General features: G+C 43.9%; 9 protein-coding genes and 1 long non-coding RNA gene across 11 annotated transcripts; 7 read left to right on the forward strand and 3 right to left on the reverse strand.

Annotated features, from left to right (window-relative positions):
* Positions 1–6,743: 6,743 nt before the first annotated feature.
* LOC135522242 (semaphorin-7A-like) lies at positions 6,744–23,462 on the forward strand. Its single transcript, XM_064948322.1, has 14 exons — positions 6,744–6,856; positions 9,191–9,330; positions 13,037–13,099; positions 13,569–13,664; positions 13,893–13,998; positions 14,579–14,686; positions 15,236–15,375; positions 15,726–15,910; positions 16,451–16,559; positions 16,803–17,004; positions 17,686–17,801; positions 17,949–18,121; positions 18,363–18,418; positions 19,229–23,462. The coding sequence occupies exons 1-14, from the start codon at positions 6,775–6,777 to the stop codon at positions 19,573–19,575; spliced, it is 1,923 nt and encodes a 640-aa protein (XP_064804394.1). The 5' UTR covers positions 6,744–6,774; the 3' UTR covers positions 19,576–23,462.
* A 5,192-nt stretch (positions 23,463–28,654) lies between these two features.
* LOC135522244 (uncharacterized) lies at positions 28,655–44,433 on the reverse strand. The gene is made up of 3 exons (XR_010452658.1): positions 44,298–44,433; positions 43,353–44,182; positions 28,655–29,882 (listed from the first exon to the last, which is right to left on the reverse strand). It is a non-coding gene; the product is annotated as an uncharacterized LOC135522244 (long non-coding RNA).
* Positions 30,114–31,184, forward strand: LOC135522983 (toll-like receptor 4). Its single transcript, XM_064949721.1, has one exon. The coding sequence runs from the start codon at positions 30,186–30,188 to the stop codon at positions 31,182–31,184; it is 999 nt and encodes a 332-aa protein (XP_064805793.1). The 5' UTR covers positions 30,114–30,185.
* Positions 36,503–38,503, forward strand: LOC135522243 (toll-like receptor 1). Its single transcript, XM_064948324.1, has 2 exons — positions 36,503–37,647; positions 37,847–38,503. Exons 1-2 carry the CDS (start codon positions 36,586–36,588, stop codon positions 38,297–38,299), a joined length of 1,515 nt encoding a protein of 504 aa, XP_064804396.1. The 5' UTR covers positions 36,503–36,585; the 3' UTR covers positions 38,300–38,503.
* Positions 44,434–45,893: 1,460 nt separating the features above from the next.
* On the forward strand, positions 45,894–49,530 carry LOC135522247 (protein S100-A1). Its single transcript, XM_064948328.1, has 3 exons — positions 45,894–45,931; positions 47,297–47,456; positions 47,855–49,530. Exons 2-3 carry the CDS (start codon positions 47,316–47,318, stop codon positions 48,002–48,004), a joined length of 291 nt encoding a protein of 96 aa, XP_064804400.1. The 5' UTR covers positions 45,894–45,931; positions 47,297–47,315; the 3' UTR covers positions 48,005–49,530.
* On the reverse strand, positions 48,801–53,280 carry LOC135522245 (methyltransferase-like protein 25B). 2 transcript variants are annotated; one of them, XM_064948326.1, is made up of 9 exons: positions 53,010–53,280; positions 52,564–52,682; positions 52,250–52,466; positions 52,065–52,127; positions 51,807–51,944; positions 51,554–51,646; positions 50,739–51,280; positions 50,293–50,477; positions 48,801–50,157 (listed from the first exon to the last, which is right to left on the reverse strand). In XM_064948326.1, the coding sequence occupies exons 1-9, from the start codon at positions 53,112–53,114 to the stop codon at positions 50,042–50,044; spliced, it is 1,578 nt and encodes a 525-aa protein (XP_064804398.1). In that variant the 5' UTR covers positions 53,115–53,280; the 3' UTR covers positions 48,801–50,041. The 2 variants fall into 2 exon arrangements, with proteins under 2 accessions (XP_064804398.1, XP_064804397.1); XM_064948325.1 differs by having other exon boundaries at positions 50,739–51,646.
* Positions 53,271–62,129, forward strand: LOC135522246 (interferon-stimulated 20 kDa exonuclease-like 2). The gene is made up of 4 exons (XM_064948327.1): positions 53,271–53,321; positions 53,832–54,716; positions 61,148–61,348; positions 61,504–62,129. Exons 2-4 carry the CDS (start codon positions 54,018–54,020, stop codon positions 61,603–61,605), a joined length of 1,002 nt encoding a protein of 333 aa, XP_064804399.1. The 5' UTR covers positions 53,271–53,321; positions 53,832–54,017; the 3' UTR covers positions 61,606–62,129.
* A 2,705-nt stretch (positions 62,130–64,834) lies between these two features.
* On the forward strand, positions 64,835–85,808 carry LOC135522248 (brevican core protein-like). Its single transcript, XM_064948329.1, is given in 15 exon segments — positions 64,835–65,205; positions 70,546–70,628; positions 71,196–71,582; positions 72,123–72,297; positions 72,449–72,576; positions 72,665–72,958; positions 73,074–74,822; positions 79,227–80,396; positions 82,726–82,833; positions 82,961–83,119; positions 83,664–83,746; positions 84,011–84,155; positions 84,264–84,281; positions 84,284–84,445; positions 84,598–85,808. Coding segments are annotated over 15 exon segments (4,794 nt in total). The 5' UTR covers positions 64,835–65,200; the 3' UTR covers positions 84,726–85,808.
* Positions 85,809–85,863: 55 nt separating this feature from the next.
* Positions 85,864–89,501, reverse strand: LOC135522249 (hyaluronan and proteoglycan link protein 2-like). Its single transcript, XM_064948330.1, has 6 exons — positions 89,293–89,501; positions 89,028–89,132; positions 88,450–88,806; positions 88,154–88,270; positions 87,852–88,034; positions 85,864–86,565 (listed from the first exon to the last, which is right to left on the reverse strand). Exons 2-6 carry the CDS (start codon positions 89,104–89,106, stop codon positions 86,288–86,290), a joined length of 1,014 nt encoding a protein of 337 aa, XP_064804402.1. The 5' UTR covers positions 89,107–89,132; positions 89,293–89,501; the 3' UTR covers positions 85,864–86,287.
* A 40,878-nt stretch (positions 89,502–130,379) lies between these two features.
* LOC135522251 (ammonium transporter Rh type B-like) lies at positions 130,380–140,132 on the forward strand. The gene is made up of 10 exons (XM_064948332.1): positions 130,380–130,803; positions 134,479–134,665; positions 134,840–134,990; positions 135,199–135,346; positions 135,618–135,784; positions 137,329–137,466; positions 138,124–138,257; positions 138,400–138,521; positions 138,709–138,782; positions 139,240–140,132. Exons 1-10 carry the CDS (start codon positions 130,617–130,619, stop codon positions 139,315–139,317), a joined length of 1,386 nt encoding a protein of 461 aa, XP_064804404.1. The 5' UTR covers positions 130,380–130,616; the 3' UTR covers positions 139,318–140,132.
* Positions 140,133–143,247: the final 3,115 nt, after the last annotated feature.

The raw sequence follows: 143,247 nt of genomic DNA on the forward strand, positions 1-143,247 counted from the left end.
AGAGGGAGGAGGGGGGAGGGGGAGGAGAATTCAGGAGGGAGGAGAAGGTGGCAAAGAGCTTCCTAGGGTTAGAGGCAGATGCTTGGAATTTAGAGTGGTAGAAAGTGGCTTTAGCAGCAGAGACAGAGGAGGAAAATGTAGAGAGGAGGGAGTGAAAGGATGCCAGGTCCGGAGGGAGGCGAGTTTTCCTCCATTTCCGCTCGGCTGCCCGGAGCACTGTTCTGTGAGCTCGCAATGAGTCGTCGAGCCACGGAGCGGGAGGGAGGACCGAGCCGGCCTGGAGGATAGGGGACATAGAGAGTCAAAGGATGCAGAAAGGGAAGAGAGGAGGGTTGAGGAGGCAGAATCAGGAGATAGGTTGGAGAAGGTATGAGCAGAGGGAAGAGATGATAGGATGGAAGAGGAGAGAGTAGCGGGGGAGAGAGAGCGAAGGTTGGGACGGCGCGATACCATCCGAGTAGGGGCAGTGTGGGAAGTGTTGGATGAGAGCGAGAGGGAAAAGGATACAAGGTAGTGGTCGGAGACTTGGAGGGGAGTTGCAATGAGGTTAGTGGAAGAACAGCATCTAGTAAAGATGAGGTCGAGCGTATTGCCTGCCTTGTGAGTAGGGGGGAAGGTGAGAGGGTGAGGTCAAAGAGGAGAGGAGTGGAAAGAAGGAGGCAGAGAGGAATGAGTCAAAGGTAGACGTGGGGAGGTTAAAGTCGCCCAGGACTGTGAGAGGTGAGCCGTCCTCAGGAAAGAAGCTTATCAAGGCATCAAGCTCATTGATGAACTCTCCGAGGGAACCTGGAGGGCGATAAATGATAAGGATGTTAAGCTTGAAAGGGCTGGTAACTGTGACAGCATGGAATTCAAAGGAGGCGATAGACAGATGGGTAAGGGGAGAAAGAGAGAATGACCACTTGGGAGAGATGAGGATCCCGGTGCCACCACCCCGCTGACCAGAAGCTCTCGGGGTGTGCGAGAACACGTGGGCGGACGAAGAGAGAGCAGTAGGAGTAGCAGTGTTATCTGTGGTGATCCATGTTTCCGTCAGTGCCAAGAAGTCGAGGGACTGGAGGGAGGTATAGGCTGAGATGAAGTCTGCCTTGTTGGCCGCAGATCGGCAGTTCCAGAGGCTACCGGAGACCTGGAACTCCACGTGGGTTCTGCGCGCTGGGACCACCAGATTAGGGTGGCCGCGGCCACGCGGTGTGGAGCGTTTGTATGGTCTGTGCAGAGAGGAGAGAACAGGGATAGATAGACACATAGTTGACAGGCTACAGAAGAGGCTACGCTAATGCAAAGGAGATTGGAATGACAAGTGGACTACACGTCTCGAATGTTCAGAAAGTTAAGCTTACGTAGCAAGAATCTTATTGACTAAAATGATTGAAATGATACAGTACTGCTGGAGTAGGCTAGCTGGCAGTGGCTGCGTTGTTGACTTTGTAGGCTAGCTGGCAGTGGCTGCGTTGTTGACACTACACTAATCAAGTCGTTCCGTCGAGTGTAATAGTTTCTACAGTGCTGCTATTCGGGGGCTAGCTTGCTAGCTAGCAGTGTTGATTACGTTACGTTACGTTAAAAGAACGACAATAGCTGGCTAGCTAACCTAGAAAATCGCTCTAGACTACACAATTGTCTTAGATACAAAGACGGCTATGTAGCTAGCTAGCTACGATCAAACAAATCAAACCGTTGTACTGTAATGAAGTGAAATGAAAATGTGATACTACCTGTGGAGCGAAGCGGAAAGTTGACCGGGTTGTTGAAGTTCTATTCAGTAGACGTTGGCTAGCTGTTGGCTAGCTAGCTAGCAGTATCTCCTACGTTAAGGACGACAAATAGCTGGCTAGCTAACCTCGGTAAATTAAGATAATCACTCTAAGTCTACACACTCTAAACTACACAATTATCTTGGATACGAAGACAGCAAAGACAGCTATGTAGCTAGCTAACACTACACTAATCGAGTCGTTCAGTTGAGTGTAATAGTTTCTACAGTGCTAGTAGACGGTGGACGTTAGCTAGCTGCTGGGCAGATAGCAGTGTAGTCTACGTTAGGACGACGAAATACGATAATTACGCAATTATCTTTGATACAAAGACGGCTATGTAGCTAGCTAAGAAGAAATTGCTAAGATTAGACAAATCAAACCGTTGTACTATAATGAAATGTAATGAAAATGTAATGAAAAGTTATACTACCTGCGGACCGAAGTGTAGATGCGACCGCTCGCTCCAACCCGGAACCGGAAGCATGTTGAAGGGGTGTGTCGTCTACCATTGTTCAATTCTCACCATTCACTTCCTTAAGTTCTCAAAAATGAGGGTATCCTTACTCACCTCCTTTTGTTATAGCATCTTTGGTTCGAAAGACGATTACGTGAAACTCAGAATGCATTGTATGTCAACAAACATGGCTCCACACAGCTGAAAGTATCTTAGCTCCTCATAATCAGTACAACCTTCAAAAAAGTATTTTACACACATACTATGTGCTTATTACAATCCATGCAAGAATCAGAATGCATGATTTATCACCGGTAATTGAAAAACATGTTAACAAAACAGTAAATATATCAATAATTACCACAAAAAAACATTTTCTGATAGTGATTTATTGATACAAATGGCGAGCGCAGGCAGTTAAACACATAACCTCTCACTCCCACTCTGAGCCATTCGGTGTTGTTGTTTTATGGATGTAGCTAGTGAGTTAAGTTGTAGCATTAGCAATGTCTTTCAAAAGGAGACAACTCACAAATGCAGAAATTCTGGAGATTTAAAAAAATTCTGACAATGTGTCCGAAAGTCAGGAATTAGATTCTGACAGTGACAGTGAGGAGCTGCCCCCCCAGCCAATGAGAACCCTGAATCTGAGGACCCCTTGTCCACTGACAATGTCCTAGTTCCCTTTGAAGATGCTGGTGGTGATGGAGGCAGACCGACAGTGGATGAAGTACAGAAGTTATGTGGTAGCTGGAAGGCTGCCAGCCATTTCACCCCTCCTGGCCCTGCTGTTTGCTTTGATGAGTTCCAGTCTGGAAAGCACCGCCCCTTGTCATTTCCATCTGAGGCAGAGTGCTTCATGTTGTTTCTGACAGAGGAGCTGGTGGGAGACATAGCAGAGACCAATCGCTATGCCTTGGAGCTACAGGAGAAGAGAGAGCCAGGAGTGGGGGGGGGGACAACCACAATTAGTGAAATGTATACCTTCCTGGTGACAGTCCTTCTCATGGGGAGAGTAAAGAAGAAATCCCTAAGAGAATACTGGAGCACAGATACTATGTTTGCAACTCCCTTCTTTGCCACCCTCTTTTCCCAAGACTGATTCCTAGTTCTGCTGCGATGACTACTGCATTTCATCAACAATGCTACTGCCATCCTAAATGACCCGTTATACAAAATAAGAAATGTCAACAGCTGGCAGTAAAGTGACATGACAAACGAGACATCCATGTCCTCTCCACTGTCCATACAGCAAACATGTCAGCCACAGGGAAGGTGGACCATCTGATGGGAGAGAGAAAAATCAAACCAGACTGCGTGCTTGACTATAGCCTCAAAATGGGGGCAGTGGATAAGGAGGACATGATAAACAGCTTTGTGGAATGCACTCAGAAAACGACCTAGTGATATAAGATATATTTCCATTTTTCCAGGGTATCTTCAAAATACAGCAAGCCAATACGTCTCTGACGCAATTAGCATTGTTTTACAGAGATAATAGAAGAATGTAGCTAGCTACATAAGCACGATTGAATATAACACCATAAAGGTTATGAAATGAGTAACGTTACCTCGCGTGTTCGCAGTTATAAGGAATATACACATATATTATGCTCCATAAACACAGTGAGCTACAGTAGAAACAGTATAACACGACATACATAAACTATTATAAGGTAATAAGACACTTACTTTGATAGAAACGCAGTCTGGATTTGAACATGCGTTGCAAAATAAATGTAGAAATCTATGTTTATTCAATTATTGCACCCACACTGCTCGCGCACGCCAACGAGCGTCTGCGTTGCCAAGGGCTAAAATAGAAATCAGTTCTATTTCTGACGCAGATCGTGCTGCAAGTCCTGCTTCTCCCATCTCCTCATTGGTTATACCCACGTGGGTGACTGAAAGACGAACGAGGTCAGTGGCGGTAATGCACCTAATTTATGAAAGTTGCCAATCGCAATATCAAATCAAGAGAAGAAAAGGCCTGGAAGGAAGAGAGATGACTAGAAACGATTCGGTGTGTTATACCCATGTTGGTGATTGAAAGACGAACTGTGTTACCGGTTGTCGTGGTAACACTATAAAAGTTTAGATGCCAATCACCATATAACGTAAACTCACCCCATTCCATACAAATGTGCGCAACCTCAACATTTAAACGAGGCTACAAAGAAAACTAATGGGGCTGTAGCGCCTGTGTTGACTTCAAAATTGGGGGTGTGAACTAGGTTTCTATTCAAGCATTGATCAACATGGTAATGGCTCTATAGAATTGGAGAAAAGTAAAACTGACCCTCCGTTACATCTTGACGTGTCATGTCGTAACGTACAGCACGCATAAAGCTACTATTTCTGTCTTACAATCTCTCTCCACCAAGTGTAGCACTTCTATCATCCTTTAGAAACAAGAAATGGACAGTAAGGGGGGATACCTAGTAATTTTTTTCATCATCATTGCATGCGATCATCATTCTCAAAGCCGCTGTTTACTTCTAAGATCACTTTTGCACCGCCCTAAAAACCAGATTCAAATTCGACACAAACCTTCAAATAGGTATGTAATGACACATTATATAAACTCTTTATAGGGTTTTATTTACATTTTTAGAGGCAGTTTGGGTTCCGTGTTAGGCAGCTGCGCCACTTGGGATTCATAAGGCCAGGGTAGCTTCAAAATACCACACATGCTAATACTTCTCTGACGCAATTAGCATTGTTTTCCAGAGCTAATAGAAGAACGTAGCTAGCTACCTAAGCATTCAGTAAAACACCATAAAGGTTATGAAATGAGTAACGTTACCCCGTGTGTCCACTGTTATAAGGAATATACACCAGAAAATTATGCTACAGTAGAAACGACATGCAGAAACTATTATAATGTACAAGACACTTACTTTGATAGAAATGCACACATTTTTGGTAACAAAAACAACTATGACTGCGATGCAGGTGTAACGGATGTGAAATGGCTAGTTTAGTTAGCAGTGCGCGCAAAATAGCGTTTCAATCGGTGACATCACTTGCTCTGAGACCTTGAAGTAGTAGTTCCCCTTGCTCTGCAAGGGCTGTGGCTTTTGTGGAGTGATGGGTAATGATGCTTCGTGGGTGACTGTTGTTGATGTGTGCAGAGGGTCCCTGGTTCGCGCCCGGGTATGGGCGAGGGGACGGTTTAAAGTTATACTGTTACATTGATGCTGTTGACCCGGATCACTGGTTGCTGCGGAAAAGGAGGAAGGTCAAAAGGGGGGTGAGTGTAACGGATGTGAAACAGCTAGCTTAGTTAGCAGTGCGTGCTAAATAGCGTTTCAATCGGTGACTCCACTTGCTCTGAGACCTTGAAGTAGTAGTTCCCCTTGCTCTGCAAGGGCAGCAGCTTTGGTGGAGCAATGGGTAACGATGCTTCTTGGCTGACTGTTGTTGATGTGTGCAGAGGGTTCCTTGTTCATGCCCAGGTATGGGCGAGGGGGTGGTCTAAAGTTATACTGTTACACAAGCAACAGATGGAAATTGTGAACACGTGTGTGCAGGATGGGAGATGAGCAAATGTCTGCAGAATTTTGTCCGGGTCAGAAATGTCTGCAAAAGTAAAAATGACTACTTTTATGTGAATGAATGAGGCGGAACACACCTCAATTCAAACTGTTCTTAGAAAATAAAAAAATGGTTAGAAAATCATTTGAAATTGACAAATTGAAAACAGCCTATAAAGAAAAACAGGCTGCATGCTTTGATTTGAGGGCAGAGCAGATTAAATGTACTGTTGCATAACAATCACATTCTGGAATGGAGAGAACGTTCTAACATCACGTGCATAAAAAAACTCACGCTGGGACGACCATTACACGGAACCCAAACCGGCTGCGCGCGTGCACCATCATGCGCAAACTTGCGCAATCGTGCATACATTTATTTTGTCCTCCTACATCAAACGCGATTGCGACACGCAAGTTAAAATATCAAAACAAACTCTGAACCAATTGCATTAATTTGGGAACAGGTCGAAAAGCATTAAACCTTTGTGGCAATTTAGCTCACTAGCTTGCATTTGCTAGCTAATTTGTCCTATTTAGCTAGCTTGCTGTTGCTAGCTAATTTGTCCTGGGATATAAACATTGAGTTGTTATTTTACCTGAAATGCACAAGGTCCTCTACTCCGACAATTAATCCACACATAAAACAGTCAACCAAATAATTTCTAGTCATCTCTCCTCCTTCCAGGCTTTTTCATCTTTGAATTTAAATGGAGATTGGCATCTAAACTTTCATAGTATTGCTACACTGACCTGCAACACAGTTCTTCTTTCAATCACCCATGTGGGTATAACCAATGAGGATATGGCACGCTGCATCAGAAATAGAAAGGAGTTCTATTTTAGCCCTTGGCAACGCAGACGCTCGTTGAAGCGCTGAGCAGTGTGGGTACAATAATTGAATAACATAGATTTCTACATTTATTTTGCAACGCTCGCGCATGCGACGCAAGCGGTGTGGTCAACCTATTAGAGAGTTTTGGAATTCACGCATGAAAGGGTTCGGGCACATTGAGGACGTGGAATGATGAATTATATCATATTGGCGACCGTTTTTTCCATGGTTTTTGCCGAAAAGTCACCTCGGCTGAAATTCATTGTAAAAGGTATGTGCTAATTTAGCTATTTGCGTTTAGAGTGGTCAGATACGCCCTGTCTGTGTATTAGGGTATATGCGAGAACCTTGTTTTCTCCTCCGTGGAAATAGTTAGATTAACAATGAACAATAGACTGTAGTCTACTTGAAAATCAAAGTAGTGGATCACTTTCCTCATCACGCGTTTATACATGCATGGCATCATGCATGATTCAAGGCAGACAATCATGTAAAATGTTCCACAAAACAGGCTATACCAACAAAATAGAAATGTAGCCTAATAATGATAGTAGGCTATATTAAATTGACAGAATGAAAGGCATTGTGTCAATGAGAACGGATCTCAGAGAAACGCAAATAATGTGATGAGAGAGAAAACATGTTGGACTTGGTATAATTATATAATTTGAATAGCCGATTTGTCAAAATGTTATGCGTCCCAGTTCTTAACTAAAGGAAATAAAATAAGCAATTTGTATTAGATTAAATGGAATAAATTAAGCACTGTGTATTAGATTAGATTAATCTTCATGTGGGCTAATTTAGGCCCAGTTGCCTATTCCATTGTAATTAAATGGAAGGGACAGAAGTGTTCATACGTTTGGAACAGGTTTATGGCAGCGGGAACGGTGGAATTATTCAGAACCAATTATGTTTTACAAGAAATTAGCTTAATTAAGATAGCCTATTATTGCTATTTAGGCGTTGATTATTCGGGTAGCATGTCCTGTACAATAGTGACCCACTCCTACGAAGACATCTAATCTTGAATTCAGAGCGCACATCAGCATGTCAATGCAGAGGCTGTGTGTTAAAGGCCCAGTGCAGTCAAACATATTTTGCCTGTGTTTTATATATATTTCCACAATATGAGGTTGGAATAATACTGTGAAATTGATAATGCCCCTTTAGTGTAAGACCTGTTTAAAAAGGCCGTTTGGTGGGATGGAATTTTAGTCTGCCTGGTGAAATCACCATCACCAAATTCGGCTGCATTGGTCCTTTACGTTTTTTGACAGGCTCGCAGTTTTGCACGTTTTGGCATTTCGGTCATTAATAATCCATGTGTGAGGTTCAACCTAGCGCAGTGGGTAGACATTTGCCAGTTGTCATGGAAACGCAGTGCTGGTGTTGTTTACCAATCAGACAGCTGTTATTTGTGATCAATGCCCGGATATTTCTTCTGATCTGCACCTCATTTGGTCTTCAAGACAGAATATAAGGCTAAATGATACGTGCTAATTGAAAAGAGTGCCGAGCAGCTCTGCATGTAATGTCATTAAGTTTACTTAAACACACAATGTCAGTGAACGTTTTACAAAACCACTACATTACAGTTAAAACCCAGCATTATGGTGAATACTTAGCTCGCGCTGCAAAACTGCAATGCAGGTGCACGAGCTGACGCGTAGATGGTAGGTACTGCAGTAGCTGACGCTTGTTGAGGACAGAGCAGCAGCATTAGCTCCAGGACCTCATTAACACACGCGAACACAAGCGCGCGCAAACACGCGCACGCGCACACACATCCACACAACCCAATTACTATTTATGAGAATTCCGCGCAGCACACTAACAATTATATTTCCAAACTCATGCCTCACACCTTGCACAGTGGTCTAATATATTCACAATCAATAGAAACAGGGCTATCAAGTTAAGATGCACTGACGCTATAGTCGTTACAGGTGTAAAGGACAGTATTCCTCTTGGCAAATCAGCAGTCAAATACAGAACAACATGGTGTATTTTTTTGACATATCAAACATATATTATACAAACCTATAAAGGGATGTCATGTTAACAACATTCAGTCTTAGTGTACCCGACAGAGACATGTCAAAACAGAAAGATTAAATTGATGAAGCATTACATTCCTCTCAACATGGAGGTTTAAATTACTGAAGCCTAAGTCAACACCTGGGACAGCGCCATTTGCCACTCTTTTGTCGGCCAATTGAGGAACTTGTGGTCTACTTTCCTGTAGCATTGAAAACGTCAGTCACTGAATTGGTAGACACACTAGTGTCAGATTTGCTTGTGCCTGTAGGAATAGGAGTCCCGAGGGTAAATTGACCTTAACCATGGCAACCAATTCAATTTCAGCACAGACTCTCTCTCTGATCTGTACAGCTTTAGCCTCATATCAAAACTAAAACACTTGGGCCAAAAGGTAGACTGGCAGCTTTTTGAATTTTATTTTAGACGTTATATGACCACACCAAAGAGCTCAATTAATACATTCTTGTTAAATCCAATTAATGAACGACACTGATCTACTGGTATATCATATAACGACTTTGTGACAACACCTTCTCCTAATTTACTTTGATATGGCCCACAGAGCCGGCCAGGTACCACTTCTCGAAACCGGAGAACTACATGTCAGTGTACCACCAGGAGGGCACAAATGTGCTGTACGTGGGGGGCCAGACAGTGATCTACGTGCTGACTTTCACTGACAGGGGGGTCCGCGACCTGCAGGTGAGTTACTGGTAACCATAGAGATGAACAGAGATACTCGGTGGTGGTGACACAGTAACCCAATGCAGGCACAGGAGACTGGCTTAAAGAGGAGGCAGCAGCTGTCGACCTAGTTCAACAGCCTCCGTAGCACGAGATGAGTCATGCATACATTTATAGAGCAGATCTCATCTCTGTCCAATCGGAAGGAAGTGATTATATAGTGTCGGCTTATGAGGTCAACATACTGTGGTAAACCGTGGGGTGTTGGGTTGAGTGTGCAGAGATTGACACAGAGACAGGGAGGTTTTAGTTCACAAAAACAACTTTACTAAGGCAGAAAATAAACATAAACAAAGACAATTCACTTAGGTTTGGCTCGGTCATTCTTCTCTGCTTTTGCTCGGTGTCGGTCTCTCCCCGTTCTCTCCCTCACGGTGTGCCACAGTGCTCCTTTTATTTGGCCTCCACGGTTGGTTGGCACTTTCCCCTAATTACCTCCACTTGGAGCTATCCATGTCGGGTTGCCCAGCTCACGTACCGGGTGCAAACATAGCGCATCCTTCAGGGCCTGGAACACTGCCTCTGTGTCCTCCGTCCATTGCACCGTCTGGGGTAGTTATGCTTTTGTTAAGTTTGTGAGGGGAGAAGCTATTGCGTCAAAGTTAGGTACAAATCTACTGTAGTATCCTGCTAACCCCAGGAATGACTTCACCTGCCTCTTGGTTCAGGGGACTGGCAGCTTTTAAAATTTTTATTTTATTTTTAAAATGTATTTTTATTGGGGTTTCACATTTCCCCTCCCGATCTGATAGCCCAGGTACTCCACCTCGGCGTAGCCCAGCTTGCACTTGTGGGGGTTCGCGGTCAGACCTGCATCCCTTAGCGCGTCAACCACTACCTGTAACCTGCAAAGATGTGACTCCCAACTGTCACTGTGCGCAATTAGGTCATCCAGATAAGCTGCTGCTGCCCAACTGTCGTGGTTGGGCCCCCCGGTTCGAGACACGCTCCTGGGTACGTTGCGCCTGGGCCATGTGCTCTCTCACCACTGGCCAAGTCGCCGTCATCCTCCCCCTCATCTCCTCCACATGTTCGACTATGCTGCGAAGGGGGGGTCGGCTGCTATTCCCAGACCTCCTTGGCTAGGTCCAGCAGCTCATGGGGCTGACGGCCATACAGGAGCTCAAAGGGGGAGAACCCAGTGGATGCTTGGGGTACCTCGCGAACTGAAAACATCAGGTGGGGCAGCAGCTGGTCCCAGTTCCTCCCGTCTCTCTCGATGACCTTCTTCAGCATCTGTTTTAGGGTCTTATTGAAACCCGTCCATTTGTGGATGGTACACACTGATCCTCACCTGTTTTATTCGTAACAGATTGCAGACATCTTTCGTCACACGAGACATGAACGGGGTGCCCTGGTCGGTCAGGATTTCCCGCGGAATACCCACCCGGCTAAATAAATGGAAGAGCTCCCATGCGATACCTTTTGCTGCCGCCGTGCATAGCGGGATTGCCTCAGGATACCGGGTGGCGTAATCCACGATTAGCAGGATGTATTGGTGTCCCCTCGCGGTCTTCACCAACAGACCCACCAGATCTATTGCCACCCACTCGAATGGCACTCCTATGATGGGCACGGGAACCAAAGGGTTTCTATACTGTACCCTTGGAGCTGTGATCTGGCACTCCGGGCAACTAAGGTAGTAGTCCTCCATGGCACGCTTGACTCCGGGCCAGTGGAACCGGTTCTTTTCTCCATCCCAGGTGTGCCCCAAGCAGGTGGGTGTGGGCAAGCTGCAACACAGTCCTAACATACTGGCTGGATATGAGTAACAAATGTTTTGTCTCCCCATTATGGTTTACTGCCTGATACAATAAATTATGCTTGATTGCGAAGTGGGGGTAATGCCAATCACTTACCCCAGGTAATAGTACGCCATCCACCGCAATCACCTGGCCCCTAGTGTTCTGGAGATTGGGGTCTTCTAACTGGGCCGGCCCAAACTGACCTGTGAGGATTCCCGAGTCGGGAGGTCCGTCTAGGGCCTTCACCTCCATAAAGCTGTCTTTGTGTGCGCCAAACAGCAGGTGACCTAACTCGCCATCCGGGTTACCCCAGAGCTGGGGGATGCGGTGGGCATGGCCTCCTCCCGGCTGTGACAGCTCCACGCGAGGTGCCCCGGCTCACCGCACTCATAATAGCGTCTCTGATCTGGGTCCAGCAGCCGCCGACGTTGTCAGTTTGGGTCATCCTCCTTCTTCACAGCCTTGGCTGGTTCAATCCGGGCCCCCTTCAGCCCCTCGCCTCTCTTTATGTTGTTCGTCCCCCTCTCTCTGCTCGGGCCCCTAGAAGGTCCTGGGTGTTCTGGTGAATTTCCACAGTGGTCAGCAATTCCTCCAGGCTCTGGGGGTTCTGCATGCTCACCGTCTTCTTCATCTCGTATGGCAGGACCCGAAGGTATTGATCCAGGACGAGCTTGTCGAGCATCAGGGGGGACGGTACTTCATCAGTAGCCAGCCCTTGGTCAGGTGCACCAGGTCGCTCATCTGAGCACGGGGGGAAAGGGTGGGGTCAAAGGTCCAGTCGTGGACCAGTTGTGCACGGCGGGCGAGGCTGAACCCATAATGGCTCAGGATCTCCCATTTGAGTCCCTCATAATTCGCGGCCTGGTCAGTGTTCAAATCAAAGTAGGCCTTCTGGGCCTTCCCAGAGAGGTAGGGTGCCAACAGGCTGGCCCATTTGGGCTTGGGCCATCCTTCCCTCTGTGCTGTCTTCTCGAAGGTGCACAAATACGACTCCACGTCATTTTCCTCCCTTAACTGAACCAGGAACTGATTTGGGCCAGACTCCTGAGCCCTCCCAACCTTCAACTGGACTACCTCCACTACCAGTCTGCGGTTCTGTTGGTGCTGCTCCTCCAGTGCTTGCTCCTGGAGAGCCTGTTGCTTCTGCTGGCTGAGGATGAACTGAGCCACCAGCTCCTCCATGGTAATCTCTGTACACTTGACCCCACTGCACCTAAAGCTACTGAGTTGCCTACATTCTCCACCGTATGTGGTAAACCGTGGGGTGTTGGGTTGAGCGTGCAGAGATTGACACAGAGACAGGGAGGTTTATGTCCGCAAAAACAACTTTACTAAGACAGAAAATAAACATATCAAAGAAAATTCACTTAGGTTTGGCTCAGTCCTTCTTCTCTGCTTTTGCTCGGTGTCGGTCTCTCCCTCATGGTGTGCCACAGTGGTCCTTTTATTTGGCCTCCACGGCTGGTTGGTACTTTCCACTAATTACCTCCACTTGGAGCTATCTGTGTCGGTGTGCCCAGCTCGCATACTCCCAGCAGAGGGAGCCAGCGTCGCATCATGTACCTCCCCTCCATTACCACCCCTCGGGGTAGACCTCCTGGGATACCACAATACAATAAAGATAATACACTGAGCTAATAATGTCAACGTTGACTCAACAAACATGAGCAGAAGGTAGCCTATCATTTGTGTTGTGACTTCTGATTGTCTGTGCCCTATAGTTACGCTTAGTTGATCAAATATTAGAGACAGTAAAGTAATCCTCCCTTTGTTCGTTTATGGTACAAGAGCAGACTTTTGTCATTCTCAATCAGCACTGAATTTGATTGCAGTTAATTGAGTATTTGAAAAGGCCTAATTTGCATACGAGTTATGGATAAATTGTATGACATACTGGAATGTATCTTATATTATTACAGATCCCTGTGGTAACCGATGAAAACGCAAAGGCAGCTTGCATCGCCAAATCAGACCCACCAAAGGTAGGTGGTCACGACCATCATCCTCATCATCAATCTTCATCATCATTATCACCATCATTACAGTGAGGAAAGTTTGTTGCTACTGAGAATATTAATTAAACAGAGACATAATATCAACATGATATCGACACCAGTAGAAACTGTCCCAAAGGTTAAAGGTTGGGACACAGGGGAACGGCACAATGCTGTATTTGGTATTCAGACACAAATTCCATCTGGAAGTTTCTCTTGAGATAAAAGTCCTGCCACTGTACTTAATGAATAAGTGATGCAATGCATATGAAGTTATGCAGACAATGCATTCCCTCAGTACTGCAGAGGTAATTGTTGCGCTATCTGCCAAATTAGGGAAAATGGATCAGTTCCAATATTCTCTCTCTCTCTCCCTCTCTCTCTCCCTCTCTTTCTCTCTCTCTCTCTCTCTCTCTCTCTCTCTCTCTCTCTCTCTCTCTCTCTCTCTCTGCTACAGTTGGAGTGTGACAATTTCATAACAGTCATTCAGAAAGTCAATGACACTTTTGTGGTATGCGGGACAAATGCAGGAACCCCCAAATGCTGGCTGCTGGTAAGATGACATGATGATGAATAGAATAGCTATTGTCTTCAACATGTGTTTAGGGTTCTCACAACGGTCACACTTTCATCTTACTTATCTCCTGTATCACTTTTATAAAAGTTGGTAATAGTGTTCAATAAAAAACTTTAACTTATATCTCTATTTGTACTGTATACAAGGAGGTAAGAGCATTCAGGATATGGCTTGTGAGGTTGTGATGTAATTTCCTCTCCATAGGTAAATGACACTGTGCTGACTGATGCCCCCACCAATGGACAGATGGCACCAGCCTCTGACATCTCCCCTCCCTACCCCTCCCAGAGGTCCGTCAGTCTGTCCGCAGGTACGATGAGAGGACAGACAGACACTCCAGCCAAACATCCATAGAAACTCTGCTATTGGCACAATACCAAACCCATCCCTCACCCCTCCATCCAGCCATTGTGTTCATAATTATACAGACCAATCAGATCCTCAACATTGGCTTTGGTATGGGATAGGAGATCTGTTTAAAATGGTACTATAGTACTACAGATGGTTCACGACATGTAGCGAAGCTGTATCTCACAGTATTATCGGAATCATGGCAAGGTTACTTTGTATAGCAGGTTCTGTGATAGCGCAGACCAGGTTGGACTGGAGTGATGAACCAATGAGCCATTTGCTAGAGTGGGGCAGCATTCTGATAACGTTCAGTTCTCATTGAACCATTAATGTCATGATCCAAATTACCTCCCTTATTCCTATGGAGACAGTGCCCTAAGTGGGGTAATTGTAATACGGTTATGGGAGGGTGTTGGCGCAGTCAGCTGTCTTCTGTTGACTTATTTTTAATCTCTCCCTCTAACTTCTGTTTCTCTCTCTCTCCCTCTCTCCTCTTTATCTCTCTCTTTATCTTTACCCCCCCCCTCTCTCGCTCTCAGATGGGAATCTATACTCTGCTCTGTCAGCAGTGGGGCGTCACCCTGGCTCTATCCGCCGGACCTACGGCACTCAGAAGCTCCTGAAGACTGAGACCAAGTGGCTGCGGAGTGAGTGGGATGAGAGCAACATGGGACTATAATGGTGTAGGAGAGCTGCATGAGGCACTGGAATGGATGAGCATGGAAATAGCAAGTCTACATGATCTAATATCTTGTAACTGTAACATGCTGCATGCAGAAATGTAATCCCTATGAATTCTTCCATTTTAAAGATCATAAGTTAAGTTCACAGTTGTGATAGTCATACAATGTTTTTAACTCCCTGTATTATGTACTGGAAGTCTTTATTAGCCTATGAAACTTCCAAGCAAACACTTTTATCACAATGTATTTTTTAAATACACCTTTATCTCCGTACACACTAGATGGCCCTGCTAGAATGAAATGCATTCGTTTGAAATGGGCCCAGATAGTTACAACCAGTGACTGAGTTGGCCTGGTGCCCACTGGCCTCAAATGTTTTACTACCTGATTGAGTATTAGCGCTTATAACATAGTGCCTGTTAAATAGTGATGAGTACCAGCTATCAAATATAAAGGGTATTATTTCAGTCCACTTCAAGCACTGGTGGAAGTCCTTTCTCTCTCCTGCTGCAGGTCCCCAGTTTGGTGGAGCAGCAGTAATGCCAGCCTCTCAGAAACACAAGGAGGAGATCTACTTCTTCTTCAGTGAGATCAACAAGACGGCCATGGTGGACGAGGAGCCCTACAGGTCGCGCATCGGCCGAATCTGCATGGTAACCACAACAACATCACTATATCAGCTGCATTGCAACGTTATTGTGTATTAAAGCTGAGCTCCGCGAAAGGAGAAACAGCACCACTGGTCACCCCATGCACATTTGTTATTGTTGAGTTTTTTTTAAACAGAAGAGATGAGCATCCAGCCTCATGGTAAAAAGAAAACGTAGCACATACTCTGATGTTCGTCCGTGCAATGATGTCAGAGGGGGGACAAAACTGGGTTTGTTGTTTGAAGTAACATCTTTGTTGTTGTAATATTGCAAACGAACCTGGCAGTTTCACCTCTAAGTGTTCCAGCTTTAATGTTATGGTGTACTGTTGTATAATGTGTGTCCGTCTCCAGGTGGACGAGGGGGGCATAAAGAACCTGCTGGCGGACTCGTGGACTACCTTCCTGAAGGCCAGGGTGATGTGTGGTGCGGGTAGCACCCCCCAGCAGTACAACAACATCAGACAGGCCTTTGTGCTGTCTGACGTGGCCCACGAGAAGAGGACTGGGGTCATGTACGGCCTGTTTGCCAACGCCTGGTGAGTGGACACCTTACACCTTCAACACCCTCCAAGCCATATGGCCGCTTAAGACTGTATCATGCTTAAAATGCAGGAGAGGAATGAGCTGCACAAACAACATAATCAGAGGAAAGGAGGAATTATGCACAGCACATCCAAATGGTGCACAGGAGCTGGATAGACATGGACAGCAATGAAAAGTTTCAGTGAGGAAAATATTTGATTGTATTTGAAAGGGAAACGGATAGGGGGATACCGAGTCAGTTGTACAACTGAATGCCTTCAACTGAAATGTGTCTTCCGCATTTAACCCAACCCCTCTGAATCAGAAGTGGGCTATGCTCTGTGGAGGCGGCCAATTATTTTTGAGCTTGAGTGCTTTTATTAGCATATTTGAGCGGCCTTAAATCTTTTACGTCCTTTTAGAGAGTCATAATAATCAGTCATAGTAATCAGTCTGTGATTGAATTGCTAACAACATTCCGATTCACATTAAGTTTGAATAAAGTAAGTAGAAGGAAGGAAGGCTTTTAAGTGTTGTATTGTTTGGTTGACCAGGGACACAACAGTGATATGTGCTTACTCCATCGAGGACATTGACCAGGCCTTCGCCACATCCAAACTGAAGGGCTACAGCAGTCCTCTGATTGGACATCGCCCTGGCACAGTAAGACACCCACTGAATCAGTTAAATTAACTTTCTTTTAATTAACGTTTTGTAATGCCAATCAAAGTCATTTTACAAAGGCCAATTGCATAAGCATGTGAGTCCGTCAATTTGTGTTTCTATTTTGGAACAGTTGCAGATGACAGACGCTGGTTGTGAAATTATTGTTCAAGGCAAAGCCACAGCCTAAGTGTGTCTCCCTTCCTGATTACATCACTTTCATTACATCACTTCCTGTCCCAGTGTGCCTTCAAGAACTCCACGGCAGCCCACAACCCTAAGACCCTAGTGGTGATCAGGGACCACCCGGAGATTGAGGACGTGATTCGTCCGGTCGGGGGTGCTCCGCTGAACCTGCCCACCGACGATCACTTCACACACACTGTCGCTGCCATTGTACTAGCAGTAAACGACGAGCACTATAGTGTGCTGTACCTGGGAACAGGTGTGTGTGTGTGTGTGTGTGTGTGTGTGTGTGTGTGTGTGTGTGTGTGTGTGTGTGCGTGTGCGTGTGTGTGTGCGTGCGTGTGTGCGTGCGCGCGTGTGTGTGTGTGTTTTTGCCGTCAAGCTGTTTCCCATGTACAGGTGTTTGGTGTAACCTATTTAAAAGTTATCTTTTAGAAGACGTAGTCTCCTTGAAAAGTAAATAAACAAGTTGTTTGCTCAATGCAGGCATGAGTTGGGGCTTATTATAAGAGTGCATTTTTGGCATGAATCCCAGATAAATTGACTGAATTTAAAATAAAATAAAAAGTAGCTACAGCCTAATCGATGTGCTCTGATAAAGAAGTCAGTCGCTACCACAGGGAAAGTAGTGATAGAGCTGTGAACAGAGCCATGGGTCTCTGAGGTGGCCTAATAACAAACTAGAGCAGTTAGTCTTCTGTGGGAAGTAATAGCCTCTCAATGTGGGGAGGAGATAAGAGAGGACAGACCGGCTCCTCTCCGTAAGTCACCCACTGATGAATTGACCAGTAGAGGAAAAAGGCAGCATGTGCTATTATAAACCTGGGGCCATATTCAATCAAAAATAGTCACTGAGTTTCCGGGATACATAAAAAGGAACAGGTCTCGACCATGGTGTCTCTCTCTCCTCTGATAATGTTCTCTCTCTTTCTGGTGATAGAACAGGGGAAAGTGCTCAAGGTTCTGCACACTATCGAGGAGGCCTTTATCATATCCCAGTACTCCCTCTTCCACAATGAGGGTCCTGTTCTAAGCATGGCCATCGACTCTAAGAAGGTACTGTGAGACCATCACCGAACACTCCTTAGCAGCTCACACTAATATCCGTAGAAGAATTTGTTTATGACGTAGCTGCAGTCCAATCCATTTAAACAATGCACTTCTAGTGATAACCACTGTGTGTCTCCCTGCCTTCTCCCCCAGGGCCACCTTTATGTGGGCACGGCAATGGAGGTCCAGCGCATACCATTGGCTGACTGCGGTCGCTATGGAGACAGTTGCCGGGAGTGCATTCTGTCTCGGGATCCCTATTGTGGTTGGGACGCAGCCAGGAGGAGGTGCACACCCATCCCAGCTGGATACAACATCAGCACTGGGTATGAGATGTGATGATGTCACTCCTGGAATACAGTTTAGATACCTATGGAAAACATGCAGTGTACCAAAAAAATAACAATCAATACCAGCCATAACATATAATTTCTTGCAGAGGAGTGTCAGGGTTCCAACTACTATTCTAGGTTTTATGATAATTGTTTCATTCACATAAAATGGTTGATTGTTCAAAATGGTACATGCTAATTTGATGTTCCTTCAATAATTTGTTTCATACCACAGGGCACTCACTCAGAGTCTGGACCATTCCAATGCCTCTATCTGTGGTGAAGCTGCTGGTGAGTGCCACTCCGCCTCTCTGACTCTCTGTATCGTCATTCACTGAAATAAGGCATTTTTTTCCCCAGAGCCTAACTCAGAAGATGATATCATATAATTGAGCGGATGCTCAAACCCATTGGGTGGTTTAATATCAAAGTTTGCCCTCACTTCAAAGCCCAATAGCTTCAGCCATATTATTAATAACCTCTAATAATCCAAACAAATGATGGGATATGTACTGTCTTTGTTAGCAGTCTCTTTTTTCCATTACTTCTGTTGGTCGCAGTCTCAGTGCAGCTGTCATGCATATCCGTTGACTGTTTCCCTTTCTTCCACTCCTAGAACAGTGTTTTTTAAACTTAGGGAGTGGAGGATGAAAGGTGATGCAATATCGTATATAAAGATATTATATTTGAATCTGTTATTTTAGCTGATATTTTCCAGAAAGAGAAAGTATCAGACCACAGAATAAAATAGATGCATCTCTGTATCAGTTTGTACACGTTAGTCTGGTTCAAGGTTTACCGGGGTTTGAGTCACAATTGTCCTACTAACTGAGAGCCAAGTTATAATTTACAATAACCTGTATATTTTTCACAAATATTAGTGTGACCTCTTACCCACACATTTCTCACATAATGCAGCAGTCCTGCCAATCCTGTCCTTCCATTCCCATTTTGAACTCACCTATGGTTGTTACCGTAGATACGTAAACAATCCATAGGTATGAAACCATAGCATATTCTCTAGTCTAGGGAGCCCATAAGTAAGTATTTCATTTGGGTGAGAACAATGTTAACCAGGCTGTGCCATCTGAACCCCCACAGCTCCGAAGACCCATAGGACAAACCCCAAACAGGTGGTGATTGACTCGGACGGCCCCGTTAACCTCCCCTGCCCTGTGCGCTCCTTTCACGCCACCTACCGCTGGGAGAAGGACAACTGTATCCAGCACTACCCCTGCTTCATCATTGGAGACTCCTGTGTGCTGGAACCCACCCCTGACCTGCCCCTTAAGCAGGGGGTGTTCCGCTGCATGGCCACAGAGAATGGCTACAAGGTGGAGGTGGTCTCCTACAGGCTGGTGATCAACAGTGGGCCTCTGCCTGCCTCCTTGGCCTCCACCCTGGGGCCCTGCCTCCTGCTTGCTGCAGCCACCCTCTGGCTCCTGTAACCATTGCAAATGCTAAAGCTAACCCCTTAGCCTCTAAGGCCCTCTCTCTGACAGACAGGAGAGGAGGGGCCACCATACCCAGGTTCGGTTCGCAGAGCATTGCTATTAATGGTCGGGTAATGCGATCAGTGTTGCCCACAGAGACTGTTTTCAGAAAAAGTGTTTTTTTAATTTCATTTACATTGTTCAGGAAATGCCTGAAAATATACAAAGCCACTTATTTTTAAATGATATATGGGCTTACCATACTAACCAATACTGTACTGTTTAAACAAAGAAAATACATAAAACAAACTGAAAATACACAACATTTAAACGTAATTAATACATTAACATCAATATGGGTTTTATGGAAAGACAAACTATAATATCATGTCTTAGTCTGAATTTTAAATACAGATTCAAACCACAAGATGTGCTTTGCGAACCTTGCCTGTTCCACCCAAGAGATGACATCTCATGAGTTGCGTTAAATACAATATCAGGCCAATTTCTCAACTTATTTTTAAACTTGATTGTCCTACTTTGTGAATATTTGAAGCTTGAATACTGCTCTAACATCCAAACATCCTGTTGAATGTCATAAGTATAGGATAGTATTTAGAAAATGTCTGGTATTGTGTAGAAAAAAAGCCTTAACAATTCTGGGACATACCTCCTAAGCACAATTTGCAGTGGAAGCAAAACTGATCAATTATGTTGACTTGAAACTGTGAATGAGGTGGCCAAGCCTTACTTTGATGCTGGGAGGAAGTGTCATCATTTTGACAAGAAGTCATATTTTTGACAGGAAGTAGGTAGAAGAACATGAGCTCATCCTCGAACATCACTGTGTCTCGGCAAGTCCTCTGCAGTAAAGGCAGTTTTTGCATCATTTTATTGGATAGTATCAGACATTCATATTATGCTACTTAATTTTCAATGAACCTAAGTACAGTAAACATCATTCAGTGGCAGATGAGGCCAAATCAGAATTGAGTAGATGACATGTAGAGTTAGTGGCATTTTGTAGTTTGCTATATGAGAAAAGGCTTGTGATTATATGAGTACTGTGTGTTAAGTATTTTATTGCTCCGCAAATGCTGATTTCCACCATTGCTGCCTATGTATATGAAAGTTATTCTTGATGGTTCAAGGTTTTATACTGTGCGGAAGTCCCGAGAGGACAATAACAAAATCCTTGTCATGGCGAGATAACTTATTTATCTCGTGAACACGACATAACAAAAGTTGTTTTGTCGACATCACGAGATTAACTCTAGAAATAGGAGTAGACGCATTGATGATAGATTGACATTATGGCTGAGGCGGTAGAGCCCATGATGGATCAGCACATATATTTTTATTGATTGCTACACTAAGGGATGGTACATTTCATGTTAACATGTTGCTCATTGACAGTTTATAAATTAGAATGTTAGCAAGCTAAATGTCCCTTACCTTGAGCTAAGAGTGGCTTGTTTCCCAGGTGGTATAACAATGCAGCTAGTCTTGTGAGTGTGTTAGCTAGGTAGTCTTATTAGCTAGCTAGCTTGTTATATATGCTGGTTGTTAGCTTGCATAACTGATGTGTATAATTGTAAGGGGCTCTTCATGTTTTATGGATAATATTACAATTTACAGCATGTGTGAGCTCAATTCCTGACTGATAAGATTATATTTCTTCCTCAGAGCTCAGATTCAATAACAGTCTCAGATTCCACCTTGTAGGGTGTTTCATAGGTACCGCTTCTTGCAGGCAGATTAGCAGTCAGTGCATTATGTATATGATCAAGACTGAGTGCGCTCGTTTCCTGGCAGGCTGATTTGATTCAGTAGCAGCCTCAGAGGCTGATAAGTCAGGATGCTGCCGAGTAGGGTGTCTGCAAGGAGCCTTACCTATGAAACAGCCTACAAGGCAGCACCCTGATTTATCAGCCTCGGAGGCTTCTATTGAATCTGATCAACTTGCCAGAAATAGAGCTCACCCACTTTGGATTGTATGCATCAGTCTTTACAGCGCTGACGGCTAATCTGCCTGCAAGGAGCCTTACCTATGAAACAGCCTACAAGGCAGCATCCTGATTTATCAGCTTCTGAGGCTGAAATGTAATCTGATCAGCCTGTCAGGAATGCAGCTCACCCACTGTAAATGTGTCAGGCATTGTTCAGGGCTTAAATGCCTCACTCTGCGATCAACACAGCCACAGGGCTCCTTGATGAAGTGGTTATCGTGCATCTGAAGAAATGAATGGATGATGCGTGGTACTTTTGATTATCTCGTGATCTCGACAAAACAACTTTTGTTATGAAATTAATATGTCTTGATCTCAACATAACGAGGGAACTTTAAAAAAATCATATGTCCTCTCTGGGTTTCCGTAATACTGTGGTTATACAATGATGTAACTCTTTGACTGCTTTAACTAACCTATTCTCAATGGGAAAATCCAATGCATAATTCTCAAAGGGGTTATTTTCATACTTGTATCTGTATGCTTTGACAAGCGCTTTACATAATTTGATAGGCTCCTTTTGTGAAGTAGAACACTTTGAGCAGCCACCATACTCTGGGGAGAAAGACTGAAATTAATGATTTACATATTTGGAAGATATGGAACAAAATTCCTCTTTAAGCAATAGATGTTTTTTAATTTAGCACCTGACCTCAAATAATAATAGTATGTTGGAGGCAGAGAATGTTTGCTGGGGGGTAGTGGTTTACTCAGAGCAAATGTTGAATGTAAAATAGTAATATGAATGTAGTTGCAACAAAATGCAAGTCTATTGTTCCCATTTATTGATTGTAGTATCTCAGTACTGAAGCACCATCTTACAACCACTACTGTGTTTTGAACTGTGCCACTGAGCTTTGTGGCAAATTTTGAAATGGCAAAAAATCACTGTCGCCTGAAAATATTGGTAGAAAACAGGCTACATAATGCTGTTCTTAGAACAGTTTTAGCCATAGTTCTGCAGGTTCCATCTTTCTCTCTGGGGGTGGCTGTACGTTTGTTGTCTCGAGGTCTCAGGAGGATCTGCCTGCTGCATTGCACTGATGCGGGATATTGACTGTGCCAAAAATAAGCTGTGTTGTGCCACCTCATCCGCAGCCTGCCGCTTCTCACTCACTTAGCACTTTGAGTAATTGGTTTCTCAAATCTCTTTCTCAAACTCACACATATTCTTATATATGTTACAAATACACACAGGCATATCGGTGCGCGCACACACACACCTCTTGTTTACCAATCACTCACTTCAATCTCATTCTCTTTACTGAAGCTGGTGTGTCTCTGAAAACAGTGAACAGAAGCCTCTCATACGCTAGCCAACACTAATTAGGCAACTGAACCTGTATCGCTCACTGCAGAGAAATACAAGCTCTTTTACCAAGACAGATGGCCTAGAGTCACTGGGTATTGTTAAAAACGGTCAATGAATCATGTCTGTGCAGAGTTGATTGTATTTGGCCTTTCATGTATTTCAAAATTGATATGGGAGTTTTGTTTCTCTGGAGCACTTTATTTAATGACCATCTTCGTAGCCAGGAGTCCCTGCTATGACGTGGACATAAACAGTGGCTATATCGCATGCGGGCGATTATCATTATCCTAGAAAGATTTAAACCCGGTTTGTTTTTGTTCAATTTACCCTTCCGATAAATAATGCCAGCGGAGAAATAGAGTGAAGTGAATCTATTGTCTTTAAATCCTTTCTCTGGCGCTTTGGACAGTGTTGATTCTGTGTCTTGGTACGTTTTATTACCATAACCATTATTTTTCTTAAGGACAGATGTCTGTCTATATGAGGTGTTAATACATGTCCATGTAACACATCTGTAACTCCATATGTTTCCCTTTACTGAACATGTACAGTGAAAATCAATAAAGTAATCAACTACAGTATTTCCTTTTTTATGGACTTTTATTTATTCAGGGTAGCCCAATTATGCATTTTTTCACAAACCGGAAGAAAAATGTATTTGCATGTGTGTCTGTGAAGAGGAGAGAGAGAGAGAGAGAGAGAGAGGAGAGAGAGAGAGAGAGAGAGAGAGAGAGAGAGAGAGAGGGGCAGAGGAAGGGATGTGGACAAGCACATCAAACGAGGAGAGGGAGAGAGTGATTCATACTTAATGGTATAAAACATGAGCATGGCACGGTTTGCGGCACAGTGGTAATTTGGGTTACTTTAAATTGTAGCAGATGGTGTTAAATTGATGCTTGAGAACCACAAAATGGTTGAATTCTACATTGAGTAAATTATGTTAAATGTTGCACCATCTACTGGTGTAGAATTGTATGACAGTTCCGTGTCAATGTTCCACATGTGATCTTCATATTAGTAAAATAAAATAAAAACATCACTTAAACCATGAAACAGACAGGTGAACCATATTTATACTGGTGATGAACCCTATTTATACTGGTGATGAACCCTATTTATACTGGTGATGAACCATATTTATACTGGTGATGAACCATATTTATACTGGTGATGAACCCTATTTATACTGGTGATGAACCCTATTTATACTGGTGATGAACCCTATTTATACTGGTGATGAACCCTATTTATACTGGTGATGAACCCTATTTATACTGGTGATGAACCATATTTATACTGGTGATTAACCATATTTATACTGGTGATGAACCCTATTTATACTGGTGATGAACCATATTTATACTGGTGATGAACCCTATTTATACTGGTGATGAACCATATTTATACTGGTGATGAACCCTATTTATACTGGTGATGAACCCTATTTATACTGGTGATGAACCATATTTATACTGGTGATGAACCCTATTTATACTGGTGATGAACCATATTTATACTGGTGAATGCCTATTCTAGGACATACTATTTTTGCCAACTCACTGTAAGCTCATTTTCTATCCATCACTTTCTACTTTTTCCCCCAAACATGGTGATGGATCACTTGTGATTAATAACAAGATCTTACAAGACAGCTTGCATTTGTTATGGGCTATCATTCACTTTTTAACACCCACCAACAAACGGAGGCAACCATAATGAAGAACATGTTTATTTCTCCCAAAATACAACCCACGACAAACCCCCATCCCCCTCTCTTTTCCATTAAGATCGTTTCTATCCATTTCCCATGAAGTTAGTTTCCTATTCGGAATGAAGAAGAGAAACAACTAATCTTATTCAATAACAGACAGGCTTACTTATCGACTGCCAGAGATAGCCACACGAAACAAAATCAAAACACCTGCTACATACAAACATAACAGTATATTAATCATCCATTTTATAAGGTTCAAGCTTTCCTCGGTGCAAAGACAACCATAATACAAGTAAGTATCTAATGACACGTTTCACTAAATCAATATAATTGCCAGAGAGGTTTTAACTATGATCTTTGAAGGATCTGACTTAGCATTTTCTCCAATGTGTCAGAATACCCAGGGTGGAATAATAACAGAGACAAAACTATTTCAATGTACTATTGCACAAGATGGCCCCACATCTTATTTTCCCCACAGTCACCTCAAAAGACATCGTATGCAATTAAAGGTTGCAAACCCTGGCAGTAATGCTTGACTTGGACTGAAATAGGTGCCGGTACTCATTTTGGGTGCAGGTACCTGTTATATTTAGGTGCAGGAGCTCTGCAATACCTTTGAGCTGATATTCTATGAGGTGCGGTAGAACATTTGAGGTGCCGGTACTCAGCTCCAGTAGGCTCCTGAACAAGTCAAGCACTGCCTGCAGGAAAGGGAATGGCTTTATCCCCCTCATTCCACATTCCTGAGCGCTTACATAAGGAGCAATATGGAAAATAACACTTAAAGGGCTGGTCTTCTTCCTTCACGATCAGTCACTGACAACACATGTTAATGTGTTGTTGAAAACTGGTAACTGAAGCGCTGAATTGGTTCACTAATATTTCATCTTAAGGTGAGTTCTGAGAGTTTGTCTGACTACTTAATGTAAAATGTTGATCATTTTAACAGTATGATATTAATGAGATTCACATTACCTCAAATATTTTAGCAGTAACTATTTTTGCGGTAAGGGATGTTTGCACAAATACCAAACATTTGGGCATCAAGGGAAAAAAATCTAGATATGCAAATTTGAACTGTTTAAGTGACTGGGAAATCAAACAAGTTCAAGTAAGCATGTCTAGACAGGCTGTAAAACACAATTATAGAACCACACTGCAATTATAGAAGGAGTCACCATCACGAGCTTTGCTCTGTCAAATGTTTCCCTCAAGTCCAGGAACAGTGATCTGCCAGGTAGATGAGGGTGCGTTTGACTCCATTAATATTGCGCTAACTAACTGAAGGACTCATGTGAGGGCCATTGTTTCGTGCAGTCTGTGCAATTGAGACATTTTATCACACATGTATTTAATGTTAATGTGTCAGGGTACAACATTATATTGAAGACCTTTGACCAGTTCTCTTGAAAAACAGATTCTGTCAATGAGACTAACCTGCATGAAAAAAATATTAAATATAATTGTAAAAACTATAGCTCAAGTCAAAGTCATAACTTAACATTATGCGTGTCAGACAATCAGACAACGGACAGTACCATGACAGAATAGTTTGGGGCAAGTCATTACCTGGGAGCAATGTGCAAAGCTGTCATCAAGACAAATGGTCGCTACTTTGAAGAATATCAAATATGAAATATATTTTGATTTGTTTTAACACTTTTTTGGTAACTACATGATTCCATATGTGTTATTTCATAGTGTTGATGTATTCACTGTTATTCTACATTGTAGAAAATAGTACAAAATAAAGAAAAACCCTGGAATGAGTAGGTGTGTCCAGACCTTTGACTGCTACTGTATGTCACTGATTTGTAGATAATAATCAAAAGTGAACTTTTGTATTTTTAGTGTAAATTACACATTTTTGGGTAGGCAAGTCATCTGATCCCAATATTAGACATTCAGAAGCACACAACCAGTGAGTTGATGGCTAACCAGGCTAACGAACAGAGTTCATGTAGCCTATTAATACTCTAAACATGTAGGTTAGAGGCACATAGCTCAGGGTTGACTGCTCTGACCGGGTGGTAAGCAATAACTTTAAGTAAATAGAGACCAGCTTTAGAAGGAAGCTCCTCCTACTTTCCAGTAAAAAAATCCTTCCCTTCTCATCAGCCACTCATTGCTTCATATTTATGAGTTACCATCCGGTCTGACATTGGTCCGTGGGACATTAATCAATCACTCTGTTACAGTTGGCTGATATTGATTTAATCACTCTGCAAGGTCTAGTGTTAATCTAAGCAGATTTTAAAGGAGGAAGACCTTTCCTGAGTTCCTGGGACAATAAGATTGGTAAATACTTATATTGAACCATTTCATGATTGGCCTATGCTTTATTTTGGTCATTATATTGGGTTATTATTTTGTAATGGGGTTATATTCATGTAATGCATTTTACTGAATCAATATTAATGACATAATTGATTTTTTTTCACTAATTTGTAGGAATAACTATCAGTGTTGGCTAGAGAACTGATTCCTCTAAACTACTGGTACAGTAGGTACCATTGTGAAATAAAGCGTTTTTTTTTTTACACCCAAAGAAACATAGAAGGGCATATTTGCTTTATTTTAAATTACAAAACAACCCCACATGGTAAGGAAATATTTATGAGTCAAGGAACCCTGCCAGATATGAATGTCAGTGATGGCGATGCACCTCAGAAAAAGAGGTCAAGATCAAGATAAAGACAGCAGTCTAACAGACTGACCAATGAATTACAAACATCATAAATTAACCCCTCCAGCAGAAAGAAGGCATTCATTACCTTAATATTTCCCTCTATATTGAGAGCAGAACTCTGACCTGAAGTTTGAAAGGGTTCATCGCAATTGCTGGTCTCCAGGAAGTATTCCATAGCCTAAGTATATGCTACCCAATGTAAACAGTAAACAAAGTGGAGGCTAATGGAATACCTTAGACATTTTGTTATCAGAAATATCAATATGCCACAGATAAAAAATAATAAACAAATCCAGAATCTTTATTGAGAAAAGCAACGGCTTCTGAAAATAAAATGTTTTTGTTTTATGTTTCATCAGTTGGAATTATTCAAAATATCATAAAACATTGATAGAATACCAAACTTACTGTAGGCCATAGCAGGGTTTCCCAAACTTTTTCACACGGGGCCCCTCTTCCAGCATTGGGGAACATCCCAAGCCACGTCTATTTCTATGGGCACAAGCACTGTTCATGACACAAACTGTTCAAAGCCCTCTTGTTGTTGAATATAATTTTGCAGGTTTAAAGCTCTTTTCCTGCAATTCTACACATTTTGTCATGGGGTGCAAATAACATTTTGCAGTTTTAAAGCTAATTTACTTGCAATTCTATACATTTTGCCATGTCTATTGTGTATTCATCTTATATTGCAGTGACAAAAAAAATTACAACAATATTTATGGACTAAAAAAACAACATAAAAAAACATTAGCTGACATGAGCTAGCTGATCTGGACATTTCTGACAAGTTATACATAGCTCTCTAAGGTATGCTATGACTAACATGAAAAGCAGAAGTGATGATGCACTACCCAATTTTGAAATTGCACCTTGTGCATTCTACTATTGCAACTTTCAATAGTAAGTTTAAAGCCGGACTTAGTTTGCCCTAGGGAGCGGGCCCCACAGTTTGGGAACCATTGGCCTATAGAACAACAGTCAGGATTCACTGGTTCACCCTGAGGAGATGTCAGAATATGTCATCCACAACAATCAGATATCAATTTTCTTAAATATTGGCAAAGAAAGTGTTGGCTGATAAGTCAGGTGTAAATATAATGAAGCAATAATTCTGAAGCCAGCCAATATTTATTCATTACATAAATGTTTACTCCCTTCTTGTCACTCACTGGATATAATTTTACTAAAACTATTTGTGGTGTGGGAATAAAACTTGATATATTTCCCACGTGAAGGTAATGCCAAAACAGTGAGTTACCGTTGGTTTGTAGTATAAAATAAAGGATTATGAGGACTTGGGGGACTGTACTTAACAGCCATGGGCAGAGTACTATGTCTTATGAGGGTTAGTAGAAACATTCAGTCATGAGAATTAGTCTGCAAGAGGATTTTCATCTCAGTCAAGGAGGATGAAGCAGTTCAGTCCCTTGTGTAAGGCATATCAACATGTCAGCTGGTCTTGAACAGATAACAGCATCACCTCCACGAACAGGTACAGCTGAATGTTTTTTAAAAGATGTATCTTTAAATGTACTTTAAAGGTTCTCCACTGAGCATGCATTTTAGCCCATAAATAGGTTTAAATCTGGGTCCTGGAAATAGCCCCCTAGAATTGCATATATCCTTTTTTAGTTTTGCTATGGAAATTTGAGCATTTCACTTCCCAACACCACAACAGATCAGGTGGTGTGCATGCCAGAACTAACATACAGTCCATGTTGAAAAATATCACATTCAATTTCCTCATTTTATTGCCCACAAAGAGAGAACTATACATAATGGGCAGAAAATTATTGGTTGTTGGTATTCTTCATCTGGTTGCTTTTTCCCTATATTATGAATACTTTGTGACTTCTACACTAAAGCCTAACTTGAAAGATGCACAATGTTGGACCGTTCTTCACTGCAAGCATGTTACTATTCAACCTGTAATAATCAAGACAGTGATGGTAAACATGGATGTAAACATCAAATCAAATCACATTTTATTTATCACATGCGCCGAATACAACAACCTTACAGTGAAATGCTTACTTACGAGCCCCTAACCGACAGTGCAGTTTAAAAAAATATGGACAAGAATAAGAGATAAAAGTAACAAGTAATTAAAGAGGAACAGTAAAAAATAACAATATACACAGGGGGATGCCGGTACAGAGTCAATGTGCAGGGGCACCGGTTAGTTGAGGTAGTTTGTACATGTAGGTAGTTATTACGGTGACTATGCATAGATGACAACAGTGAGTGGCAGTGGTGGGGGGGGGGGGGGGCATGTGAATAGTCTGGGTAGCCATTTGACTAGATGTTCAGGAGTCTTATGGCTTTGGGGTAGAAGCTGTTTAGAAGCCTCTTGGACCTAGACTTGGCGCTCTGGTACTGCTTACCGTGCGGTAGCAGAGAAAATAGTCTTTGACAATTTTTAGGGCCTTCCTCTGACACCGCCTGGTATAGAGGTTCTGGATAGCAGGAAACTTGGCCCCAGTGATGTACTGGGCCATTCGCACTAACCTCTGTAGTACCTTGCTGTCGGAGGCCGAGCAGTTGCCATACCAGGCAGTGATACAACCAGTCAGGATGCTCTCGATGGTGCAGCTGTAGAACCAAACATGTATCCATAGATAAGAGTGTCATGGCGATATTTCACAAATCCCTTCTCTTGGCTTTGAAACTGAAATGTGTGGGTAATGTTGGGCACAGACACATAAATACTGGGTAACATCAGAGTGAAATCCATTTTCTCCCTCCCTATTACCTCTAGTTGTAATTGAGGATTGAAGGACGTAAAGAGGAGACTATAGTCAAACTTCAAATGATAAAGACCTAGAGAATGCAATAGAATGCAATCTTGTAATTTGTTAAACTTGACAGATTTTTACATTCCTTTACAGATCCAAAATGTACATACACACGATGATTCTACTGGGTGTTGTGTGGTTTAGTCCACCATTTCTTGTGATCCTTGCCTCACCAACCCCTGCTTCAAATGATAAGAGAGGCCCCTGTCAAATCTACAACTCTGGACGCTCCGCAAACTGCCTTGGTCAGCGACTGGATCATGTTCCATGGAAGCACCTCCCTTCCACGCTTGAAAGGATAGATCTCTCCTACAATGAACTTCATACCATTCATGTTAATTACTTTTCTCGCCTACCTCATCTTCGTGTCCTCGAGCTGCAGTTCAACAACATCTCTGTGATTGAGGACCGTGCCTTCCACAACAACCCCCTCCTGGAGCATCTTAACATCTTTAACAACTCCCTAGAGGAAATCCCTGCCAAAGCATTGCAGGACCTATTTAATCTAAGGGAACTCCTTATGTCGAATAACCTTTACACCCAGGCTACATTGTCAGCTGATGTTTTCTCCAGATTGACCCACCTTAAGGCCCTGTCCATGGGCGGCCCCTTGGTCAAGGGTCTAAGGAAAGGGGACTTCCAGGCATTGAGGAACATTCAGTTGCAGGACTTTGCCATTAAAACTTCATCAAATATCAGTTACTATGAACCGGGTAGTCTGAAGGTAATCCAGACAGGTAGAATGGGTTTTGACATGGCCATAGATCAGAAGCCGAATTTCCTTCCTTTGATTCTACGAGACTTGGCCAACAAGACTTTCAGTCTCATCCAATTCAGGAACCTCTTTGAGTTCATGTATTACTTGGGAGATGAGGATATTTTCAGAGGCTTGCAAGACATCCAAGTAGATTCGCTCATCTTTCACCGTGGAAAATTCAATGAGAACCTTATGAGGATGGCTCTGTTTAATCTACAAATCACCCCCCTTAAACGTCTGACACTTCAATACATTGACTTTGCTCGCTCGCCCAACTTTGTGGATAATGGCTTGGGCTCCAGTATCAAAGACCTTGCTCTGAGTAGACTAAATCTGTGGTAAGCATATCTTATTCTCCTATTCTATTACAAAAGCACTATGCAGACATTTCAACCCAGAAGATGCAAAAACAAATACAGGTTCAAAGTCACAAGTGTATTTTTTCATCAATTGAAATCTGTTTCTATATCTATGTAGTGTGAAAGTACCTGTTATGAACTTGAGTGAAGACCCAAACGCGGTTTTAACAGAAAACAGAGTTCTTTAATAAAAAACAGGAATGGCATAAATCCTCTTCCAACGTAGTAAATGGAACAAAAGAACGTAGTATAATGCAGGTTGCACCTGCCATGCAGACTCCGACAGGACAGGACAAGGTTGAAGCAAACGAGACGACAGCTTGCTTCTGGCATCAAAAAACACAAACAAGAATCAGACACTGAAAGTAGCAGGAACAGAGAAAGAAATAGAGACCTAATCAGAGGGGGAAGAGAGAACAGGTGGGGAAAGAGAGAATGAGCTAGTTAGGGCAAATGTAGAACAGCTGAGGAATGAGAGACAGAGAAGGTAACCTAAAAAGACCAGCAGAGAGAGAGAATGAAGAGAAAGGACAGGAACAGACATAACAAGACATGACAGTACCCCCCACTCACCGAGCGCCTCCTGGCGCACTCGAGGAGGAAACCTGGCGGCAACGGAGGAAATCATCGATCAGCGAACGGTCCAGCACGTCCCGAGAGGGAACCCAACTCCTCTCCTCAGGACCGTACCCCTCCCAATCCACTAGGTACTGATGACCACGGCCCCGAGGGCGCATGTCCAAAATCTTACGAACCCTGTAGATGGGTGCGCCCTCGACAAGGATGGGGGGGAGGGACGAGCGGGGGCGCGAAGAACGGGCTTAACACAGGAGACATGGAAGACCGGGTGAACGACGAAGATGCGGGAGAAGAAGTCGCACTGCGACAGGATTAATGACCTGAGAAATACGGAACGGACCAATGAACCGCGGGGCCAACTTGCGAGAAGCTGTCTTAAGGGGAAGGTTCTGAGTGGAGAGCCATACTCTCTGACCGCAACAATATCTAGGACTCTGGTCCTTAATAGCGGCCCTCACAGTCTGCGCCCATTACGGCAAAGTGCCGACCTGACCCCCTTCCAGGTGCGCTCGCAACGCTGGACAAAAGCCTGAGCGGAGGGGACAGGACCGAGCTGAGATGAGAACAGCGGAGGCTGGTACCCGAGGCTACACTGAAAAGGGGATAGACCGGTAGCAGACGAGGGAAGCGAGTTGTGGGCGTACTCTGCCCAGGGAGCTGTTCTGACCAAGACGCAGGGTTACGAAAAGAAAGACTGCGTAAAATGCGACCAACAGTCTGATTGGCCCGTTCAGCCGTTAGACTGGGGATGAAAGCCGGACGAGAGACTGACGGAAGCCCCAATCAAACGGCAAAACTCCCTCCAAAACTGAGACGTGAACTGCGGGCCTCTGTCGGAAACGACGTCAGACGGAAGGCCATGAATTCGGAAAACATTCTCGATAATGATCTGAGCCGTCTCCTTAGCAGAAGGGAGCTTATCGAGAGGAATGAAATGAGCCGCCTTAGAGAATCTATCGACAACCGTAAGAATAACTGTCTTCCCCGCTGATGAAGGCAGTCCGGTGATAAAATCTAAAGCGATGTGAGACCACGGTCGAGAGGGAATGGGAAGCGGTCTGAGACGGCCGGCAGGAGGAGAGTTCCCAGATTTAGTCTGCGCGCAGGAACAAGCGGCGACAAATGCAGCGTCACGTTCCCGAGTGGGCCACCAGAAACGCTGGCGAATGCGTACCCGAAGGCCGGGGTGGCCGGCTAACTTGGCAGAGTGGGCCCACTGAAGAACGGCCGGACGAGTAGGAACGGGAACGAACAGAAGGTTCCTAGGACAAGCTCGCGGCGACGGAGTGTGAGCGAGTGGCTTTACCTGCCTCTCAATTCCCCAGACAGTCAACCCGACAACACGCCCCTCAGGGAGAATCCCATCGGGGTCGGTGGAGACCTCAGAAGAACTGAAGAGACGAGATAAAGCATCAGGTTTGGTGTTTTTGAGCCCGGACGATAAGAAATAACAAACTCGAAACGAGCGAAAAACAGAGCCCAACGAGCCTGACGCGCATTAAGTCGTTTGGCTGAACGGATGTACTCAAGGTTCCTATGGTCAGTCCAAACGACAAAAGGAACGGTCGCCCCCTCCAACCACTGTCGCCATTCGCCTAGGGCTAAGCGGATGGCGAGCAGTTCGCGATTACCAACATCATAGTTACGTTCTGGACGGCGATAAGCGATGAGAGAAAAACGCGCAAGGATGGACCTTGCCGTCAGAGAGAGCGCTCCCACGCCCACCTCTGACGCGTCAACCTCAACAACAAACTGTCTAGAGATGTCAGGTGTAACAAGAATAGGTGCGGATGTAAAACGATTCTTAAGAAGATCAAAAGCTCCCTGGGCGGAAACGGACCACTTAAAGCACGTCTTAACAGAAGTAAGGGCTGTGAGAGGAGCTGCCACCTGACCGAAATTACGGATGAAACGACGGTAGAAATTAGCGAAGCCCAGAAAGCGCTGCAGCTCGACGCGTGACTTAGGAACGGGCCAATCAATGACAGCCTGGACCTTAGCGGGATCCATCTTAATGCCCTCAGCGGAAATAACGGAACCGAGAAAGGGACAGAGGCGGCATGAAAAGTGCACTTCTCAGCCTTCACATAAAGACAGTTCTCCAAAAGGCGCTGGAGGACGCGTCGCACGTGCTGAACATGAATCGAGAGAGACGGTGAAAAAATCAGGATATCATCCATGTAAACGAAAACAAAAATGTTCAGCATGTCTCTCAGGACGTCGTTAACTAGTGCCTGAAAGACAGCTGGAGCGTTAACGAGGCCGAAAGGAAGAACCCGGTATTCAAAGTGCCCTAACGGAGTGTTAAACGCCGTCTTCCACTCGTCCCCCTCCCTGATGCGCACGAGATGGTAGGCGTTACGAAGGTCCAATTTGGTGAAAAACCTGGCTCCCTGCAGGATCTCGAAGGCTGAAGACATAAGAGGAAGCGGATAACGATTCTTAACTGTTATGTCATTCAGCCCTCGATAATCCACGCATGGGCGCAGGGACCCGTCCTTCTTCTGAACAAAAAGAACCCCGCGCCGGCGGGGAGGAGGAGGAGACTATGGTACCGGCGTCGAGCGAAACCGACAAATAATCCTCGAGAGCCTTACGTTCGGGAGCCGACAGAGAGTATAATCTACCCCGGGGGGAGTAGTTCCCGGAAGGAGATCAATACTACAGTCATACGACCGGTGTGGAGGGAGAGAAGTGGCCTTGGAACGACTGAACACCGTGCGCAGATCGTGATACTCCTCCGGCACCCCTGTCAAATCGCCAGGCTCCTCCTGTGAAGAAGAGACAGAGGAAACAGGAGGGATAGCAGACATTAAACAGGTTACATGACAAGAAACATTCCAGGATAGGATAGTATTACTAGACCAATTAATAGAAGGGTTATGGCGCACTAGCCAGGGATGACCCAAAACAACAGGTGTAAAAGGTGAACGAAAAATTAAAAAAGAAATGGTTTCGCTATGATTACCAGAGACAGTGAGGGTTAAAGGCAGCGTCTCACGCTGAATCTTGGGGAGAGAACTACCATCTAAAGCGAACAAGGCCCTGGGCTCCCTAACTGTCTGAGAGGAATGTCATGTTCCCGAGCCCAGGTCTCGTCCATAAAACAGCCCTCCGCCCCAGAGTCTATCAAGGCACTGCAGGAAGCAGATGAACCGGGCCAGCGGAGATGGACCGGAAAGGTAGTGCGTGATCCAGAAGGAGAGGCCTGAGTAGTTGCGCTCACCAGTAGCCCTCCTCTTACTGATGAGCTCTGGCCTTTTACTGGACATGAGGTGACAAAATGACCAGCGGAGCCGCAGTAGAGACAGAGGCGATTGGTGATTCTCCGTTCCCTCTCCTTGGCCGAGATGCGAATACCCCCAGCTGCATAGGCTCAGCATCCGAGCCGGCGGGGGAGGGTGGCAGTGATGCGGCAGGTGGCAGTGATGTGGAGAGGGGAGCACGGAGAACGTGAGCTCCTTTCCACGAGCTCGGCGACGAAGATCAAACCGTCGCTCATGCGAATAGCGAGAGCTATTAAGGAGTCCAGACTGGAAGGAACCTCCCGGGAGAGGATCTCATCCTTAACCTCGACGTGGAGACCCTCCAGAAAACGAGCGAGCAAAGCCGGCTCGTTCCAGTCACTAGAGGCAGCGAGAGTGCGAAACTCAATAGAATAATCCGTTATGGATCTATTCCCCTGACATAGGGAAGACAGGGCCCTCGCCAAAAACAGAACGGTCAAAAACCCGTATCATCTCCTCCTTAAAGTCCTGATACTGGTTAATACACTCAGCCCTCGCCTCCCAGACTGCCGTGCCCCACTCACGCGCCCGTCCGGTAAGGAGAGAAATGACGTAGGCGATGCGGGCTGCGCTCCTGGAGTAAGTGTTGGGCTGGAGAGAGAACACCACATCACACTGAGTGAGGAATGAGCGGCACTCAGTGGGCTCCCCAGAGTAACACGGCGGGTTGTTGATCCTGGGCTCCGGAGACTCGGAAACCCTGGAAGTGGGCGGTGGATCGAGGTGGAGTTGGTGAACCCGTCTTGTGAGGTCGGAGACTTGGACGGCCAGGGTCTCAACGGCATGTTGAGCAGCAGACAATTCCTCCTCGTGTCTGCCTAGCATCGCTCCCTGGATCTCGACGGCGGAGTGAAAAGGGTCCGGAGCCGCTGGGTCCATTCTTGGTCTGATTCTTCTGTTATGAACTTGAGTGAAGACCCAAACGCGGTTTTAACAGAAAACAGAGTTCTTTAATAAAAAACAGGAATGGCATAAATCCTCTTCCAACGTAGTAAATGGAACAAAAGAACGTAGTATAATGCAGGTTGCACCTGCCATGCAGACTCCGACAGGACAGGACAAGGTTGAAGCAAACGAGACGACAGCTTGCTTCTGGCATCAAAAAACACAAACAAGAATCAGACACTGAAAGTAGCAGGAACAGAGAAAGAAATAGAGACCTAATCAGAGGGGGAAGAGAGAACAGGTGGGGAAAGAGAGAATGAGCTAGTTAGGGCAAATGTAGAACAGCTGAGGAATGAGAGACAGAGAAGGTAACCTAAAAAGACCAGCAGAGAGAGAGAATGAAGAGAAAGGACAGGAACAGACATAACAAGACATGACAGTACCAATTATGTTATCATCTTGACCACATGTTTTTTTTCATGCTTACATGTTTTGTCTCCATTACTCCTCAGGCACATCAGCAATCCAGATATTTTGCGATTCGACTGGCGCTTCACATGGTTCAACAAAGTCCGACTGCTGTCCATTCAGAATGTCAACTTCAAATCTGTGCCTTGCGATGCCTGGCTTAATATGGAAGGCATGGAGGTTTTGGACATCTCAAACAACCGCCTGCAGGACAACATCCTCTTCAACCAGAGATGCGACGACAGGGGCACCATGCCGGCTCTTCGTTCCTTCAATGTCAGCACCAACCAACTGACCAGCCTTCAGGACTTAGCCTCCCTGACCAGGGAGTTCAAACAGTTGAAGGTCCTGGATGTCAGCCACAACATGTTGAGTTCTGCTGAGAAGAGTCACAACTGTAACTGGATGCAGAACATCACCCAGGTGATCGCTCACCACAACCGATTCGAAAGTGGTGCCCTCCAGTGTCTGCCCACCACAGTACAATTCCTGGACCTCTCGTACTGTGACCTGGACCAGCTGGACATGGCCTACTTCCAACAAACCATCAGCCTCAAGGAGCTCCTGCTCAATGGGAACAAGATCAAGTTCATACCCTCTGGGTGGAGAAGTCGCTCCTTGCAGTCACTGGCTCTGGATGGGAACTCCTTTGGGCTCATCAGCATGGGCTCCTTCCAGGACATGCCACAGCTTTCCCGACTGACAGCAGGGAACAACCCATTCCACTGCACATGCGTCCTCCACGCCTTCATCCAGGACACAATTTCCAAGGGGAAGGTCAACATCACTGACTGGCCAGAGAACTACAAGTGTTACCATCCAGAGGCCCTGCTCAATACCGCTGTGGCAAATTTCTTCCCGGGTCACGTGGCCTGCGATATCAGATTGGTCATCATCATCTGTGTGGCTACTACAGCTGCTGTGGTTTTAGTGTTGATGCTTATATGCTACATATTCAATGTTCCCTGGTACATCAAAGCCACATATCAGATCCTCAGAGCCAAATACAGGGCTCATCAGGAAGGAACATCTGGAACATCACAAATCTATGCTTACCATGCATTCATCTCCTATAGCCACCCAGATGCAGACTGGGTCAGGGACCAGTTGTTGCCCTGCTTGGAGAACAACAAGCCTCCCTACCGACTCTGTATCCATGAGAGAGACTTCATGCCAGGAAAATGGATAATCGACAACATCATTGAAAATATAGAGAGCAGCGAAAAGGTAAGGTTGACGACCAACAAAGACAAGTTAGAGGTGTTTTAACAAATAAATAGTAACAGACTTTTGAATATAAAAGGTCAATTGAACAACCCAAAATGTCAGATGTATGTTTTGTTTAGGTTTGTATCCTAATTCCTGCACTGTGCATTTGCCTAAATGAATACACCCTATCCTCTGAATTTTTTGTTTCCAAATCCAGGTCATATTTGTGTTATCACACCACTTTGTGAACAGCGATTGGTGCAACTACGAGCTCTACTTTGCCCAGCAAAGAGCCATCGGCAAGACCTTCAGCGATGTTATTCTGGTGGTTAAAGAACCCATCGACCCTGAATCTCTGCCCAGCAAGTATTGTAAGCTCAAGAAGATGCTGAACACCAAAACATACCTAGAGTGGCCCCAGCAAGCCAAGCAGCAGACCTTCTTCTGGGCTCAACTTAGGAGCTGCCTGGGCAAGCCCACAGTGACTAGAGAGCAGGCTCTTAGTGGTAGGAGCAGCAGTGTATCCTCAGTTGGCGCTGTGCCTGTGATAGAGATTGCCGAATTTAGAGAAGCAGAGCTCCACAAAGTAGTTCCTCAGGAGATCAAAAATCTTTCAGTGAGAAGTGCAGAGTTTTGTGGGCAAAGACTGATCCCTGTAGCCGTGGCATGAGACAAAATAAGCCAAGCATGTAGCTTGTAATGTGCAAAGTGTCCCAAGACCAATCTCTCTCTGAAGTGCTGAGCTTGAGTGACTTCTTGGCCATGCTGTTGCAGATAATGTGTTTTCCAAGCTGCTTGTAGCATTAGCAAGTGTTTCATAATGATGAGTGAATAACACAATCCGTCTGCCACCCACCCTTCTGACATGTACAGTGCTTACTCCCTCTTGAACTCTTTACATTTTGTTGCGATACAAAGCGGGATTGAAATAGATTTAATTGTATTTTTTTTTTGTCATTGATCTTCACAAAATACTCCATAATGTCAAAGAGAAAAAAAAGTTATACAAATGTTTCCAAATGAACACAAATTAAATAACTAAAATATGGTCGTTGCATTTAGTTCAGAAGTAAAAATCATCTTAACAAATCTCATAATAAGTTATATGGTCTCACTCTCTGTGAAATAATAGGGGTTGATGTGATTTCTGAATGACTACCCTTTCCTCTGTCTCCCCCCCCCCCCCACACACACACAACATCTGTAAGGTCCCTCTTGAATTTCAAGCACAGATTCAACTACAAGGACCAAGGAGCTTTTTGAAAGAAGGGCAGTGATTGGTAGATGGGTAACAATAACAAATCAGACATTGAATATATCTTTAAGCATGCTGTGGAGGATGTATCAAACAACCCAGGCACATCAAAGAAACAGTCGTCCTTCTGAACTGAGCTGCAGGATAAGAAGGAAACTGCTTAGGGATGTCAACATGCGGACATTGCTGATTTTAAAACAGCTACAGAGTTCAATGGCTGTGATGGGAGAAAACTGAGGATGGATCAATAACATTGTGACTTCACAATAAATGACAGAGAAAAAGTATAATGCAAATACACAGAATATATATTTTCCCCAAAACATGCAAATGTATGCAACAAGGCACTAAAGTAATACTGAAAGAAAAAGAAACAAGGCAAAGGAATACCGTTTTTGGACTAAATGCAAAGCCTTTATCTTTGGGGAAAGTCCAACACAACAAATCACTGAGTAACTGCCTCCTTATTTGCAAGCACGGTGGTGGCTGCATCATGGTGTGGGTATGCTTAACATCGGCAAGCTCGTAGAGGATAACCTGCTTTAGTCTGCTTTACACCAGACACTGGGAGAGGAGTTCACCTTGAAGCAGGACAGTAACCTAAAACACAAAGCCAAATCTACACTGGAGTTGTTTACCAAGAAGACAGTGAATGTTCCTGAGTGGCCAAGTTACAGATTACTTAAATCTGCTTGAAAATCTAGGGCAAGACTTGAAAATTACTTTCTTGCCATGATCCCCCAACACCTTCCCAGAACTTGAAATTTTGAAAATAATAATGGGAAAATATTGCACAACACAGGTGTGCAAAGCTCGTATAAGACTTACCCAAGAAGACTCACAGCTGTAATCACTGCCAAAGGTGTTTCTAACATGTATTGACTCAGGGGGTGAAATCTAATCAAGGTGTATGAACGTTTTATTTTTCAATTATGCTAAAAAAAAAACTTTGTGTAGATCGTTGACGAAAAAAGACCATGAAATCAATTTGAAATCCCGTTTGTAACACAATAAAATGTGAAGAAATTCAAGGGGGGGTGTAGACATTTTCTATAGGCACTGTAAGCTCTCTGGCCCATGTGCTCTCGAAGCGACCCAGGCCAAGGGCCCTGCTAACAGGTGTTGAAAGACCACAAACTCAACAGCTCAAATGGGATCTCCCGTGTCACACTTGAGATAACAAGCAAGGTGCCAGGAAGATGTGGTGACAGGTGTCATGCAGCGTGGTTACACTCCCAACACCACTCGGCCACTGACCACATTTACTGTAATATATATATATTTTTTAATTTTACCTTTATTTAACCAGGCAAGTCAGTTAAGAACACATTCTTATTTTCAATGACGGCCTGGGAACAATGGGTTAACTGCCTGTTCAGGGGCAGAACGACAGATTTGTACCTTGTCAGCTCCGGGTTTGAACTCGCAACCTTCCGGTTACTAGTCCACACAAAATGGATGCCATTTAGCAGACACTTTAATCCAAAGCAAATGACATTTTATGTGCACGTGCCACATACACATGCCATGTAGAATCTGCTCTGGGTATGCAAGCCACAAATCTCATATGAACGAGGGAACCAGTGAGGACTGCATGTTAAATGACAGTTGTTTAGAATGAAAAATGTAGCTTATGCAATGTATTCATGTCCAGTAATTTTGAGAAAAATGTGATCCAAATATTTAAAACAATATAAATACATTATAATAATGAAATATAGATTTCCTAAATATGTTTTACTTTTCTATACTCTTTACATGCTTTCATGTACATGTGAATGTTATTGTTAATGTGAATGGTATTTACTAATTAAGTAAATAACAAATGAGTTAATTGCTTATCATAACATATTGCCTAATGCAAATTAATTTAAGCCAATAACTCTAATACAACAGTGGTGTGTTTTATACTTGACTGTTGAGTGGGTATTTAGAAATAGGGATGTGTTCAAATGCAGTGTAATTTTGTTTTACAATATCAGTGTGAAGGGCTGCTTTGTGAAACAGTAGATGACACCCTTTTACATTTTCTGGAAGTCACATTTAGTTGGTGTGTGTGTGTGTTTTGAGGAAGAGATCCCACTTATATCACAGAAACTGGCAGATGTCAGACATGATATAACAAACAGCATCTGCCTGTAGTTATATGCGCAGCAAGACAACAAACATGACATAATGCCACAGGGGTCACAGGAAGTTCAGATTGATTTTAATAACGATTCTGGGAAGAATATGCTGAGATCCTTTCGCATGGGATATTACTATCTGGGTGTATATGTATATTTATCTTATACAATTTTGATATCTTGCAATGCTTCCAGATTCAATATCCAAATATTTGAACGTTGATTTGATGTACAGTATTAAATATGGCTGTTCCTATTCTAGTACGTCTCGTTTTGTGTTTTTCCAATTGCTAAATTTGAAAATTGCTACTAAAATTGCTACTAAATCCAAATGTATTATGTGCTGGCTATTTACAGAAATCGCCACCTGAGCACAGAACATAAGAAGAAAACATGGTATCACTCTATTCATTTTTCAATCCCATGTGCATTATCATTGCTATCTGTATTTTCAGTATTCTGGAATAATACGTGTGAACTGTGTTTATCAACAAGATAATTGAAGGTACGATTAAGTTGAAGATTGCACAGGCTGTAAGAGATTCTAACAGTTGGTTCTGCTTCTCTGCACAGTAATGAGAGACGGTGGCTTTAGTTTCCCACACAAAAGGGAAAGGTGAGTGCTCTTTTTCCGGGTCACTCAGGTTGACATCTACTTAAGTGAGATCACCTCGGAAACGCACTCCGCACAGCCCGCTTTTGTGGCCTCGACATGGCCACGCCTCGATGAATGACTTCCACCAGACTTACAGTATTTGTCCTGGAGCTGTCTAATCTTGGAAGGTTAAGCAAAGTAATACACAAAGTAAATGACATGTGAATACTTATGACAGAGGTCTGTATTCTGACAACATGGACAGTTAGCACATATCAGGCCTAACACCTTTGCCAAGATATCCTATAAACCACGGCTTCTCAGGCATTATCACTTAATTGACCCCCTGGTTTTGTATTCTGCAAATATACTTCTGAAGTAGTGTTTGTTTTATTGCGTGTGTTTATCTAATCTACCATAGTCGTGGCATAAGAGCATGCAATCTTGAAAAAGGACAGAAGGACAGACACTGTATGTCAACGTGTACATTAGCATATGAATGAATTACAATCTCATAGAATATAGCATGTGTGATGAAAGATGGCTCATTCATCAGCTACAGCTGATTTGAATTTGGTAGTTAGCGTCTGATATGAGCGCAGAAGCATAGAGGGAGATTATTTCCATGTGATGTCATTTGAGGTGATAAATGCTGGCAAACCTTTTTGGGTGCCCAGCAAGGGACAATGGTGTGTGAGAGAGAGTGAATGTATGGAACATACTGTAGTAGGCCTATACATATCTCACCTGCTGCTGTCATATCCCATGGCTACTGTACTGTCATATCCCATGGCTAATGTACTGTCATATCCCATGGCTACTGTACTGTCATATTCTATGTCTAATGTACTGTCATATCCCATGGCTAATGTACTGTCATATCCCATGGCTAATGTACTGTCATATCCCATGGCTAATGTACTGTCATATCCCATGGCTAATGTTCTGTCATATCCCATGGCTAATGTTCTGTCATATCCCATGGCTAATGTACTATCATATCCCATGGCTAATGTACTGTCATATCCCATGGCTAATGTACTGTCATATCCCATGGCTAATGTACTGTCATATCCCATGGCTAATGTACTGTCATATCCTATGGCTAATGTACTGTCATATCCCATGGCTAATGTACTGTCATATCCTATGGCTAATGTTCTGTCATATCCTATGGCTAATGTACTGTCATATCCCATGGCTAATGTACTGTCATATCCCATGGCTAATGTACTGTCATATCCCATGGCTAATGTTCTGTCATATCCCATGGCTAATGTACTGTCATATCCCATGGCTAATGTACTGTCATATCCCATGGCTAATGTTCTGTCATATCCCATGGCTAATGTACTGTCATATCCTATGGCTAATGTACTGTCATATTCCATGGCTAATGTTCTGTCATATCCCATGGCTAATGTACTGTCATATCCCATGGCTAATGTTCTGTCATATCCCATGGCTAATGTACTGTCATATCCCATGGCTAATGTACGCCTATCCCCTAAATTAGGATTCAATTTACACTGACTTAAAATATAAACACAACATGCAACAATTTCAAAGATTTGACTAAGTTACAGTTCATCTATGGAAATCAGTCAATTTAAATAAATGAATTTTGTTCCAATCTATGGATTTCACATGACTGTGAATACAGGTATGCATCTGTTGATCATAGATACTTTTTTAAAAAGGTAGGGGAGTGGAAAACCAGTCAACATCTGGTGTGACCAACATTTACCTCATGAAGTGTGGCATCTCCTTTGCATAGAGTTGATCAGGCTGTTGATTGTGACCTGTGGAATGTTGTCCCATTCCTCTTCAATGGCTGTGCGAAGATGCTGTGCGGTAATTGGCAGGAACTGGAACACGCTGTCGTACACGTCTATCCAGAGCATCCAAAACATGCTCAATGGGTGACATGTCTGGTGAGAATTCAGGCCATGGGAGAACTGGGACATTCCAGGACTTGCGTACAGATCATTGCGACATGGGGCTGTGCATGATCATGCTGAAACATTAGGTGATGGCGGCGGATGAATGGCACGACAATGAGCCTCAGGATCTTGTCATGATATCTCTGTGCATTCAAATTGCCATTGATAAAATGCAATTGTGTTAGTTGTCCAAAGCTTATGGCTGCCTATACCATAACCCACCCACCACCATGGGGCACTGTTCACAACATTGACGTCAGCAAACCGCTCGCCCACACAACGCCTGCCATCTGCCCGGTACAGTTGAAACAGGGATTCTTCCTTGTAGAACACACTTCCCCAGTGTGCTAGTGGCCATCGAAGGTGAGCATTTCCCCACTGAAGTCGGTTACAACGGTAAACTGCTGTCAGGTCAATACCCTGGTGAGGAAGACGAGCACGCAGATGAGCTTCCCTGAGACGGTTTCTGTCAGTTTGTGCATAAATTCGGGGGGTTATTTTTCGTGGACAGATTTTGGGCAGAGTAAAACCTCTTGCTTCGCCTCTTCCTCTCTGCTTACAGTTGGTCCCTGTCTTGGGTTCTCAGCAGATGGTATGGAAGACAGCTGGCTCCATGTGAATTACAATCCTGACGCTGTGTTTAAACATTTAGAAACGTTAACAATCCTCCCTTGCGATACGGTTTTGGAAACATAAAGCCTTTCACTTTCACATCAAAATAATTTCACAAATGCAAAACAAATACTTACTGTACACTGTTTAAACCGCTTTTAACACAGTTGCAGGCGACAGTATTTTTCAGTTACAACACTATTACACACAAATGTTAGGAGATGCTGTGATAGCTAATTATAAGAGGTGGTCGCATCTTCTTCTCTTCTTCTTCTTCTTTTACAAATTTGTATTGGAGGACTGCTGAAAGGTACATACACCGCCACCTAGTGTACTGGAGTGTGAGGCTGGTCACAGCCTACCTATTCATCTATTTCTCTTATCTCGGCCTGTGTTTCCGCCTAATATTCTGGAGTGTGAATTCATTACACTTTGTGACACAAAAAGGGAAGGGGATGGGGAAAAGGGACCAACTAACCTTATACCAATTAAAAACCTCATCACCCCTCCACTACTTGGCTCTATCTGATCCGACACCAGGCCAACAATCCTGGGAGGACGAGACACTATCATTAAACACACCATGTAAATCTTCTGCAGTAAAATCTCGTACACCCAAGTACTTCTCTGCAGCTGCCACCACAACATATATTTTAGGTGATTTGCGTTCCATTTCTGTGGTACAGTTGATAACCATGGCTATGCCTCACTCTCTGTTGGCCTCAGCCTCCTCACAGGGATACTCTCTGGATCTCTAGCCCTGTACCCATCTTCCTCTCCTACTCTCTTCACTGTCTCAGCATACCACACCTTCTGTACTACTCTGATCCTGGCAACTTCAATCTGCCTTTCTCTCACTGGAAACTTCTGATCCTCAGCATCATGGGTACCCCCACAGTTAACACACAACTGTTTCCACCGATACTACATATTCCTTTGTTCCATGCCCTCCTGCACACTTCTTACGGTTGCCTCTGTCTTTCGTGGGCCTAAACAAGCGCTATAACATGGAAATATGGCCGCCCGGCATGGGAACTCTAATCCTAAAAATGTGTGTAGTCATTTAACCTTTTTATTTATTTTTATAAATACTTTCTCACAGACGTGAAAATTATTCCAAATCTTTCCAAAACGGTATCCTTCGTGCAAGGCATAGGCCTATTTGCGTTTAGACAGAGCATATGGGAAGCGTCATGGCATTTCCCTCAGAAGACTAAAGAGAACGTCCGATGGCTCATGTGATGCAATACAATAAGTGTTACATGGGGTATATCCATTCACTACGTTCATTATGTTGCAAGTTTCTTGAGAGTTTATATTGGCCACATTTAGTTAGGTCCCATTCCCGTTTCCTTTGTTTCCATCAGTTTGGTTCTTTAACCGTAAACGGTTTCCGTTGCAACTTCAAGACGTAATGAATACAAACCTGCTAATGGAATGGAAGTCCGTCGTTTTAGTTGCTTTAAACCAATAGGCCCCATCATTTGAAGACGTCGTTGTTAAGTACAGCCTATACGATAGTATACTGATACTGTATTGTTTATGCGGTAGGCTAATACATTCTGTATAATAATTGTAATTAGTAGTTGCATCGCCAAATGTAACCTTACATGGTCAAATGAATTAGGTCTTCCCGTGTCATTTGTATCCGTGATGTTGCAGGTTTCACCGGTGGGAGGCGCCTGATTTGAATTTTCTCACAGGTGAGATGCATAAAACAGGTAAAATGAGGATCGACGCCACTTCTGCTTCGTTTGTCATCGGCGTTGAGGTGAGTAGCGAACGTGTTTGTGGTCAATAGATTTTTAACATAACCTGCATTCCTATTTCTTGTTGAGCATATGTATATTTCTGTGCCATGCAGCCTATAGGCTACCTGGTGAGAGAAATCATATTTCCTTTTTTTTGTGGGTCGGGGGTAGCATTGAGTTTATTTTATAGTGCTTCTCTTTTGATTATTGCACATTTTGCCATCTGTTTTATAATTGCCTAAATTAGGCCTGTTGATAACTATACAGTGTACAAAACTTTAGGTACACCTTTTACCCTAAGAAGGGCCTCAATTTGTTGGGGCATGGATTCTGCAAGGTGTCAAGTGTTCCACATGGATGCTGGCCCATGTTGATGACAATGCTTCCCACAATTGTGTAAAGTTGGCTGGATGTCCTTTGGGTGGTGGACCATTCTTGATATAAATGGGAAACTGTTGTGAGTGGAAAAACCCAGCAGCGTTGCAGTTCTTGACGCACTCAAACTGGTGCGCCTGGCACGTACTACCAAGGCACAAATCTTTTGTCTACCTATTCACCCTCTGAATGGCAGGTAGTCTAGTAGTTAGTGTTGGGTCAGTAACTGTAAGGTTAATCTGTCGTTCTGCCCCTGAACAAGGCAGTTAACCCACTTTTCCTAGGCTGTCATTGACAATAAGAATTTGTTAACTGACTTGCCTAGTTCAATAAAGGTAAGATAAAATTAGGCCTACACCCCCCCCCCATTCCCCCCCTTCAGAGCTTGAATTACTAGGATAGCTGCACTCATCACTCCCCCACCGCACACAAAAGACTGAGCTACATTATTTATGCATCTCTGGGGATGACAATCAATAGCTTGGAAACCATCTAGAAAGTTACTGAGATACCTGATCGTTTTGCGGTTTATACTGGACCCCTGAGAACAGCAAGGTCTGACGGCTTCCTCTGTGTAGGCCCACCAGGGCTGTATTGGTGACGTGTGCTCACCTGGGCAACCAATAGCAATGTCTCATTCTCCTTTGGATCAATATTTTTCAATTCTAGTTGCTGCTGGAGTCAATATTATTAAACATTTTAATTCATGGGTTGCTAGTTATCGGCTGCCTGTATCTAGATCATAGTTTAGCATGTACTTTGTTTTTCAAAGAGAATTTTAAAAGCGGCTAGATTTTAACCTACATGATCATTTGGAACTGGATGAAATGAAAAGACAACTTGCCCCAGTGGCTTTTGCATACAGTTTACAATAGTCTACACAGACAAATGTGTTAAAATAAACAGGAACCAGTAAGGGGTTCACTTCATGCAAATTGACTTCTACTGTAAAATCTAATTGTCCATACAGCTTATACACAGTCATGGATTGACCTATCCCTTTTTTTTAGGTATCCACAGCTCTGTAAAATGGGTTCCAAACTCGAGAGTGCAATGGAGGGGCTAATTCGAGTGTTCCACTCATACTCTTCAAAAGAAGGGGACAAGTACAAGCTGAGCAAAGTTGAGCTGAAGAACCTGTTACAGGGCGAACTGAGTGACTTCCTGGCGGTGAGTTTGATTCCTAATGCTGTCGAGGGGAGGGATATGTGTGGTTTCAATATGACATTCTGATCAATTACATTTTTATGGACATAAACAAAATGAACTGCCCCAAAGCAAGTCATACAAACAAGTATTGGGGGAAGTCTTGATTTATTGAACAGTTGTGGGACCCATCGCCTTCAAGACATATTCTACTAGAATAATTTAAATAATTCTATGGCCTTGTCTAGAAACCACACTTATCACCTAGATATTTCTTACATCTGAAATTATTTGACGGGTATAACAATATGGCATGACATCTGTGTATTGCCTATTTCATATTTACAACTGTTCCAAGAGTCATGTGGCTGCTTCTGGTCTGGACCTACATTTCATTAACCATTCCTACTCCTCTCCCTCAGGCAAGTAAGGACCCTATGGTAGTAGAGAAGATCATGAGTGATCTGGATGAAAACAAAGATGGCGAAGTGGACTTTCAGGAGTTTGTCATCTTGGTTGCTGCGCTGACTGTGGCCTGTAACGAGTTCTTTGTAGCGAGCCTGAATGAATGAGTTTGGAAACAGTCTGTGACCTCTGCTTTATACTCATTATTTCTTGTTAATAAAACAAATGTGTATGCTTTAATTTTTTTTTTGACAGAAACCCGCTAAGGTTTCAATATTGTCACATAATGGTTATTTCTAACAGACTCTTTTGACTGTTGTAAAATGATTGCCGCTGTCGACTCCTGCAATGGACTGACCACTTTCAGTGTACTATCACTCTCATTGCACTAGTAGTTAACATTCTGCTCAGATCAATAAAGGTGATTGCTGTCTAAATATGTTAAACTCAGCTCATCGTAGATTTGAGTGCACATTACCGGTGCATGTCTTTTGCATGTGTAATCTGGGGCGGTGTGAATAAATTCTCAGGAGTGCTGATTTAGGATCAGTTATGCCTTTTAGATCACAATGACTAAAATTACATGGACAGTAGAGACCTGATCCTAGAACAGTACTTGTACTGAGACTTTTCATATGGCCCCTGGTCTGTGTTAAACACGTCCTTTAACAAACTGTGGCACATCTTATAAAATGTGGCTGATCACGATGTACTTGGTGTAACTCTAGCGGGTTGAATAAATGGAACAATTGCACCAACAAATAAGGTTGAAACGTCTAGAGCTTGCCGGCTTAAAATGAGCAACAGGTCAGGGGTTTCATGTATGGCTGCTGTGTGAAATACATTGGACTAATCCTTCAAAACTACAGGTCGATTTGAGTGTCAGCGACGAATGTGTCAATCCCTGAAGAAATTCATGAACAATGACTACTGGAAACAGGCTTTGGAAAATAACGATTCATCTCAAGTCTAAATACTAGTCTTTATTCATTTACACAATTTGAAAGAAAAGGGGCACATTCCATTAAAGCAAGTTCGTCCAGACATGAATATGAAAAAGCAATTGCATTGTATGGTTGCGTGCCCTTCACTTCTTTCCACATTCTGATGAAATTAGTCATTTGACTCTGGCCATGTCTGAATACCCATACTTGCATCCTAAATATTTTGATTATGCAAAAAAAAGTTTTATAGTATGCACCATTTTGAAAATCAAGTATACTTTAAATAGCCAGATATCCTTATTTCAGCTTTGACAACCAGATATGGGGATGTGCTACCAAAATTAACCAATAACATGAAACAATGCAATTTTGCATGACGCATTCTCAGTATGGGAAAACAAAGTTTTATAGTATGCAATTTTCAAATATCAAGTATGGTTTAAATGTTACTCATTTCAGCTCATCTAGTTTACTTCTATGCACATTTTTCCACAATGCATTGGAAGACAGGGGCTGCGAGTGATTGGCTACTAGAACTAGGGCCTAACAAAATTAAACAACTTAATTAGAAAGATGCTGAATAGCAACACTTCTGCGGTGGTGTTCAAATGTAATGTTGGCCAAGTAGTTTTTTGTTCTCTTTAAAGTGATCATGAGTGTAGCGTCATAGGCTACATCTTTTGAATTCTTTTTTTTTTCACCCAAAGTGGATTTCTGTTCTCATTAAAGTGTTCTGATGTCATTCCCAATTATCAGTGCTTTAGTTTTATGTTGCTGTCCAGCAGTTTTGAATTTGCGACGCACCTGACTGTTTTTTTTTGTCGATTTGAACATTTGAAAAGTTTGTGTGTGTACTAGGGTATTTGATTTCATTTATATATGCACTTGGATTTGACTAAATGTTAATGAAACGAAAATCAGATGTAAGTGCCTTTGAACAGGGTATGGTAGTAGGTGCCAAGAGCACAGGTTTGTGTCAAGAACTGCAACGCTGCTGGGTTTTTCACACACGTTTCCCATGTGTATCAAGAATGGTTCACAACCCAAAGGACATCAAGACAACTATAACTCCATTACTATTCTATTCAGACAGTATGTGAAAAATAGTTTGTGACAATGAGTACATAGTATACAGTTGAAGTATGCTAGTATGGATATTCAGACAGCTACTCACTTCTAAACTTACACTCAAGTCCTTGAGCACCAATGAGTAAGGGTGTAAACTCTGAACACAACACATAGTTCTAGAGGTGTCCTTGGTTACGGAAGGGTGCACTCAGTCTCTTTGTCCCTTGTCGGCTGCTTCAAAGCCATCAGTACCAGGTTTCGGGGAGACAACGCAGGGTCAAAGAGTGGCACCAGCTGACTCTTTATACCTACAACAATCAAGCAATAACAAATAACACCTTTACTGTTAGCACTCGGGCCACAAGAAAAGACGTATGGAATCCAGATACAATATCAGTATACATTAAGATCTGATAATACACAGTCTCTGTACATTTCCTCACCTTTCTCCTGCAGGTATAGCATCCTGTCCAGCAGCACCAGTGTCTCCACCACTGGTGCCAGTAGTAGAGCCAGGCTGAAGTAGACCACCACACGACCCTCCTGCCTCAGCATGGCCCCCACTCTGCAGGTGTCCAGGGGCAGGTCAGGGGGCAGGCCAACGCGGGGCAGACCCAGACGGGCATACCTGTGGGTACATGGTGAGAGGGGGTCAAGGGTACATATAAGAGAGATGATCATGTTTGACCTAAAAGCGAAATAGAGAGAACACATATTGAACTCCTAAATGTAATCATCAAAATTCTCCTTATACACAAGGATAATACCAAATAGTTTCTGAGACATATGCAAGGATGAATTTCTTAAGTTTTCATCCTAACATACAGTGAAAGCTGCTGCCTAATGACAGACTGAAGAGCTATGGATACAAACTTGGGTAAACACTCACTCTGTAAAGGGTAGTAGATGTGCTTTCTTTATTGCCTGGACTCCCGGCCTGCGCAGCTCTGGCTTCGCCTCCCTGATAACTGTCTCTAGGGTTGCCCGATAACAGTGCATCCTTAGCAACCCACTCTCCTCCCGCAGCCTGTGCATGTAGTCCTCTATGGCGTGACACGCCCCCTCCCGCGCCTTATAGGACAGCTGGTGTCCCGGCAAACCCTGCACCCAGGAGCTCATTGGGTAGCCAAACTCTGAGTGAGATGCCTCACTGGTGGGCAAAGGGGATAGGGGAGGGGCTATGAGGCCAGGGGGGTTGGGGTTCTCACTGGTGGTGATCTTCATGTAGCAGCACGCCACGGAGGTGATGCCACGAACGTGAGGGCAGCTGGCAAAGTGGCGAAGGAGGGTGGCACTGAGGTCCCCGCAGGCATGGAGGCCAGTTAGGATCAAATCTGGACATTCCTGCTCCTCTTCTACAGGGCAGACAACTTCTGTGGATGAACTCTCTTGGCAGAATGGGTGGACATATGGGCCTTGCCCGGCTTCAGTCTTGCAGAGACGTTTTGGAAACAAGAGTGAGCCAGACCGGGGTTCATGTTTTACCCTAGTAAAAGAGTTTGTACATGTATTGTCATTATTCTTGAGTGGGGATGCAGCCTGGCCATTGTCTGAACAACCCAGGAATTCTGATTCTGCAGTCAACACAGGCTGGTCTCCGTGACCATGTTGCTGATTAGCTTCTGACATGGACTCCCGCTGTCTCTTCTTACTGGATCCAGCCGGAGCGGTCTGATCCTCACAGACACATTTACCATTTCCTACCTGCTTGACGAAGTCTTTCCATGATGCTTTGGGGTTGACCCAGCCAGCCACATGGCAGGGTGAGGGGCCAGATCTAGAGATTGGAGGTCCATTCTGAAAGAGTAAGAGCAGTATAAATATTTAATTCTTCATTACATTGCATATTAGCAATATTCACCTAATTTCTTAATAACTCTGGTTTTACAAAAAATGCCTAGTCTGAGCCAATCAACTGTGCCTTTTTTGCACTTTACTGAGCGTCCTGGTGCATTACATTCCTCTGCCGCTCCTTCTCCAGCGTCCACAGAAGCTGTCCGTCATATTTGGATGCCATGGAAACTAGAGTGGGATCAGCCTCAATTCCAGTCACAGACAGACCAAGCCCAAAAGACAAGAAACGAGTCAAATGGCCCTGGGGAGACCAGTAGGGATACACAATCATGTACCGTGACAAATCTCATTGTTGGGCAGATTACAAAAAGTAATATTGTGTGACACCTAGGTCTGATAACAAGACTGAATATTAGGTTACCTGTCCAGAACCCACATCCACCACACTACTGCAGTCTGTCAGGTCACAAAGCTGCTTCACCAACTGTGGAGAGAGATGAACAGATCAGTATCAACAACAACTGAAATGCTTATTTGAATCAGCAGCATATATAAAAAAGCAGTATGCACATCCATATTTATGCAAATGAGTATGCACATCTTTACCGTTCCCAGACTCCGGATCTCATGCTGCTTCTTGGGTTTCACATGTTTCCTAAATATGTGTCCCAGCAGTGAGCTCTGACTCTTGTTCTCCAAGAACTCCTCTGGCTTCAGCATGCCCACTTCATGTCTCCGCTTGCCCTGGGGTGTCCTGGGGAACGTCAGGGCATGCGCGGTGGCCCGGAAAGCCAATAGTGAAAGAGGCCATACACAAGAGTAGCTGAAATAAAAAAGTAAAATTGTACAAGTTATTTCAAACTGTTTTATGATATAGAATCCAATTCAAATTGAACAAATACACTGGTATGACCGAATACCTTCTATTCATATTCAATCTGTCCAATAGGAGGTCAGCTATTTGTGGGGGTGACAGGTCACAGAGGATCTGTTGCCATCTGGTAGGCAATGTAGCCCATAGATCCTCACTGAAGAATTCCTATGGCAGGAGAAAACATGATCAATAACACATTAATTGAAGAGTAGCTAGAGAAATCGATTCAGGGGCCCTTTGATCCAGGGAACGAGCTTCATCGGAGCGTGTAGGGTGAAGTTGCCTCTAGACGCTGACTTTTGGTAAGTTTAGCATTTTTCCAAATAATGGTTTAGGTCAGGATTGAGGGAGGGGAAGTTAATCCTAGATCTGTAGGGGAAACTTCAACCTGGAGCAGAGGACGTGATCATCTTATAATAAAATAACATTATAAAAACCTGCAGCAACGTAACTTAGAAAACAGAGAAATATAACGAGTTGTTTGCTACGTACAATTATGAAGGAATCGGAGATGTGTTTGTATGTCGACAGAAAATATGTAAGATTTCTTGCCAACTCTCTTTGCTGCTCTTCTGAAAGTGTCGGTGAGCACATCATTCGACCGTCAAATCGGCAACTGACCGGTTATAAATTGTGAACATTAAACATTTCAACAATACACTATTACAACCGAGTGAAAGAGTTGTATATAACGACGATAAGAAGTATTTGTTTGTAGCTCTTCCTTACAACACGACCTCTGAACCGGAAGTAGTCGATTGTTTGGTTGTTAAGGATGTCGGAAGCATGGTGCTATGTGTATAGGTCGGTGTATATGTGTAATTTGTTGTATAACGCTTATTTGTGCACCATATTATCAGGACACAATATAAGTTTAGACATACAGTTAAATTAGTCTGTCTGGAGAATAAAGTTGAATTCCTTGCTAGCTAATGTTCGAGTCACTGTTTCGGGTAGCTTAGCATCAGAGCTAGCTAGTATTACTGTAGTTTGAGGGCAAGCTAGCCAAGGGCCCAATGCTAGCTCGCCGAAGCCGTATTTTCTACTGTAATATCCTGACAGCTATCTATCAAGCTAACATTTACACCTCACGGATTACACATAGTTTTCGAAAATACCTAAAGTTAATTGTGGCTAGTTAGTTACGTGGCCTCAATGTGTTTCATGCTAAGCTAGTACCAAATTAGCTAGATTATATAAACGGCGAACTAGCTGGCTAGTTAACTTCTTTGTTTGTCATGACTAGAATGTTTTCCCACAATTTCAGACATACCAGCTGATTTGTTAACATAAATCAATTTTCTTTTTGTCCAGGTATCACAATACCGCTTGAATTGATGTCATGACAATTGGGTCAGAATGACATTTGATTAAAACAAATATTTGAACCTAATTTTGCACAGCAGTGAAGGCCTTTATGTCCAGTTGGAGGGAGTGGGACGTCAACAGTTTTAGTCCAAGACCAAACCTAGCCCCAGCTGAGGAAGATTCCCCTCCAAGATGTCGGACATGATGTTAAACCTGGACTGTTCTGACAGCAGTGGGCCCTGTAAGGACTCATCGGGAAGCAACAAATACAAGGCATTCAACGACAGGCGGCGACTCTTGGAGAAAAAGGGTTACCTCAACAAGAAGCAGAACCAGCACAATCATAGACAGGGGAATAAACATCAGGGCCTGCCTCCCTGGGCCAATCGGCCGTCTCAACCCAATGCTGCACACAACAAAAGCTCTGCTCACACTCAGAATACTCACAGTAAAAGTTCATATCACATACCCAGTTCAGAGCATGCCAGAGGTGTTGCTTCCAAGCCTGGATCATCCACAAGCAGCTCAACATCCTTGACCCTTACTGTGAAGAATTCCACCAATCCTGAGCAATCCACTTCAACTATCACCCCGGGGCACCAACCCCCACCCACCAGGACTGTTGCCCACTGCGCCCCTGTCCCAAGAGGGTCAGCCCCCTTTTGTAACCCCCTGAAATACCTTGCCATGGACTGTGAGATGGTTGGCACGGGCCCCAAGGGTCGCAACAGTGAGCTAGCACGATGCAGTATTGTCTCCTATGATGGAGACGTGGTGTATGACAGGTACATCAAGCCCACCAACGCAGTCACTGACTACCGTACTCGTTGGAGTGGCATCTCCTGGCATCAACTGGACAAAGCCATGCCATTTCAACTTGCCAGGAAGGAGGTAAGAAGCCTCCCGGAGGAAAATGTTCGAAGGAGGATGAAAAATGTTTTGTTTCCACTGGAAAGGACCTATGAGCATATCAAATTCAGTGTCAAATGAAAGCAGAGTCTATATTTTGAAGGCATAGATACATTTTTCAACCATTTTCTATCTTGAAAATGTGATATTAGCAAAGGCTTTGATTTCTGGATAAACAGATGGGAAAGGGGCCTTAGAAAACATGCTAAAAAAAGTATTTAAAAGGTATCAGAAATACATCAAAACATAGTAATGTAAAGAGCCCTGCCAATTAATATCAACACTTACATTTAGTTTTGGGTAAGTTGTTTACCTCCTGTAAGTTTAATAAATATTGCCTTGTAATTCCATTACCAAAGCCCACGTTTAAAATATTTTCAAACTTCTCTCCCACATGAGGAAGGAGGATAATGAAAGTTCACAGTAGTAACAAGTAATGGTAGACCTACCAATAAGTTATAGTGATTTTACTGACATAAATATTGTTTGAATTATTAAGTGATTCAAACTCATTATTATTATCTTACAGGGTTTTCATCTTCATTTCATCTTTCCCCTGCAGAGTGCGAGTATTATGGAAAACTACGTTGAGACATTAACTTTGGGTTCCTTAACGGGTGTTACTCCGTATGGTGCCGTTTTTACTGCTTGAATATTAAACCAGTAGGTAATGTTGGAGTAAAACAAATAAATCAATTCATTACCAGGTTGCTGTTTTTTTTTGTCTGCCTGTTTTTCCCACAGGGTCTTCCCCTGTGTTTGCAGAGGTCCTGGGTAATTTATCCCTCACAGGGTTCCTATTCCTCCAAGCGGGTCACGACATACAGTGGGGCAAAAAAGTATTTAGTCAGCCACCAATTGTGCAAGTTCACTCAATCTCACGATACATGGCCCCATTCATTCTTTCCTTTACACGGATCAGTCGTCCTGGTCCCTTTGCAGAAAAACAGCCCCAAAGCATGATGTTTCCACCCCCATGCTTCACAGTAGGTATGGTGTTCTTTGGATGCAACTCAGCATTCTTTGTCCTTCAAACACGACGAGTTGAGTTTTTACCAAAAAGTTATATTTTGGTTTCATCTGACCATATGACATTCTCCCAATCTTCTTCTGGATCATCCAAATGCTCTCTAGCAAACTTCAGACGGGCCTGGACATGTACTGGCTTAAGCAGGGGTCACGTCTGGCACTGCAGGATTTGAGTCCCTGGCGGGGTAGTGTGTTACTGATGGTAGGCTTTGTTACTTTGGTCCCAGCTCTCTACAGGTCATTCACTAGGTTCCCCCGTGTGGTTCTGGGATTTTTGCTCACCGTTCTTGTGATCATTTTGAGCCCACGGGGTGAGATCTTGCGTGGAGCCCCAGATCGAGGGAGATTATCAGTGGTCTTGTATGTCTTCCATTTCCTAATAATTGCTCCCACAGTTGATTTCTTCAAACCAAGCTGCTTACCTATTGCAGATTCAGTCTTCCCAGCCTGGTGCAGGTCTACAATTTTGTTTCTTGTGTCCTTTGACAGCTCTTTGGTCTTGGCCATAGTGGAGTTTGGAGTGTGACTGTTTGAGGTTGTGGACAGGTGTCTTTTATACTGATAACAAGTTCAAACAGGTGCCATTAATACAGGTAACGAGTGGAGGACAGAGGAGTCTCTTAAAGAAGGTCTGTGAGAGCCAGAAATCTTGCTTGTTTTTAGGTGACCAAATACTTATTTTCCACCATAATTTGCAAATAAATTCATTAAAAATCCTACAATGTGATTTTCTGGATTTATTTTCTAATTTTGTCTGTCATAGTTTAAGTGTACCTATGATGAAAATTACAGGCCTCTCATCTTTTTTAAGTGGGAGAGCTTTCACAACTGGTGGGTGACTAAATACTTTTTTGCGCCACTGTAGCTCTGCCAGGGTGTCACTGGCCTTGTTGGATTTGCTGAATTTATGGCTTCCCTTTGTGACAGGTGTGATGGTGACATCCCCCTCGGGATCCGCATACCTCGTGTATGTACTGCCTGGGTTTGAGCCACGCGGAGAGGCCGGTGGAGCGTCCTACTGGATGCCTGTTTTGTGTGGTGTTCTCAGAACGCCTGGGCCTGGCGATTGGATGCCATGCGCGAGTGGGTCGGCCAGGCTTGGGCTCAGGCTGGGGACAAGCTTCCTCCCCCAGGAGTGGTGCGGCAGCAAGCTGTTAGTCTGGGCCCAGTACCCCTCCCAGGAAGCGTGGCCAGAGCCACCGCAGGCAGAGCTGGGACCACCTTGAATGCAGAGCACATGCTCTGCGTCAGGAGGTTGATAGCTTCGGTAGCGGCAACAGCTGTTCCCTGTTGGCCAGTGATAAGCTGTTCCCGAGGGACAATGCTGGCACTGTTCACCACCGTGAGTGGGGCTACCAGGCTGACAGGCCATCAGAAGCCACCAGCAGGGCTTCATCGTCCCCAGCAGCTCGAGAGGCTATGAGGAGTCTACTCACTCGTGCCACTGCACGACCCAGGTGCTCATGGCACCAGAGGAGAGGCAGGCACCGGCAGGACCCCTGATACACCCTTCCCCGGCCTTGGCGCTTCTCCAGGTCTCAAAGGGTGAAGTGGGAGGAGGGTGTGGAGTCCCCCTGGGTGTTACCACAATGCTCAAGGGGCACTGATTCCGGTTCCCGGCACCCGTCCTTCAGGACCTTCGCATCACCATGCCCCCCTCCAGAAGTAATCCCTGCGGCTGGAGATCTCCTCACTCCTGGACAAGAGTGCCATCTGCAGGAGTGAGACATCAGTATGACTAGGTAGGTTCTACCCCACTTATTTTGTGGTTCCAAAAAGAGACGGAGGGTTTCGACCGATTCTGGACCTCCGCAACCTCAATGGTTACTTGGTACTTGAAGGTACTGAAGTTCCACATGCTGTCCCCAGCCTCGTGTTGCAGACCATGTCCAGGGACCAATGGTTTGTGGCGCTGAACCTGAGGGATACGTACTTCCTTGTTCCTATTCACCCAGCTCATTGACAGTACCTCCAATTAACTTTCGAAGGTACAGCTTACAAATTCATGGTTCTTCCCTTTGGGCTCTCCTTGGCACCCCACACGTTCACAAAGTGCATGGACGCTGTCCTGGCACCTCACACATCCCGAGGATTGTTGATCCTCAATTGCCTGGATGATTGGCTGATTTGTGCCCTGACCAGGACCCAGGTCCTGCCAGACAGACATGCTCATGACCCACATCGTCAGGCTGGGCATTACTGTAAACGGCAAGAAGAGTCATCTGACGTTCACCCAGAGGGGGGCCTTCATTGGCATGGAACTGGACTGAGTCCTCATGAGAGCACACCTGCCCACGAGAAGGGTTTAGGCGATCTATCTTGCCTGGACCACTTTCTGCCAAGGTGGGTGGTATCCGCTCTGACCTGCCAACGTCTGTTGGGCTTGCTGACGGTGTCCTCGTTGCTGATTCCCCTGGGCCTGCTCCATCTCTGGCTTTTTCAATAGTGGTTCAACGTCCACCGGCTGCACCCAAAGCTCCACCATCACTGCCAGCTGCGGGCCTCAGGGCATTGTTGAGGTGGTGCTGTCGCTCCTTTTTCTCAGGTGGGGTGGAGATGCTGAGGATGTGCCACCGGGAGCTGGTCAACACCGACGCCTCCCAGATTGGCTGGGGGGTTGTGACCAAGGGCAGGTCGGCCAGCGGCTGTTGGCTACCCCCTTGGAGCAGTAGGCACATCAATACACTAGAGCTCTGAGCTGTACTGCTGGCCTTGCGGTCTTTCCTTCCATATCTGAAAGGAAGACGTCCTGGTGTTAACGGACAACACCACAGTGGTGGCTTACATCAACCATGAGGGTGGACTGAGGTTCCACCGCCTTAAACTTATAGCACGGGAGCTCCTCTGGGCTCAGGGCTGTCTAGCGTCTCCTCGCGCAGCACACGTACCTGACATCCTGAGTGTGGCAGCGGATATGCTCTCAAAGGAGGGTCCACCACATTTGGACTGGCGTCTACATCCCCAGGTGGTGCAGCACCTGTGGGGCAAGTTCGGGAGGGCGCATGTGGACCTGTTTGCCTCCCTGGAGAATGCACACTTCCCCCTGTGGTACTCCATGTCGGAGCCACCAGGGCCTCTGGGCTTGGATGCTCTGGCTCACGATTGACCAGAACTGGAGCCCCCCTTTTCCTCTGATCCAGGCTATGCTGGACAGGACCATGATGGCAGAGCATCGTCTGCTTCTGGTGGTCCCATACTGGCCCAGACGACCCTAGTTCAGCCTTCTCCTGCCCCTGTTGTCTGGGACATCCTGGCAACTTCCCCCGAGAATGGACTTGCTGTCTCAGGCTGGGGGATCTCTGTGGCATCCTATGGCCACCGCCTTGGTCTGTGTGCTTGGCCACTGAACGGCACCAATGATCCATGTTAGGAATACAGGAGGGTTTAATGAACACCATGCAGAGCGCAAGGGTTCCGGCTACAACCGCAGCATACCAGTTGCGTTTGCACTTTGTTCTGCTTTTAGTGCACTGGTATTGAGGTTGTGCCCGAGTCATGCAGGGTGCAGTATGCCCTCCAATACCTGCAGTCTCGCTTGGATGAGGGCTTGACAGCCTCTACACTGAGCGGGTACTTGGCTGCTTGGCAGGGGGAAGTGTGCAGGCCAGTTTGTAGGGGGTTCATCACCTGCGTCCAGCTAGGACCCGCTCAATGGCAAAGCCGCCTTTCGAACCGTTGGAGTCTGCCTCCCTGAAACACTTCCATGCTCTTTCGGTAAGTTCTGAGTGGCGGATTGACCCCGGGGGGAGGAGTATATCACTCCGACCCAACCCTCCATTCCTCCCGCAAGGTTCGGTCAGACAGGCATGTGAACATCCCTTTTATCCTCTCTGCTTACGACCCCCCCTCCCCAGACCAGCTATTTGCTATGGTGAGAGAGTCCTGGGGGCTGGAACGTGGCACCGATTGCGACAGCATACCGCTGGGATCTGTGATGGCACATTTAATAAGAGGTGTGGCTGCATCCTTGGCTCTACTGAGAGTAGTGTTCCTCGCTGAGATCTGTGCTGCGGCCACCTGGGCTTCCTCTTGCACCTTTACTAGGAACTCTCGGGTAAATGTGGCACCTCCCTTTGCAGTTGGTTCAGCGGTCCTAGGGGTCGCCTCCCCTTCCGGGGACTGTGCCGGGACCCCTTTCCACATTGACCGCCACTGCGTCTTGGTCCCGCGCTGTGACTTTGCCGTGTCCCTCTAGCACTGACTAATCTGGTATGTGTATGCCAATATATTTGAGTGATCCAATATAGTGAAACATAACAAAGTTGCGTATGTAACCACAGTTATGTGTGCTATATGGATCACTCCAATCCTCTACGGTGCTAGTGGCACTTAAAAATGATGTAGAGAACTTATCGCGGCCAAAGGGTCTATGTATAGGGGTGGACCCCAGCCATGACACAGGTGTACAAGGGAGTAAATCTGTAAATCCTCACCTCGAATGTATCCCTCCGCCGTGGAGTGATACCAATAGCTCACATAACCATGGTTACATACGTAACCTTTGTTTTTACAGCATGAGTAGATGCGCTTGTTTTGAGATCAAAGTGAGAGTTACATGTAGTGGCGTGTGCATATTTGTTCATATTCTTTGCTAGTTAGTGAGTTACTAGTCCAATTATTGATAATTTGTAGTCAGCAATGGGGGATTTATTGCTGCATAGAAGAGCACAAACATGAGCATTTTCTTTTGAAAAGCAAGTCAGATAAAGAGCTTTTTTTTGTCTTAAAGGGGCAGTGTTGTATTTTGAGAGAGGCTTGAATAAACTAAGTAGCCAATAGGCAGAGCGTAGCATAATTTATCTGATTCTCTGTAATGCTTTTGGAATAATTATGCATTTTATTTTGTAAAGTGGTTTCTTGCATCAAACAATATAATTTTAGTCACCTTGTCTGAAGGTCAAGTGGATTAACAGGTTAATGTCAAGCCCTGCATGTTTTTTTCCAAGTCTCTTGCAATGTAGGCCCACATTGAACACACACATTGGCTGTTGTTTTTGATGGTTGGCCACTCTAGTAGAACTACATTATGATCAAATACTCACAGTAGCCTACTTGACCACTGTTTAAACTTACCTAAAGCAGGTACAGCATCAGCGTTCACAGTGAACTTGCACCGGAAGTTGCACTGAATTTTCACAATGTTCAAGTTTGCACTCAGCAGACCTGAAATTTGCTCAGTGATTAAAAAATGATGGAACATTGGTTGTATGGTTTGTTAAACTTTGAAATCAATGGTTTTTGTTTGGCATACATTTTCAAGTGAAAAACTGAGTCAAAGAGTAAATCCATTACTGTGGAATTGCCCCTTAATTGATTTTATTTGGACCTTTACTTTACATGACCATAATATCATTTGATCTCTTCTGTATTCCCCCCTCCTATAGATACTGAAGATCCTTGCAGGAAAGGTGGTGATAGGGCATGCTGTCCACAATGACTTCAAGTCCCTGAGTTACAGTCACCCTGCTGTCTTAACGCGGGACACCTCCCGCATTCCTCTCCTCAACCAGAAGGCTGGCTTTCCAGAGAAAGAAGTTGCCTCACTGAAAAGACTCACCAAGGCCCTGTTCAACCGCAACATCCAGGTGAGAAGAGACTTCTGATTGAAACGGGATTGATTTGAATATAATCTACAGTGATTCAGTCTGGGTTGTTCTCAACAAAAGTAGTAAGTTAATAAACCTCTTATTGTGTAGCTTATGTTATTTGTGGTAACAAGGAATTCCCCTTGTGTTCTCAGACTGGTAAGAAGGGGCACTCGTCTGTGGAGGACGCCAAAGCCACCATGGAACTGTACAAAGTTGTGGAGGTGGAGTGGGAGAGGACCTTAGCCTCCAAATAAATTTTAAAAAGCCAGTGAAAGCCTGTATGACTGACCTGGTGAACGGGTTGAGCGATGGTATGGACGTATCATGTTTAACATAATTTTAACATTCAGAAATCACTATCAGGTCTTCCACTTCTCACCTCAGCCACTTTTGACTCTTTTTCTACTTCTGTAAAATTGTAAAAAATTTAAAAATAGTTGCCTTCAGGGTTGCAGTTGTTTATTTTGTGGTGGATAACCTATGCCACAAGCTGACAGTCCTCTGCCACAAGGGTGCAGTCTATTTTCTCGGTTTAATTAATGAATTCCTAATACAGTACTGTGATTTTAAAAAATTGCTTTGAATTGTCTAGAGTTATTTGTTCAGACACTTCTAATTTTATATATTAAATTGTTAACACACAGTATTTCAGTACATGTTAATTTTGACGGGTGGAAGTAAAATCGATTTTATTGCAACTGCAGTATAAATTGGTTTTAAACAAGCATTGTAATGGCAAACATGGGGGGGGAAAGAAATAAATGACCATTGCAAACTTTTAAGCCTACATTACTTATTGATAATAACCATTACACAGAGGCAATTGTATGTCTGTCCAGGGACTTGATATCACTAGAATCTTTCCTGAGGGGTTCTTGTGAAAGTAGACTGTGGTCCTATTGACTCACAACTGTTACCAAGACACCATTCAACACAACAGTGCCAGACTGGTGTGATTAGACTACAGCCCCAGTAGTCATTAAACAAACATCATGCATTGTCGTCCAGTTTCTTTTCAGTGGATAATTTAGCGACGCATTAGCTTAATGGCAATACTCAATTAAAAGCATTTGTGTCAAAACTAAAAAAGATTTAAACTAGAAATCCCATTGATTCATGTTGCTGTTGTTGACATCTGTTGGAGCTGACTGTGGACTTATACTTCAGTGCTGTGGGACCCATAAAGAGAGGCCCCTGTTGTATCTTCTCCTGCCTTGGTCAGGGTGTGAACTGCTACTGCCTTTGGCTGTTCTGTTTCCCCCTCCTGTGAAGACCTATGCTAGGTATTCAAAGAGAACTGTTCTGTTCTTCTCATGTCAGCCTTGGCCTTACCTCTGTTGACTGAGCAGGCAACTGAAAACCACGGTATCGCTGGTGCCAGAGCTCCTGATGGCTAAATCCAGGACATTACACCTTCTCTCCAGAATGTATCAGTGATTCTGAGAGGGCACGCCACTCTGTGCCAGTCTTCCCGGCTGCCATCCATTCACTGGTTATGTGGACCCTTGTTTTATCTTGACGGACATCTTGACTCTTCACAGCTATCCACTGAGATTAAAAGACAATTCATTTCACACATTTTTTTTAACTTGTTGGAGCTTTCCATCATTTCCTCTTGTCAGATGGTTTTTACCATTTCATGTCAAGGAATAAATTGTGTCTCATGCATATTTACTTTTAACTCCACTCCCACTTGTGTAGGCACCGCAGAGTGGACCTTTACAAATGGCAGAGAAGCCTGAGCTCTAAATTCTGCCACAAAATGCCTGTAGGTGCCGTGCAGAGAAGTCATTGCGTAAGGTTGAGAAATGACCTTCTACCAATGCATTCATCAGTGACACAGCGGAAGAGGTTTGCAGCCTGAGAGATGAGCCAAACAGGTTCTCATTAATGTTGATTTGAAAAGGCAGTAAAGTATTATAGCAGTGGAACAATCAGGTCAGTGATCAGATTTAATCTTAGGTGGAATGCATGTCTTTGTGCCATGAAGGGATATAGCTGAATGAATTGGGAAATGTTGCCTGGAATGAAAGTATGTCCAGAGCAAGTTAAAGTTGTAACATACATGTGTTTTCTACAATGATGTTGTGAGGGCCAAAACATTATCAATTTATAACATTGACATGGATGGTGGCAATAACCAAATGAACTAGACTGGGGGTGGGAAGTGCATGGCGAAAATATTGGTGACTCTCTCTGAGCCAGCCTACAATCATACCCATACCTCTGGGCCTGCAGTCCAACAGCGGTGTCCGTTCCACTGGCTTCCCAGCACCCATGTTGACCATCCCGCACCATGCCTATATGTTAAATTCCTTCACAGCCTGCCACTCAGCCGCAACTGTCAGCTGAGCAAGGCTATGAACAAAGCGGTATTCTCCCTCCCCTCTTACCAAGACCTCTTGCTCAGCACTACTACTATGCTACACCCACTTTTCTAACTTCTGTCTGTTTATACTGTTGGGCCATTAAAACCTCTGTGGGTGGCCAGCATCCACCCTCTGTCCACAAGTGGTGAGCATAGCAGACATGAATCACGACTCTGACTCTGCAGCCTGTCCACGAGAAAGCAAGGTCCTGCTTTGTGTCAAGTTGGAAATCTGCACATAATCGTTTCCCACGTACTTTCAACCTGTATCATGTGTTTGACTTTTATAGGAAACGGTTAACTCTGATAGCTGGGAAGGGACAAATAGTTCCTCCACACCCTAATATTGTTGTGCAAGTAATCCAATACAGGTCTTGATGAATCCATAGAGATTTAGTTAAATTGGGAACTGAAATTGCATAAGCATCCAAATGGAACTCAAAGCAATGTCATTGTGACACTTTGTTTGGCCTTTCATGTCGACAGGTTGAGCAAAAACATCTGCTATCATCCACGTTAGTCAAGATTATCCCAGATTACTAACCCTTAATCAATCCCTTTGTGCAGGGGCACATAATGAGGATAATGTTAGATTGTTCACCATTAGCTGTTAACCCTCAGTCTGAATGAATTACTAATTTCTTGAGAGCCTTGCAATATTTCAGGGGAGCTTGTAGGAGGAGTATTTTAATGAAGATTTCCTCTCGCCTTTTTATGAGTGATCAGCGATGGTCATAACTGGTCATATTCTTCATGACAGGCAATGAATAGGCCTAATCAAATCTCCATTATATGTTCTCTTCTCACTGAATTTGCAGCATGGAAACAAATAATTTGTGGTTTACAAGTTTGGTTGATAAATTTAAACATTTATGCAAGATTGCTCTAAATAAAAATTGAAAGATTGAAAAACCAGCAGACTGAAGTGCTGTTTTCTTTTAATTGTAGTATCGGTAACTGGAGTATGTGAATGGGCGCTGCTGGTAGCCTATAGGGCTCACTTCAGCATTCTCAGTGGTGCCCTCTGCTGCAAGATGGTGTGGGATCATGCTTTTCACATGTGTTGCTTATCGGACCGCAAAGCATCCTGAGTCCTGCTTTGACAGACTGACTTGCAACTTTGAATTCAGGCTATTGATTTCTGATATTATTTTCCCTTCAACCTGCATCATTGTGAGTGATTGATTTGTCTTTTCGTTATCCCCCCACATCCCCCTTTCTCCATTGTCCCGCAAATGGGAAAGTGTTCTTTGTCGGAGGAAGAAAGTGGGCTGTTCAAGATTTTGGTGTGCATAATTCTCTGCCCCCCAATCCCTCTTTACTTTGCTTCCTTCGCTGGCGGACGGAGCTCAAGTCGTTCTTTAGCTTTTTCAATTCTACGTGGGGAATTCTCGTACCTGACATTATTAGAAGTTGCACCTGTCGAGTCTGCTTCAAAATACAAAGGTACACAGAAAGAATCTTTTGAGTGCGTCGTTTAAATGAGGTAGGTGATGGATTTGTAAATCATGTATTTTTGGCATGTCCTTGATAAATATAAGAATACATTTCTGTCGCAAAATAACACGTTTTTCTCATCAATTAGCCAACAAATGTTTTTTTAGTTGTATAAGTCAAACATAAAATCCTCAATACACATTTTGCCATAATTAGAGCAAATTAGAGACATTTTCGAAAAACGTTTTAAACATTATTAACTATTATCTATTTTTCGTCAAATATATATTTTAAATATTTTCTATTGCCTCTTTTATCCTACTGTTAATGCTATTCTGTAGGTCAAAAGGACCATTTTATGGAAGTTCTTTTATATAAAGTTATTTTGACTTACCATTGAACCCACAATCTCAATTATTCAATTATTCAATGTAAAATAAAATGTTCCTCATGCATTGTTTTCTGAGCACAGTTAAGCAGGATCCAGACAGATTGTACCGGCTATAGTGCTGTGTAAGGATTCCCTCCAAACTGATTTTATTAAGTAAATCATATGGGCATGGGGCAATGCACACTGTTGTTGCAGGCCTACTTGTACCTATAGAAATACATGTTGTACTGTACTCCAAACTGGCTACATATGGACATTCTGTGACAGGGAATAAAGCTTATTTTCCCCAACCAACTACTGTATTGACATTAATACCAGTGGCTTTGTTTAAAAATATTGATTAAGACATACAGATCTCTGAACTGGAAAGGGAAAGGTGGATACCTTGTCAGTTGTACAACTGAATGCATTCAGCTGAAATGTGTCTTCAATCAGAGAGGTGCAGGGGGCATCGACATCCACGTCATCGGCGCCCGGAGAACAACTGGGTGTCAAATGCTTGGACCTTTTGATGTCAGGTGATATTTGAGTGGGCTAACAGATGTTTTGTGGAATGGCAAGTGATAGTTACGTTGGAACAGGTAGCTAGCTAATCGCTCTACACCTGTCACAGTCAGCATACATATTTTGCTAGTTTTCGTCATAGTAAGGGGCACTTACAATGTGTAGGTGATTCCAAGTGATTGGGTTCCACACATGACATCTCAGTGTTGATTTATCAACACTTCTGTTTCTAAGTTGATGTTGTCGTTTTAAAAGAACATCGACCCATACAGTACGTTAACCTCGTTTAGTACTATGCCCCAATCAGGACCTGTCTGATGCTGTATGTATGTCAACAAGCCTTGTACTTACTTGCACCGATGCTTTGATGCTGTGGTATCTGGGGTATTCTTCTCAGTTTGACTAACCTTGCAAATATGACTGTCCATTGCAAATGTGATATCACTGGTTTCTAAATAGGTCTTTGTGTTGTTGACTGAAGAAAGTGGACTGATTTGGTGACCTGCTGTGAGAGTTGCCACAGTTTGCCTTGACAGTCTCCCATAAGCCCTTAAAGCTCTCAGAAGCCCTACATTTCTGCCTAATCAGGCCGTGGCACAGGCTACAAATGGGCCAAGGCCCCTGCCCCCCCATCCACCTCCATGAGTCAGTTCCTTTGGCTGGAGTGGCTAATGGCTAAAGCTAATAGCAATATGGCTAAAACCACTCCTCAGCTGGACCATCTGTTGTGTCCTGCCCTGCTGGAGGGGCACTGCTGAATCACACCAAAGCTTCCTTCCTGATGACTTTTTCTCTCTGTATCTCTCCTCTCTTAGTGCACTCTGTACAGTTTTACAGTTCCCCCTATCTCTCTCTCCTTCATAGCCCCTTTCTTTCTCATTCTCCCCCCCCCCCAACTTTGCTTCCTGCCAGCCCGGGCCTGTGAGGGGGTATGGGTTGCCCCTAGAGATGGGCAGATGGAGTCATTCGAGGTAACGTGAGGCAGGATTGGAGGGTGGGTGTGGTGGTGGGGTGGAACGAGGCTGGGTAATGGAGGGTGGCAGACTGGCAGAGGTGGTGGTGTGTGTCGAAAATAATGACTAGGACAGCTGGTGTTTGATAAGCTACAGAGGAGAGAGGCTGTGTGTGTCAGGTGTGTGTGTTCATGTTCACAGTATCTCATTCTATTTGACCATAAAGAGTGATGTATCATACCATTACATAAGCCAAAATATAAATAATCTGTTACTAACCCTCATTGATTCAGTTCAAGAAAGCATAAGTCCACTTACAGAGGTACTTCCACACTCACACACTTCCCCCTTCCCACCACCATCATCCCCATCACCAACACTGTATACTGCAGTCCATCAGCCTGAAATGACCTTTCTTGGTCAGACCAAGGTGAAGTCATTGGTTATTCCAGCCACTTGTGATGCATGTCTGAGGTTGCCGGGGATGCGTCCTCTCCTCTCTCTATCCCCAGAGGAAGCCCGCCCCCTCTCTCCTTGGAGTATGGAAATGTGGTTGTGGCTAAGGGCCATGTGCCCAACACAGCAGGGAAGAAAACTACTGTGTGTGTGCGTGTGTGCGTGCGAGAATTTGGCGGTATGAACAAAAATCCATATCATACATTTACTGAATTATCATAAGTTGAATGGTAAGTTTACAACAATGTGCACTAGTTACTTTTTTATATTACACTTAAAACTACATCTACCTCTTTGAATGTTGTGGCTACCATTGTGCCATTTAATTTCAAACTTCACATTTCTCTAGTAAAGGCTACTTATCATTATTATCGATAGCAGTAAAATGCCCTCAAGGAACGGTTGGTTCGGTCTGTATCGATCATTTTGGGGTTTATTTGTGTGTGTGTGGATATTGGGGGGGGGGGTGTTTTGGGTGTTGGGGGAAATGAACACATATCAGTGCTGTCTGCTTATATACTTCATTAACAGTCAAAGGATTGAGGAAGATTGAATGGAGGGTAATTGAGGAACCGGACAAAAAAGACTTCATTCTCCTAGAAACCGGAGCTGAGACAAGTAGTGGAGGGAAGGCTGACAGGATGGCGGTTCATTTGCTTGTCCACATTCTCACAATCTACTGTTATGGATACTGCCACACATCCATCAGCTCCCCAATTTCATTTCAACCGACAGTTATGATGTGGATGATTTACCCAATGATGTTCTTCACAGGTTCGAGACAGTTTCGTTCATGTGCAATTGACCCACTCTTCTATCATCACCACTCCTCTCTACTGTATTAGTCGAGATCACACTCTGACAACCCCCATGTTTACTAAAGGATTTACAGTTTATGTTATGCAACAGGTCACTGAACTTCAAACTTTGAAAACAGAGTTTTACACTGGAACTTTGGGTAGTTGATCATAAAGCGCCGTCGGATTACTACAAAACCAACAATAATTACTGCCTTGATTTTGAGTGAATTTAGTTCTTCTTTACCTAACTCCAGTTCCTGATGTGATTTTCCAAAATATCAGGATTCTATATAAAAGTGAAGCAACAATCCAGAGAGGCAATGTAGTGTATAGGTTGAGATTCTCCTCTAACCTCATCACTGGTTGCTTGTAAAATAGCTTGTAAAAAAGAACAAAGGGTATGGATGTGACGTTTACAGTAAATCAACAATCTACTGTGGGCTGTCAGTAGACATTTTATCACTTCCTCCTTAGACAAACTTTAGGACATCAAGACATTTGAACTACAGGGATATATCTGCAGATAGAATAGTCATTATAAAGATAATTGGCCTGATGATACATGAATGTCACCTACTGTGCTAGATAGTTTAGGCTGAATAAATAATTCACATTGACTATATAGCCGAAGTTAGACTTGCATTTGATTAAAGGCAATGTACTGTAGTGTACAAACCATTAAGAACACCTGTTCTGGCCATGGCATAGACTGACCAGGTGAAATCTATGATACCATATTGACGTGTAGACAATCAGTGTAGATGAAGGGGAGGAGATAAGTTAATTAAAAGAAGGATTTTTAAGCCTTGAGAAAATGAAGACATGGATTGTGTATGTTTGCCATACACAGCGTGAATGGGCAAGACAAAAGATTTAAGCGCCTTTGAACGGGCCATGGTAGGTGGTGCCAGGCGCAGCGGTTTGTGTCAAGAACGGCAACACTGCTGGGTTATTGACGCTCAACAGTTTCCCATGTGTATGAAGAATGTTCCACCACCCAAAGGACATTCAGCCAACTTGGAACGCTTTTGACACCTTGTAGAGTCCATTGCCCGGCGAATTGAGGCTGGGGTCTGATCAATATTAGGAAGGTGTTCTCTAATTGTGAGTGACCACTAAAGCACCCAGTGCACCGGGTTTGCAGCGTGACTGCGCAGTTCATTCACCAACACATCCAGTGGGGGGGGGACTCTATTCACGTTACAGTTTTTGCACCCTCTAAGAAACGCACTGCTTATTTGAATACACCGGCCTGCTCAGAATGGGTAATGTGGTGGTCCTATCGAGTCAGTGGGGGAAATGTGTAGCTGTGTCTGTGTCTGGTGCGTGGGTAATGTTAATGGGGTGGGGGTGGTTGGGATTTAACATTTATTTAACATTTAGGTTGCTAAAAGGGATAACGCTGATAAAGCAGTGGAGTTGGAGAAAGGGCTTTGTGCCATGCCATCCTGGGGGAATTTGTGGGACATCAGAATTCTGCTCACACTCGAGAGCTCCCAAAGGCTGACTCATGCCAGCTGGATAACACCAAGGCCACACAGACAGTTACTCTCTAACACACTTTAGTTGACTGATGCAAAAAGGCACATGCAGTGCACAGCTACTTTACACACACACACACACCCACACACACACACACACACACACACACACACACTATCTGACTAATGACACTCCCTGACTTAGAGATTTATATACACATGCAAAACACAAAACCCCACAAAGACATATCCATAGACTCATCAATTAACTTATTGGATGCTCAACAAAATTCTGCAGAACTAAAGAACAATCTCTCACACTTGTCATACAAATCAATTTGTCAAAATGAAGAATGAATATTTGTTATTTCAAAGGGACTTCAGCTTGATCAGGACTGACGTTGCATGTGATGGATCAACACACCATCCTATCCGTTCTCAAGGTCTCTGCTAAATGACTGCTGATGTCTTAGCCACGGCTTTTACTTTACGGTCGCAGAGGCTGAGGTGGTTGGTGAAAGCTGGCCACTTGCCACTGTCTAGTAATATACTCTGAGGTTGATGAATGACTGTACGCATGAATCAATATTTGTATATGTCTTGTCTCCAGGTATCCAAAGAGGCCACAGGACCCTCTGAGAGTTATTGAGGGAGTCATCCCTACCTCTTTTCCTCTTTCTCACTTTCTTTATATATATCCCATTTACAGCACTTCTCCATTTGTCTATTAAGCTTTCACGATAATTATGTCTTTATCTCTTTGTGTCTCTTCCCCCCCCACCTCTCTATGTCTCTCTATTGCAGATTGGAGATGCTCCTGTCTTTGCTGCTGTGTGCCATCTGTCCGCTCATCCTACCGTCCTCCTCTACCCCCAGCCAAGCCTCAGGTGCGTGACCACCCTCGGCTATACTGACATCCATTCAATGATCTATGACATTTGAATTCTAAAAGGTGTAGGGGCAGCAGGGTAGCCTAGTGGTTAGACCGTTGGACTAGTAACCTGAAGGTTGCAAGTTCAAACCCCCGAGCTGCCGAGGTACAAATCTGTCATTCTGCCCCTGAACAGGCAGTTAACCCACTGTTCCTAGGCCACCATTGAAAATAAGAATTTGTTCTTAACTGACTTGCCTAGTTAAATAAAGGTAAAATAAAATAGGGGCACTTTCTAATCACTCCCCGGTCATTCATCATTTTTGCTGACACACTGGAAACTATTTTAGAAGGTGTGACTTTAATAGCAAAAATCAAGGTTAACTGATGTGCACAGGTGTGAAGAGGAAGTATCTCATCCGGTATTTGTTTCAACAACACCATGACGTCAAATGGCAACTGACAAGACTTTTAAATGGGTTCCAGACTTTAACAAATAACATCAACTGCAACCTAAGACAACCTGTGAAGTTTTTGACTGTATAAAGTCAGCAATTGAACCCCTTTGGTCTGCACTCTCCAGATGACTCCAGACTCCTACAGGTGACCATCCCTACGACCCCTCCCTTATCTGCCGTCTTGGGGGGCTCTCTTACCCTACCTTGCCTGGTGTCTCTGTCCCACCCGCCCCCCAACACGAATGGCCGCCACGCAGTCCTCTCCCTACCCAGGGTCAAGTGGAGCATGCTGTCCCAGGGGCACGAGACTGAGATCCTGGTGGCCCGAGGGGACAGGGTGAAGGTCAGTGAGGCCTACAAGGACAGAGCCTCCCTGCTCCATTACGCTTCCTCCCCGGCCGACCTCACCCTGAGGCTGGATGGCCTGCAGTACAACGACTCTGGCTTCTACCGCTGTGAGGTGCAGCAGGGCCTGGAGGATGCCGACGGTGTGGCTCAGGTCAAGGTCAAAGGTGAGGCCAGGGGTTGATGTCATAGATGTTGGGGATAAGCCAGAGTTCCCGACCTATGACAGTATCAACTCAGGAGTGTGTGTGTCAATGCTTGTGTCTCAGCAGGCAGTGAGCCAGTCAGAATTGTCAGTCACAGGATGGCTCTAGGAGAGACAGAGAATGTCCTACAAAACACAGCATAGACACTGACTGTACATTACCATTTACACTGTGTACAAATCATTAAGAACATCTGCACTTTCCATGACATTGACTGACCATGTGAATCCAGGTGAAAGCTATGATCCCTTATTGATGTCACTTGTTAAATCCACTTCAATCAGTGTAGATGAAAGGGAAGACTCAGATTAAAGAAGGATTTTTAAGTCTTGATACAATTGAGACATGGATTGTGTATGTATGCCATTCAGAGGGTGAATGGGCCAGACTAGAGCAGTTTATAACCTAATGAATCAGATATAGCCTATGCTTGTGAATGTAGCTGTAGTTCACACAAAATACTGAATCTGAAATAACGGCAAGACTGTGGACCTTCAACAGGGGTGGTGTTCCACTACCGGGATGCTTCCAGTCGCTATGCCTTTACCTTTGCGCAGGCCCGGGATGCCTGTGAAGAGATCGGGGCTCACATCGCCACCCCAGAGCAGCTCATGGCAGCCTACCACAGTGGCTATGAGCAGTGTGATGCGGGCTGGCTCTCAGACCACTCAGTGAGGTAAGGGCCAGGCACATAAAAGACCACTGTAAATGTTCTCTCATATCAAGTGGACACAGATAGAGAGATGCTTTCATCCACTTCAATAGACTTTCCCCCTCTGTTATGACAGTTGTTTAACACTATGTGGTATCAACACTCTTCTCCACAGATATCCCATCCAGATGCCACGAGAGGGATGTTTTGGAGACATGGACGGGCATCCTGGAGTGAGGAACTATGGGCTGCTGGAACCTGATGAGCTGTACGATGTATACTGTTATGTGGAGAACATAGAGGGTAGGAAAATGTGTTATTTATTGGAGTGTTTCATGAATTTGATCAAGAGCAGATTATTACAACCTGACTTCTCCCTCCATGTCTACAGGGGAAGTGTTCCATGGCTCTTCCCCCCGAAGTTTCACCCTGTGGGAAGCTAAGGCCTATTGTCTGGCTCAGGGAGCGGAGCTGGCTACCACAGGTCAGCTGTATGCAGCCTGGAATGACGGACTGAACGCCTGCAGCCCGGGGTGGTTGGCTGATGGGAGTGTACGCTACCCCATTGTCACTCCCAGGGAGCGTTGTGGTGGAGGGGAGCCTGGGGTCAGGACTGTCTATCGCCATTTGAACCAGACAGGCTTTCCAGAGGCACACACTCGCCATGACACTTACTGCTTCCGAGGTAAGAGGTTTTGAAAGTTATGCTGGGCTTCAGTAGTGGCATCCCAACGCAGTTCCTACGGTATTCTAACTCATCCTCTGGCCTAACTTTGTTTCGTTGCCCTTGCATCTGACAGGCAACAGCAACACTCACACCGAATCTCCCCATGATTACCTGGCAACAGAGCCAGAGGACATCGGCCAGGACATTGTGACGCTGTCTCAGCCTCTGGAGGAATTCAGCCTGGGTCAGGTGACGGAGCAGGTGATGAGCGAAGAAGTTCAGGGCTACCTGACTGCACTCCCTATTCCAGCGGAGCAGCACCCATCAGAGCATATAGAGGAGCAGGGGGCTGTCCCTGGGGAGCAGTACCCAGAGCATGGAGCTGTCCCTGGGGAGCAGTACCCAGAGCATGGAGCTGTCCCTGGGGAGCAGTACCCAGAGCATGGAGCTGTCCCTGGGGAGCAGTACCCAGAGCATGGAGCTGTCCCTGGGGAGCAGTACCCAGAGCATGGAGCTGTCCCTGGAGAGCAGTACCCAGAGCATGGGGCTGTCCCTGAAGAGCAGTACCCAGAGCAGGGGGCTGTCCCTGAAGAGCAGTACCCAGAGCAGGGAGCTGTCCCTGGGGAGCATGGAGAAGAACAGGGGGTTGTTCCTGGAGAACACGGAGAGGAGCAGGGGGCTGTTACTGAGGAGGCGTACATCAAGGAGGACGGAGAGGAGCAGGAGGCTGTGCCTGGGCTGCACAGAGAGGAACAGGGGGTTCATCATGGGGAGCATTACCCAGACCAGCCTGGAGAGGAGCAGGGGGCTGTCGATGGCCCGAGCCCTACTGTAGTCTATCACGAGGAGCTACCCTTTCCGGTTGAACCCCAAGACCCATTCACCCCCACATCCTTCCCCCAAGACCTGGAGCCCACAGAGGACACATGGCAGCTGGTGAAAGAGGTCAGCAACCCAGAATCATATCAGCCTGCCCCTGAGGAGGCAAACCGAGATTCAAACTACCCAGTCACACCCTATGATGAGCTGAATGCAAACCCAACACTGTATCCACCTTCTCCCGAGACAAATTATGAATCAGATGATCTTACAACTGCTCATGAAGACAACATTGGTATCCCCAATCCCTACCAGCCCTCGTTAGAGTCAAACATGGAATCAGGAGAGCCCTCTATAGAGGGTGTACCAGGGACTGCTCTGGAGGCCCCCGTGCCCACCACAGCATATGAGGAGGTGGACAGGTCCAGTGATCCACATCCCATGCCTGGCACAACCCCTGAGAGTGGTGAGTCTCAGTATGGTATTTCAGAGGAAAGCCATATGCAAACAGAGATCACCCAGGAGACCGAACACTACACTTTTACCTCTGAGACCACAGGCTCTAATGTATCAGGAGTTGAAGCCACTACTAGTTATGACAGCTCTCCAGAGGGGCAACTGGAAAGCGGGCTGCCCATACCTCCTGAGGAGGACCACTCCGGAGATGAGCATGTCATCCAGGTGGAGCATGTCACGGACACGGTCTACCCAAGCACCTCTTATGACCTCTCAGGAGGGTCCATCAGGCCTGAGGGAGCCATCACTGGGGGTGTCGAGGATACATCTGTATCTTCCACTTCACCTCATGAGGAAACGGAGCTCTTCCCTGACCAGTCCACCACTCAGCCTCCATACTGGGAGAACACACCTGAATACCACCGAACCAACTCTGTGGACCACAGTGCCAGTGTCCTTCTCCCTGAGGAAAATACCACATCACTGGACTCATTGGTCCTCCAGACAGGGGAGAACAGTGGCTCTGCTACGGCTGAGTCAGGAGACCTGGCGACCCAAAGCCCAGTGGAGATGGACCCCTATGAACTGATCCCGACTTCTGAATATGGTGAGTCCATAGAGAAGCCTTTTTGGGTCGTTTTTTTTTTTACACTTTTCTTTATGTAATGTAGGGAAGATTTAGTGCAGTAAATATTTAATGGTATTGAATGACATAAAAAGCATGAGCTGGCGCACCCCCAAAAAATGTGGTGGAGGTGCTGACTAACGGCGAGTAGATTGTACTTATTTAATTTGATGTAACCCTTATTTTACCAGGTAAGTTGACTGAGAACACATTCTCATTTACAGAAACGACCTGGGGTATAGTTACAGGGGAGAGGAGAGGGATGAACGAGCCAATTGGAAGCTGGGCATGATTAGGTGGCTATGATGGTATGAGGGCAGATTGGGAATTTAGCCACTGGGGTTAACACCCCTACTCTTACGATAAGTGACATGGGATCTTTAGTGACCACAGAGAGGACACCCGTTTAACGTCCCATCTGAAAGACAGCACCCTACACAGGGCACTATCCATAATCACTGCCATTGGGATATGTTTTTAGACCAGAGGAAAGCATGCATCCTACCAGCCCTCCAACACCACTTTCAGCAGCATCTGGTCTCCCATCCAGGAACTGACCAGGACCAACCCTGCTTAGCTTCAGAGCCAAGACAGCAGTGGGATGGAGGGTGGTATTCTATAAAAGGATATAAAATTATAGGCTATAAATGTTTTTTTGTTTTTTTAAAGAGAGTTGCACAGACTATATACCAGCTCCAAGTAATTTATTGGATAAACCAGCAACATTTCAGCATCACTTTGCCTTCAGGGTAATGTCATGAATGATTGAACGTGAATGTCTACATAACCTGCTTCAAGCATTCATGACATTACCTTGAAGAAGGCACAGTGATGCCGAAACGGTGGTTTACCCAATAAATTCCTGGAAGTTTGTACAGTATATAGACTGTGCGACTCTCTTTCAAATCAAATCAAATGTTATTGGTCACATACACATGGTTAGCAGATGTTAATGCGAGTGTGGCGAAATGCTTGTGCTTCTAGTTCCGACCATGCAGTAATATCTAACAATTTCACAACAACTACCTTATTCACACAAGTGTAAAGGAATTAATAAGAATATTCTTATTAATATGTATATATAAATATATGGATGAGCGATGGCTGAACTGCATAGGCAAGATGCAGTAGATGGTATAGAGTACAGTATATACATATGAGATGAGTAATGTAGGGTATGTAAACATTATATAAAGTGGCATTGTTTAAAGTGACTAGTGATACATTTATTACATCCAATTTTTAATTATTAAGTGACTAGAGATTTGAGTCAGTATGTTGGCAGCAGCCACTCAATGTTAGTGATGGCTGTTTAACAGTCTGATGGCCTTGAGATAGAAGCTGTTTTTCAGTCTCTCGGTCCCAGCTTTGATGTACCTGTACTGACCTCGCCTTCTGGACGATAGCGGGGTGAACAGGCAGTGGCTCGGGTGGTTGTTGTCCTTGATTATCTTTTTGGCCTTCCTGTGACATTGGGTGCTGTAGGTGTCCTGGAAGGCAGCTAGTTTGTCCCTGGTGATGCGTTGTGAAGACCTCACTACCCTCTGGAGACCCTTACGGTTGAGGGTGGAGCAGTTGCCATACCAGGCGGTGATACATCCCGACAGGATGCTCTCGATTGTGCATCTGTAAAAGTTTGTGAGTGTTTTTGGTGACAAGACAAATTTCTTCAGCCTCCTGAGAAGAGGCACTGTTGCGCCTTATTCACCACGCTGTCTGTGTGGGTGGACCATTTCAGCTTGTCCGTGATGTGTACGCCGAGGAACTTAAAACTTTCCACATTCTCTACTACTGTCCCATCTATGTGGATAGGGGGGTGCTCCCTCTGATGTTTCATGAAGTTCACGATCATATGTCTTGTTGACGTTGAGTGTGAGGTTATTTTCCTGTGGTGGTAATCAAGCCTGCCGCTGTAGTGTCATCTGCAAACTTGATAATTGAGTTGGAGGCATGCATGGCCACGCAGTCATGGGTGAACAGAGAGTACAGGAGAGGGCTGAGAACGCACCCTTGTGGGGCCCCAGTGTTGAGAATCAGCGGGGTGGAGATGTTGTTTCCTACCCTCACCACCTGGGGGCGTCCCATCAGAAAGACCAGGACCCAGTTGCACAGGGCGGGGTCGAGACCCAGGGTCTCGAGCTTAATGATGAGTTTGGAGGGTACTATGGTATTAAAGGCTGAGTTGTAGTCAATGAATAGCATTCTGACATAGGTTAGGGCAGTGTGATTGCGATTGCGTCGTCTGTGGACCTATTGGGGCGGTTAGCAAATTGGAGTGGGTCTAGGGTGTCAGGTAGGGTGGAGGTGATATGATCCTTGACTATTCTCTCAAAGCACTTCATGATGACGGAAGTGAGTGCTACGGGGCGATAGTCGTTTAGCTCAGTTACCTTTGCTTTCTTGGGAACAGGAACAATGGTGGCCCTCTTGAAGCATGTGGGAACAGCAGACTGGGATAGGGATTGATTAAATATGTCCGTAAAAACACCATCCAGCTGGTCTGCGCATGCTCTGAAGACGCGGCTAGGGATGCCGTCTGGTCCGGCAGCCTTGCGAGGGTTAACACATTTAAATGTTTTACTCACGTTGGCTGCGGTGAAGGAGAGCCCGTAGGTTTTGGTAGCGGGCCGTGTCAGTGGCACTATATTGTCCTCAAAGCAAGTAAAGAAGCTGTTTAGTTTCTCTGGGAGCAAGACATCGGGGTCCGCGACGGGGCTGGTTTTCTTTTTGTAGTCCGTGATTGACTGTAGACCCTGCAACATACACCTTGTGTCTGAGCCGTTGAATTGCGACACTACTTTGTCTCTATACTGACGCTTAGTTTGTTTGGTTGCTTTGCGGAGGGAATAGCTACACTGTTTGTATTCGGTCATGTTTCCGGTCACCTTGTCACGTTCTGACCTTTTTTTGTTGTTATGTCTTCGTTTTTAGTATGGTCAGGGTGTGAGTTGGGTGGGTAGTCTGTTCTTTTTTCTATGTTGTGGTTTTGTGTTTGGCCTGGTATGGTTCTCAATCAGAGGCAGGTGTCGTTCGTTGTTTCTGATTGAGAATCATACTTAGGTAGCCTTTTCCCACCTGTGTGGTGTGGATGATTGTTTTCTGTTATGTGTATGTCACCTTACAGAACTTTTTCATTTCATTCTCCTTTGTTATTTTGTTGAGTGTTCTCTGTTTAATAAACATAATGATGAACACTTACCACACTGCGCTTTGGTCCTCACCTCATTCCAACGATGAACGTTATACCTTGCCCTGATTAAAAGCAGTGGTTCGTGCTTTCAGTTTTGCGCGAATGCTGCCATCAATCCATGGTTTCTGGTTGGGGAAGGTTTTAATAGTAGGTTTTAATAGTAGCCGTGGGTATCACTGATGCACTTGCTAATAAACTCGGTCACTGAATCAGAGTATACATCAATGTTGTTGTTCGACGCTATCCGGAACATATCCCAGTCCAGGTGATCGAAGCAATCTTGAAGCGTGGAATCAGATTGGTCAGACCAGCGTTGAACAGACCTGAGCACGGGCGTTTCCTGTTTTCGTTTCTGTCTATAGGCTGGGAGCAACAAAATGGAGTCGTGGTCAGATTTGCCGAAAGGAGGGCGAGGGAGGGCTTTGTATGCGTTGCGGAAGTTAGAGTAACAATGATCCAGGATTTTTCCAGCCCGGGTTACGCATTCGATATGCTGATAAAATTTAGGGAACCTTATTTTCAGATTAGCCTTGTTAAAATCCCCAGCTACAATCAATGCAGCCTCGGGATATGTGGTTTCCAGTTTACATAGAGTTCAATGAAGGTCTTTCAGGGCCGTCGAGGTGTTTGCTTGGGGGGGGGATATACACGACTGTGATTATAATCAAAGAGAATTCTCTTGGTAGATAATGCGGTCGCCATTTGATTGTAAGGAATTCTAGGTCAGGTAAACAAAAGGACTTGAGTTCCTGTATGTTGTTATGATCACAACACGACTCGTTGATCATAAGGCATAATACACCCCTGCCCTTCTTCTTACCAGAGAGATGTTTGTTTCTGTCGGAGCGATGCGTGAAGAAACCAGGTAGCTGTACCGACTGATAACATATCCCAAGTGAGCCATGTTTCTGTGAAACAGAGAATGTTGCAATCTCTGATGTCTCTCTGGAAGGCAACACTTGCTCGGATTTCGTCTACCTTGCTGTCAAGTGACTGGACATTGGCGAGTAGTATACTCGGGAGCGGTGGGCGATGTGCCCGTCTACGGAGCCTGACCAGTTAACTTTATTAAATTACATAAAACATTTGTGCATATGTAATGTGTGCTACATTTTTTATAAAGAGCTGAACACTCAAGTGTGGACAGGGTTACACTAACTGTAGGCTTGAATAATGTTTGATCTGTTTCCTGGCAGCTTATGACCCCACTCAGGAGCAGTCTGGTGTCACGTCACCCGACTCCTCTACCCTAGATGACCATGTGGAGCAGGAGGGAGGAGGCACAGTGGACTCATTACCAGAAGTTTCCAATGGTTCCACTGACCAGGATGAGCACACTGACCTGGGTTCAGTTCCAACTGACGAAGTCCTTACAGTTATTTATGACACTGACTCTAGTGAAGCCTCTGGGGTCCACAAGGGAATGCTTGACATCACCCTTTTGACATCCCCCATACCTATAACCTATTCCCCCCCGACCCAGCGTTCCGTGGAAGCAGGGGCCAGCTCCCCAGGTGACTTCATAACCGTCATCCCAGAATCCAGCGTTCCATCTGGGTTTGAACCCCTGGAGGAAGGGCTGGAGAAGGTGGAGCAAGAGGGGTTGGGTGAAATCCCAGAAGTAGTCAAAACTACTACCCCAGAGACAGCTTCTGGTGAGGAGGCGAGTGGAGGCAAGGAGAGTGGTCAGGAGGCGAGTGGAGGCAAGGAGAGTGGTCAGGAGGCGAGTGGAGGCAAGGAGAGTGGTCAGGAGGCGAGTGGAGAAGAGGAGAGTGGAGGCAAAGAGAGGGGTCAGGAGGCGAGTGGTCAGGAGGCGAGTGGAGGCAAGGAGAGTGGTCAGGAGGCGAGTGGAGACAAGGAGAGTGATCTGAAGGTGAGTGGCCAAGAGGGAGTGGAGTCCGGCCTAGGATCAGACGAGGAGCACTCTGAATCTGCTGAATCTGGAGAAAGCTCAGGGATCCTTGAACCAGAAGTCCCATACATGAATACAACTGTCATTCCCATCAATGGCACAACTGTCAATAGCACAGATGAAAGCGAGCCCGAGTCGAGCACAGATGCACCTTCTACTGATATGGAGATCACGCTGCTCTCTGACTTGTCCCAGACCCCCCTGCCCTCCCCCACCATACCCCAAGAGTCCCGGGCTGATGTAAATCTGGAGTACAGTGGGGAGACCTCACTCACTGAGGACCCTGACTCCATCACTCCACTCACTAAGGAGCCTGAGGAGACCCCCAGCCCGACGCCCACCACAGAGGACTACGATGACCAGACTACGACGGCAGCACCCCTATATCCAGAGGACGTTGATGAGGAGAAACTGATTACGATTCATACTACTCCAAGATTTGGGAACATTTCAGGTAACGTTCAATGTAACTCAAACCATGACAATTATTTGAATGCATGTGTTAATGCAAATCATACTTGCATACTTTCTACCATATACCTCACCTTAAATTACTCACTTGACTCTTGTATTTATTTTATGGTCTCATGCCTCCCCCACTCAGCTTAGTCATTAGAACGTTTTTTTTTAAAAATGCATTCACATGGCATTCAGAGTAAACAACTGACTCAGCAAAAGAAGGGGATTATCATTGTTTCTGTTGGAGGTAAAACACACAGCAGGAGGAGCTGTCTCTGTTCATAGCAGCAAAGGATTGGGAACATAATATACAGTGAGCTCCAAAGGTATTCGGACAGTGACATTTTTGTTTTTGTCTTGGCTCTACTCCGCCACTTTGGATTTAAAATGATGCATCAACTATGAAATTCTAACCACTTCTACATTAATGTGGATGCTACCATGATTACGGATAACCATGAATGAATTGTGAATGATGATGACTGAGAAAGTTAGAGACATAGATAACATACCCCCCCCCCCAAAGAAAAAGTGACTCCAAAATGACACAATACATTATTTACCATTCATGTAACGGTTTTCTTGTGGTGAAGGAGAGGCGGACCAAAACGCAGCGTGGTGGTTATTCATGGTACTTTGATAAAGACACTATACATGAATAAACTAACAAAAACATGAGAAAACCTAAACAGCCTATCTGGTGAAAACAAACACAGAGACAGGAACAATCACCCACAAACACACAGTGAAACCCAGGCTACCTAAGTATGATTCTCAATCAGAGACAACTAATGACACCTGCCTCTGATTGAGAACCATACTAGGCCGAAACATAGAAATACCCAAATCATAGAAAAACAAACATAGACTGCCCACCCCAACTCACGCCCTGACCATACTAAATAATGACAAAAAGGAAATAAAGGTCAGAACGTGACAATTCATTTGTATTGGGCACAAAATAATCTGAAACTCAACCAAAACAAATGCATCCAACAAGTTTGTAGGGTCACAAGCTTGATGTACTGTATTTAGTCATTGCGTGCTAGGAATATGGGACCAAATACAAAATTTTAATACACAAGTGAATTTGTCCAAATACTTTTGGTTGCCTAAAGTGGGGGGACTATCTACAGAAAGTGCTGTAAATTCACCCTATATTGATGAGATTACCCTTACATTAAAGCTTAAAGTCTGCACTTTAAGCTCACATTCATTGTATATATTCAAAGTGCTGGAGTACAGAGCCAAAACAAAAATAAATAAAGGGGCAGTGCAGTCAAAACATGATTTCCTGTTTTTATGTAATGATATTTCCACACTATGAGGTCAAAATAACACTCTGAAATTGTAAAAAATTATGATAATTCCATTTTAGTGGAAGAGCTTTTTGAAGAGGAATAAACCTTTTCAGGTGGGTGGGAGTTTTTGGCCCACAGCATAACATCACAATCTGATCTGATTATTCTGACCAATGACCGGTCATCTTTTATTTGCATATGTATCCTCTTACTTTGAAGGGGCTCTAGAGTCTAGACCAGGGGTGGGAAATTCCTGTCCAAAAGGGCCTGATTGATGTCACAGTTTTTCCCCAGCCCCTGCTAACACACCTGACTCCAATAATCACCTAATCATGATCTTTTGTTTAGAATGCAATTTGATTAATCAGCTGTGTTTGCTAGAGATGAAGAGAAGGTGTGACACCAATCAGGCCCTTGAGGACTGGAGTTTCCCACCTCTGGTCTAGATAATCAAATCCGCCAAGCAGGGCTGTATATGTAAATATATTTCAATTTGTATCAACACGCTCACACGATCATACTGGGCATTTTAATGGCAAAAGGAGACTCAGGGACTTATTTTCATGAAATAAACAGTGATTTATTGGACATACAGTGATGATTTAAAAATTAAAATTAAAAAGGCTGCATGGGGGCATTAACAAAATGGCATGGTAAAAAAGAGCATGGAAGCATATGTGCTGAAAACATTTGAAAAGGTCACATGTGTCTAAAAGTTCCTCAGCACAGGGGCTTGAATAGGTCAAATTCTATTTTCTGTCAACTGAACTCTCAGGCCACTGTAGGCCTACAGTCAGTCAGTCTGATGATGGGTCGTGTTGGTATAATGGCTCCCTCCAGTGGCAGTCAAATAAATTTCCATGTAAATCAACAATAAAGTGATCCCATCATATCTGTCCTTTACTTTGACACTATAAAGAGGGGATTCAAAAATGGAACACACACACACCAACAACATTTTAGATACGTTGTTACTGCATTTACATTGGTGTCAATAGTTGTTCTCTCCTACCTTTGTCTCAGATTCCTGCCATGAGAATCCTTGTTATAACGGGGGAACATGTGTTGACAGTGGGTCTTCAACCAAGTGCCTTTGCTTGCACACCTATGGAGGAGACATGTGCCAGACAGGTACAGTAACAGATTTCATGTTTTGTTTTTCAAAGATAATGTTAAAACAATGAACATATCGCTCCCCCTTGTGTATATTTTTGTCTCCTCTGTGTGCATCTAACCTCTTCTTCGTCATGTTGGTCAGACCTGGAGGTGTGTGAGCCGGGTTGGGAAAAGTTCATGGGCTTCTGTTACCGACATTTCACCAAGCGCCAGGGCTGGGAGGTGGCAGAGCAGCACTGTCGTATGTGTGGCGGTCACCTGATCTCGGTCATGACCCCTGAGGAACAGGACTACATTAATGGTACAGCAGGCCTGAAAACATGTACTTTGATCTTGTAACAGACAGCTCCAAGTGCTCTGCATAACTTGACCTCTGTAACCCTCATCCGTGGATTGTTAAAAAGGTGTAATTCAAATTTAAATGGGGAAATGTGTTAATTTAACTCTTTGTCGTAGCTTTATTCAGTGTGAACAGAACTTACAGTCCCAAAATGCATAAACTAAATGCGTAATGAACCCTCTGTAACCCCAGTACCATCTGTGAGGAATGTTTTGTAAACTAAAAACAATTGTTTAAACAGATGGCTTTGACTGTTTAAGGTTGTATCGTCCAGAGAAGATGCAACATTGTCTTCTTTCATGTTTTACCTGCCATTCACTCATTTTACCATGAAACATGGGAGGGCTTGGATGCCAGTGTTAGTATTATGTCTGGAAATATGGAGGAGATTATCTAGCATTCCTTAGTTGTTTCCCAGGGCCTGTAGACTGACACTGACCCCTATCTGCTAGTGAGCGAGTGTTTGCAGGCCCAAAGTTACAGTGCGCTCTCTCTTTCCCTTTAGATAAGTACAGAGAGTACCAGTGGACGGGACTGAATGACAGAACCATAGAGGGAGACTTCCGCTGGTCTGACGGGAATCCTCTGGTAAATCTCACATAGTCTGTGTTCCCATGAAATATGAATAGGTTCTCCATAAACATAATGTTATTTGCATGAACGTGTCTCTGGGATTGTATCCTATTGGTATACAGAACATCCTCACTTATGGTTTGTAAGACCTGATGCAAAAATAACCTCCTCCTGGTATGTGATCTGCTTCTTATACTACTTCTCAGCTACTTTAAATGTCAATTAACATTATTAAAACTCCCCTACTAATTCATCCTACTTCCCATCTTTCTCTGCCAGTTGTATGAGAACTGGTACCGGGGCCAGCCTGACAGTTACTTCCTGTCTGGAGAGGACTGTGTGGTGATGGTATGGCATGACGGGGGGCGCTGGAGCGATGTGCCCTGTAACTACCACCTCTCCTACACCTGCAAGAAGGGCACCTGTGAGTACACAACCAAAACCACCACGGTAGTGTAGCATAGAAGTTGTCCTCAATATCTCAGTATAGTTTTAATGTATTTGCACTCCTAACCGCATTATTTCTGTTCAGCTTTCTGTGGCCAACCCCCATCATTGCCAATGCCAAGGTGTTTGGTAAGTCGCGTCTGCGCTACGAGACCAACTCCAAGGTGCGCTACTACTGTGAAGAAGGATTCATCCAGACACAGAACCCCGTCATTAAGTGCCTATCCAACGGCCAATGGGAGGAGGCTCTGATCACCTGTCACCCTGGTGAGGACAGACATTAATTCTATTGACTGACATACAACCAAATAAATGTATGATGTGTGGGATAGGTCTCTAATGTTATCATTGTATGACCCGCTTAAGTTATTTTATGCTCACTGTGATAATAACATGATGTACCTGCAATGTTTTTCCAGCCCTGACCAACTTGGCAGAGAGAGAGCAGAAGGTCACGACGCCACCCTATCAGAACGAGGGGGTGGAGGTGGTGGACACAGCCACGGAGAAAGCCACTTCAGAGTTCTGGGACATCAAGTGGAACTAATAACCTCATCAAACTCAATATGCCCCTTCCCTCTGCCCCCTTCCCTGGAATCCTATGTTCCACTCAAAGACCGTCCAACCTTGTCCCTCCAACAAGGTGGAGCCTTGTAAAATAAATGTTCTCCCTGAGAACGAGTCATCACATTCCTGTCACCAGCGCTTTCCAGAATAAACCCATTTAGAACATCAACAGACTTGATCGATCACACTTACAATAAGAGTACATCCTAACATAAGGCCACTATTAGAGGAAATTGATCACATTTGCACAGTACAGTTTGTCATTGGAATGAGCTTTAACGAAGATGTCCCATCCATCATTGGGCTTGTTTGTTGCATGTGGTTGTTGACTAGTGAAATACTTCAATATCCACCTGTGCTACGACACTGTTGGATTACTGTATTTGACTGCTAGTAACATATATTATGACATGTTTATGATGGTATACAGTATGATTTTGATGGAGAGTTTTAGTAAAGTGCAACCTAAATCTCAACCTCAGCTGGTCTGACATTAACTGAAGCCACGTTCCCACTCTCTGCCACAAAGACAGAATTAAGATTTCCACTTTTGTATGCTTTTGTATAAGATCTCCTTATCAATCCACATCTTCTCAATTCCCACAACCCAAAGCATTTTCTCAACATGTCCTCTTATGTGGTTCTTTGTTTTTCAGGTGTCTTAAACTTTAGACCCAATATTAGAAGCCGATATCCACTTTAAAAGTACTTGGTTTGAGAATAGCCAGAATCCAAAGTTTGTTATTTTAAAACGTAATCACTAAGATACTAGGAAGAACATGTGAAAATGTCCACAATGGTATTTCAATTTTCATGCATCAATTACATCATTGTCTTAGTTCCAGTGGAAGTACTACTTTATGTTGGTAGTGTTTAACAGTAATCAAATAATTCTAATTGTTAATCCCATTTGTTAATCCCATTTGTGACTGCACAATTACACAATGAACTTGTTATGAAAGAAAAAAGGTCATTGTAAAACTAATTAAAACTTAATTTTGTTAATGTAGTCTGAGTTATTGGAGAATAGAAAATAAACATCTAATAAAATGATTACAATGTATTTATCCATGTGAATAGTTGCATTTGAATTATATTTTAATGCCATTGATCAAATACACTTTCAAGATATTTTATTGTATTACAGTTATGGTCAATGCATATACTTTCTCCCATTCTGCTATTCACACACTCTCTTACATCAGATAAGAAGCTAACAGCATTTTATGAATTTGTCATTGTGTAATAACTTAACCTGTTACATTAGAATAGTGTAAAAAAGCCTGTTACACAAACGCAAGGAAACATGTACAGCAGTTGTTACCTGTAGCAGTAAAGCTCAAAAAAAGTGGCAGGCTTTTATTGATGTGTCCCATGGAAAAAAGGTGTTAAACCTTTGAGGTTTCCTGTAATAACATATTGTAGTATTGCAGAAAAGCGTAATGAAACCTGTAGGGGACACTGGTAGTCTTCACAATGGCTGCGTCTTGGATCTATGAAGTCAGTGGATGTAGGCTCCACACGCTTTGGGTCTCATGAAAGCTACCTGTAGCAGTAGGCGCCATAGAGACGCAGGGTCTTGCTGGGGTACCCAAATGTGCGCACCCCAGCCTCGGGAATACCGCCACAGCGCTCTCTAGGGGTGTTGATAGGGAAACGCACACTGCCGTCCTTCAACCAACCTCCATTACAGTGGTCATAGCTCAGGAAACGCCAGGCTGAATAGAGCTGTCCAACCAGAGCTAACTCTCCTCCCTCACCCCTGCACGCCTGCACTGCCTCCCCAAATGTGAGTGGCCCTCCAATGAAGAACACAAAGCCTGGAAGAGAGGAAGGGGAATACAAGTTATTTAACCTGCTATAGCAGTGTTCGCCAACTGGCGGCCCGTGGTTCTATTAGGCGGGTGATTTTATTTAGCCCCCCAAGTATGAGCCTTTTTATTTTATTGTTGGACATAAAAGACTGTAAAAACATCAGCAAATCAGCTCCAAGTGATTTCAATTTTGGAAATCTGTGATCGTAGACAAATGTAAGCAAGGTTCAAAATGATTATGTTTTAGTCAAATGTTATACAGTATCTGTTTGGGCTTCTTGCTGTCAATTGTTACAGAACACAAATTATTTGTAAGTATGTCTCTGCACCCTGACCATCCGCTCAAGAAAAACAATCATCCCTCTGCTGAATCTAGTTGATAACCCCTGTGCTAAAGCATTAGAAGTCATTTGTTGTCTCAGTCATTCTGGATCTGAAGTGTTGACATGCACTCACAACAATATCATTACTCTTATTTAAGTTAAGTATGGTGCTGTATCCATCCATGTGATCATCAACTAGATTCAGCACAGATTATTTTTTTAAATAATTTTTTAAATAATTATAATAATTACAAATAGTTTGTAGACTGCAAATTGACTGCAAAAAAGAAGTCCAACCAGATATAACATTTGACTGAAACATAATCATTTCAAACCTTGCTTATATGATCACATACCTGTATATCTCTCTAGTATATGTGGGAATACTTTCAAACATATTTCCTAAATTAAAATTTACAGTCTTTTATGTCCAACAATAAAAAATGTAAACTTATTAGTGAACCGTGCTATATGGTAAAACCACCCACTGTCTTTATAATTCAACATTTCCACTGAGGTTTGTATTTTCAGATTACAGTGGATGTTCTAATGTCACTAAAGGGCAACTAGTTTCTCACAGATGGACTTGTTCACAAGTGGGCCTGAACAACAGCCTTTATTGTCCATCCTCATCCTCTCAGGACCATTAACGAGCCCACTCCTATGTATCACCAAAGGTCACCCTGTTGCTATAGAAGGTTTACAGTCAGAATAACCTAAGACTGTTCTGAACACAGTCTTTTGACAATACTACAACATAATTGCAATCTTATTCATGTTTGATTAATATGTTGGTTCCAGACTATTTTTAAAATGTACCACATCGCCCAAATCCAATTGAACTCCTTTTATTCATTTTCAATAAGCAGCATCCCGAATTAAAAAGGGTGGAACTAATTTGGCACATGAAGACTGTAGTGACGTTGCTATTTGACAGCTTCACAAAGCACCAAAACCCACTCAGCTGACCTGTGGTTCTAGAGGTGAAACAGAAGGCATCAAAGTGGTCCCGGATCCTGTCCCGGGGGCCATAGCTGCGAATTCCAGGCAGCCCCCCCCCCCCACATTCTGCTCGTGGGTGCAGGATGGGGTAGTGGACTGTCCCATCGATGAGCCATCCTGCGTTGCACCAATCCAGACCCTCTGTCCAGGCTACACAATGAGAATGTGTTACTGTTTACTTAGTGAAAGTTAGCCTTACATAAACCTCTATGGCATCAGCAAAGTTACAGAGTAAACTGTCAATGTTTTACTGATTGAATATTGAATACCTCTGTATAGCTGCTTGAATGTGGCCAATGTGCCATCCTGTTCAACACAGGCCTCCTTAGCTTCCTGGTAGGTGAATTTGTAGCGGCCGTTTTTGCTCTGATATGGAAACACCATCCCTAAAAGTAAATAGAAGTTGTCTCTTTTTATGTTGATGTTAAGTCACGCAACATATCAAAAACTTTGTCTGATTTTCCTTTTTTTTCTCCAAATATACTTTTGTCTGAATAGCAAGCAATACGGTTTCTTTACAACATTTGAAATGTTCAGAAAGGTTACAAGAATCATCTAAATGTACCTTCTATCCCCAATGTAATAATGACACTCTCATCCTCGATACCATTGATCAGCTCACAGCGATATCTACCACCGTCTTCTAGTTCCAGGTTGCTGAGTCGTAGTGAGGCATCCATGGCATGAGCCTTACGAAGCGAGGCCCGTGGCCCAAGCAGGCCATAGGGTTTGTGGGCTGAACCGTTTGTGATCATGACAATGTTCTCGCGTCCATGACGAAGTGGTTCCAGTTTTGTCCATTTCACCTTGTAATGGCTTGGTTTGGATCGCAGTACACATGGCAAAGTGGCATTTCCTCCCCGAGGGCTGGTAACTTCGGCATAAACAGGTGCCTCAAGCAGATACTTCAATTTCTTTGTTGCTGAGGGAATTAAAACAACTTCCTTGTAGACTATTCCTCCATCATTCAACAATGAAAGTCACATACATTACATTGCGTTATTATTTTATGGTCATCATTAAGCAATGTCACTGACCTATAGCTAGTGGCCTAAATTGAACAGATTCAATAGATGGATGCAATTCTGCATACTCTCCTGTCATAAGCTAAAATACCTTTTATTCTCAGAAAATGATAAATACCTTGTCTGTTTGGGAGATAAATAGCAGACGTCCAACTGAAACAACTTGTGGTTAGTATCAAAATAGCAGCACAGTTCATAATGAAGCAAGTCACCCTCCCTCTCCCTGCAATAGAATAACGACATTATCTGATTTAGAATGGTTACATAATGTGGTAGAGCATTTTTGATTGTACTTAGAAAAACAGTTTTATACATAGAACATTTGCCCATAGAAGGACCACAACAGATCAACAGACACCAAAAGAAAATCCCAAAGCTCTAACCTGCAGCAGTTGATGAGATGAGGATTTATTTTTCTCTTCAAAACAGTGGTGACTGATCACCTTTGAGGGTTATTCAGCCAAACATGACCGTTGGTTTCTCTGAGACCCTTTCTGCCACGGCAATTTCTCCCTCCTCCCTTTGACCTTCAAGGTCTCTCTCTCTCTCTCTCTCTCTCTCTCTCTCTCTCTCTCTCTCTCTCTCTCTCTCTCTCTCTCTCTCTCTCTCTCTCTCTCCCTTCTTCCTCTCTCCTCACCCTCCCTCTCCCTCACCCTCTCTCTCTCTCTCTCCCTTCTTCCCCCACCCTCTCTCCCCCTCTCTCGCTCTCTCTCCCTTCTTCCCTTGCCCCCCTCTCCCTTCTTCCCTCCCTCGCCCTCCGCTCCCTTCTTCAAGCGCCCTCTCCATCTCCCTTCTTCCACCCCCCCCTCTCTCAGACCCTGTAAACAGGGTTGTTCTCCTTTCTGCTCCAGATGTTAATGAGGATGTGATCTGACAGGCTGCCATTGTGTCTCTCTCTGCCTCCATTTTCTACTTGTCAATAAAGGACACATGAGAGGAAGTGAGGAAGAGTTGCCCGTTTTCAAATGGTTTGAAACTATGTGTCTGTTACTGTATTTATGTAATAGAGAAACAGTTAGAGAAAGGGATATTTATACATGTTTAGTTTTGAGCCTGGAATTGTCTATGGGTAAAACAGCAGCATAGCCCCATGTAAGTAACCATGTTGCTAGTCCATGCTGTTACTCAGTAGCAAGGATGTAACCTACTGCTAGCTCAACCACTGGCGTAGCGCAGTTTCTCTGAACCCAAGAAAAGTTGGAGTCTTCTGGACCTCAGAAAATCTCATGTGTCAGCCACTCACAAAGTTTAGACTAACTGATCGCTGTCCATGGTTCTTAAATTGCGACGTCTCCACTGCTGCCTATCACATTATGTGGTGCTAAAGCTTGTAGTAGCCTATAGCTTTGCTTTAATGGATTCATGTTTACTTTTATTTGGTCTGCATTTTCTCATGTTAAGCCGAACGTTTATGTTTCACGAAGCTATAGGCCTACTGTGTCTGCTATTTAGAATGATGGCTGGCGACAATATTGTATGTACTTGTTCAGCAATTAAAGTTGGAAATTCAAACATTGCAGATTGTAAAATGCATTTTCCATGTAACAGCCCAATGTAGATTGACAACACAAACACTTTGCTTGCTACATGTTGACATTGAAAAGGAGGGTTACTGTCTAAATGATTTATCAAAAAATATAATAACATTTAGACATACTGTAGGTGTGAGATGATGGGCGCATGGGCACCCAGAGCTCATGGGACCCCCACCTTGCGGGGGCTACTGGGGTTTCCCCTACGCCAGTGAGCTCAATTTATCATCCCAAAACCCTATTGATCGCAAGCCTGCCTGTACGCTGAGGACCTTTCCATCTTGCAGGGAGGGAAGAAGCTGTGTGAGCCCTGGCTTACTCTGGCCCTGTGGTCCCAGACACAAGGGCTGCATTGTGAGAGCCACAGTCTCCTTTCCCCCCCAAAGACAACAGGCGGCGGGCTGGCATACAAACACGAGGAGAAGGGAAAAATGAAATAATAGAATTCCTCTGCTTCCCCTGTCCCTTCTCCATTGTGCTCAGCCATCAATGGAACTCTTTCTGGCTCTTTAGTTCACAGCAATTAGTATTCATCAGGACACGCTTAAGTGACAACTGTCTGTCTCTGTCCTTCCCTCTTTCTATCCAGCTCTATCTCTTTCTCTCACTCCCTCTCTCACTGTACTTCGACCCCAGCTCTCCATGTATTTTATATCATTGTCACGCCCTGGCCTGAGTATTCTGTGTTTTCGTTATTATTTTGGTTAGGCCAGGGTGTGACATTGGGATTTATGTGGTTTGTTTTGTCTGGGGTTGTTTGTAGTTATGGGATTGTGGTTAGAGTAGTACTCTAGGTAAGTCTATGGTTGCCTAGAGTGGTTCTCAATCAGAGGCAGGTGTTTATCGTTGTCTCTGATTGGGAACCGTATTTAGGCAGCCATATTCTTTAGGTCTCTTGTGGGTGATTGTTCCTGTCTTTGTGGCACCAGATAGGACTGTTTCGGTTTTTTCACAGTTCTTGTTTTGTAGATTGTTGTATTTTCATCTTTATTAAAGATGTACAAAACTAACCACGCTGCATTTTGGTCCGCCTCTCTTTCACCAGAAGAAAACCGTTACAATCTGACTGTATGTGTTGGTCTTATTGATACACTGCTCAAAAAAATAAAGGGAACACTAAAATAACACATCCTAGATCTGAATGGATGAAGTATTCTTATTAAATACTTTTTTCTTTACATAGTTGAATGTGCTGACAACAAAATCACACAAAAATTATCAATGGAAATCAAATTTATCAACCCATGGAGGTCTGGATTTGGAGTCACACTCATAATTAAAGTGGAAAACCACACTACAGGCTGATCCTACGTTGATGTAATGTCCTTAAAACAAGTCAAAATGAGGCTCAGTAGTGTGTGTGGCCTCCACGTGCCTGTATGACCTCTCTACAACGCCTGGGCATGCTCCTGATGAGGTGGCGGATGGTCTCCTGAGGGATCTCCTCCCAGACCTGGACTAAAGCATCCACCAACTCCTGGACAGTCTGTGGTGCAACGTGGCGTTGGTGGATGGAGCGAGACATGATGTCCCAGATGTGCTCAATTGGATTCAGGTCTGGGGAACGGGCTGGCCAGTCCATAGCATCAATGCCTTCCTTTTGCAGGAACTGCTGACACACTCTAGCCACATGAGGTCTAGCAGTGTCTTGCATTAGGAGGAACACAGGGCCAACCGCACCAGCATATGGTCTCACAAGGGGTCTGAGGCTCTCATCTCGGTACCTAATGGCAGTCAGGCTACCTCTGGCGAGCAATAAATGCCACCCCACACCATGACTGACCCACCGCCAAACCGGTCATGCTGGAGGATGTTGCAGGCAGCAGAACGTTCTCCATGGCATCTCCAGACTGTCACGTCTGTCACATGTGCTCAGTGTGAACCTGCTTTCATCTGTGAAGAGCACAGGGCACCAGTGGTGAATTTGCCAATCTTGGTGTTCTCTGGCAAATGCCAAACGTCCTGCACGGTGTTGGGCTGTAAAGCACAACCCCCACCTGTGGACGTCGGGCCCTCATACCACCCTCATGGCGTCTGTTTCTGACCGTTTGAGCAGACAAATGCACATTTGTGGCCTGCTGGAGGTAATTTTGCAGGGCTCTGGCAGTGCTCCTCCTGCTCCTTCTTGCACAAAGGCGAAGGTAGCGGTCCTCCTGCTGGGTTGTTGCCCTCCTACGGCCTCCTCCACTTCTCCTGATGTACTGGCCTGTCTCCTGGTAGCGCCTCCATGCTCTTGACACTACGCTGACAGACACAGCAAACCTTCTTGCCACAGCTCACATTGATGTACCATCCTGGATGAGCTGCACTACCTGAGCCACTTGTGTGGGTTGTAGACTCTGTCTCATGCTACCACTAGAGTGAAAGCACCGCCAGAATTCAAAAGTGAACAAAACATCAGCCAGGAAGCATAGGAACTGAGAAGTGGTCTGTGGTTATCACCTGCAGAACCACTCCTTTATTGGGGGTGTCTTGCTAATTGCCTATAATTTCCACCTGTTGTCTATTCCATTTGCACAACAGCATGTGAAATGTATTGTCAATCAGTGTTGCTTCCTAAGTGGACAGTTTGATTTCACAGAAGTGTGATTGACTTGGAGTTACATTGTGTTGTTTAAGTGTTCCCTTTATTTTTTTGAGCAGTGTACATTTGAGTTAAGTTCAGGGGTTTGATCAGGGGTGCCAAACTCATTCCACGGAGGGCAGAGTGTTTGCCGGTTTTTGTTATTTCCGTTCAAATCAAATCAAAGTCAGATCAAAATGTATTTGTCACATGCACCGAATACAACAACTGTAGACCTTATTGTGAAATGCTTACTTACAAGCCCTTAACCAACAGTGCAGTTCAAGAAAGAGTTAAGTAAATATTTACCAAATAAACTAAAGTAAAAAAAAAAGCAACACAACAAAATAACAATAATGAGGCTATATACAGGGGGTGTCGGTACCGAGGTACCATTCAGTAGCGGTGTGTAGGTAAAATCACTGAGGAAGCCTAGCCAAGCCAGTAAAAAATCAACTACACGTAAATTCAACTACACATACGTTTGTTTCATCACAAACCGGATAGCAACATCTGTCTGGTGAAGTCCACAAAGCAAATATTGCATGTAACAAACCGTTATATCAGGTGCAGAATGGTCAAGCAAGTTAATGTTTGACAGTTTACTAAACAACTAATGATTTAGAACAACAGAGTTATTGCAAATCTGCACAAAGGCAACAGGAGCACTGCCTCAGCTATTTCAACACTATTTCCACAAACATTTAAACATCGTCAAATCAACAGGGTTGCTTAGTTTGCACATGGTTAGTTTCATACACTGAAAACAAACGTAACGATACAAAAACGATTTAGTCAATGTTGTGTGTGTGCATGTTTGTGAGTACGTGTGCGAGCAAGCAAAATCATTTTTGGACTGACCCTACTTGTAGACTAGTTGCACGCCAATGTCATCCTCCTCTCTTTTATGTTGGCAAAACGGTTCATGGCTCTGTCATACAGTAAGTAAGCTTTTAGTTTTCGTTGTCCAAGGCTGCTAACATGCTTGCTAGCCTAACTTCCCCGCATGGGCAAATATTGACCAGCTAAATTAGCTAGCTAGTTAATTTTGAGCCTAAAAGGGCTAGGCTACATCTAGACTACATATTGAACTTCAATCTTCTCAGGCAAATTGCACAGAATATTCATTTATGGTTACATCAGAATCACATCAGAATCATTGGCCTGTACAGAGAATTAAGTCAAAACCACAAGTCCAAATCCCCATCTCCATCCATGGATTAGGAAAGGGCCGATAGCTACTGCAGGACATCATCACAAGAAGACCAGAAACTAAGATTACATTTTGCTTAGGGTGAGATTTGACTGGGGTGAATCTAAATCCAAACTGGCCTCCCTTTGGGGGCATTTTGATGCACCAGAACAGCCCACTGTTGAGCTCAGCTCAGCACTAATTGGCAAATTATCTTAAATTTGTTTTATTAAAGGCCAAATGATTGCTGGCATCAATCAATCTAATGCTACAGGCGCAACATGTCATACTCTTTTTGTCCAGAAAGCATCAGATACATTGGCTACACACACTGAGACAGTGTACATGGGCTACACACAATGCCATCCTTATCTTTCATGTTGCAGAAACAATCTATGACTCTGTCATACAGTACACAATTTTAGTTTTTGTTGTCCTAGACTACCTGGCTAAAATGGTTCATCACTTGCCTAACTTCCTTTCATGGGCAATGATGTGCCAGGCCAGCTAATTAATAACATTAGCCTACTACATCTACCTGCATGTTGAACTTCCATCCTGTCATTGTATGAATTTAGGGTTGGATCAGAATCGCCGTTATAATCATTGGCCGGTACGGATAATTTAATAAAACCACAAGTCCAAATCCCTATCTCCATCCATGGCTAATTTGGGAAATGGATCATTTTAGCTAGCTTGATGCAAATGCAACAATTCAAGTTATTTCTGTCAATGACGTTTGGCTTCTAATATGATTGGTTTGAAGCCAAGTCCAAACTGGCGTTCTGGTTTCCCTTGCATTCAATGCTGTACTCTTTCTGACCAGACAGATCAGATAGATGGGCTACACATACTCAGTCAGAAGGGCACTGTTTCGTTCATCTGATGATTTCTCCGGTGTGATACATTCAGCCTCTTGCAAATTGAAGGAAATGTATGAAGCACAGAGAGATGTCTGTATTTTTTGTATGTTTTGTTCTTGGTAAAGTTTTGGAAGAAGCCTGGCTTCCCTTGCCATTCATGAATACTCACAACTGTCATTAGGGCCACGAGGTAGGGTAGATTGACTAACACAAGACTAACTGACAGGTTTTCTCTGTGTTTTCTACTAGTGTACTGTATATACTCTGTGTTGGAAGTTAGCACAAATGTATTGACCCCTCTCTATATTGCTTCTCTCCGTTATCGCTTGTTCCCATTCTCATTATAAACATTTTTACTCTTACCCTCACAATTTCTCTTGCCCTTGGGTAAACAGTACTAAATATCCTGACTCAATTAAAGACATGTTCAGATATTTCATTTCAATTTGATTCATGGACTTTTTTGTGGCTTCTTGGAAATAATCTTTGTGGTTAACCGACAGGTTTTTCAAGAAGCTAGGGTCATAAGTATCATGGCTATTACAGTGGAGCTGCATTACTTATATAGTGTATGCTAACTAACCATGAATGAATGGATGTACAGTAAAAAGGTCACTTGTTTTCTTTACCTAACTAGACATTTTAGTGTAATTTAGCTCCTCACTTCTAGAAGTGTGAAGAAATATAGTCTTACATTATAGATTTAAAAATATAGTCTGTAAAACCTATTGTACAAAAAGTTAACATGACATTTTATATTTGGGGGGTGTCAGTTGAGCTAGAGCTTTTGAATGACCTTTTCTTTGCCTATATCCTAGATAAGAAAGAATGATAAAGAGCAGGTTTGGCCGACCAGCCCTGAAGCCCTTATGTAGTATCAGTTTACTGGGATCACCAATGCATGACAGTGTTGATGAAAGCTTGACACACACATCGCGGCCATGAAAGGTTTTCAAAGCCAAAGGTACGAAATTCTGACAGGTCTTTATCAACTTGCAAGAGGCCCTTTCCCTCCAGTTAAATATACGCTCCGGAACTTTGGTAATTACTAAGTCATTTTACAACCTCCCGCTTTGGGCTGGATGTGTCAATGTGCAGTTCATACATGCATAATCTATGAGCAGAATTACTGTCTTACTTAAATTAGCCACAATATCCTTCGTTTGAAAGCGACTGTTTACCGAAAGCTGTGTGTTTGACATTTTCCAAAATGTTCACCCACTTGGGCCAGCCCCCTACCAATTTGAGATCAAGACAATGAGCTTCAGCCAGTGACATGTTATCCACCCAATCAAAGGATCAGGGAATGAATCTCGTACTGAAAGCATAAGCTACAGATAGCTAGCACTGTAGTGCATACAATGTGGTGAGTAGTTGACTCAAAGAGAGGGAAAGGCAATAGCTGAACAGTTTTGAACAAATTCATTTCTATAAAAATTAAGGAGAAGTAAGAGAGATAGAGAGAGACAGAGAGCTATCTTTACAATCCGTTGTATTTTTCGCTTTCACTTAGCTGGCGAATGTACACTAGCTAACTAGTTTAGCCTACTCAAACACCCATTTCATAAAGAGAGGAATGCCATGCTAGCTAGCTGGTTATGGCTATCACACTGGAACTGCCACACCCTGATCTGTTTCACCTGTCTTAGTGCTTGTCTCCACCCCCCACCAGGTGTCTTCCATCTCCCCTCATTATCCCCTGTGTATTTATACCTGTGTTCTCTGTTTGTCTGTTGCCAGTTCGTTTTGTTCGTCAAGCCTTCTCCTTGCTCCTGTCTTTTCTAAAGTTTCTGTTTTCTAGTTATCACGGTTTTGGACATTCTGCCTGCCCTGACCCTGACCCTGAGCCTGCCGTCCTGTACTTTGTCCCACCACACTGGATTATTGACCTCTGCCTGCCCCAACCCTGAGACTTCCTGTCATTCTGTACCTTTTGGACTCTGATCTGGATTACTGACCTCTGCCTGCCCTTGACCTGTCGTTTGCACATCCATAATCTCCTAGCCTACCCCAGTGTCCTGAGAACCCCGCTTACCTTCTCTGGAGCGCTTTGCTGGAGATTCCGGAACCTGCCAGGCTTTTTTCTCCCAGTGCTCCTTAATTTTTGAGCTGCAGCCTCTTCATTCCCCTCGGACTGCTCGAGGATAGCGTACATCATTATGCTGATGTCCAGGAGGTCACTAGCATGGGCTACGGCGGTGTGGGAGCAACAGTCCACCGTCTGCCTCAGTCTCAGTCTAGAGGAGTTTGTGGCGAAGGTATTTAATTCTCTGTTGTCCAGGAGAGAGGCTGCTGGTAAGCTGCTCCAGCTACGTCAAAACTCCCGTAGTATTGCAGACTACACAATGGATTTTCGCTCACTGCCGGCTGAGAGTGCCTGGAACATGGAAGCATTGTGAGACATGTTCCTTCACAGATTATCGGAGGTGGTCAAAGATGAGCTTGTAGCCCGGGAGCTGCCCATGGACCTTGACTCCCTCATAGACTTGACCAACCTGGGCGGCTTTGAGAACATAGAAGGGAAAGGGAATCTGTGCCCTGTCATCCTTGTTCACCCTCGATTCCCACCGCGCCTCCGAAGAATCCTGGAGACCCCAAAGTCTACATGTCCGAGTGACTCCGATGTCGTCCGAGTTCTCTTGGGAATCACTGAGAGCTGCTGACTCACCTCCTTCGGAGTCCAGGCACCTGGGAAGGGCTAGATTGACTCTGGTTGAGCGCTTACGCCGACTCCACACCTAGAGCCGTCTATATTGTGGACCTACGGGACATTTCGTAGCTACCTGCCCATTAAAAAACAAGGTTCATCAAGAAGGGGAGAGTACTCTGGTGGGCCTTATGGAGAACTTTCCCTTTACTCACACCACTTTCCATGCCATCCTGCTCTGGGGGAATCAGTCAATCCTCCGGGTACTCAAACTCTCCGGGTGCCCAGCTCTGACACAACCCTGGCGTCCGAGCTGGGCATCCCCACTCAGCCCCTTTCCATTCCCATGGACGTTAGAGCGCTGTACGGGCGCTCTATAGGCCGGGTCACTCACAATACCACTCCCATCAACATACAAGTGTCAGGGAACCACAGCGAGGCAATCCAATTTATGCTAAGGTTCCCAAGGTATTGGGATTATTTTGGCTCTTTTGGGATTCTTTTGGCTCAAGCAACAATCCCATCATAGACTGGACTGCTGTGCCATTCTGGGCTGGTGCCCGTTCTGCCACTCCCATTGTCTGAAATCAGCACAGCCTGCCCTTGGACGTCTTCCTGAAGGCTCGGAAGTTGCCCCAAACCTCTCCTCCATTCCCGCGGAATACAAGGACCTCCAGAAGGTGTTCAGTAAGGCCTGGGCCACTTCGCTTCCGCCGCACCCACCTTATGACTGCAGGATTGACCTTCTCCCAGGCATCACTCCACCCCAGGGAGGACTGTACCCTTTGTCGGATCTGGAGACCAAGGCTATGGAGACCTACACTGAGGACTCTCTAGCTGCAGGGTTCATCCCTCCTTCTGCTTCCCTTGTCAGAGCAGGGTTCTTTGTGGAGAAAAAGGAAAAAACCCTGCGCCCGTGCAACGCCTACCGGGGTCTCAACGACATCACGGTGAAGAACTGCTACCCGCGACCTCTTTTTTCCTCTGCCTGGTGCGGATACAGGAACTATGAGTATCTCTCATGTAATTTGGCCTTACCAACACCTCTGCTGTGTTCCAGGCTCTGGCAAATGATGTTCTCAGCGACATATTGAACCAGTGCGTATTTGTCTACCTCGACAACATCCTCGTCTTCTCCCAAGAACACATACTCCACGTCCGACAGGTTCTCCAACACCTCCTGGTGAACCAGCTTTTTGTAAAAAAAAGTGTGAATTCCTGCGCTCCACCATCCCCTTTCTGGGTAATATCATCGCTGCAGGGAGTGTACAGATGGATCCTGGAAAGATGAGAGTGGTGGTGGATTAGTCCCAGCCTCCATCCAGGGTGCAGCTGCAATGTTTCCTGGAAATCTCCAACTTTTATCGCCGCTTTATCAAGGGGTTACAGCACCCTGGCATCCCCCCTGTCTGCACTCACCTCTCTCAAGGTTTCGTTCATGTGGTCCCCAGCTGCTGACCGGGTGTTCCGGGATCTCAAACATCGCTTCACCACAGCTCCCATCTTGGATCATCCTGACCGGTCCCGCCAGTTTGTGGTGGAGGCCGATGTTTCGGATGTCGGAGTGGGGGCTGTCCTGTCCCAGAGTTCTGCCCTGGACCTCAAGTTATATCTCTGCACCATCTTCTGCCACCGCCTCAATGTCACGAAGAAGAACTACGATGTGGGGAATCATGAGCTCCTCGCTGTGAAGATAGCATTTGAGGAGTGGAGGCACTGGCTGGAGGGGGAGGAACATTAGTTCATTGTGTGGACTGACCACACGAACCTGGAATATCTCCGCCCTGCCAAGCGCCTCAATTCCAGGCAAGCTAGGTAGGCCCTGCTGTTCAGCCAGTTCATATCGGCTGGGACCCAAGAATGGGTCCCACGGCTTGAACCCCGGGAACCTGAGACCATCCTCCCCACCTCATGCCTGGCGATGGCACTAAGCTGGGGAATAGGGAAGCAGGTTCGTGAGGCACAGTGTTCCCATCCCCTGGAGGGGGGAGGGGCAGTTAACCGGATATGTTCGTTCCTGACGTGGTCCTCTGCTCGGTCCTGGAATGGGCCCACTCCTCCAGGATTGCCTGCCACCCAGGCTCCGGAGGACCCTGGCCTTTGTGCGACAACGCTTTTGGTGGCCTACCATGGTTCCTGACGTCTCCGCATTCGTCGCCGCATGCACGATCTGTGTACAGAACAAGACTCCTCTGCAAGCTCCGGCTGGTCTCCTTCAACCTCTGCCTGTCCCTCACCGTTCCTGGTCTCACATATCCCTGGACATTGTCACGGGTCTCCCCCCAGTCTGATGACAACACCAACATCCTGACCGTAGTGGATCGGTTTTCCAAAGCCGCCCACTTCATTCCTCTCCCCAAGGTACCCTCTACCAAAGAAACGGCCCAGCCCATGGCGCAGCATGCCTTCTGGATCCTAGGACTGCCAGTGGACATGGTCTCTGACCGGCGTCCTCAGTTCTCGTCCCGACTCTGGAAGGCTTTCTGCACACTCATTGGGTTGTCGGCCAGCCTGTCCTCCGGGTTCCACACCCAGTACATTGGCCAATCAGAGCGAGCCAACCAAGACCTGGAGATGACTCTGCTCTGCCTGGTCTCTGCCAACCCCACCACCTGGAGCCAGCAACTAATGTGGGTCGAATACGTCCGCAACACCCTTCCTTGCTCTGTCACGGGTCTATAGCCCTTTGAGTGTTCCCTGGGGTATCAGCCCCCGCTCTTCCCAAAGCAGGAGGAAGAGGTCGACACACCTTCGGCCCAGATGTTTAACTGCCACTTTCATGGTCGGCCCTTCTGAAGACCACCTCCAGGTATTGACGACAAGAGGGTCACCACAGGACCCCAGCTTCCCTATATGGTCTGGGGTAGAAGGTATGGCTGTCCAACCGTGATCTGACCCTGTGGAATCCCGCAAATTCTCCCCCTGGTTTATCGGCCCTTTACCCATCTCCAAGGTTATGTGCCCCTCTGCTGTTCATCTTCTGTTGCCCCGTACCCTCCGTATAACTCCCACTTTTCATGTTTCCAGAGTTAAACCCATGTCTCACAGCCCCAATGTCTCACAGCCTTTGTCTCACAGCCTTTTGTCGCCTGTCTCACGTGTTCTCTGTTTGTCTGTTGCTAGTTCGATTTGTTTCACGAAACCTACCAGCATTTTTCCCTTGCTCCTGTCTGTTCTAGTTCCTGTTTTCTAGTTTTGACCATTCTGCCTTCCCTGACCCTGAGACAGCCTGCCGTTCTGGACCTTTTGCGCCCTATCTCGATTACTGACCTCTGCCTGCCCTTGACCTGTCGCTTTGCCTGCCCCTGTACTAGTAATAAACTTTTGTTACTTCGACACTGTCTGCATCTTGGTCTTACCTGAAACGTGACAGTCACCCAATATGTTTTAATAGAAATAAGGCCATGCTCATCATTTTTTTTATCGTCCTTCCTCTTATTTTTTGTCATTCGGATGAAATGTTACAGATCAAATTCGTACAATATGTAACAAATTTGTTGTGCTTAAGTTTCCGGACTGCATCTTTAAAGACTTCACATTTCTGTTTGTTTTTCACATTGTTAAAGATGCCCTTTCGTCGCTTTAAACATATTACTGACACATTTTGAACATCGTAAAAGATCACTAAAAAGTGCATGTTTCTGACAGGTTTAAAAGGTGCCCCAAACATTGTTACTGTTCACAATAGTGAATACGGGTAGATGTTCTGGCATGCCTTTAACATACAACTTGGATCTATTGAATGGACTTTAATTTGCCTTTTAACCCTAAACAGTGCAAACAACCACCCTCTCAAACTCTGTAAAAAACTTGTATGTCCAAAAAACATGTTTTTAAAGTTTGCATGTTGTGCAGCATTTTATTTTCATCTTTCATGCTATCTACAGTGCAATATGTTCCTTAGGCTATGATATAAATATGACTTGGCACTGACACTAATAGTGTAATAGATGAATGGTTAAGTAATTAAAGCATATCAAACATAATTGAACTGTTGATTCACTTCCAACTGGGCACACAATGGTTGAATTAACGTCATTTCCACATCATAGAAATTAAATTACATTTAACCAACGTAGAACAGATGTTGAATTGACGTCTGTGCCCAGTGGGTTGGTTGTTGGAGTAAGTCATTACATTGTTGTTGTGTAATCGAAGAAATGCCACAAATGTTTGTATCGAATTGCCCCAAATTTTACTTGTAATGTATTTTTTCTTATAGGACCCTTTACAGTAGATCACAAGATACATTTTGTTTTGCTTTCCTTTGTGAGTCTTTCTGTTATACACTTGAGTGAGGACCCAAAAGCGGTTTAACAAAAACAGAGTTCTTTAATGAGAACACAGGAAAGACATAGATCCTCTTCAGATGTAGATAATGGCAAAAATAGACAACCCGCAGAGAGGGCGACAAATGAAACATAAAGTCCCTCTGATAAATAACAAGAGAGTCCCCTTCTTAGCAGCAGAGGAGAATAGCTGGGTTAGCGGCGACAGGCTGCAGGTCGCTCTGGGTAGGCGCGGGTCGTAGAGGAACAGTGGTACCTGATCTCACGTAGCATCAGATGAACTGGACACAGTGCAAACGAAAGACAGTTAGCTGAGTACAGGATGCACCTGCCAGGCAGATTCCGACAGGATAGGACAAGGATGAAGCAAACGAGACGATAGCTTGCTTCTGGCATGAGAAACTCAAACGAGAATCTGACACCGAAAGTAGCAGGAACAGAGAGAGAAATAGAGACCTAATCAGAGGGAAAAAGGGAACAGGTGGGGAAAGGGTGAACGAGGTAGTTAGAGGAGATGAGGAACAGCTGGAGAAGGAGAGAAAGAGAAGGTAACCTAATAAGACCAGCAGAGAGAGACAGAGTGAAGAGAAAGAACAGGAACAAGACATAATAAGACATGACACTTTCATTTGAATGTTAGTCAGGTGAACCTAAAAGGCATGCTGACCTGACAAAAACACTCTACAAATGTAAAATGGTACGTTTGTTAGTTTGTTTTGACTGTCTGCCTCTCTGCACTTTCAGTTGGGTGTTTGACTGCATTGTTACTTCACAAACTGCCATTGTACAGGGAGAACTGATAAAGGGTCTACACACATACCTGAGTGAATGGTTGTGTTTTTACTTTCAGTTTTTGGGTCTACTGATGGTTGTCTAAAATGTGTCATGTGATGTTCTGGTATACAGATTGCCTAGGGGACAACCAGATGCTTCTCCCAATCACACATAGCTTGTATGGATTGGCTCATTCAAAACTCTGCTGAACCGGTTCTATTGAGGCTTATCTCTGTGCTCCCTTGTAAAAGCTGATATGTTCATTATTGTCATGAGCCTTCTCACTCAATGAGTTACCTGTGCCATTACATTGTCTCTCCAAAGATATTGCATGCATAACTATACTCATCACACCTGCAACCTTCATGAAAAAGAAAAGCCAAGCTTCAATATGTGGTTTGTAGATATGCCTAAGCCTACTGTTCCATGTGTAGTGCACAGCAAGGCATCTCTTACTTAGACATTATTATCAGGGTAGCTTATAGTGATAACACTGATTCACTCACCATAGTGAACCTAAGCTTTGGAAGTTAGGTGAGACGCTATCTCTTCATCTCTGTTATTTCTGACCTGTCGCCCAGGGGTCACCCCCCCCCCCCCCCCCCCCCCCCCCATGGTGACAACAGCATACTGGATAACCCTATAGATTCTCAGTCTAGTTGGTTTTGGGGCATGTGTGCTCCTCATTTGATGGGCAGTCACATAGGCAAAGATCGGAGAGGTCTCAGGTATAGGACTGTTTACGTATCTCTTTCTCGCTCCGTTTCCCCTGCAGCTACTCCACACCTATCTCTGCTCTAGCAACACACTGCATGAGAGAGAGAGAGAGAGAGAGAGAGAGAGAGAGAGAGAGAGAGGAACTGTCATTTGGTTTGGAATGTAATAATAAAAATGCCTTCCTAAACACACATACTTGACTTGCACACAAGCGTAATCACTTATTCTCAGATCACCTGTGGAAGAGGAGTTAATAGGCACGCTCACACATCTACAGTCTTCGATGGAGTCCCCCACTTTAGAATTTCTCTCCGAGCCTCATTACTAAGCATGGAAGCACAGTAGTACTATAACGTTCCGAAACAGACACACCTCCGCACACACAGGTTTGCAGGCTATGTGTGAAGTACCTGTATGGTGTATGTTATCGCAGGTTGCATAAAGGACAGGTCCTTTCTTGTGCTTATCGCATCGGATCAGGTGCCACGGCTCCAGTAGCCGGTTCTGTTACAGCGCACGTCCCTTCTTTGAACCCCTCCTTACACAAGCAACTCCCCCGTCGCCACATGTCCCATCAGCAATGCCTGATGGCCAGATTGTCTTATCTGAGAGGCCCAGGAGCCAGCCTGTAGATGGAGTGACAATAGAGCACTTCATTGCACAAATCTTGCACGCATATTTGTGGTAGTGCAGCTGCTGGAATTCTACAGTTGATGCCTGTGGGGACAGGGGTGGTTGACAAACTGAGGGGTGTGTGTGTGTGTGTGTGTGTGTGTATATATTATGTTATTTATTTATTTGGATTGTGTGTCTATGCCAATGAAAAGTAATTATTAAAATGTTAATGGGCCTTTATTTGAGGTTGAATCTGTGGTAAAACTTGAACAGTCTTGAGATGTTTCAATACATAGGCCTATTGGAACTGCGTTATGTCATATCACAATGTCCAGTGTTCATGTTTAATAGATGAAATATGTTACAGAGTTTGAGACTCTTAGCAGAACAAAGGAAATGACAACAGAGATAGTGTTTGTACCAGCACGGGACAGGCTTGCATCTGGCTTACAAAAACTGTTGGGACACCATGTGTGTCTCCTCACTACACCTGAGTGAGTGTGCTGGAATGACAGGGATTCCTGGCATCTCACAGGCATCCGGCATAGCCAACCTAATCCTGTATCACATTTAGGTCCATATCGTATATCTCTAGCCCTGGTTACACCTTGCATGTGATTGTCGTCATCTGATCAAGGGGTGGCAGGGTAGCCTAGTGGTTAGAGCGTTGGACTAGTAACCATAAGGTTGCAAGTTCAAATCCCCAGATCTGTCGTTCTGCTCCTGAACAAGGCAGTTAACCCACTAGGCTGTCATTGAAAATATGAGTTTTTTCTTCACTGACTTGCCTACTTAAATAAAGGTTAAAAAGATGATCTGATCGAGATTTGTTTTGTCTACACATAAAGTGGGGCAAAAAAGTATTTAGTCAGCCACCAATTGTGCAAGTTCTCCCACTTAAAAAGAGGAGAGAGGCCTGTAATTTTCATCAGAGGTACACTTCAACTATGACAGACAAAATGAGAAAAAAATCCAGAAAATCATATTGTAGGATTTTTTATGAATTTATTTGCAAATTATGGTGGAAAAAAGTATTTGGTCACCTACAAACAAGCAAAATTTCTGGCTCTCACAGACCTGTAACTTCTTCTTTAAGAGGCTCCTCTGCCCTCCACTCGTTACCTGTATTAATGACACCTGTTTGAACTTGTTATCAGTATAAAAGACACCTGTCCACAACCTCAAACAGTCACACTCTAAACTACACTATGGCCAAGACTAAAGAGCTGTCAAAGGACACCAGAAACAAAATTGTAGACCTGCACCAGGCTGGGAAGACTGAATCTGCAATAGGTAAGCAGCTTGGTTTGAAGAAATCAACTATGGGAGCAATTATTAGGAAATGGAAGACATACAAGACCACTGATAATCTCCCTCAATCTGGGGCTCCACGCAAGATCTCACCCCGTGGGGTCAAAATGATCACAAGAACGGTGAGTAAAAATCCCAAAACCACACAGGGGGACCTAGTGAATGACATGCAGAGAGCTGGGACCAAAGTAACAAAGCCTACATCAGTAACACACTACGCCGCCAGGGACTCAAATCCTGCAGTGCCAGACGTGTCCCCCTGCATAAGCCAGTACATGTCCAGGCCCGTCTGACGTTTGCTAGAGAGTATTAGGATGATCCAGAAGAAGATTGGGAGAATGTCATATGGTCAGATGAAACCAAAATATAACTTTTTGGTATTTTGGTAAAAACTCAACTCGTCGTGTTTGGAGGACAAAGAATGCTGAGTTGCATCCAAAGAACACCATACCTACTGTGAATCATGGGGGTGGAAACATCATGCTTTGGGGCTGTTTTTCTGCAAAGGAACAAGGACGACTGATCCGTGTAAAGGAAAGAATGAATGGGGCCATGTATCGTGAGATTTTGAGTGAAAACCTCCTTCCATCAGCAAGGGCATTGAAGATGAAACGTGGCTGGGTCTTTCAACATGACAATGATCCCAAACACACCGCCCCGGCAACGAAGGAGTGGCTTCGTAAGAAGCATTTCAAGGTCCTGGAGTGGCCTAGCCAGTCTCCAGATCTCAACCCCATAGAAAATCTTTGGAGGGAGTTGGAAGTCTGTGTTGCCCAGCAACAGTCCCAAAACATCACTGCTCTAGAGGAGATCTGTATGGAGGAAAAGGCCAAAATACCAGCAACAGTGTGTGAAAACCTTGTGAAGACTTACAGAAAACGTTTGACCTCTGTCATTGCCAACAAAGGGTATATAACAAAGTATTGAGATAAACTTTTGTTATTGACCAAATACTTATTTTCCACCATAATTTGCAAATAAATTCATTAAAAATCCTACAATGTAATTTTCTGATTTTTTTTCTCATTTTGCCAGTCATAGCTGAAGTGTACCTATGGTGAAAATTACAGGCCTCTCTCATCTTTTTAAGTAGGAGAACTTGCACAATTGGTGGCTGACTAAATACATTTGCCCCACTGTATATAAAATGTCTCGAGCCACCCACTGTGTCCATATTGTGACCAGATTCCCTGGTCCCTTCCTTTATGCAAATTAATCCAACCTGCCTTGAACCTCACCTTATGACACAAGTTGTAGAAATTGACAGAAAACAGCAGACTTAAAGTCAATCGTTTATACTCTCATCATTACAGTCTACCTTTGTTATCCAACGATTTAAGACTGGGTATACAGTCGTGGCCAAAAGTTTTGATAATGACACAAATATTAATTTTCACAAAGTCTGCTGCCTCAGTTTGTATGATGGCAATTTGCATATACTCCAGAATGTTATGAAGAGTGATCAGATGAATTGCAATTCATTGTAAAGTCCCTCGTTGCCATGCAAATGAACTGAATCCCCCCAAAAACATTTCCACTGCATTTCAACCCTGCCACAAAAGGACCAGCTGACATCATGTCAGGGATTCTCTCATTAACACAGGTGTGACTGTTGACGAGGACAAGGCTGAAGATCACTCTGTCATGCTGATTGAGTTTGAATAACAGACTGGAAGCTTCAAAAGGAGGGTGGTGCTTGGAATCATTGTTCTTCCTCTGCCAATTATGGTTACCTGCAAGGAAACATGTGCCGTCATCATTGTTTTGCACAAAAAGGGCTTCACAGGCAAGGACATTGCTGCCAGTAAGATTGCACCTAAATCAACCATCAAGAACTTCAAGGAGAGCAGTTCAATTGTTGTGAAGAAGGCTTCGGGCGCCCAAGAAAGTCCAGCAAGCGTCAGGACCATCTCCTAAAGTTGATTCAGCTGCGAGATCAGGGCACCACCAGTACAAAGCTTGCTCAGGAATGGCAGCAGGCAGGTGTGAGTGCATCTTCACGCACAGTAAGGCAAAGACTTTTGGAGGATGGCCTGGTGTCAAGAAGGGCAGCAAAGAAGCCACTTCTCTCCAGGAAAAACATCAGGGACAGACTGATATTCTGTACAAGGTAGAGCGATTGGACTGATGAATCCCCTTTTTTTTGTTTGGGGCATCCGGAAAAAAGCTTGTCTGGAGAAGACAAGGTGAGCGCTACCATCAGTCCTGTGTCATGCCAACAGTAAAGCATCCTGAGACCATTCATGTGTGGGGTTGCTTCTCAGCCAAGGGAGTGGGCTCACTCACAATTTTGCCTAAGAACACAGACGTGAATAAAGAATGGTACCAACACATCCTCCGAGAGCAACTTCTCCCAACTATCCAGGAACAGTTTGGTGAAGAACAATGCCTTTTCCAGCATGGTGGAGCACCTTGCCATAAGGCAAAAGTGATAACTAAGTGGCTTGGGGAACAAAACATCAATATTTTGGGTCCATGGCCAGGACACTCCCCAAATCTTAATCCTATTGTTGTCAATCAATGGATTGTGGTCAATCCTCAAGACAAATAAAAACCCACAAATTCTGATAAAACTCCAAGCATTGATTATGAATGAGTGGACTGCCATCAGTCAGGATGTGGCCCAGAAGTTAATTGACAGCATGCCAGGGCGGATTGCAGAGGTCTTGAAAAAGAAGGGTCAACACTGCAAATATTGACTATTTGCATCAGCTCCATGTAATTGTCAATAAAAGCCTATGACACTTATGAAATGCTTGTAATTATACTTCAGTATTCCATAGTAACATCTGCCAAAAATATCTAAAGACACTGAACCAGCAAACTTTGTGGAAATTAATATTTGTGTAATTCTCAAAACTTTTGCCCATGACTGTACAGGATTGCTATGTGTACCAGGGGTCAGATTCTTATTCAGTATAGGCCTGAACAGTAGCCTACCAAAGGGGGAAAAATGTGACATGCAGGGAGAAGAACGAGTGTAGTTTGGTTTCCTCCAAATCATTGATCAGTGATAATTCACCTAGCCTCTTTCACTCATTGAGAGTTGATCAACTGATAAAGCATTACAGAGTTTAAATTGAACCACAAATGTATTGGGGATGCACTACAAACGTATTACTAATAATCATGCACCCATTTAGAAAATGACTGTAAAAATGGTTAAATACCTTGGATTGATGAGGTATTGCAAAATTGTATGGTTGAGAGGACGAGGCAAAAGGAATGGCAAAAGTACTGTAAATGGAGAAATCATGTGACTCAACTTAACAAAAAGAAGAAACTGTACTGTGAAACAAAGATAAATTATATAAAGGATGATCGTAAAATGTTTTGGACCGCCTTATATGAAATTCTGGGCAAAACGCCAAACTCAGCTCCATCGTTCATTGAATCAGATGTCTCATTTATCACATATCCCACTGATACTACTTTAATACTTTTTTTCATTGGCAAGATTAGAAAACGTAGGCATAACGTGCCAACAAGAAACTCTGAACCTACACATCCGTGCATAACTGACCAAATTATGAAAGACGAGCATTGTAATTGTCAATTCCGTAAAGTGAGTGTGGAAAAGGTGATTTTTGTTGTTGTTGCCAATGACAAACCACCTGGGACTGACAACTTGGATGGAAAATGACTGAGGAGGATAGCGGACTACATATATTGCCACTCCTATTTGGCATCTCTTAAATCTTACAGGAAACTGTGTGCCCTCAGGCCTGGAAGGAAGCAAAAGTAATTCTGCTACCCAATAATAGCAAACCACCCTTTACTGTTTCCAATAACCAATCAGCCTGCTACGAACCAAAAGTAAACTTAGCGAAGGGCACTCAACATGTATGGCACTCACACAGATGACTGATGATTGGCTGAAAGAAATTGATAATAAGAAGATTGGGGGAGCTGTTTTGTTAGACTTTAGCGCAGATTTTGACATTATCAATCATAATCTTCAGGCCTACGGGTTGAACTAGCAACTCTGCATTAACATGGCGAGAGCACTAGTTGTTCCATTAAAGGTTCAGACCTCTTGAGACTTGACAGTGAGCACACTAGGCTACACTCATAAACAGGGATGCTAGAAAAGTAGGACTTGGGAATGGGATGCAAGACGGAGTGGAATTAATCTATACAATTAGCCCAGGCTAGACTAATTATTCTCCCTCTTGCACCACAAATCCTAATTTGAACAGCGGGACCACATCGGTAAACCCACTGCTACTACCAGGAGTGGGATTTATCGGGATTCATCTACTTTTGGGTAGATGCAAGATACACTCTCATACTGGAGTGGGTTGGCACCTTTTATTCAGTCCATATCCTTGGCACCTCATTTAGACGAAAAGTGTTTCCATATTTTTATTTCAGTAGCAATTATTGAAGACATAATCAATAGGAGGAAAATCCAACTCCAAATTTGTAGCAAGAAACTATTAGGATTATTTGGAGAAAAAAAAGTGGGCTTCCATATCAGTTTAGCCATGTAACCAAACCTAATTAAAATGTTTTTTTTTAAAACAGATTTCCACAAATAGTCCTAGAGTTGCTTTAATTAACTTGTCTACAGTTGTCTGCAGCTGGCTCTGATCGCAGTGTAATGAAACAAGCAAGGAGAGGGAGCTCGTCTGTGGTGGTCGGTGAACCCTCAACCTTCTTGACCATAGCCCTACGTGGCATCGACTGTGCCACAAAATCATGCTGAAGTGGCAAAGTCGATATCCATGTTTATAATCACAGGGTCGCTACAGTTATTGTTATTTGTGATCGTAAACATTATTTTGAGTTAATTCTATGAGTAGGAAGGGTATTCAATTTATTTTACAGTACCAGGGAAGGGTCATGTGAAAACATATTTTACTTTGGGGAGGGGGTGCATTTAAAAAAAAAATAAACCTTGAGTTGGATATATGTAATTACACTGTAAAAAGTGTTGTAATTAATTGTAATATTCATAGTTACACTGTAATAACAACATGTAACAGGCGATAATTGCAGTCTGTAATTACAGAGGTGTAACAACGACTGCTTATTACCGTGCTTGTTATGAATGTTAAAGTTTCCTAGCGTCCCAATACACCATACTGGCCAGTGCTATCCTTGGGACGTCTGTACCCTAAAGCCTAACCCTAACTTGAATCCATACCCTTAACCATAACCCTTACCTAACCCTGACCTTAACCCCTACCGTAACCATTTTAAATGGGACGCCCCAAAGATTCCGGATTGCACAGGCCGCACCATATTTCAGCCTGTACAAACCACCTCATAAGTGTTAGCCAATTGAAAACTGACCACCTCATTGACATAACTCTGGAGTCTGATGCCCAGCCCCAATGACAAAAACGTGTCAATGTCAATTTCTTTAACCATCAATTAAACATTTTTATACACATTAATAAACAATTATGGTACAAATGTTGAGATAGTAATTAGTGCTTGCCAAATGGTAAGCCTATTAAAGATGCACTATACAGAAATCACCCCACCATTTCCTGGTTGCTAAAATTTTAATAGTTTGTCTAATTTCAGTTTATGTGACAAAACAAGAAAGTATAGTATAGAGAATCATTGTTCAATCTAAAACACTGTGAACTGTATTTTCCATAACCAAAAATATTGTATTTTCAGCTGTTTGAAGCTGGTGTGCTAAACCGAATGTAAAATATGCAAAAAACAAAACTTGAGAATGGGAAGCATAGAAATAACACACATAGAACAGGTATACTGCTTCTTAGTGTTATGTACTTGAGTGAAGACCCAAAAGCGGTTTTAACAGAAAACAGAGTTCTTTAATGAAAAACAGGAATGGCATAAATCCTCTTCCAACGTTGACAATGGAACAAAAAGAACGTAGTATAGTGCAGGATGCACCTGCCAGGCAGACTCCGACAGGATAGGACAAGGTGGAAGCAAACGAGACGACAGCTTGCTTCTGGCATCAAAAACACAAACAAGAATCAGACACTGAAAGTAGCAGGAACAGAGAGAGAAATAGAGACCTAATCAGAGGGGGAAGAGAGAACAGGTGTGAAAGAGTGAATGAGCTAGTTAGGGGATGTAGAACAGCTGAAGAATGAGAGACAGAGAAGGTAACCTAAAAAGACCAGCAGAGAGAGACAGAGTGAAGAGAAAGGACAGGAACAGACATAACAAGACATGACAGTACCCCCACTCACCGAGCGCTCCTGGCGCACTCGAGGAGGAAACCTGGCGGCAACGGAGGAAATCATCGATCAGCGAACGGTCCAGCACGTCCCGAGAGGGAACCCAACTCCTCTCCTCAGGAACCCCTCCCAATCCACTAGGTACTGATGACCACGGCCCCGAGGGCGCATGTCCAAAATCTTACGAACCCTGTAGATGGGTGCGCCTCGACAAGGATGGGGGGAGGGACGAGCGGGGCGTCAAGAACGGGCTTAACACAGGAGACATGGAAGACCGGGTGAACGCGACGAAGATAGCGGAGAAGAAGTCGCACTGCGACAGGATTAATGACCTGGGAAATACGGAACGGACCAATGAACCGCGGGGCCAACTTGCGAGAAGCTGTCTTAAGAGGAAGGTTCTGAGTGGAGAGCCATACTCTCTGACCGCAACAATATCTAGGACTCTTGGTCCTACGCTATTAGCGGCCCTCACAGTCTGCGCCCTATTACGGCAAAGTGCTGACCTGACCCCCTTCCAGGTGCGCTCGCAACGCTGGACAAAAGCCTGAGCGGAGGGGACGCAGGACTCGGCGAGCTGAGATGAGAACAGCGGAGGCTGGTACCCGAGGCTACTCTGAAAAGGAGATAGACCGGTAGCAGACGAGGGAAGCGAGTTGTGGGCGTACTCTGCCCAGGGGAGCTGTTCTGACCAAGACGCAGGGTTACGAAAAGAAAGACTGCGTAAAATGCGACCAACAGTCTGATTGGCCCGTTCGGCTTGACCGTTAGACTGGGGATGAAAGCCGGACGAGAGACTGACGGAAGCCCCAATCAAACGGCAAAACTCCCTCCAAAATTGAGACGTGAACTGCGGGCCTCTGTCGGAAACGACGTCAGACGGAAGGCCATGAATTCGGAAAACATTCTCGATAATGATCTGAGCCGTCTCCTTAGCAGAAGGGAGCTTAGCGAGAGGAATGAAATGAGCCGCCTTAGAGAATCTATCGACAACCGTAAGAATAACTGTCTTCCCCGCTGATGAAGGCAGTCCGGTGATGAAATCTAAAGCGATGTGAGACCACGGTCGAGAGGGAATAGGAAGCGGTCTGAGACGGCCGGCAGGAGGAGAGTTCCCAGATTTAGTCTGCGCGCAGACCGAACAAGCGGCGACAAATCGACGCGTCACGTTCTCCGAGTGGGCCACCAGAAACGCTGGCGAATGGAGGCGAGCGTGCCCCGACGGGGTGGCCGGCTAACTTGGCAGAGTGGGCCCACTGAAGAACGGCCGGACGAGTAGGAACGGGAACGAACAGAAGGTTCCTAGGACAAGCTCGCGGCGACGGAGTGTGAGCGAGTGCTTGCTTTACCTGCCTCTCAATTCCCCAGACAGTCAACCCGACAACACGCCCTTCAGGGAGAATCCCTCGGGGTCGGTGGAGACCTCAGAAGAACTGAAGAGACGAGATAAAGCATCAGGCTTGGTGTTTTTGAGCCCGGACGATAAGAAATAACAAACTCGAAAACAAAAACAGAGCCCAACGAGCCTGACGCGCATTAAGTCGTTTGGCTGAACGGATGTACTCAAGGTTCCTATGGTCAGTCCAAACGACAAAAGGAACGGTCCTTCCATCTCCAACCACTGTCGTCATTCGCCTAGGGCTAAGCGGATGGCGAGCAAAAACAGATTACCAACATCATAGTTACGTTCTGACGGCGATAAGCGATGAGAGAAAAACGCGCAAGGATGGACCTTGCCGTCAGAGAGAGAGCGCTGAGAAAGAACGGCTCCCACGCCCACCTCTGACGCGTCAACCTCAACAACAAACTGACTAGAGATGTCAGGTGTAACAAGAATAGGTGCGGATGTAAAACGATTCTTAAGAAGATCAAAAGCTCCTGGGCGGAAACGGACCACTTAAAGCACGTCTTAACAGAAGTAAGGGCTGTGAGGGGAGCTGCCACCTGACCGAAATTACGGATGAAACGACGATAGAAATTAGCGAAGCCCAGAAAGCGCTGCAGCTCGACGCGTGACTTAGGAACGGGCCAATCAATGACAGCCTGGATATAGCGGGATCCATCTTAATGCCCTCAGCAGAAATAACGGAACCGAGAAAAGGGACAGAGGCGGCATGAAAAGTGCACTTCTCAGCCTTCACATAAAGACAGTTCTCCAAAAGGCGCTGGAGGACGCGTCGCCACGTGCTGAACATGAATCGAGAGAGACGGTGAAAAAATCAGGATATCGTCCATGTAAACGAAAACAAAAATGTTCAGCATGTCTTCAGGACGTCGTTAACTAGTGCCTGAAAGACAGCTGGAGCGTTAGTTAGGCCGAAAGGAAGAACCCGGTATTCAAAGTGCCCTAACGGAGTGTTAAACGCCGTTTTCCACTGTCCCCCTCCCTGATGCGCACGAGATGGTAGGCGTTACGAAGGTCCAACTTGGTGAAAAAGCTCCCTGCAGGATCTCGAAGGCTGAAGACATAAGAGGAAGCGGATAACGATTCTTAACTGTTATGTCATTCAGCCCTCGATAATCCACGCATGGGCGCAGGGACCCGTCCTTCTTCTGAACAAAAAAAAACCCCGCCCGGGGGAGAGGAGGAGGAGACTATGGTACCGGCGTCGAGCGAAACCGACAAATAATCCTCGAGAGCCTTACGTTCGGGAGCCGACAGAGAGTATAATCTACCCCGGGGGAGTAGTTCCCGGAAGGAGATCAATACTACAGTCATACGACCGGTGTGGAGGGAGAGAAGTGGCCTTGGAACGACTGAACACCGTGCGCAGATCGTGATACTCCTCCGGCACCCTGTCAAACGCCAGGCTCCTCCTGTGAAGAAGAGACAGAGGAAACAGGAGGGATAGCAGACATTAAACAGGTCACATGACAAGAAACATTCCAGGATAGGATAGTATTACTAGACCAATTAATAGAAGGGTTATGGCGCACTAGCCAGGGATGACCCAAAACAACAGGTGTAAAAGGTGAACGAAAAATTAAAAAAGAAATGGTTTCGCTATGATTACCAGAGACAGTGAGGGTTAAAGGCAGCGTCTCACGCTGAATCTTGGGAGAGAACTACCATCTAAAGCGAACAAGGCCGTGGGCTCCCCTAACTGTCTGAGAGGAATGTCATGTTCCCGAGCCCAGGTCTCGTCCATAAAACAGCCCTCCGCCCCAGAGTCTATCAAGGCACTGCAGGAAGCAGATGAACCGGGCCAGCGGAGATGGACCGGAAAGGAAAGTGCGTGATCCAGAAGGAGAGGCCTGAGAAGTTGCGCTCACCAGTAGCCCTCCCCTTACTGATGAGCTCTTTTACTGGACATGAGGTGACAAAATGACCAGCGGAGCCGCAGTAGAGACAGAGGCGATTGGTGATTCTCCGTTCCTTCTCCTTGGCCGAGATGCGGATACCCCCAGCTGCATAGGCTCAGCATCCGAGCCGGCGGAGGAGGGTGGCAGTGATGCGGCAGGTGGCAGTGATGTGGAGAGGGGAGCAACGGAGAACGCGAGCTCCTTTCCACGAGTTCGGCGACGAAGATCAAACCGTCGCTCTATGCGAATAGCGAGGGCTATTAAGGAGTCCAGACTGGAAGGAACCTCCCGGGAGAGGATCTCATCCTTAGCCTCGACGAGGAGACCCTCCAGAAAACGAGCGAGCAAAGCCGGCTCGTTCCAGTCACTAGAGGCAGCGAGAGACTTAAACTCAATAGAATAATCCGTTATGGATCGATTCCCCTGACATAGGGAAGACAGGGCCCTGGAAGCCTCCTCCCCAAAAACAGAACGGTCAAAAACCCGTATCATCTCCTCCTTAAAGTCCTGAAACTGGTTAATACACTCAGCCCTCGCCTCCCAGATTGCCGTGCCCCACTCACGCGCCCGTCCGGTAAGGAGAGAAATGACGTAGGCGATGCGGGCTGCGCTCCTGGAGTAAGTGTTGGGCTGGAGAGAGAACACCACATCACACTGAGTGAGGAATGAGCGGCACTCAGTGGGCTCCCCAGAGTAACAGGGCGGGTTGTTGATCCTGGGCTCCGGAGACTCGGAAACCCTGGAAGTGGGCGGTGGATCGAGGTGGAGTTGGTGAACCTGTCTTGTGAGGTCGGAGACTTGGACGGCCAGGGTCTCAACGGCATGTCGAGCAGCAGACAATTCCTCCTCGTGTCTGCCTAGCATCGCTCCCTGGATCTCGACGGCGGAGTGAAAAGGGTCCGGAGCCGCTGGGTCCATTCTTGGTCTGATTCTTCTGTTATGTACTTGAGTGAAGACCCAAAAGCGGTTTTAACAGAAAACAGAGTTCTTTAATGAAAAACAGGAATGGCATAAATCCTCTTCCAACGTTGACAATGGAACAAAAGAACGTAGTATAGTGCAGGATGCACCTGCCAGGCAGACTCCGACAGGATAGGACAAGGTGGAAGCAAACGAGACGACAGCTTGCTTCTGGCATCAAAAACACAAACAAGAATCAGACACTGAAAGTAGCAGGAACAGAGAGAGAAATAGAGACCTAATCAGAGGGGGAAGAGAGAACAGGTGAGAAAGAGTGAATGAGCTAGTTAGGGGAGATGTAGAACAGCTGAAGAATGAGAGACAGAGAAGGTAACCTAAAAAGACCAGCAGAGAGAGACAGAGTGAAGAGAAAGGACAGGAACAGACATAACAAGACATGACACTTAGACTTGCTTTCAATGAGAAAGCAAGTCTGAATTTGGTCAGGTTGCCCAAAAAGTTACATATTGCAGCATTAAGCTTGGTCGAATAATGGTTTATCATAAAACAAAGTCTTATTCCATCATGTAACATATTTTGAATGGGATGCATTGGTGCAATTATATATTTATCCCAAGAATTAAGGCATCATGTCAAGATCTGCACAACACGCTCGCAATAAGGACAACCTTGAACCTGCCCATGCGCTGACACCTAGGTCATGTGTTAGTGCGTGAAGAACGAGGTCGAGAAGGTCAGTGTGCAAAATCCAGACATGAAAGATTGCTGTGAAAGAAACAAAGTGTTTTAGGTCAAAAAGCGCCAACACAGGGGAGAGAAAGTACTTTTTCCATGCAATTTGTTTAGCTTTTTTGGAAACATGAATTCTGCCGGACGATTTAACATAGGTAGTTAGCTAGCTTGCCTAGTGTTGCCTAGCTAGCTAACTGTAGTGATATACCCTCTAAAACTAAGAGCATTGTATTTGGTACAAATCATTCCTTAAGTTCTAGACCTCAGCTGAATCTGGTAGCGAATGGTGTGGCTGTTGAACAAGTTGAGGAGACTAAATTACTTGGCGTTACCTTCTTAGATTGTAGACTGTCATGGTTAAAACATACAGATTCAATGGTTGTAAAGATGGAGAGAGGTCTGGCCGTAATAAAGAGATGCTCTGCTTTTTTTGACACCACACTCCGAAAAGCAAGTCCCTCAGGCTCTAGTTTTGTCTAATCTTGATTATTGTCCAATCGTGTGGTCCAGTCCTGCAAGGAAAGACCTTGTTAAGCTGCAGCTGGCCCAGAACAGAGCGGCACATTTTGCCCTTAATTGTAATCGGTGGGTTGATATAAATTCTATGCATGCCAGTCTCTCTTGGCTAAGAGTTGAGGAGAGACTGACTGCATCACTTCTTATTTTTATAGGAAACATGAATGTGTTGAAAATCCCAAATTGTTTGCATAGTCAACTTACACACAGCTCTAACACACACACTTATCCCACCAGGCATGCCACCAGGGGTCTTTTCACAGTCCCAAAATCCAAAACAAATTCAAGAAAGTGTACGGTATTATTTAGAGCCCTTACTGCATGGAACTTCCTTCCATCTCATATTGCTCAAATCAACAGCAAACCTGGTTTCAAAAAACAGATAAAGCAGCACAACGCTTCTACCCTATTTGATCGAGAGCGTTTGTGTGTATGCATTGATATGTAGGCTACGCATTGCCTTTGAAACTGTTTTTATGTAGTTCTGTGCTTGAGCTGTTCTTGTCTGTTGATGTTCTGTATTATGTCATTCTGTATTGTTTCATGTGGACCACAGGAAGAGTAGGGATCCCCAAAAAATACCCTTATGATATAAGATTGCAGAGTTCAGCAAATACTGTATCCAAAATATTACAGTTACTGCAGTTTCTAAACTGCAATCTTTTTTGTAAGGGTAGAAAACATTAGCTGGTGTTTTTGTTCGGCCTAACAAATAGGCTAGCTAGTTACATAAGTATATCATAATTAAGTATATTATTTGTATTGTTATTTGTAAACTTTGGCATGAAATGAGCAGCAGCAGTACAGAACCTTCGCTAGACCGGCACATTAGATTCCTAACTGTGTCTTTAATTAACACGAAGAACACTAAACAAACTAACAAAAACGATCGTGAAGCTAATACAACGAGTGCTGTCATGCAACTACACAGACAATAACCCACAAAACCAAAATGGTAAATGGCAACCTAAATAGAATACCCAATCAGAGACAACGATAAACAGCTGCCTCTGATTGGGAACCAATTCAGGCAACCATAGACCTACATTTACCTAGACATACAAAAAAACCCATAGATGTACAAAAACCCTAGAGAAGCCAAAACACACATACCACCCTTGTCACACCCTGACCTAACCAAAATAATAAAGAAAACTAAGATAACTAAGGTCAGGGCGTGACACACTGACTAGAGGCTCAATTAAAAGGGATTTTTTTTATTTTGTTGTGATTTAACAATTGACTCAGAACATCCAATTTCCTTGTTTCTCTATTAACAATTATAATTTTGAGAGTGAAAAACAAAACAAAATCTAAAACCAGGAAAAATAATACAGATAAAACATAATTTGGGAAAATATAAAACATAATTTTTTGGGAAAAAATCGCAGATTTTATAGGGCCCCCTGAGTTGTTTATTAACCACTGTTTTACCAGGTATATCTTCTACACTAAAGATCTGGGGAAGACTTACAGGGAGGAGGAGAAGAATGTGCATATTTGAAAACTAGAAAAAAATAGTATAGTATAGCTCGTGACTTTAAAAAAAAGTAGCTCTCATGCTAGAAAGGTTGGAGACCCCTGATCTACAGAATACACCTTCAATGAATCTGTGAGTTTTTGGGGATAAGCTAGCACACTGGGTAGCTAGCTAGTTTTCAAACCTTGACTCTCCAGCTAGCTAGCTACCTACCTAAAGCTGGCAATTATGGTATTGTCTGTACTCGCTAGTTAACTAGCTAGCTAACGTTAGCTGGGCTCAATGGTCTTATTTTCCTTGAACCTTGTTCTCAGGGAATCCATACCCCAAGGGTATTACGTGAGACACACTTAGCATGTTAACTTTGGCTAGCTACGTACTTTTGTCAACATACCGAATAATGTTAGTTCATTTTCAATGTAGCTATACACTAGCTAACTTGTTAGTGTTAGCAAGCACTATTATTGCTAGTGGGATAACACAACAACTAGCTAGGTAGGCCTAGCTACTGTATATGCTTAAACTATAGAAATCATGATGTTGACAACTAAGGGTAACAGTGTCTATGTGAAATTGTGATACTGTGCATTCGGAAAGTATTCAGACCCCTTCACTTCTTCCATATTTTGTTATGTTACAGCCTTATTCTAAAATGGATTAAATTCTTATTTTTCCTCATCAATCTACACACAATACCCAATCATGACAAAGCAAAAATAGGTTTTCAGAAGTTTTTGCAAATGTATTAAAAGTAAAAAACAGAAATAGCTTATTTACATCAGTATTCAGACCCTTTGCAATGATACTTGAAATTGAGCTCAGGTGCATCCTGTGTCCATTGACCATCCTCCACCTGTGGTAAATTCAATTGATTGGACATGATTTGGAAAGGCACTCACCTGTCTACATAAGATCCCACAGTTGACAGTGTATGTCAGAGCAAAAACCAAGCCATGAGGTTGAAGGAATTGTCCTTAGAGTACCCCCAACAGTACACACTTTTATTGATGCCCCCGATGAGCACATAGATGAGCTTCCCTGACACGGTTTCTGACAGTGTGTGCAGAAATTCTTCTGTTATGCAAACCCCCAGTTTCAGTAGCTGTTCGGGTGGATGGCCTCAGACGATTCCGCAGTTGAAGAAGCCGAATGTGGAGAATGTGGAGGTCCTGGGCTGGCGTGGTTCCCGCATGGTCTGTGGTTGTGAGGCCACATTCACTAAAATGACATTGGACGCTGCTTATCGTAGAGAAATGAACATTCAATTATCTGGCAACAGCTCTAGTGGATATTCCTGCAGTCAGCATGGCAATTGCACGCTCCCTCAAAACTTGAGACATCTGCGGCATTGTGATGTTTGACAAAACTGCACACTTTTTAGTGGCCTTTTATTGTCCCCAGCACAAAGCGCGCCTGTGCAATGATCATGCTGTTTAATCAGCTTTTCTATATTCCACACCTGTAAGGTGGATCAATTATCTTGGCAAAAGAGAAATGCTCACTAACAGGGATGTAAACAAATTTGTGGAGAGAATTTGAGAGTGATAAGATTTTTGTGCGTACGGAAAAAATCTGGGATCTTTTATTTCAGCAAATTTTTGTTCAGTGTAATAACTTGGAAGTCAATCAATCCACCAGCATTGACACATTGGAAAAATCAAATGATTAATTATTGAAATGTTAAAATTGCATGGTGACCGAGAAACTAATTGGTACAATTTAAGGCCAAGTGGCAAACAATATTGCAGCCACTAGAGATGGGGGTGTGAGCACGGGGGTCTGGGCAGATGAGATGTCATAATTTTTTGCATGTGTCTGAACATTTTGTTTGTATATACAAATCTGTTTTTGGGACTTGAAAAATGTGTGAATTTTGTGGAAACTTGCCCATTTGTAACAAGCATGGAAACAAGCATTTGTTGTTCCACCTTTAATTACAGACTACATTTACCACCAGTTACAAATTGTTATTACAGTTTAACTATGAGTTACAATTAACTGTAATACTTGTAATAAGGACCCCTTAAAATAAAGAGTTACCTTGTTTTCATATCAGGTAGAAAGATGTCTGCCAGTGTTCCTCCAGTTTATTGAGAAGCTAGGCTACTTTTAAGTAGCTAACCTTGAAGCTATTCCTATTGAATTAGCTTAGCCAAATCATTGAGTGGAAAGCAACCAACACTAAAAATAAATTAAACAAGTAGGCTAAAGTAGCTTGCAACTTTGAAGCTTCTACACAACAATTGTTGCAATAAACGAATGAATCCGTGGTTGGGATCTAACTTTGAATATGAATAATGTAAATGCCAGCAGGATTTAATTTGGGGGGAGATGCTTTATGTATAAAATACACAAAGAATTCATTCAAATTTGCACAAAAGCAGTCAGCAATTGGAGGAAATTGTGTAATGTGCATCGGGCTCTCCCCGACTAAAAAAAATCTTGGTCAAACGAAAGTCGTCTTTTCTTTTGACCAATAGATTGTGTATTTTTCAATGTATAGACACACCCTATGTGTTTTAATAAAATCAGCTACAGTTGAAGTGGGAAGTTTACATACACTTAGGTTGGAGTCATTAAAACTCATTTTTCAGCCACTCCACAAATGTCTTGTTAACAAACTATAGTTTTGGCAAGTCGGTTAGGACATCAACTTTGTGCATGACACAAGTCATTTTTCCAACAAATGTTTACAGACAGATTATATAATTTATTTCACTTATAATTCACTGTATCACAATTCCAGTGGGTCAGAAGTTTACATACACTAAGTTGACTGTGCCATTAAACAGCTTGGAAAATTCCAGAAAATGAGGTGGCTTTAGAAGATTCTGACATCATTTGAGTCAATTGGACGTGTACCTGTGGATGTATTTCAAGGCCTACCTTCAAACTCAGTGCCTCTTTGCTTGACATCATGGGAAAATGAAAAGAAATCAGCCAAGACCTCAGAAAAATAATTGTAGACCTCTGTAGTGGAAATTTCCTGTATTTACCAAATCATGAGAGCAAATCACACACAAGTCAGAGTTATCATAAAGTCCATCTTTAATTATATGAGCTCCATCACAACCCTGTGACTCTCAGATCAATTCAGTGTCTATAAATTAATTATCTGAGAGTCCTTACAAAACAGTTCTTAGTATCATTTATAGCCAAGACACACCCATCTCAACTCACATGACGAAGAACAGATCTTAGGAACATTACAAAGGAAGACTTTACTTGAGAGAGGAGTATTCCATAGCCAGACAGCATTAGCTATAAATTATCGTTCCGTTTGCTCTCCTAAAACGAGGTTATACTTCTCGTTCTTGGTACAACATAGTACCAAGACATTAGGATATACAGTGCCTTGCGAAAGTATTTCGGCTTCAAACATAAAGATATAAAACTGTATTGTTTTGTGAAGAATCCCTTGAACTTTGAACAACATTTATTGGATATTTCAAACTTTTTAACAAATCAAAAACTTTTGCCACATTTCAGGCTTCAAACATAAAGATATAAAACTGTATTGTTTTGTGAAGAAGTTCTTTCAACAACATTGTCGGGGGACTTGGACAATAACACCTGGATATGTTTATGTTTGAACCATTCCATTGTACATTTTGCTTTATGGATATTTCTTGTTGGAAGAAACGCCCAAGGTCAAGATTTTTTTCAGTTTTTGATTAGTTCCATCTTCCCATCAAAAAAGTTTGAAATATCCAATAAATGTCGTTCCACTTCATGATTGTGTCCCACGTGTTGTTGAAATAAAATAAATAATAACATTGCAGCATGCAGGTAAATATATTGATAAAAATAAATGTCCTATAAATCACATTGGCAACACATGGCCAGTCTGCAATGAACTTGAAACATTGTATCAACTATTAACTTGAGTCTGGCCTAAAGTATCCACTAGTGCACTAGTGAGCTCGGGACAGGCACAGCAGTAGGCTATTTGCGCAAGGGATAAGAACCAATGTTTGACTTGGACAGGTGCTCACCGGAGCTGTACCTGTACCTCAAATGTCATACTGCTTGAGCTCCTGTTCTTCTTTTAGAATATTTGCTCAAAAGTATAGTGGAGCTCCTGCTCCGCTGAGTGGTTATCTTAAGGGAGAGCGCTGGAAAGATTTTTCAAATACATTAAGGGACTATTGTAATTCTCTATTGATGTAAAAACAGACTTTGTTTGCTTGTTGTTTGAGGTGAAGAAAACATTACTTTGAGAAGCTCCACCGGTCATTAGTGGTTGTGAGTTAAGCCAATCCGAAATACTATCAGATCCCCAAATGGGCACATTCATATGACTACATTTGTGAGGAGGCCAGGTAGCCCATAGGCCTACTTCTATGTGTGTGCGTCCTTACTCAACACTGACAGGAGGGCAAAAAAAAGACAATGACTAAATTGGCAAAACTAGTAAGTGGAATGAAATAAACCAAAGCTTGTTTCTCACAAGCATAGCACAGGTTGTGCACTCTGCAAACTATGTGTCCACTCCAACAATGAGAACAGGAAGACTGGAAGAATAATCTTGAATGCATTAACATATATTATCATAACCAAAGTAACAAACATTGTATATTTAAGCAATAAGGCACGAGGGGATGTGGTATACGGTCAATATTCCACGGCTAAGGGCTGTTCCTCTGCACGACGCATCACAGAGTATACCACAAACCCCAGAGGGGCCTTATTGCTATTATAAACTGGTTACCAACGTAATTAGAGCAGTAAAAATAAATGTTTTGTCATACCCGTGGTATACAGTCTGATATACCACGGCTGTCATCCAATCAGCATTAAGGGCTCGAACCACACAGTTTATAATATAAATTATACAACAGGTGGGTCTAATCCTGAATGCTGATTGGTTAAAACCGCATTCCAGCTGTTGTCTAATCCACAAGTTACCACTGGCTAAATCTATTAAGTTAAAATGCCTATTTACTCTGTTCCATCTGACTGTGCAATCCACTGTCTCATCAGCCCAGCCAGGCAACTTATAACCTTGATCTCCACTATAAAAAGCATCTAGACATTATCTCACGTTTCTTTTAGACTAACATTTAGTTTTAAACAGACGAGATTGTATAAACCTTGCTGTCTGTCTCTCTGAAATTTGCTACATTGTTTTCAATATTCAAATACGATCTCCAGCTGTCCCTAATTAATGAACGTGTCGGGAGATGGGACGAGACAAATAGGCAGCCAGCGTCATAAATCAGCTGGCATCATTTTTATGGACATATACAAAGAAATGTCAATTTAAAAAAAAGGAAACTAAACGAAGTGCAGCTAGTTTGCAGTCTTTCCAGCTTCAGTTTGAAGTGATTATGTTAGCTGTGTTGTTGGCTAGCTCCTCTGAACAAAAGTGTCCTGATGAGTTCTATGCCAGGCAAAATCTTGCCACATTAGCTCATTGTTATGGATGTATCCAAATAAATGTCACTATAAAACAGCTTAAACAAATGCAAATGCAGCTACTTTGCTGTTATTCTGGCTGCAATTTTGGACGTGACTGTAAGTTAGCCGTAGTTGGCTAGCTAGCAAGCAAGGGATAAGAACGTTGTCACATTTAGAACAAAACGACTTGGTTGCGTCTCTGGCAACTGAACCGATAAAATGAACGGCCAGCCGACTTGGGTAGTAACCCTAGATTTGTGTCGGGACTATATCTTGTGGAAGGATGAAATAGTATGAGTAAATTCATAAATTAACATTTTTAATTTATATATGTCTAACATTATTTGAATATGTTGGTAACCTGTTGTATAACGGTTTGCCGGCCCATGACTTTGCCTAACAACACCTGTGCCAATATAGCCTCCAAACACCAGCTTCTTGTGCATTATCACTTAATAATAGGAATTAACGGTAAATATACCATGTGTAATGGGGAATTGATATACACTAACAATAAAACACATATAATTCACACAATGAAGTTATGAAACAATTTGAATGTTCACAAATTGGCAGGAGAGAGCTCATTCTGGAGCGAGAAGTGCATTGTGCATCTTGGCTCATGGTCAATCTGACGTCTGCATTGGCCATGCAGCATTTACCGTAATACAGCCTCAGCAGAAGACAGGAGCTAGGGCAATCATACTTTTTGCACTTTGCGGAGCAGTGCAGAGATTTTGTCAAGGAAGTGAGTTTGTGTTTATACAGGATATACTGCCCCCATCTACCTTCAACCAATCATGTCAATGAAGGGCTATACAGAGCCCTCCGCATTGTTACATAATTTGGCAGTGGCATGGCGATGCTGCCTCTGCGTGCTTCTGGAGGCTTCACAAATGCGTCATACCCTCCATATGGAGCATCCGACCACATTGTTGGATCAAGCATAAATTGGCTTTTAGTCTAGGCCTCAGCAATGGATTCGTTCACTGAGATGAGCGAAAATATACAGTGTTTACACACTGCTCAAAAAAATAAAGGGAACACTAAAATAACACATCCTAGATCTGAATGAATGAAATATTCTTATTAAATACTTTTTCTCTACATAGTTGAATGTGCTGACAACAAAATCACACAAAAACTATCAATGGAAATCAAATGTATCAACCCATGGAGTCACACTCAAAATTAAAGTGGAAAACCACACTACAGGTTGATCCTACTTTGATGTAATGTCCTTAAAACAAGTCCAAATGAGGCTCAGTAGTGTGTGTGGCCTCCACGTGCCTATATGACCTCCCTACAACGCCTGGGCATGCTCCTGATGAGGTGGCGGATGGTCTCCTGAGGGATCTCCTCCCAGACCTGGACTAAAGCATCTAAAGCATCCGCCAACTCCTGGACAGTCTGTGGTGCAACGTGGCGTTGGTGGATGGAGCGAGACATGATGTCCCAGATGTGCTCAATTGGATTCAAGTCTGAGGCCAGTCTATAGCATCAATGCCTTCCTCTTGCAGGAACTGCTGACACACTCCAGCCACATGAGGTCTAGCATTGTCTTGCATTAGGAAGAACCCAGGGCCAACCGCACCAGCATATGGTCTCACAAGGGGTCTCATCTCTGTACCTAATGGCAGTCAGGCTACCTCTGGCGAGCACATGGAGGGCTGTGCGGCCCCCCAAAGAAATGCCACCCCACACCATGACTGACCCACCTCCAAACCGGTCATGCTGGAGGATGTTGCAGGCAGCAGAACGCTCTCCACGGCGTCCCCAGACTGTCACGTATGTCACATGTGCTCAGTGTGAACCTGCTTTCATCTGTGAAGAGCACAGGGCATCAGTGGCGAATTTTCCAATCGTGGTGTTCTCTGACAAATGCCAAACGTCCTGCACGGTGTTGGGCTGTAAGCACAACCCCCACCTGTGGATGTCGGGCCCTCATACCACCCTCACGGAGTCTGTTTCTGACCGTTTGAGCAGACACATGCACATTTGTGGCCTGCTGGAGGTAATCTTGCAGGGCTCTGGCAGTGCTCCTCCTCCTTGCACAAAGGCAGAGGTAGCGGTCCTGCTGCTGGGTTGTTGCCCTCCTACAGCCTCCTCCACATCTCCTGATGTACTGGCCTGTCTCCTGTGCCTGTCTCCTGTGCCTCCATACTCTGGACACTACGCTGACAGACACAGCAAACCTTCTTGCCACAGCTCGCATTGATGTGCCATCCTGGATGAGCTGCACTACCTGAGCCACTTGTGTGGGTTGTAGACTCCGTCTCATGCTACCACTAGAGTGAAAGCACTGCCAGCATTTAAAAGTGAACAAAACATCAGCCAGGAAGCATATGAACTGAGAAGTGGTCTGTGGTTTTCACCTGCAGAACCACTCCTTTATTTGGGGTGTCTTGCTAATTGCCTATAATTTCCACCTGTTGTCTATTCCATTTGCACAACAGCATGTGAAAAGTATTGTCAATCAGTGTTGCTTCCTAAGTGGACAGTTTGATTTCACAGAAGTGTGATTGACTTGGAGTTACATTGTGTTGTTTAAGTGTTCCCTTTATTTTTTTGAGCAGTGTATATTTGTTACTGCTCGACTAAAACACTTGGTCAACCAACAGCCTAACGACCAAACAATCGACCAGTCAACTAATTGTGGTCAGCCATAAATGTACTCACTAAAACACTGACCTCCTTTATAAATGACCAAAGGGGATCCCTTACACCAGGCTAACCTCTGTCAAATTGATATTTTGCCCATCAGCCAGGGCTTGTGTTTGTCGACTTCAAAAGTCACATTAATCAAGATGGCGAGACACTATGTACATAACATGGTCGATATGTTATCCTCTCTGCCCATTATTGTCCCAACCTAAGCAAGCAGGTAATTTACTAATCTGAGTATATGCTATCAGTTTAGTGAAGAATGCTCCTGATTTAAACTATGGGGCTAAGTAAGTGAAACTCAATTGTTTTGAAGGGGCTGATGATTTATATGTGCCCTGTAGTCTACCCTGTCAACGTACTGCGGGGAGAAATGGTAGTGGGTATCACAGAAAAGGCAGGATGAAACATGTTACACTAGGAAAACAACAGTTAATTTATTTACAGTTGAAGTCAGAAGTTCACATACACCTTAGCTAAATACATTTAAACTCAGTTTTCCACAATTCATGACATTTAATCCTAGTAAAAATTCCCTGTCTTAGGTCAGTTGTGATGGCCACTTCAATACCTTGACTTTGTTGTCCTTAAGCTTTGGAAGTATGCTTGGGGTCATTGTCCCTTTGGAAGACCCATTTGCGACCAAGCTTTAACTTCCTGACTGATGTCTTTAAATGTTCCTTCAATATATCCACATCATTTCCCTCATCATGATTCCATCTATTTTGTGAAGTGCACCAGCCCCACAACAAAGCACCCCCACAACTTGATGCTGTGCTTCACCCCTGTGCGTCACCCCTGTGCTTCACGGTTGGGATGGTGTTCTTCGGCTTGCAAGCCTCCCCCTTTAACCTCCAAACACAACGATGGTCATTATGGCCAAAAGGTTATATTTTTTGTTTCATCAGACCAGAGAACATTTCTCTAAAAAGTACGATCTTTGTCCCCATGTGCAGTTGCAAACCAAAGTCTGGCTTTTTTTATGGCGGCTTCTTCCTTGCTGAACGGCTTTTCAGGTTATGTCAATATAGGACTCGTTTTACTGTGGATATAGATACTTTTGTACCTGTTTCCTCCAGCATCTTCACAAGGTCCTTTGCTGTTGTTCGGGGATTGATTTGCACTTTTCGCACCAAAGTACATTCATCTCTAGGAGACAGAACGTGTCTCCTTCCTGCGCAGTATGACGGCTGCGTGGTCCCATGGTGTTTATACTTGCGTACTATTGTTAGTACAGATGAATGTGGTACCTTCAAGCATTTGGAAATTGCTCCCAAGGATGAACCAGACTTGTGGAGGTCTACAATTATTTTTCTGTGGTCTGATTTCTTTTCATTGTCCCATGATGTCAAACAAAGAGGCACTGAGTTTGAAGGTCGGCCTTGAAATACATCCACAGGTACACGTCCAATTGACTCAAATTATGTCAATTAGCCTATCAGAAGCTTCTAAAGCCATGACATCATTTTCTGGAATTTTCCAAGCTGTTTAAAGGCACAGTCAACTTAGTGTATGTAAACTTCTAACCCACTGGAATTGTGATACAACGAATTATAAGTGAAATGACCTGTCTGTAAACAATTGTTGGAAAAATGACTTGTGTCATGCACAAAGTAGATGTCCTAACCGACTTGCCAAAACTATAGTTTGTTAACAAGAAATTTGTGGCGTGTTTGATTTTTTTTTAATGACTCTAACCTAAGTGTATGTAAACTTCTGACTATAACTGTACTTATAGCTCTGCCTACTCCAGACAAGTTGTTTTTCAAATTAAATATTTTAAATAAATATTAAAGCATTAAACCTCTCACGTAGCCCTTTTCTGCAGTCAAATGACCTAGTGGTCTCATGGGTGGAATGTTGTTAATATTTTTCATAAATTCATAATAAGATTTTTTTTTTAAATATATATATTTTTTTTAAATCTGCCAAAAATCGGATGTTTCGATTTTTTTTATATTTCGGTCTTCTGTGATGTATATAAAGTGTAATATTGGTATGCAAACTCAAAATAAATACATTTCAACTCTATATCTGACATAGTGTCTTATTTTTTCTATGTCCATCAAGATGTGTGTGAGGTGTATACTTGTTTCAAAGCAGATTTGTTTTAAGACTACCAAGAAAAACTTTGTGTGACCCTGATTTATCCCACCGCAGTAAAAGGTTATTAAAGCGTCAGTCAGACAACAGGTAGAATGAATGGCTTATTATTTCCTTTTTTTCTTTATCCAGAAAACAACCTCTCTGTTTCGGTTAATTGAACATGTACATCAGCAGTTTTCCTCTTGTTATAGGTCACTGACTGACAGTCACTCATATCATATCAGTAAAAAAATTAATTGGTACATTTGTTAGTATAGTCAGCTATCTAAACTTGTAGTAATCACAACCGAATTACCGACATGCACGCAGGGCACATGCCCAGAAGGGCTCAATTCGAAGCGAAGACAGTCAATTCAGGAAATAAACTTAAATACCCCCCCCCCCAAACTCCCCTCCCTCCCAAACTGTTCTCACTAAAACTCAAACACTGGTTACAGCCCTGGTAATATTGTTTTTACAAGTACCATGTATGTGAAAAAAATATATATACACATTTAAGTAACTTTTGTCCTCTGAAGTGTTTGATGGGCCAGTAAAATCCATAGTTACTGTAAGTTCTACTTTGATTTTGCTGTGGCTTAGCTACAGTATGCCTACAGTATGCCTACAGTATGCCATCAGTCATCATCATTAGTGGAATTCTTAAATTCTTGAATTTTAATTGACCTTCATTGACTGAATTAAATGTGAAATGACCCCAACTCTTCAGACAGTCAAACAGGCACGTAGGTAGGCAGGAAGCTTGACAGACGATCAGGATTCAACTTCATAGATTGGCTTTGTGCCTGTGGTAGGCTTTTCGTTGAGATTCTCTAAACCATAACAGCATTCCTGCTAGGTGCTCTTCTCTAAAGGAGAAAGATAGTGTACATAGTGAGTGATGGCTGCTCCTTACAGGAGAAAGATGTGCACATACCTGCCTCCATCCCCTCTCACACCCTACTCCCCCAAAACCTGTCTCAACACCCCCACCCATCTATCCCAAACCCAATGTCCCACAACCTTTCCAGTTGCACCAGTCTAAACATCTCTACTACAGGCTATTTTAGCTTTTTAACATTGTGACAGTAAATTAGGTGTGTGTGTGTGTGTGTGTGTGTGTGTGTGTGTGTGTGTGTGTGTGTGTGTGTGTGTGTGTGTGTGTGTGTGTGTGTGTGTGTGTGTGTGTGTGTGTGTGTGTGTGTGTGTGTGTGTGTGTGTGTGTGTGTGTGTGTGTCTTGGCACGTTATCACACCTGGTTGCACAAACTATTCTGATCCCAAGATATTGTGTTTTTATTTTACTTTTTGTCTGACTTTGAGGAATCAATGGCATAACGGAGAGACAGCAATATGTTAGATCCTATGCATGTGCAAGCCTGACTCTCTGCATGTATCTGTTTGTGTTTTTTAATTCACCATGGGCCTTGAACCATTAACCTAATGTTTTACCGTAGATAATGTAGGAAAAAGCATTTATTCTTTTATTATTTCAATATGAAGGGTAACCCCATGAAAATAGTTTTTAATGGGTCATTTTTCTTCTCTATGAATCTAGAGGAGTAACTGATAATTTTAAGGAGTCCTACCTCATTTCAGACCACCTTAACAGCAGCTATAGTGAAGGGGAGGAGCTGAGGTTATCTTGCAGCCTATGATTGGAGGCATACAGAAAGGTGGTGGGCATGAACATTTGCAACCAAAACACACTAATTAAGTCAGACCAACTCATGTGTCAGCTTGAGTCCTCACTCCCTGCACTCCCACTCTCCCATCGCATCACTGCAGCCACCAGTGCTTGTGAGTGTTAGTGTATGTTGCTGTGTGTTAGTGTTAGTGTATGTTCCCCGCTCTGGAGCTGAGTTGAACTTTTAACCATTCACCCCTAAGGCCATAGTGCAGAGCCAGGAGAACACCCAGGTAACCCCACAGCCATGACGAATTCGGCAACTAACTTGCGGCTGAAGCTGCCCATGGCCTGCATCATCCTGGAGGTGATCATCATCATCCTCTTCGGCACTCTGGTGCATTACGACGATGAGACAGACGCCAAGCTCTGGCACAAGGAAATCGCCAATGGCTCTTCCAACTACGACAACGACTTTTACTACCGCTACCCCAGTGAGTGACCGCAGCGAGAGGGGTAGGGTTGGGGTAACGAGACAGGTGGGGTAGTAGACATCCCTAACCACTGATACAGAGTCAGACACGTTTTCATCCTTTTAATGTTTATGGTTATGATTAGGTAGTTTGATGATCTGACCCTAAATCTGTGGATAAAGGTAACTATTCCCTTGTGAGGGTGGAGAGGATGGGGGATGTGGAGTCCATCTATAGAAATGAAAGGATTGTTCTTTTCCTTCTTTGTTATGCTTTGTCTATGTGTCTGAGACTTGCATGGTAGCAGAAGCAGATATGTTGGTTGTTTAGGCAAGTGTCTTGTGTCATTCATGCCATACTTGTATGTCAAGACAATGAACATGACAGAAAAGTTGTCTGAAGCTCAAACGAATCTGACGACTAAATCGGAAAGAATTTATTTTCCTTTTGTGTTATTCCCACCTAGGGAGTCTACCCCATCTGGCTTTCTTTGGGATGTTACGTACTTACAATATGGTTGTGTGGAGGAGATTGGAGGTGGGTGGGAATGGTCATGAGAAATTGAGGTGAGCTGTTTTTAAGGGTTTGTAGAGGGGCAAAGCAACTCTGTTTTACGTTTGATCTGTGCTCAATGCTGTAGATTAGCATTCTCACTCCGAGACCCTTTGATATATAGGGCAGAGTGGGGTAAGATGAGCCAAAGGGGTAAGTTGAGCCACCCTTGTTTCTAGGAAACCATAAAATGAATAATATGACCAAATATTTAGGAAGAGGTCATGGGTTACGTGAAGGAATAAACCACATGGAAAAGTCATAGTGCATCCTTGTAGCTGTGTGGCCTAATATAGTCAAAATGTTTGTCCTTCGGTAAGTTGAGGAAATGGCCATGCGGTAAGTTGAGGAAATGGCCATGCGGTAAGTTTGGCCAATGGTTGAGCCTATTGCAAGTTGAGGAAACAGAGCCTGGCCTATGTTAAAAGTGTGTGTTAGGCGTTAAGCCTGTGTTAAAAGATGCTTGAAATTATTAAAATAGAAAAAAGCGATTGTGACTGTGTTAAAATTTGTTTAGGAAATAAATGTTGTGGTAATATTTCATTCAGTACAGAAATTTGTAGGTGGCTTAACTTACCCTATCCAGGGGTAAGTTGTACCAAGAGACCACATAGACCAAGCTATGTTTTCAGAAATGTAATGTTTACATGAATTCAGATTATTTTCAGGGATACACAACATCCTGAAATATATGTTAATAATTTTGTTAGAAAGAATACTATATTTCCCTTGATGGAGTAATGCTGAATGTAAAAAATGTATCAACTTACCCCACTCTCCCCTACGACCCCTGAGCTCCTCAGTGTTCAATGTGAGTTTTCCCTCTTTTGCTTTGACATTTGGCTGCAAGCAGCAAAGCAACAAATTGTTAATTTGTTTCCTAATTAGAGTAGGGTTTGGTTGCCAAATATTTTGGGTGAACTTGTTTTACATTCTGTGACAGTGCACTCCAGTTCACTGTACCAAATACATCATTCTCATTGTCAGTTTTATACTTGATATGCTCCGTTTTGCTTTGTGTTGTGGTGTACAATATACATCAACAGTCAACACAGTACATATTGGAGACATACGAAGACCTGAAAACAGACAATGTGCTTAAGTGATTGCATTCCGTCTGTCTGCGGTCCAGAAAAATAACTGGAAACTAGAAGCTCTTTGTCAAGTGGGAGGAGACGGAGAGTTAAGTTCTCCAATGTCAATATGTAAACAAATCCGGCATGGGGAGAGATTTCTGTCATTTGATTTAACCGTTTAGTATCTCAGATCTTTCTGTCAATGTTTTTTTGATTAGCGTCAAAACCCTCTAACTCATAGGCTACTTTGAACAGCAAGAGGGAAGGAAATGTGGTCTCTGAATAGGTTATAGCATGTCTGTTGCAGTGGGTGTCCAATCAGTCAGGGCAAAGGTATACTTTTCCTCCTCTGAACGTTGCTGTTCCACCTTAACAGATCAGTAATGAAATGCAATGGAAGACTGTTGGTTGGAGGTGGTGGAGGTATTGGGTGTGTCCAATTCTTAGCCTTGTTGAAGGTTCCTGTGTACAACTAGTCCTACCTGTCACCACACCTTGAGGCTTTCCCCATACTGTCCCTATACTGTGTCATGCAGGTGGATGGGTGCAGGTAAGCCCCAGGGTAGAAAGAGTATGAGAATGTCTGATATACAGACATGGGAATTTGTAGGAGGAATGTTTAATTTTCACATTCCCCCCCATCACTGTCTAATTAGTGAACGGCCAGGGGGATAGGGGCTTCTGCGTGAGAAAGGGGCACCGGGGGGAGGAGCGTGAAGGGAGAAAGTTGAGTGGGGAACAGAAGGTGGGAGGGATGGTTAGGAGGGAGAGAGTGATTGTTTTTAGAGAGAAGGAAACGTTTGCTTTGGCAGTGTTTATTGTGTTTATTGTCATGCCAGCAAGGCTTGTCATATGGATGACTGATATACACAGAAAGAGAGTTAGGGAGAGCGAGAAAGCAAAAGCAAAAGACTGTGTGGCACAAAAAGGTAATTAAGGAACCAAGTTGAGCTATCAGCCACTTTGGCTAGTAGCATGGTTCCCAGTTTTCCCTTGTTAAGGCTGAGGAGTCATAGCCTGGTCAATCATACTGACCACTGTGGTCAGTGTGGTTGACCAGGCTACGGGAGTCATGGGAAACTTTGGGAGTTTAATTACATGAATCTCTGAGAGTTGGATCATGTCCGTTTGACTTTAAACTCAATTCATCAAGTCTGTGACTTCAAGAAGAAAACTCAGGCCTCCTGGGTGGTGCAGTGGTTAAGGGTGCTGTACTGCAGCGCCAGCTGTGCCATCAGAGTTCCTGGGTTCACACCCAGGCTCTGTCATAACTGGCTGCGACCGGGAGGTTCGTGGGGCGATGCACAATTGGCCTAGTGTCGTCTGGTTTAGTGAGGGCTTGGTCGGTAGGGATGTACTTGTCTCATAGTCATTAGGTTAAAACTGGTCTGTATGTTGGCTCATGAGCGCAGGTAATAGATTACCTTTAGGTCTTTTAAAATAAATGTCAATGTGTGCAATTTTTTTATAATTTATTTACCTACTCACTGGTGTTGCCCGTGTGTGTGCATGTTACATTTTCTCACCGCTCTGTAGACGTCCTTCTAGGGGGTGGCACAGAGTATTTGGGCCAACCTGCCAATGGGGAGTTGGACAGTGGAAATATGCTCCATGCCAATGATCAGTTGCCAGGCAACGACCAAGAGATATTGTCCCTACTCCCCAGTGCCATGTGGATGAATACGTCCAGTGGGCAGAGGGAGGTGTAGTAGGCTGGGTTAACAGGGCCAGAAAGCAGGTTGAATGGAGCTATCAGGCACAGGGTAACTTCTCTGTGTCCTTCTATGTAGGCCAATTGAGGTTCCCAAAGCCCCCTGTCCCGCTCAATTTAAATCACAAAATGTTGACTAAAAGGGATTGTTGGTGTTTTGTGGAGAAGTCACCAGAAGTCACCAACTTAGAAAGATACTGCTATACTACTGTCATAAAAGAAATAGTCTTTCTCACCAAACCATAAGAAGGGGATTGTTAATGTGTTTACGAGACTGATCACACAGGCAGTTGAATAGTGACAATGTGCATCCAACGCAATAAAATAATCTATAATGTGTTATCTTCCTTTGTTCAGGCTTTCAGGATGTGCACGTGATGATCTTCATTGGCTTTGGTTTCCTCATGACGTTCCTGCAACGTTATGGATTTAGCAGTGTGGGCTTCAACTTCCTCATTGCGGCCTTCGCTCTGCAGTGGGCAACTCTCATGCAGGGCTTTGTCCATGGCATGCATGGGGGCAAGATCCACGTCGGAATAGAGAGGTAGGGCTCATGCACACACTAACCTACATTTCGTTACTACAATAAACACAACACACCAGCAGATACATGTGATGTGTATACATGGCATGTCATATGGGTGTAAGTGTATACTGTAGTGCATCTGTGCACTAAACAATAAACCCTATCATTAAGAGTTGTTTGTCCCTCCTGCAGTATGATCAACGCTGACTTCTGCACAGGCTCAGTGCTCATCTCGTTTGGGGCGGTCCTGGGGAAGACCAGTCCAGTCCAGCTGCTGGTCATGTCTGTGATTGAAGTCACCCTGTTCGCAGTCAATGAGTTCATTGTGCTTACTGTTCTGGGGGTGAGTGAGTGTGTGTGTGTGTTTAGGTGTACCATTAAATGTACAATTAATGTCTTCCTGTATATGTCTGTATACAAACCTACAGTAAAACTGCTTTTTTACGTACTATTATGCCTACTCTCCTATTAGGCTTTCTCAACACTCTTGAATAATGTACTTTAAGACAAAGCTTTTTACACCCCTTAAATTAGATAATTTCCACCTTTAGGCCAAGGATGCTGGTGGCTCCATGACCATTCACACCTTTGGAGCTTACTTTGGCCTGATGGTGGCTCGTGTTCTCTACCGCCCCAACCTGGACAAGAGCAAACACAAGAACTGCTCTGTCTACCACTCTGACCTCTTCGCCATGATTGGTAAGAATACCTCCTGCTCGTCATATGCAGGAAGCCTGTACATTAGACACAAATAGCCACCATCAACAAGTCGGACAACTTAACCTTCATTTTCTGAAGACGCCAGTTATGTTTAGACTGTACATACAATGCATGCCAATGTATGGGAATCTGTGTCATAATTAAGAGAACATCCACCTCCCCAGGAAAAAACATTACCTGTAAGTTTGCTAAACTAAAGGACTATATTACATACCGGTATGGTAATACTTATTTATCCCTGCATGCTCAGGCACCATCTACCTGTGGATGTTCTGGCCAAGCTTCAACTCTGCTGTGACGGCCCACGGAGACGACCAGCACCGCACGGCTATGAACACCTACTATTCCCTGGCTGCCTGCACCCTGGCCACCTACGGCCTGTCTGCCGTTGTGGCTCATGATGGCAAGCTCGATATGGTGAGGGGGCTAGCACAGTGTGGGGACTTAAGGAAAAGCAGGTCCCTAAAAGTAGTATAGGGCTAGACAGGTGATGCAGACTTGAGGAGACAAAGTAGGGAGAAGTAGGATTCTACAGGGACTATGCAGTGGAAATGAGGGGCTTAAAGTGGTCTTCCCAGATCATTTCAAGTGGGAGTTAGGGACTAGGCATGGTAGGGGAAGGAAGATTTCTTCCTGTGTTTGTTGTCAATACAATCTGGTTCAACTGTATTTTGCGTCATAGGCCTACTAGATATTCTGTAGCCCTATTAGATGTTATACATGTAAGTAAATATTTGGAATGAATCATGACTCCTATGGGATTAAATCCTTATTGGCAAACTGAAGCATCATGCAGTATGTTTGCATATACAGACAGGTATTTCAACTCTTGTCAACAGCTGTAGTCAGACGTGCTTGGTGAAAGTTTAACACAACTCTAGATTTCTTACATACTTACATTATTATCATTATTGTTATATTTACTCCCCTCGCTCTAGCGCTTCAATGATTTAAGATATTAACATGAAACTTCCAAATGTGCAGACTGCACCAACTTAGATTGCTTGAAAAACGTTTTGATCGCGTTTAGCTCACCAACAGTAACTCTTGAACCGTTCAAGCTAGACACCAAATCAACTTTCACGTGTTCAGGCTATCCTACCAATCAATCAATCTTTTCATCTAACCACGTTTTCAACTATAACCAGTCACTACCATCACTACCACTTCTGTAACTTATTTCAAAAACATAAATACTTTAAAACAAGCACACACATTTTCTTCAGTAAATATACTTTTCTAGTTTAGATTTGATTGATCTATTCTAAACTATCAAACTATGAATCCTCAAACTTTCTCACAAGATACGATTTAAGAATTGGAAACCATCCCCAAAAAATGCACTCTGAAGCATCACACCATAGTTACTATCTACCTTTAGAGTATACAGTCATGTGAGCCAGACAAAATATCTAGTTGCTATGTCCCTTGAGGACAAGGCTGTCATCTACATCTCGTTCTGAAATCAAGACGGTACATTCCTGTCTAGATGGCAATCAATCTGAAGTTGTCTTTTCTATTCAATGGAGGAAGTCAGTGAACATAGCACATGACCTGGTGATAGTAGTACTGTTCTAATCAGCTCAGATTATCTCATAGTTGGTGAAAGGGTAGTGTGTCCGCAGCATATCATCAAATCTGTCTGCAATCTAACAAGATTTTCACTACACCCGCAATAACATCTGCCAAATATGTGTATGTGACCAATAAAATTTGATTTGAACTCTACACACTCGCACACCCCCACTTTGCATGATGGCGATACCAAATTGTCACACAATGTTCCATTGGTTGGGATTTTTATTATTCAAGTATTACATCATTCATCCTACCTTCTCGTTCCTTGACATTGGTACCGTGCAAAATTTGAGAACAGTGAAAATTAAAATAAATGTATGACTGGACTCTGACAATCAACTATTTTGAACAGCATTTAAAAAACTTCTCTCTCCTCTCTTTAGGTGCACATCCAGAACGCTGCCCTTGCCGGTGGGGTTGCCGTGGGAACTGCTGGTGAAATGATGCTCACTCCTTTTGGCTCCATGATTGTGGGCTTCCTGGCTGGAACCATCTCTGTGCTGGGCTTCAAGTTCCTCTCGGTAAGTTCAACCTGCCATTAGTAAGACAGGATATAGGACAGAAGTGTATGGAAATGAAAATGTATAATCCTCCTGAGACCCAGCAATAAAACATATCTGCAATTAAAAATGAATTATATTACATAAGAAGTGTTTGGAGTGAAAAAAAAAACGTTTTACAGAAAAAGAAAACAATTAACATTACAGTAAATGAGTACAGTAGGTACATTTGTTTTACAGAGGACATAATTAAGCTATTATTTGAGAAATTAGTGCACTGCTCTGAAAACTCACCAAACTATTCCTGAGATATTTACTTACTAAAAGCAATTGAATATCAAACTCACAAAAAAATGATAATTACACAATTATACACACATAAAATGTGATAATTGTGTTGGCAGCCATTTTGACAAACAAAGAGAAAGTTATCCAGGTCACACTCTCACATGAGAAATCATTGAAAAGCCCAGAATGTCCTCTCAAGGGGTATCAGTAGGATATGACCGTTAATGATGCCAACAGTACAAGCGTATCTACTTACAACATAAACAGTCATGTTGAGAAACACATCCACTTATGTGTATATGGCACCTTTTGAAGGACATGAGGGTGCTAGGGTACATAGACATCACCCGTACTCATGGCACTGGCAACTTTCCACCCCTGTCCTCTCAGCCTATCCTGGAACAAAAGCTGAAGATACAGGACACATGTGGCGTCCACAACCTGCATGGCATGCCTGGAGTCCTGGGAGCCATCGTTGGAGCAGTTACTGCTGCTCTGGCAACCAAGGACGTCTATGGAGATGGGTTCGTCTGCCTTTTTTTGACATGTTGGGAGTGTGCCCTCTCCTGGTTTTATGGTGAAGCTCCCACTATTGCGCAACTATCCCGTCAAAGCGTGCATTCACACAACAGTTTCATTCAACACTCCCTACTCTCTGTGATGCAGGATGGCTGATGTGTTCCCTGACATCCAGTCTGGTGATGTGGAGGCCTCGTTCCAGGGCATACGACAGGCCATCTCCCTGGCTGTGACCCTCGGCATTGCCCTCCTGGGCGGTCTTATCACCGGTATGTAGAGGGACTAGCTAGAGGATAAGGGAGATTTAAATATTACCTACGTGTTGTAAGCACATATAGTCATTGTCTTGACTGGTTTGTTTCACAAATGCATGGTGATATTAGAACTATGCTCTTTTGTCCCTGTATATTGTCCCTTGTGTCTGTGTGTAATTGTATCATGTCCTTTTTCTTGTAGGTTTTATTCTGAAGCTGCCAATCTATGGTGCTCCTCCTGACACCATCTGTTTTGAGGATGGCATCTACTGGGAGGTAAGTTTACTACACCCAGTCACGTTGTATGGATGAATGGACACACAGGACTCACTGATTTGTACATAGTGTTTGTGTGAGAGTGCAGGGCCATTCAGGCCCATGAAGGGTTAAAGATTGCCAACGATGGCATGCAGTTGGGCCCAACGTTATGCAATATGATATGTGGCCACAAGGTGTCATGTTTGCATTTGGTTACTGAACTCAAATAACTGCTTTTCATCATAAGCAAAGCAGTCACCCTCAGAACACCAGGTGGTGCCATTTCACATGGTCAATGCACGCATAATCAGTAATTGACGATTCTCTTGATTAAAAAAATATACAGATTTAGGAATGTCTTGAAATTAGTTAGGAAATAGGTATACTTGCATTTTTATGACTCGATAAGGTGAAAACATGGTCTAAATAAATCATCCACTACATATTTTTCTCGTTCCATTTATCTCTCTCTCAGCTGCCTGGTGAGGAGGGCTCACATGAGGAGTTGACCACTGTGAGGACACCGGACGAGGCAGAAAAGCTCAACGCATAAACACACACACACACACACACACACACACACACACACACACACACACACACACACACACACACACACACACACACACACACACACACACACACACACACACACACACACACACACACTTGAGATCCACACATAGTAGATTGTACAACCAGGATGTGGCAGCACATGGTGCTTGTGTATGTCTGCCATTTTCCAATGTGCCAATGACCATATCTGATTCACTAATATGGTGGTAGTGTGTGTTCAAATACTCCAGACCATCAGCAGAAGTGCCTTTCACTCTCAGAAGAAAACAATCTCAAGGCAACCCATAATGTGTTTACACCAGACAGAAGCATGCTATCCTCCAAGCAGCATGGGCCATGGACAGTCCATTGCAATATACCTCCTACCAGCTGCCTTATGTTATGTTCCTAGATGATCCTATGCAGCTACAGTATATGACAGAGCTGTAGACTTGAATCATGGTCTGAGAATTTGGATAGGACTGGTGAAACCTGTTTGATGATGCAAAAACAATGGATTAAGCTAATTTTAACTGAGTGTTTTTAGGATTTTGGGGGGCTTCTCCGCTCTTCTAAGAGATGTTACATGCACCAATGTTCAGGGAATTACACTTTGAACCATTTTCAAACATCCGATTGACTAAGGGAAAGACAAATTCGCAGTAGGCCTGTGTGTTGTAAATTCTATATTAAAACCAAAGAAAATTGTACCTCACATGTTATTAATGTAGATCGCTGATGTTTTCATGAATAGACAATCACTTTTATAGATGCAAGTCCATCATTAAAAATGTAAAGTATTCCAGACTAAAACTATGCGTAGAGTTTTGACGATTGAATATTCATTCTGTGACGGGATTCTCCTTTTCTTCTATTTCTATACTATGCAATTTATTGGGTAGACTAGAGTTGCTATTGTACAATTATGTACAGTTGTGTATTGTACATAAATGTTTAGACAACATAAAATGTGATATAATTTAAACGACTAGCTTCACCACTACAGACAAACCACTGAATCAAACGGATTATTTGCTACAGGGGACGAAATGGTGCCGACTTTGTTACACTGAAGAAAATGTAATTGCTGTGAATTTAAATGATAATTGAATAATACTTGTAACGCATTTTTGGAGAGATAAATCTTTCAAATGTGATATATATATTATTTTACCTGTTTTTATTTTATCTTGTTCATTTGACATTTTGAGTAGTTTTGTTCCTTTAATCCGTTCCTGAGTATTTAATTGAGCCCGTAAATACCTCAGCGTTAATGCCCGAAATCAGAGTGTTTTTCTTCTTCATATACACATGATTAACACTTTCTGGGATCAAACAGCCTCTGGAAGCAGCTGTCTTCGGCTGCATTTAGACAGGCAGCCATATTCAATGTTAATCAATCAGATGAGCTGAAAAAGAGCTGTTGTGAGAAGATCTAAACCGTCAAAAAACCAACTAGTGGAAAAGAAGATCCGAATTGGGCTTCCTATGTAAACGCAGCCTTTAACATGTGTCTTACATGCTTCGTTAAGAGCCAGTTCATTTTATTTGGGTATGCCAAATAAAAATGTGACTCACATTCACTTTTTGTTCTTCACATTTTCAAACAGTACATTTATATTTTCCAAATGGGCTTTTCTCTCGCCTGAGTAGCCTCCTTTCAATGCCAAAAATAAAATTAAACCATCTGGTGTTCAGCGAAATAACAACACAATGTCAAATACAGGTAGCCAAGTAAAATAATTAACATCGAATCACATAAACCGTTAGTCTCGCGGGAATTCCACCAAAGGTCTGTATGTAGCCAAAATTAGCTGCAGCTCAGGTTGGTATCTGTACTTGTTGCGCAAATGCCATGACAGGGAGACATAGTGGAGTGGTAACGCGCGTTCAAGCAGTTACTCCCAACACTTGGGTACACTGTAGCATCCACCGAGAGGCTCTTGCTGCCAAGGGAACGTTTTGGACATTACAGTGAAAATGGTTAACTTTGTTAAATCAAGGCCCCTGAACTGTCATGTATTTTCTGGACCATGCAATGAAATGGGCAGCGACCATGTAAAGCTTTTACAACATACAAAAGAAGTGCGCTGGTTATCAAGGGGCAGAGTATTGACACGTTTAGCTGAAAGTTTTCTTTACTGACCATAATTTTCACTTGTCTGACTGCTTGCATGATGATGAGTTTCTCACACGACTGGCCTATCTGGGTGATGTTTTTTCTCGCCTGAATGATCTGAATCTAGGATTCATGGACTCTCCGCAACTGTATTGAACCAAGGCACCTGCATGTTCCCGGACATTTCTGGGGGAAATGGCCTTAGCCCTCACCCTCTGATCCAACAGGTCCCAGACATGCTCAATGGGATTGAGATCCGGGCTCTTCACAGGCCATGTAAAAACACTGACATTCCTGTCTTGCAGGAAATCACGCACAGAACGAGCAGTATGGCTGGTGGCATTGTCATGCTGGAAGGTCATGTCAGGATGAGCCTGCAGGAAGGGTACCACATGAGGGATAAGAATGTCTTCCCTGTAAGGCACAGCGGTGAGATTGCCTTTAATGACGAAAAGCTCAGTCCGATGATGCTTTGACACCGCCCCAGACCCTCCACCTCGAAATCGATCCCCCTCCAGAGTACAGGCCTCGGTGTAATGCTCATTCCTTTGACGATAAACGCGAATCTGACCATCACCCCTGGTGAGACAGAACCATGAATCGTCAGTGAAGAGCACTTTTTGTCAGCCCTGTCTGGTCCAGCGACGGTGGGTTTGTGCCCATAGGTGACGTTGTTACCGGTGATGTCTGGTGAGGACCTGCCTTACAACAGGCCTACAAGCCCTCAGTCCAGCCTCTCTCAGCCTATTGCGGACAGTCGGAGCACTGATGGAGGGATTGTGCGTTCCTGGTGTAACTCGGGCAGTTGTTGTTACCATCCTGTACCTGTCCCGCAGGTGTGATGTTCGGATGTACCAATCCTGTGCAGGTGTTGTTAAACGTGGTCTGCCACTGCAAGGACGATCAGCTGTCCGTCCTGTCTCCCTGTAGCTCTGTCTTAGGCGTTTCACAGTACTGACGTTGCAATTTATTTCCCTGGCAACATCTGCAGTCCTCATGCCTCCTTGCAGCATGCCCAAGACACATTCACGCAGATGAGCAGGGCCCCTGGGCATCTTTCTTTTGGTGTTTTTCAGAGTCAGTAGAAAGACCTCTTTAATGTCCTAAGTTTTCATAACTGTGACCTTAATTGCCTACTGTCTGTAAGCTGTTAGTGTCTTAACGACCGTTCCACAGGTGCATGTTCATTAATTGTTTATGGTTCATTGAACAAGCATGGGATACAGTGTTTAAACCCTTTACAATGAATATCTGTGAAGTTATTTGGATTTTTACAAATTATCTTTGAAAGACAGGGTCCTGAAAAAGGGACATTTCTTTTTTGCTGAATTTAGATGACAGATGATGCTAAAACAAAAAAAGCAAATTGTAAATAAATAATTATAACAGTCATGGGAGCCTGGGACCCGATAAACTACATCCAACGAGTCAAAGAACAGAAGCAGAGGGATACACTAGCTAGAACCAAAGATCTTTATAACTAACACAAGATAGACTACAGGCTGTCATTTCCAATGGGAACAAATGAGTCACAGTGGGCAGGACAAGCAAGGAGGGGGGTAGAGTCAAGCACGAGCTAGCAAGATTCTATTGGTGTGTTTTAGCATGTATTTGCATATTTTCATTAGGAAAATGCCTACTCTGTGAAGTGTGGGTGTGCAATAACTCAATTTGCCCTTGTACTTCTACTAAACAATTACATTTTTGGAAACCTGGAAAAGGGTCAAGTCTACAAAAGCTAGTCCACTCTGTTCATAACAGATTCTAGCTTTGGGAACAGAAAACTGTATTGAGATCAAATCTTTCAAC

Source organism: Oncorhynchus masou, chromosome 30 (assembly GCF_036934945.1).
Source record: "Oncorhynchus masou masou isolate Uvic2021 chromosome 30, UVic_Omas_1.1, whole genome shotgun sequence".
NCBI lineage: Eukaryota > Metazoa > Chordata > Actinopteri > Salmoniformes > Salmonidae > Oncorhynchus > Oncorhynchus masou.

What these genes read in the sequence shown, in the direction of transcription:
- LOC135522242 (XM_064948322.1), top strand. Translation starts at nt 6,775, where the DNA reads ATGATGAATTATATCATATTGGCGACCGTTTTTTCCATGGTTTTTGCC. An exon ending in GTCCGTCAGTCTGTCCGCAG is followed by an intron (nt 13,999 to 14,578) that starts GTACGATGAGAG and finishes TCTCGCTCTCAG; the next exon opens with ATGGGAATCTATACTCTGCT. An exon ending in TGTGCTGTACCTGGGAACAG is followed by an intron (nt 17,005 to 17,685) that starts GTGTGTGTGTGT and finishes TTCTGGTGATAG; the next exon opens with AACAGGGGAAAGTGCTCAAG.
- LOC135522983 (XM_064949721.1), top strand. Translation starts at nt 30,186, where the DNA reads ATGTACATACACACGATGATTCTACTGGGTGTTGTGTGGTTTAGTCCA.
- LOC135522243 (XM_064948324.1), top strand. Translation starts at nt 36,586, where the DNA reads ATGGAAGGCATGGAGGTTTTGGACATCTCAAACAACCGCCTGCAGGAC. An exon ending in ATATAGAGAGCAGCGAAAAG is followed by an intron (nt 37,648 to 37,846) that starts GTAAGGTTGACG and finishes TTCCAAATCCAG; the next exon opens with GTCATATTTGTGTTATCACA.
- LOC135522247 (XM_064948328.1), top strand. Translation starts at nt 47,316, where the DNA reads ATGGGTTCCAAACTCGAGAGTGCAATGGAGGGGCTAATTCGAGTGTTC. An exon ending in AACTGAGTGACTTCCTGGCG is followed by an intron (nt 47,457 to 47,854) that starts GTGAGTTTGATT and finishes CCTCTCCCTCAG; the next exon opens with GCAAGTAAGGACCCTATGGT.
- LOC135522245 (XM_064948325.1), bottom strand. Translation starts at nt 53,114, where the DNA reads ATGATGTGCTCACCGACACTTTCAGAAGAGCAGCAAAGAGAGTTGGCA. An exon ending in AGATCCGGAGTCTGGGAACG is followed by an intron (nt 52,128 to 52,249) that starts GTAAAGATGTGC and finishes CTCTCTCCACAG; the next exon opens with TTGGTGAAGCAGCTTTGTGA. An exon ending in CATCTACTACCCTTTACAGA is followed by an intron (nt 50,478 to 50,738) that starts GTGAGTGTTTAC and finishes ATGTACCCACAG; the next exon opens with GTATGCCCGTCTGGGTCTGC.
- LOC135522246 (XM_064948327.1), top strand. Translation starts at nt 54,018, where the DNA reads ATGTCGGACATGATGTTAAACCTGGACTGTTCTGACAGCAGTGGGCCC. An exon ending in TTCAACTTGCCAGGAAGGAG is followed by an intron (nt 54,717 to 61,147) that starts GTAAGAAGCCTC and finishes CCCCTCCTATAG; the next exon opens with ATACTGAAGATCCTTGCAGG. An exon ending in TGTTCAACCGCAACATCCAG is followed by an intron (nt 61,349 to 61,503) that starts GTGAGAAGAGAC and finishes TTGTGTTCTCAG; the next exon opens with ACTGGTAAGAAGGGGCACTC.
- LOC135522249 (XM_064948330.1), bottom strand. Translation starts at nt 89,106, where the DNA reads ATGAACTGTGCTGCTATTTTGATACTAACCACAAGTTGTTTCAGTTGG. An exon ending in TATTACATTGGGGATAGAAG is followed by an intron (nt 88,271 to 88,449) that starts GTACATTTAGAT and finishes ATTTACTTTTAG; the next exon opens with GGATGGTGTTTCCATATCAG. An exon ending in TTTCACCTCTAGAACCACAG is followed by an intron (nt 86,566 to 87,851) that starts GTCAGCTGAGTG and finishes CCTCTCTTCCAG; the next exon opens with GCTTTGTGTTCTTCATTGGA.
- LOC135522251 (XM_064948332.1), top strand. Translation starts at nt 130,617, where the DNA reads ATGACGAATTCGGCAACTAACTTGCGGCTGAAGCTGCCCATGGCCTGC. An exon ending in TGACCTCTTCGCCATGATTG is followed by an intron (nt 135,347 to 135,617) that starts GTAAGAATACCT and finishes CTGCATGCTCAG; the next exon opens with GCACCATCTACCTGTGGATG. An exon ending in TGGGCTTCAAGTTCCTCTCG is followed by an intron (nt 137,467 to 138,123) that starts GTAAGTTCAACC and finishes CTGTCCTCTCAG; the next exon opens with CCTATCCTGGAACAAAAGCT.